This window comes from Cuculus canorus, chromosome 5, assembly GCF_017976375.1.
Source record: "Cuculus canorus isolate bCucCan1 chromosome 5, bCucCan1.pri, whole genome shotgun sequence".
Taxonomy (NCBI): Eukaryota; Metazoa; Chordata; class Aves; order Cuculiformes; family Cuculidae; genus Cuculus; species Cuculus canorus.
Window position 1 is genome coordinate 4,820,554 of NC_071405.1, and position 142,646 is coordinate 4,963,199.

At 46.4% G+C, this 142,646-nt stretch overlaps 1 protein-coding gene and 3 long non-coding RNA genes across 5 annotated transcripts; all 4 read left to right on the forward strand.

Moving 5' to 3' along the window:
* The first annotated feature begins 17,218 nt into the window (after positions 1-17,218).
* Positions 17,219-24,404, forward strand: LOC128852277 (uncharacterized). Its single transcript, XR_008450024.1, has 3 exons — positions 17,219-17,464; positions 23,742-23,889; positions 24,158-24,404. It is a non-coding gene; the product is annotated as an uncharacterized LOC128852277 (long non-coding RNA).
* Positions 24,405-30,512: 6,108 nt separating this feature from the next.
* LOC128852276 (uncharacterized) lies at positions 30,513-42,971 on the forward strand. The gene is made up of 4 exons (XR_008450023.1): positions 30,513-34,393; positions 34,747-34,880; positions 40,099-40,160; positions 40,439-42,971. It is a non-coding gene; the product is annotated as an uncharacterized LOC128852276 (long non-coding RNA).
* A 20,788-nt stretch (positions 42,972-63,759) lies between these two features.
* TMEM260 (transmembrane protein 260) lies at positions 63,760-104,010 on the forward strand. Of its 2 annotated transcripts, XM_054068475.1 has the most exons (16): positions 63,760-63,886; positions 71,878-71,909; positions 72,642-72,793; positions 87,199-87,376; positions 90,594-90,707; positions 93,388-93,567; positions 95,808-95,848; positions 96,213-96,296; positions 96,694-96,811; positions 97,233-97,405; positions 98,705-98,876; positions 100,119-100,267; positions 101,149-101,325; positions 101,870-101,923; positions 102,321-102,411; positions 103,491-104,010. In XM_054068475.1, exons 1-16 carry the CDS (start codon positions 63,793-63,795, stop codon positions 103,761-103,763), a joined length of 2,082 nt encoding a protein of 693 aa, XP_053924450.1. In that variant the 5' UTR covers positions 63,760-63,792; the 3' UTR covers positions 103,764-104,010. The 2 variants fall into 2 exon arrangements, with proteins under 2 accessions (XP_053924450.1, XP_053924451.1); XM_054068476.1 differs by lacking the exon at positions 93,388-93,567.
* A 22,502-nt stretch (positions 104,011-126,512) lies between these two features.
* LOC128852333 (uncharacterized) lies at positions 126,513-129,899 on the forward strand. Its single transcript, XR_008450103.1, has 3 exons — positions 126,513-127,001; positions 127,563-127,685; positions 129,269-129,899. It is a non-coding gene; the product is annotated as an uncharacterized LOC128852333 (long non-coding RNA).
* The last annotated feature ends 12,747 nt before the right edge of the window (positions 129,900-142,646 follow it).

The following is a 142,646-nucleotide window of genomic DNA, read 5'->3' on the forward strand; positions in this document are numbered from 1 at the left end:
CCTGGAGTCCTGCATCTGGTTATGAAATCCTCAGCGCAGGAAGGACATGGAGCTCTTAGAGCGAGTCTAGAGGAGGGCACAAAGATGATCTGAGGGCTGGAGCACCTCATGTATGAGAACAGGTTGAGAGAGTTGAGGTTGTTCAGCTTGGAGAAGAGAAGGCTCCAAGGAGACCTTAGAGCAGCTTCCAGCACTGAAAGGGGCTCCAGGAAAGATGAGGGAGGGGCTCTTGATCAGGGAGGGCAGTGATAGGATGAGGAGATGGTTTTAAGATGAAAGAGGGGAGATTGAGATTAGATTTGAGAGACAATATTTTTCCTACGAGGGTGGTGAGGCCCTGGCCCAGGTTGCCCAGAGCAGTGGTGGCTGCCCCATCCCTGGAGGGGTTCAAGGCCGGGTTGGATGGGGCTTGGAGCAACCTGATCCAGTGGGAGGTGTCCCTGCCCATGGTAAGGGGGTTGGAACCACATGATCTTGATCCCTCCCAACCCAAACCATTCTAAGTTCCTACAATTAGCCACGACTCAGTGAACGCTGCCTCTGTGTGTACCAGGGCAAAGAGCCCTGGGCTCGCCACTGCCCTGCTTAATAGTCCTGGGAAAGCTGCTTTGCTTCTTCTCTTCTGTGTACACACGCAGTGTCGTGTCCTGTTTGGAAGCATTGACCTCCATTGAAATCTTCAAGCGCACACAGAGCGGCACACGGAGTGCTGCCAACCCCCTCTGCCGCAGCCACCCGAGAGGGGCTGTTCAGCACCCAAAGCCAAAATACTGACAGAGCCCGGGGGAAGGCAGTAAATCAACAGGGAGGGCAGGTCTGGCTTCTGATCTTGCTTTGCTCTGCTCTGCCCTTCGTTTTGCACATTTTTCATTTCCCTTTTCTTATCTAAAGAATAGGAACAATCGAGCTGCCCAGCCCTGTTTGAAGGTGTTCTGGCAGATATCTGGCCTTTGACTAAAAGGTTTTATTCCCTCTCCCCTCGCTATCAAAAAATAAATGTTTCCCTTTTCTTAATGAGAATGTTCTCTGCAGAAATCAGTGTCTTCCTTTGTGTGTTTCTTTTCTTCCATCACCCTCCAAGGGTTCCCAGGAGTGCTGTACCTTCAGTAAGATTTGTTTTCTCCCTTCCCATCAGGATAAACCACCGCAGGCTGCTGGCTGGGCCCTTCATATCAAGACCCTCCTGCCTTTTCCTTGGCTGGAGAAGAGTCGTGCTGGTGGGGAGAGTTGGCCCCTCCTTGGGAGAAGAGCCAGGAGGATCACTTCAAGCCAGATCAGAAGCGGCTGGGGATTTGAGTGCATGTAATGGAACATGTCTAGACAGCCAAGAGCCTCCAGCAGAGAGAACAGTGAGTTTTACAAGCGGTCCCTGACGTACAAGGAGAAATCTTTCTTCCCTGAAACACGTGTGGGCCACATGTTCTGTCTCACCATCACTCCCGTGATCCACAGGCTCCTGAGCTGTGTGGATAGGAAGCAGCAAAGGTAGGCTCCTGTTCTCCTACCCAAGGTGAGGTTTCCCAGGCAGGGACATGAATGCGTGCAGCAAATGTAGAAAGGACTTGGGTGTTTCAGGACGTATGAGGAACATGAAAGGAATCTAAGAAGTTTCAGGTTTGGTCTGTCCATGCATGGTTCAGCTCAGCAGCAGGAGGTCTGGTGTGTCCCAGAGAGGGTGGACTTGCTGCAAGCCATCAGGCCAGAAAGTGCGTGTCAAGAAGCAGTCTGCACAGACGTCCAAATCTCTTTTGGTTACTTGGATAGAATTTGCAGGCAGAGAAAGAAGAGATTTAATAGGATCCAGGATAGGATTATGCCCCTTGTATCAACAATGGGATGGCCAGCAGGAGTAGGGAAGGGATCATCCTCCTCTCCTCAGTGCTGGTGAGGCCACACCTTGAATCCTGGGTTCGGTTTGGGGCTCCACAGTCCAAGAAGGACATTGGGAGGTTGAAGGAAATGGAACTGGGGAAGGGTCTGGAGAACAACGGTTATGAGGAGCAGCGGAGGAACCTGGGGCTGTTCAGTCTGGAGGAGAGGAGGCTGAGGGGTGACCTTATCACTCTCTACAACTACCTGAAAGGAGGTTGTGGAGAGGAGGGAGCTGGGCTCTTCTCCCAAGTGACAGGGGACAGGATGAGAGGAAATGGTCTCAAGTTGCACCAGGGGAGGTTTAGATTGGATATTAGGAAAAATGTCTTTACTGTAAGAGAGATGAAGCACTGGCGGAGGCTGTCCGGGGAAATGATGGAGTCTCCTTCCCTAGAAGTGTTCAAAAAACATGTAGACATGGCATTTTGGAATATGGTATAGTAGGCGTATATTTATATATAGCTGGGGTTGTTCAGCCTGGAGAAGAGAAGGCTCTGAGGAGACCTTATAGAGACCTTACAGTACCTGAAGGGGCTCCAGGAAAGCTGGGGAGGGGCTGTTTACAAAGGCTTGTGAGGACAGGACCAGGAGGAATGGGTATAAACCAGAGAGGGGCAGATTTAAACCAGACATTAGGAAGAATTTCTTCACCATGAGAGTGGTGAGGCCCTGGCCCAGGTTGCCCAGGGAAGGTGTGGCTGCCCCATCCCTGGAGGGGTCCAAGGCCAGGTTGGATGGAGCCTTGGCCAGCCTGATCCAGTGGGAGGTGTCCCTGCCTATGGCAGGGGGTTGGAACTGGATGATCTTTACGGTCCCTTCCAAATCAAACCATTCTATGATCCTATTCTATAGAAGCACAGCAGCCCTATCTGTGTCTCTGGATCTCCTGTGCTCTACAAGCAAAGATCAAAAGCAGCCTGGTCCTGCCCTTCTGAACTAAAGACGCTTTCACATGAATGGATTTCTATGAAAGAAACACGTAGTTTTGAAGGGAAGAATAAATTTGCAACAGGAAAGCAGAACATCTGATGGATGCTGCAGCCCAGGGTTTGCTCTGGCAGCCCTGCTCCATGCACAGGTTTCCTTTGGGACCATGACCCGAGAACATCAAGCAGCAGTAACTAATAGCTTCCAGCCCCTGGGCTTGTAAAAGCTCTTCTTTCAAGAGGGATTTGATGAAGGTTGAACTCTCGTGTCTTTACCAGCCGGTGAAGATGTACCAGGGTGTAACAGGAGCAGTTTGTGCGTCTCAGAGGTTGAGGTTTAAGTGGGATTTTTTGTTTGTTTGATGGGTTTTGGGTGGGGTTTTTATGTTATTTTTTTTACTAGAATCAGCAGGTTCTGCTGTGTTTTTATTCCTGTTGGCAGAGTATCACTGTAGGATTATGCCTTGACATCGAGTTGCCTTCTGCTTTCATTGTGAGCTGCCCTGAGCCCCTGCAGGGTAAAAACCCAAAGGACCATCACCCTCAAGAAATTGATCTCTATAGTTCTTGTTTCCCAAAAAACCAGCCTGTGGGCTGTGTAGAAGGGCTGTATGGAAAGGAGAGGATGGAAACTGTCTCAGCACTGGCAGCGGGATGCAGAAAGAAGGAATGAGGGGAGACAGACATGTGGATGGAAACCCCGGCAGAGTAAGCTATAGGCATCAGGTTTTTGCTGGGGTTTTGGTGGCTCTTGAGGCTTGTGGCGCAGAGTATGTTAGACAATGCCTTGCTGGTGTATCCAAAAGCAGATGGGAGAGGAGATGGCTGCTGAGAGCCTGTGCCACCTTTAATGATGCCCACTCCTGCTGCAGTGGTGCTGCCCTCCGTCCTCGGGGTACCACTCGAAGGGCTCCGGGCTTAGGAGCAACCTTCAATCCACAGGTCCACGACATGAATGATCAAAAACCCAGCCCAAGCTGCTGGATGCCAGCCTGGTTCAAGTCTAATGAGTGCATCTCTCCTGAGATCATGTCTCGTTTTAATTTCTGAGCCATATGGAAAAGAATATCCCTGAACTTCCCTTGGAGGCTGCTCTGCCATTACTCCCCCATCCCCATGAATGATGTGCACCTCCTTAATTTTGTCAACTCTGGCCCTGCTTTTCAACCATCCTCCTTCAAAATAGGCCACAAGCCTTTTAGTTCTCAGGTTTTTCTTCTTGTTCAAGTGTGCAGACATAGTCAAGTCACTGTCAATCTTCTTTCCCATAAGCTTAAGCAGGATGAGTTTCTTATGAGCCTTTCTACATGGTATTTCCTCTGGCTTTAAAACCAGTTTTGCACTTTTATGTGCTTTTTCAAGTTTCTCTACTAGATCTGTGCATGCACTTCCCCGCTGAGCTCCTCAGTAGGATACCGGGATGTAAGATCATATCCCATCCTTGCAACTGCCCTGTTCCTCCCTGCAAGGCTCTCAGCAGCTGGTAAGTAAGGGGAGTTACTGGTTTTGCTGAGCTGAACCAGGTGGGACTTGGGCTTCCTGGCTGCAGATCTCACCCCACAGGGCTGGCAGCCTCCTCTGCCCCAAATCCACCCCCTTGCCATCAGCTCCATTCCTGGGGAATTCCTTTTTCCTCCTGAGCAAGCCCGTTTGCTCTGGTAACTGTCCTGCCTCTCTCATTACTTGACACTCTGCCTGCACTCAGCAGAGATGCTCAGATGGATTTCCAGCTCATGAATAACAAGATCCCCAGGCAGCATCTCAGTGCTGATCCCTGCTGCGCCCCGGGGAGCTCCCTGAAGCCGGAGTAAAGTATTGACCACTCCGTAAGCAGCTTCACCTGTGTTTATTGATATTCTACAGTCCTGATTTCAAATGTCAGGGTGCTCAAAGTCAAAATCCTCCTGGAAGTCTCTCTGCATTCCCTACAGGGTGCTGAGCTGTTAATAAACCTGAGCATTAGCTCGTTAAGAATGAGGGCACGTTTGTTTGATGCTTATTTCCTACACAACCGCCCGGTGGAACCAGTTGGTTTTGCATTTCTTTATTCTTTGAGTTGAATCCTGCACAAATGCATGCAGTTTTCCACCTGGGAGAAACATTTGGTTGGGAAGCAGCCCAGGTTACTCCCCTTGCCTTATTTGATCCTGGATTCACACTAAACCAGCTTTCTATTTTCCTAGAATTTCCTTGCTATCCACGGTTAATTAGATTAAAATTAGCAGCATCGTGTCAACCTCTACTCAGCTCTGGGAGGTTTCTCTCCCCCAGTTTTTACAGGAGTGGATCTGAGATGTACGGGGCTGCCCCTCTTCACCCGGTTTGTCAATGCACGAGCACTCTGCACCCAGGAATTTGCTTTTTACTTCTCTGTTTTTCATCCCCCACTCGCTCCCCCAGCGCTAACATCAAACTATGTACTCCAGGATTTACAAGGTAAAGCTGCTCCTCGGAGAATACTACAGCAATGATCAAAGTCCCGGTAGTTTTTATTCCCCGGTGATTAGCTGGGTGCTCCCACGGGCTTCGCGTTGTGCCGAGGAACACATCGATTTTATTTAATCGGATTATGCAAAGCGTTTCCCTGTGCGCTGGCAGGATGAGGCAGACACCTGGTGTGGTGCCTGGGATTATCTCCAGCGTCGCCCAGGTTTGGGGAGCGCTGCAAAGCGCTGCTTGGGGATGGAGAAGCTGGGTAGGTGCTGCAGTGGGGCACTGGTATACACTCCCCAGGGATGCTCACCAAGTCGCTGCATGAAGTTTTCCCTTTAATTCCCTGAGCAGGAGCAGGAATTGGAACATTTTTTCCCTTCTGCCTGGGGGCAAGGTGAAGCTGTGGGAAATGGGGGTTTGCCCTGTCCCCATATCCAGCTCCTGGGAGCAGCACTGCCTTGTTCGACAGACATCACTATCACCTAAAAGTGCTTTTTCTTTTTTTCTAGGATTTTCCTTGCAGGTTTATGGCTATCCCTTGCTTTTCTAGCAAATCCAGATGCAAATCCAGCAAAGCAGCAAGGTAGATGATACACACCTCACCTCGGTCCCTGCCACCACTCTTGAGTGCAGGACAGAAACCTCCAAGACACCCCGGCTTTGGGTGCAGAGGCAGATTCCTGGAGCTTCCCGCCACCTATTGTGGCTTCATCCTGATTATTTTCCCCTAGCTGCTTTGTTTTGAGGATTAACATCTGGATCTGTGTGAATGTATCAGAATTGCAGTTATCTTTTTGTTGTTGTTGTTTTCCTTCTTTTTCTTTTTTTTAAAGCGCATACGGTTGTAGGGAGAAACAGATACCCGAAGAGAAGATACATCAAAAGAAAGCCAAATACAGAACATTAAAAAAAAAAATTAAGACAATTGTGAATAATAGCACTGTATGAGTGAGTTTTGAAAAAAATTCTGCCGACTTTGAAGCCAGTCTCATGACTTATGAATATTTAAAGCTGACAGTCCTGGATACAGGCTATTCCTTGAGCTTATTTGGAAAAGTGGAGCTAAACTGAAGTGCAAAGCTGAGAGTGTGACGAGCTCAAAGCAACCCAGCCCGGCAGGGCACGATGGAGTTATGTGAGTGTGGTTTCTTTAGTTTTGGGGGTTTACCGGGAGGATGATCATAGAATCTTAGAATGGTTTGGGTTAAAAGGGAGCTTAAATCCCATCCAGTTCCAACCCCCTGCCATGGGCAGGGACATATCCCACTGGATCAGGTTGCTCCAAGCCCCATCCAACCTGGCCTTGAACACCTCCAGGGATGGGGCAGCCACCACTGCTCTGGGCAACCTGGGCCAGGGCCTCACCACCCTCACAGGTCAAAACATTCTTCCTAATATCTCATCTAAATCTCCCTTCTTTCAGCTTAAAACCATTCCCTCTTGTCCTATCTCAGCACTCCCTAATAGAGAGACCCTCCCCATCTGATGTTGTTTCTCCAAGATGCCCTGAGGTTTTGGGAAGCAGCCCATCCTTTGAGCATTTCTGGGAGATGGTCCTGAGCTTGGAAAAGGGACATTGGGGCTGGTTTATCTTGACTACATCCTTACCTGCCCCAGATGACCCATTTGTTCTTCCTAAAATGCTGTGCAATGTCAGAAAAAAATGTACTCTTGGAGTGTATTTCCCCTTTGGAGCATGGGGGACGGATGCTGTTGCTTTTGAAGTGTTTGTTTCTTTGGAGACCCAAAACCGCAGGAAGGTCTTAATATAAAGGGAGGACTGGAGGAGATCACTGATGAACACGCTGGATCTCCCTGTTTCCTTGTGTATCTCTAGAAGGTCTGGAGAACAAGTCTTATGAGGAGTGGCTGAGGGAAGAGGAGGCTGAGGGGAGACCTCATCGCTCTCTACAACTACCTGAAAGGAGGTTATAACAAGGTGGGTGTTGGTCTCTTCTCCGAAGTAACAAGACAAGGAAATGGCCTCAAGTTGTGCCAGGGGAAGTTTAGATGGGATGTTAGGAAAAACTTCACTGAAACAGTGGTAAAGCATTGGCATAGACTGCCCACGGCAGTGATGGAGTCACCGTCCCTGGAGGTGTTCAAAAAATGCGCGGACATGGCATTTTGGGACATGGTTTTGTAGACATGGTGGTGTTGGACTGATGGTTGCACTGTGGGTGATCTCAGAGATCTTTTCCAACCTTAATGGTTCTATCATTTTGGGTCTGGCACGTGTCCTGGGCCTGCCATGAGATGCAGTTGTGGCCATCTCTCATGCATATCACGTTTGTCGTGTAGACTCCACCAGAACTAAGCTGCTGGTAAAAATACAGCTGAAGGCATTGTTGGTGAACTTCTAAAATTGTTTGTTCTTTTTAAGGCTGAACTTTTGATGTGGGTGTATGAAAATGCAGCGTGAACAGAGGGCAGACGTTGGGGCTATGGGTGGCTGTAAGGGTGCAGAAGGGCTTGTGGCTGTTTGAGTCCCTGGGGACTCACTGGCTCACAGTGATTTCTGTGCTTCTTCCCTCTCGGTACGCGGTGCTGGTTTGCAAACCTCATACTGGGGCATCTTTGAGCTTCTTGGTGAGCTATGGGGGGACACTGCATGGCTGAATCACTGTGGGCCACCAGCACTTACGTTGTGTAGTTGCTGCACTCGCTGCACAGCCTTGAGCCTGTGCTAGTGGATGCCCTCCAAGGCCACTACCAAATATTGGACCCTCCTAAAGAAAATCAAGGCTCTGAGGAAGCCCCCAACCCTGCACCGTGGCTGCAAGATCATCAGAGCATCACTCAATCGGAGCCACCGCACCAGTCATAAGCAGAACTTGGATGCATCATCCAAGCGTCTACAGCTCTGCAGGTCCCCATCAGCCCAGGCAGGAGAGATGTGCTTAGTTATTTCCATTGGAGATTTATGGTTTTCCTCCCCTTGCCAAAGCCACTTTGCTTTTACAGCGAGGGTTGCGAGGGCTTTGTCACTGCCGCACTGTAACTCACAGGAGAGCATCAGCACGATGGAGGTGGCAGCCAAAACCACTGAGCTTTCAGCAGATGTTCAGCTCCTGAAATGTATAGCACCGTGCTGCCGCAGGCGATGCTCTTGCTGTCTAGCACTGAAAAATAGACCCCCCAGAAGCATCCTGAGGGTTTTTCCCAGTGACTATGGCAGGAGGAAGAGCGGAGCTCAACAAATAATGAAATGAAGCTGCAGCTCAAGGCCTTGCTGGAGGCTGTTCTGATAAAGGTCCTGGGATGCTGCAAGAGGGGTGCGTTTGCAAGGAAATGTTTGCTGTGTAATGAATAAAGTGATTGTACATTTTTCCAGATGTATTTAGGGCTAGGAGGCTAAGAGGAAATTCCTAGCTGAATTCCTGTCTCTGGGATAACGCTGTTTCCATGGTCTCCCCTGCCAAGAATCACTTCATCATGAGTAATTAAAAAAAAAAACGTAAAACACACAACAACCCCAAAACAGGGCTTTGATTTGGCTTAAAAATGCTGAGGGCTTTGGGGACAGGAAAATGGAATAAGGGAATAAACAAAGAAATGATCTGAGTGACCTCCTGTGCGGCTGGGACTCAGCAGAGTGGGATGCTGGAAGGGAAAGGGGGTGCTGGGGAGCAAGGGGATGCTGCTTATCGGGGCAGGGATTTTGGCCACAGATGAGCAGCTTCTGATACAGCACGACCTTGCATCCAGGCTGGAGCCAGGGATGCTTTTTATTTCCTTAAATGACCGCAGCTCCTTCTCACCAGAAGAGTTGTTGCTTGTGTCATTTCCCTCCTTACTCTCCCTGGCAAAATCTCTGTCTGCCACGGGGATTTGGGGTTGCTGCAAAGGACCGGGGGCTGCTGGCTCACCGCTGCATGGAGAGATGCTGCTTTCCCAGGAAAATCTGATCTGTGTGAATGGGGGCTGGTTCTCAAGCGAGGTGAAAAACCTGATCCCTGAAGCATTTTGTGGTCAAATTTTTGTGGGATTCACTTAATTTTCCCTTCCCTCCCAGGGATTTGGGGATGGACCTTCTGAAATATGACACTCAAAGCAGCAAAGTGATACCAACATGTAACTATTCCTGAGAAATTAAAGGGTTTGCTCAACCCTCATTTTACAGAAAGAGAGTATGAGTGTGCGTGTGTGTCTGTCTGTCTGTCTCCCTGTCCAGTTTTGAGATTTCCATCCCTCGGCTGGGAGCTGCCCAGGAAAGCCCAGTTCCTTTGAAAAGTTGAGTTGAAAATGCCTTTTGCTGAGTGTTTGCCCTGGAGATGGACTGTTCCCCTGTGTCTTCTGGCCATAAACCAGTTTTGTCTTGAGAGTGCTTAAAACCACAAGCCAATCTGGGGCTGTTAAACAGGTTTTTGGGGAGGGATTCTCTCGCCCAGCAGCTCGGGGCAGCCCGATGCTGCCTGCAGGCTCTACCAGCCGCTCCCCATGTGTATTCCAAGATGCTTTAGTGAAGCATATGCTGAAGCAGCATATTTGTGTGGTCCATCCCTCTTATCCCTATTCCTGTAATTCAGAGACCCACAGTGGAATGGGACAGGGAACATTTAACCCTTCCAGGGCTGTGGTTTTTAGATCTTGGCTCCTGTTTCACTTTAGTGAGTGCCCTGAGCCTTGGATGGAGGTGGATTTGCACTCGCAGGGGACGCACACATTGCAATGAGATACACATCAACACTGTGTACATAAAAGCCCTTTGAGGCTGATGGCTTTGGAAATGCTTCTAGTTTTGTGGGAGAAGGGGAGAGAGCTGGAAGTGATGGAGAGAAAAGATGATGTTGAGGGAAACGAGTCGGGGAGGAAGGAAAAGGAGGGACAGGATGATCCTTTCACATGTGTAGGTTATGATAGTCATGAGGGCAATGAAGCATCCATGAGGTTGGGATGGAGCCTGTGTCCATAATCTTTCCCCTCTGTTTGTCCACCCATTTTGGTGTGTGGCCCAACAAATCCTGCGTGGGCAAGGGATAAGGTGGGGAGGGCTGATGATAAGTGGTCACACTCCTCCAAATTCAGTCTGGGCCACAGAAATCATAGCAATAACTTTGCTATTTTCCTTTTGGCTTTTGAGTCAAGGGCAAAAAAAAAATGTCATGAGTGCAGGTCTGGAGCAGTGAGTGGGGCTGATGTGCTGAGCAAAGGGATGTTGAGCAAAGCTACCCCTGTGCCTCCCTATCCCTGTCCTCACCTTACAAGTGAGTTCATGGGCCAGAGGCACTGAACAAAAGGTGGTGGATGTCACCCACCAGTTCCCATGGTACAGACTCATAAATGTTCATTACCAGATGGATATTTGGGTGTCTCGTACAGAGGGTAGACTATAAAATAACATTTATCAAATAAGAAGTTGCAGCTACCCTGCATTCCTTGGAGGCTGCCCAGATGCAGCCACTGGGATGGAGAGGAGCCAGCGATGGTGGGGAGCCACACAGCGAGGGCTGGCTGTTTCTCAGGAAGCAAGTTTTATAGCAAACACTGAGCTTTGCCTTATCTGTTTGTGCTAAAGCTGCGATCTTTTTCTAAAGAGACCAAACTCCAACATATCAAGGATTTTTGTGGTTAAGGCAAGCTACCTGATGTTCCCATTTAATTAAAACCTGGGTGGAGGTGGGTTTACAAGCAGCTGGGCTGGGATGTGCTGGACTTACCGCGTGGGGGTAGTTAGAATCGTAAGTCATTAAGGTTGGGAAAGACCTCTAAGCTCGTCAGGTCCAACCCTCAGCCCAATACCACCGTGCCTGCTAAACCACGTCCCCAAGTGCAACGTCTATATGCTCTTTAAAGATCTCCAGTGATGCACCCGTCTGGCAAGGGCTGGGGGAACAGAGTGCATCCCTAAGCACTCACAGAATGCATCTTTAGGAGGTGCACTGGAGGGGCTTGTGTAGGATGCCTGGATCCTGGAGATGGGGGCGACAGCCAAATGTCTCCTCTTTGCTCAAACCAGATGATGAGGCAGAGAAATTTGGGGAAAGCCAAATGTTTCCTGGCCCAATGGCAGACACTGGTTGAAGTTTGCACTCTGTTTTTGTTCAAACAGCTGTGAGCATCGTTTCGGACACTGATTCAGTCTCTGCCCATCATCTCTGTAGGACAACAGAGAATAACAGCTTATATCTTCACCTCCTGGCTGCAAAATCCTTTTAAACCTTTTGCAAAACGCCTGTAGGTGTTGACAACATATTCCTTATGAAAAAAAAGTCACAGCGACTGTCTGGAGCAACCCTGGCTGTGATCTTTAGCTGCCTGGGAGACAGCCATCGGCATGGATGCAGGCTGAATAATAAGGACTCCCGCAGCTGCAGGGGACAGGACAATATATTTTCGCAGGGCAGTAAAACCCGCTCGATGCTAGCTCTGAGCCAGGCTCTGATCCGCTCCCTCCTTGGTGCTACGTATGGCATTTCACGGTTCCAATCCCGTGCCGTGGCTCTGTACTGCACATTCCCGCTATCCCGTCCACCGCAGCAGTTTTCAAGGTGCGAGTGGTGCAGAGCAGAGGCTCAACTGGACCCCAGAGTTTTCGGGCAGCTCTTGACAGATAATCTCTTACAGAGAGCTCCGTTTGCGTTTAATCTCCCTCCCGCAATCTAAATCACAGGGGAAGGTTTTTATATATGGCTCTGACAGCGCCAAACGTCTCTAAAGGAGAGGGATGCGGAGAATTTATAGCGCGCAGGCTGCTGCCGGTTAATAAGCAGGAAGGGCTCTGGGTGGTAAAGGATTTCTGGGTTTATCGGAAAGGGAGTACAAATGTAAGGCAGGAGCCGACTGGGGATCTTCCCACCTCAAGTGGTTTAACCTGCAGACTGGAGGCTTTTAGGGCTGATGTGGGGGTACAGGGATTGCTGGGGGGGGGGTGGGGGGGCCTGGCATTCTCTCCTGGGGATGGGACAGGGCACGAGAGAAGGACACGCACAATTTTCTAATGCCAGATGGCTGCACTGAGAAGGAAGTGAGAGATGAGCTGGGGTTTGGGGGTGGGATTTGATGCCCAGCACCCCAAAAATTGCATCCCAACCTGGTTTCCAAACTCTGCCCATGAGTCCCGAGCCTTCATACCACCTTCATGTCTGCTTTCATAGAATCATATAGTGTTCTGAGTTAGAAGGGACCCACAAGGATCATCGAGTCCAGCTTCTGCCATGCATGGGACAAAGTGCTCCACCACCCTCTAGGGGAAGAATCTTTTTCTAATGTCCAACCTAACCCTCTGCTGGCACTTCTTCCTGCCATTCCCTCAGGTCCTATCATTGCTCTCCAGAGAGAAGAGCTCAGTGCCTGCTCCTCCTCCTCCTCTTGTGAGAAAACAGTAAACTATGATGAGGTCTCCCCTCAGTCTCCTCTTCTCCAGGCTGAACAAACCAAGCGACTTCAGCTGCTCCGCATACAGCTTCTCCTCTAAACCCTTCACCAGCTCTGTGGCCTCCTCTGGACACCCTCCAGTAGCTTTAGATCTTTTTTATCCAGTAGCATCCAAAACTACCCCCAGCACTCGAGGTGGGGGTGCACTAGTGTGGAGCAGAGTGGGACAATCCCCTCCCTCACTTGGCTGGTGATGCCATGCTGGATGCACCCCAGGACACAATTGGCCCTCTTGGCTGCCAGGGCACACTGCTGGCTCATGTTTTCTGTTTCAATCTCTTGTACTCTCAGTATCTTCAAGACTTCACTTGCTTTGAGGCATCCTTTTTGTTTTTTTCCCCCTCCCTCTGTTTCCCTTCACACTGCCATCAGCTTTCTGACAGGGAAGTTTTATTGGAATAAAAGTAGATTTTTATCTTCCGAGCCCGCTTATTAAACTCTCTCCCTTCTCTCACAGTAGGATCCCACCCACCCTCCTGGACGTCTGTCGATTCAAATCAGTTTTAATCAACTCACAATATTGGACACAGTAAAATTGGATTTTTGAAAGCCCAATAAAGTTGTGCCATTGCACTGTACCGTAGCTTCAGGAACTTAGATTTCATCACACCATGTCGGCAGCTGCAAAAAAACAGCCCGTAAGAAACTCATCTACTGTGCTCCAGCAAGCTGCTAAAAATGGATGATGCCTCTCCTGAAGAAATATTGACTATTAGTATTCTTATTAACATTCTGCTGTCAGAAATGACCAGCGGTAATAAATACGGTTGTATCTTTTCATCGTCCTGCCCATTCATCACTGTCTGGCTGAGCTTCCCTCAGCGCCGGGCGCTACACATGACCCCTCTACTCGCCCCATCTCCTTGCCCAAAAGGAGCTGTTTGCCCTCATGCTGTGACCTTGATTATTTTGTTATCGCTATTTTATTTCTTCCTTTTGATGGAGCAAACAGCAGCGCAAAGGAGGAGCCCCTGGGAACAGCTTTCTCCACGTCTGCCTTGGCAGAAGGTATCATAGAGGTGGGAAAGGGCAGGATGCGGTCCAGGCACCTGCGATGCTCCTGCTCATCTGTAATTAGATTTCCACAGTCATAACGAGATATATTGGTAGAGTTGGGTTATCCTCAAGCCTTATTTCTTCCCTAATCTTGGATGAGCTTTAGCGCTAGGGTAAATCAAGCCTTGTCTTGCAGTGGCTTCGAACTAAGCAGAGCTGTCCTTGTCCTGTGCTGGTGCAAACATCCCTGGGGCTGCACTGTAAACCTGATCCAGGAACTGATCAGAACTAAACCAACCCTTGACTCTTTTCTTTGCAGGCTGGTTTTTAACCCCGATGAGCTCCCTGATCTGCAGGATGGCGTCATTTGTGTATGGAAGGGAAATAAACAGTGGTGGGAGCAAAGGGAGGAGAAATGCTTTTTTGGGGTATTAAAAGGACTGGAATGCTGGTGTGAGACAGCAGGTCTGAGCCTGACTTTTTGCCCAGGAGTGTTATCTGGGTGACAGTGAATGCCGGCAAAATCCCTGTTTACAAACTCATTTCAAGGCTGGTGAGGGCTCTGCGTCTCATTTAATTCTGGCAAGGATACGACTTCCCTCGCTCGATGCAATCCAGGCGCCGAGGAAGCGTGCAATAGGTAATGATGTAATTAATGCTGAGGGGGAACCAATTAATGTATTAACAAATGCTGTTTCTCAACAGGGGGCAAAGGGAGGGTGAATCTACTGCTGCAGATCTGGCAATTTCCTTCCTCACAAATTCTTCTCTGTGTTCAGTTTTGCTGCTCCCTTTCGCAGGGATCTGGGTGTTTAACTTTGCCCAAGCAGACGGGATTGCAGGAGCCTGGACCCGTGTGAGAGAGAGAAAATCCCAAGGAATGATTTACACATTTAACACCAATTGATCACCAAGTGGTTGCTTCACCACAAAGGGATAATTCTTCTAGGTTAGCCACTCCAGGCAGGCTCTGCTTTCGATGCAATCAGTAGCGTAAGCCTTGGATGCCCTTTGGAGCAGTTGGTTTGATGGAGATGGAGGCTGCTTTGGGGGCGAGAGATGGTCCCTGGCTGTGGCACAGCTGTACCTTGTCCCATGGGACCAGTGTTCAGAAGAGGTCCCTTCTCCAAATCCTGCTATGGGGCCTCTGCTCGCTGCAGTGATGCTTCATAAACTCATTTGAGGGGAGAAATCATAGAATCACCAGGTTGGAAAAGACCTCCTGGATCATCAAGTCCAACCTTTCCTATCTGCCACTAAACCATGCCCCTGAGCACCTTGTCCACCCATCTTTTAAAGATATCCAGGGGTGGGGACTCAACCACCTCCCTGGGCAGCCTCTGCCAGTGTCCCTTTCCATGAAAAATTTTTTCCTGATGTCCAGCCTGACCCTCCCCTGGTGGAGCTTGAGGCCATTCCCTCTTGTCCTGTCCTCTGTCATTTAGGAGAAGAGCCCAGCTCCCTCCTCTCCACAACCTCCTTTCAGGTAGTTGTAGAGAGTAATAAGGTCTCCCTTCAGCCCCCTTTTCTCGAGGTTAAGCAACCCTCAGCCGCTCCTCGTCAGACTTGTTCTCCAGCCCCTCACCAGCTTCGTTGCTCTTCTCTGGACACGCTCCAGAGCCTCAACATCCTTCTTGTGGTGAGGGGCCCAGAACTGAACACAGTATTCGAGGTGCGGTCTCACCAGTGCCGAGTACAGAGGGAGAATCACCTCCCTGGACCTGCTGGTCACACCGTGTCTGATCCAAGCCAAGATGCCATTGGCCTTCTTGGCCCCCTGGGCACACTGCTGGCTCGTGTTCAGTCGGCTGTCAACCAACACCCCCAGGGCCTTCTCCTCCAGGCAAATATCCCCCTAAAAAGGGGCTCAGCCAGCAACCCCCCCTATGGTTGCTGTGGACTTCCCGCGAGGCCATGAGGAGTACAAGGAGGGTGACCATGCTCTGATGGAAATGTGAGTGAACAACTGGGAGACAACACAGCCCTTGCCGGTTGCCAAAAATTACCCTAATTTGTATTAGCATCACCTCTGCAGCCTTTCAGGTCCCCAGGGAGGGGACCTGAGGGCTTTCTGCCATATTTAGTCCCAGGGAGAGGCAGTACCCTGCAGCACTATGCCCTCCACCTTCTGCCGTGCTGGAAACAGAGGCTGCAGGGCCAAATATTCTCCTGTGGATGTAAAGACAAGAGCCTCTGTGCCCATGAAACCAAACCAGGGTGGGGCGGTTGGGCTGAGGACTCGGCACCACTTGTGCGCCCATCTGTGGGGTGATGGCATCCCTGACCCAACACAACCGCATAGCTGTGACCAACAGGACAAGCTCAGATGGGGCTTTGCTGCTCTGGAGGAATTAAATATTCACTGAGCAGCGAGTGAGCTGTCTCTGCCGCTAAAATGCTGTTTTAATGGCTGGGAAGCAATGCTTGCCAGCCAGCCTGGGGTAAAAAAATGCTGTAAAGGCAAAGTGGTTTGTTTTAGTGGCCAGCTCAAAGCCAAGCAGGGGATTTAAAGGTTTTAAAGCAGGTTTTCCCCTAAGGTATCAGTGGTCATTAATTATCCAAAGGCAAAAGCATGGGGACACGGTCAGAGTTCCAATTTCCCCCTTGTGATCTGTCTCAGTGGGGCCCATGGAGCTATTCCTGCTGGACATCTCCAGCAAAGCCCCCAGCTTCCCATCCAGGTCTGGAAATGAAATCCAAGCCGATTTCCACACGTCCTGACCCACCCGGCGCAGAAACTGGCTGCTCTGAAATAAATCAACCACGGCACGGAGGCAAAGTGATATGAGCGGGGAGATTGGATTAAGGTGGACAAGACAGATGGTGGGGTGGGAAGGGATGAAATGGGCTGGTGGAAATCGAAAGAGAAAAGATGACAAGGATGCGAGGCTCACTAAAAAAGACAAAGAGCTGGGATTTTTCCTGCAGATAGCTAGAAGGAAAACAAAACACTGAGAAATGTGTTATGTTGCCATCGACACTGGTCACTTTAGGGATGTGATGGGCTTCGCTGGGCAGAGCACTGCGGGACTTGGACTCACCATGGTCCCAGTCCAGTGCGAATAGCTTTAGTTTTTAATTAAGAAGAAGTACTATAACCCATTTATTAAATATTTAGTGAATTAAGATCAAAATACAATTTCTAAATTCTCGCACTTTGATTTAGGATGAGTTTTATTGATCTTCTGCATGATTTGTAGGAGCCCTGAATCCCGATTCTGACAGTTTTATCATACCGTAATAGACTTCCTTTTAGAAAATTACAGTTACTACATTCCATTTCAATCTCCTCTAGGACTTTTCCTTAGATAATCACACTTAGATCATATTTCTTTCTTTATTCATGCATATGCAATAAACTTTGCATAACGGCACTAATTATTTTAACTAATTAGTTTAAGGCTTACCAAAACAAGTTCAATGGTTAATTATACAAGAAAACGTTCATCTTTAACATCTTTATAAGTCGCAAACACCTACTTTAGGGAAACAAGGTGCAGAGAAGGTAAGGTTAATACATAATAAAACTTAAAATTGATAAGTTTTACATATCTCATTTCAATTTATACCTGTTCTTCATCCTAGTGCAACCCTGGCAGGTCATGGAGTGGCCCCCAAGGGCTTCCAGAGAAAGTGCTGCCACCTCCTTCACCCAGCCAAGCTCTGGGGGTGTTTGAGATCGTTAATTAGGCTTTGCCATCAGTAACAAAGAAAGATTCCGTCTCCAGAGCAAGCATGGTTTATAGCTGATGCTTCGACCACTTCTGAGGTCAGAAACATCTCTGCGTCTGCCAGACTGGAGTGATCTCTCCGTCCAGAACCTGATCATTAAAAGGAAATTAATTTCACTGGGTGCTGAAGTAAGTAAACTCTCTGATTTCTGGTCTGTTATGACTGTTAACCAGCTAGATCTCACTTTAATAGCTTATTTAAAGCACTGGGCCTCTGACAGCCTGGGTGATGGATGGAGCTGTCAGTGTCTGCTTCGTTTGGAGAGGAGAGGAACATCTCTTAAACGAGAAGCTCTATAAATCAAAAGGATGAAAATCAGCAAGTGCATTTTTCTGGACAGGGGCATCCTTCTCCCTGCAGAGCGTAACAGCCACTAAATTGAGGTTGGATTTATTTGGTCTGAAACCCCTTTCGACAGATGCTTTCACATTTGGAATGGAAGAGAGCAGGCATGGAGCAGCCAAGCCAGGTGGCAGCCAAACCAAGTGTTGTCTCCTTTGCAAACCCCAACCTTGGAGATCGTGAACACGCTCACCAGCAACCTCTCAGTGATAATTTCAGGGCAGTTGCTTGTGGTTACCGGACACTGCTGCTTTTCCCCATGGTCAATGCTCCTCAATTCCTATGTGCTTGCTGGAGAAACAGGGGTTCCTCCTCCTTGCCATGCCTGGAGGTTTGGCAGTGCCGGACATGTCACATTTGTGTTAGTGGGGAAGCAGCAGCACAAACTTTGCACAGGGAGGTGGCTCTACACCCTTCCTCACGAGGGAAAACACAAACCCCTCGTTCAGCCCATGGAGTTCAAGCAGAAAACAAACTCTTGGGTATTTTCCAGCCCCAAACCCACCATCGTGTGGTACGAGGTTGAGCCTTATATCAAATATCATCGGGGCGGCTCGTTATTGCTTCCCAGCTCTGACAGGTTTGAGACTCAGGTAACACTACAGCCTTTTATCCATGTTTTCTCAAGGCTGCCTTTCCCACAAAGCTGACAGACAGGAGCATAACAACCACACACACACACACACACTCCCCGCCCCCCTTTTCCCCCTCCCCTAGATGCGTTATTTGCAGCGCCTTTGTTTTGTTTAATATTGAAAGACTTTTAAAGCGTGGCTCTGACCTAGATTGAGAGCTCTTCGGGGGAAGGCTGTTGCCGGCACAAGCGAGTTGGGGAGCAGCCGGAGGAGGCAGGGCCCATGCCTTGCCGAGGAGCTGCTGCGATAAAATAATCATTTAGGGATGGGAATTAACCCACTTAATCAGTGGCGCTCTTGACTTGCTCCTCAGCGAGTGCTTGGAGGGGATTTAAGGTGCGCTGCTCCTGTTCAGCCCTGGTGGTCACCATGGCTGTTGTCATCTTTTCCCTGCTCCCCCAGTGACTTTTTCCTGTTCCTTTCCCTTTCCCTTTCCTTTTCCCTTTCCCTTTCCCTTTCCCTTTCCCTTTCCCTTTCCCTTTCCCTTTCCCTTTCCCTTTCCCTTTCCCCTTCTTCTATCCCTTTCCTCTTTCCTTTCCCTTTTCCTTTTCCTTTCTCTCTCTTCCCCTTTTCTTTTCTTTCTTTTTCTTTATTCTTTTTCCTTTTATCCCCTTTCCCTCTCATTTCCCCTTTCTTTTTCCTTTTCCTCTCTTCCCCTTGCTTTGTTGGACCTCCACCCCAGCAGCTCCCGGCTCCCTAAGGAAGCAGAGGGGTCTTGTGGACTTGAAGGAGGGACCTTTTTTGAAAGCACACCCAAGGTGTTCTTTTTAGGTCAAACTTTACATTTTTAAACACCTCACAACGTGAAAGCGCACCTTTTAAACATTTAGAAGTGCAGCCACATCGCCCTGGGATGGGTATTTGTGATGACCTTTAAAAAAATATGAATTTTACTTATTCTTCTCCAAAAATGTAACTGTGAGCCCAGCTGCCACAGGGCTGTTGCCTTGGGGTAAGTGGAAGCTGAATCCACTTTGATTCGTGCAGAGGACACATGGAGGATGTTTGAAGGTTCCCCCTAAGGGGAGCCAGCAATGGGGAAGGGGCACAGGGGTCACCTGGGGCTTTTGTCTCCCAAACCCCTTTGCCCGGATGTCTCGTACCAGTGTGGGGCTTCACCTTGGAGGCTTGTGATGTGCGAACCCCATTTAGCTCCGGGTGCAATCTCCTGGTCGTTCACAGTTGAGGTTTGGGTCTGAAGTACATACGCCTCGATGCTTCTGCAGCTCCTCCAGGATCGTCTTAAATCACTTCGACCTTTCCTTTTTGGAAGGAGGAGGCATTTTGTACCATTGCGATGGCAGAGTGCCTCTCTCTGTCCATCAGGTCCGGGGGTTTCGCGACAGAGCCGTTGAAAGGAAAGGGAAAACTAGTGAACCACATAATTAGTTTTTGCTTCAGTGATTAATATCACTTGCAAACAGGTAATCTCAGCCCGAGCAGGCTTCTTTGCGACACTTTTCCTAATGAATGAATGTAGCTGGCTGGTGCTTTGCCTTTTAATATGAATACAAACAGAGGCAGCTGCCTCCAGAATAAATAGAGCATCTCTCAACGATAGCAGATCTCTTCCTTCAGCACCAGAAACTCCCTGATATTCCCCAGCAACTCTTCCCTACTGCCTGATCTTAAACCACCCCCTGGCAAACCCTTTGCCTGGCATCCTCCCTTCGCCACTGCCATCCGGCAGCGGTATTGGTCCTTCCAGCCTTCCCTGCAAACCAATAATTCCAGTTTGCTTTCAACACACAGCAATCAGCCTGGAGAATCGTGTTTGTTGGTAGAACCAGGGGTTGCAATTCAGGACGTGGGAAAGGCATTTGTACTTAAGTAATTGGATAGCGCTGGCATATAAAATCATAATGGCTCTGTAATCTTGTACAATAATCCCGCATGTGGCTGCGGAGCCCGGCTCCCCCCGACCCCTGAGCTGAGCACTGCCCTCGTTTAAACGTGATTTAATGAGGCTGGAAGAACAAGCTCTGATTGCTCTGTTTTTGACAGGCAGGTGGTGCGGCTGACGCTGTGGAACAATAATTGTTTTGGGGAATGCTGCTCTGTCTCCTTGGTCCAGGGAAGAACAGAGGAACTCAGTATCAGGATGAGACCCAAGGTCAGCCCCAGTGTGTCCCCAGATGGGATGGAGGGCAATGCAGCTTGGCAATCCAAGCCATAGTCCCCATCCCAGGAGCTTAGGACTTCTCTTTTTCTCTTTTCCCTTTTAATTTTTAACAGCCTGGGTAGTTGTCCGCTCCAGTTGTCCTCAGGGACTGAAGAACTGCCTCTTCCAATCAATATTTTGGGTCCCAAATTTCCATGTGCAGGCTGTGCCTCTCTTTACACATCCTGGTGGCTGATAATAGGGTTCACAACTTAGTGAAGCCAGGGACGCGGATAACCCTATTGCTGTAATATCCAGGCACTTCTTACGCAGTTAAAAATAGAAACACCGATAATGATCCATCTCTTTGTCAAGCCCGGAGGGGTAGCAGCTTGATTAGCTTATAGATGTCCTCATTTCTGTGTGAGTGACCACAGTATCCAGGGAAGGAGACGGAGGAGGTAGTGATGTGCAGGGAGAAATTGGGGAGCTGATGAGAGGAGAGACCCCATGGCCACATCCATGGATCGTGGTGTAGGTCTCCAGGCGGTGCCAACACCTCTAGGTTTGTTTCCCCAAAATGCCCTTGGAGGCTGGTTTTTGGTGGGGTGGCTGGTACGGAGCTGATGGATGAGCCTTGGGGTGCCGTGCCAGGCTGTGTCACTGTGATTGATAGCAGGGAGACGGGGATATCTATGAACAAGGAGAAGGATGAAAAAGTCAAGGGTTTGTGAGCTGTGGCTGTTCAGCGTCAGCTTGCAATGCGCATCGGTCCACCTGCAATGCTTTCACCCTCGTGTCCCTGCACCTCAACCCAAGGGAAACCCTGCGGGTTAATGCTGGGGCTGCTCCCAGCTCTCTGCTCTTTTATGTCACAAGGCAAAAGCTGCTTAATCTCCCTTCCCAAAATCCAAGGCAGCAACACGGAGCAGATTATTTTGCAGCCTGTGGTCTCTGCCCTCTTCTTATCTAAATAAAACCCCAAATCAGTGCAAGAGGGAAAGGAAAAGGGGAAGGCACTTGGGTCCAGTCCAGACGGTGTGGAGGTCGGTGTGGAGGTCGCAGGCATTCACTGGCATGGATTTAATGTTCATGGATTAGCCGTGGCTCAGTGCATTCATCTGGTGAGAATCAACCCTACAGAAAGCAGGAGAACGGGGCAGCGCTGTTGCCCGCTGTGCCAGTCAGCAGCTACCAGGAACGTGTGGGACACAGCAAATACGTCTCCCAATAGTCGGGGAGGGACCCACTACATTTTTAAAAAGTGATTTATGCTGTAATCGGTCTTGAAGCTTCATTATTCCAAGCATTAGTGTGTCTGAGCCAGTGGCCTTATTTGTTAATGCACTGAAAGCGGCAGCAGATGTGCTATTTTTCATCTGTGACCCGATCAACTCGCTGATTCATCTACTTCCATTTTCATTTCCCTGTCATTGATTTATTAATGATGTCTTACTTATCTGGAGCTCTTTCGGAGGGCTCCTATGGCCCAGCCCCCAGAGAGATGCTGGAGAAGGCCTCTCCCCTCCCCAAATATCCTGTTTTCCAAACCATATTCCTCATTGCTCCACAGATTAGATGTTTTAATTATTTATTAACTGAAGCAACCCCCTGTGCAGTATGTGGATAATTGATCTGCTGAAAGAATGACCTCTCTCTTTGCCCCTGCAGATGGAGTACCCAACCACCAGGGATGTATTTTGGTATGGGTAAACATGGGTCTTCATCCAGGAACTCCACGGGATGCAGTGAAGGATGTCCAGGCTGAGAAAATTGATGGGTTTTCTTGCTTTTCTATCCTCTCTGGTATGGTCCAGCCTGGAAAAATTCCAGGGGCAGAATTAGTGCAAGCAGCTCAGTTTCTCCCTTATTTTGAAAAGCTGGTGAAGAGCTTGATCAAACTGTGGGAGCTTATATGGATTTTCTTGGACAAGTAAGTCCTTTCTGCACCACCCATTTGACCCAAGCTGTGCTGGAGCCACAAGAAATTATTTATTCTCTGCCTTTTCTTCTGAAAAATGTCTTTATTCCTACATCTCTCCTAACAGTCACCCTGGAACAGGTTATTGTTTTGCCTTTTGCTTTTGTAAGGGGACTTTCCTCCTGCCTCTGTCCCATTGATGAATCTCTTCTGGACAAGCCACCGAGCAGTGTGAGCTGCAGTGACCTGGAAAAAAAGCTATGGCCAGCCCTATCCTACAGTCTCCCAGGGGACGTCTGTCCATGCCCACTGCCAGGCTCTTGGCATCCAGCATCTCTCAGCCTTTTTCCTCCTGAAACCTTTTCTTCACTTGGCATCAGCCTTTGCCAAGCTGCCCAGAGTAAAACAGTGTCACAAAAGCCCTTCTTATTGAAAAGTGTCTTTTTGCTGAGCAACTCTGACCTTCAGGGCTTTTTCAGAAACCAAATTCTGCCATTGAGTACGCACATAAAACCCCTGGATTTGGGGAAGGTCGTTCCAAGATTATTCACAGATCCCCCGTGCTTTTATGCAGCCAGTCTTAAACTATCACTCCTTGCAATGGGCCCCTCACTACGAGGAAGGTATTGAGGGGCTGGAGTGTGTCCAGGGAAGGGCAACAAAACTGGGGAAGGGTCTGGAGCACAGGGGTTCTGGAAGCGGCTGAGGAACCTGGGGCTGTTTAATCTGGAGAAGGCAGTGCTGAGGGGAGACCTCATCACCTTCTGCAGCTCCCAGAAAGGAGGTTGTGGTGAGGTGGTTGCTGGTCTTTTCTCCCATATAACGAATGGTAGGATGAGAGGAAATAGCCTTGAGTTGCACCAGGAAAGGTCTAGATTGGATTTTAGGAAAAATGTCTTCACCAAAAGAGTGGCGAAGCCGTGTCAGAGGCTGCCCAGGGAAGTGGTGGAGTCTCCATCCCTGGAGGTGTTCAAAAACCACACAAATGTGGCACCTGGGGAGATGGTTTGGTGGGCATGTCGGTATTGCGTTGATCGTTGGACTGGGTGATCTTTGGGGTCTTTTCCAACCTTAACAGTTCTATGATTCTGTGCTCCTACTCATCGCTCCTTGTTCCCACCCTTCCTGATACGAATGTCTGGGAAATACTGCCTATTTCCAGCTGCTCAGCTGAATCCCTGGGGAAACAGCCTTTTGCTCTGGGGCTATTTGAGGGATTTACAGTGTTGTTCAAGTAACTGATCCCTGAGCCACAGATGTGCCAGTGCTCTCGCTGCTCCATCTGATCGCTGCTTTGGTTTCCAGCCTAGTTAACTCATTGGCTCTTTGCAGGACAGTTGGCTCGTTTTACAGGGTCTTTTACTGAAAACATGGCTTAGACTCCTTTTTTCTTTTTCTATTTTCAGGAAAAATGAAATTTCCTGTTTATTTTTCCCTTTGCATCCTTCTCACAAGATGAATTTTACATGCCGATAAGGGACTTGCAGGATGAGAGACAGGAGGTCTGTGTTATGTTATTGGCACTATGGACAAGCCCTTGATGCTCTTATAAATGTAAGTACCTTTCCAAATCAATAAATCAACATTAACATCGCTTTCAATTGGTACAACATGATGAGGGAATTTGCTGGGCAATTCTTTTTCTTCCTGATTAACTTATTTTCTCCAGGTAAAATCCAGCCACTTCCAGGGCAGATCCTCATCTTGATGTCCTGGATTTTCACCAATGCCATCTCTGAACGCTCGCTTGGATGTAGCCCAGCTTCAGCTGGACATTGCGAGAGGAAAAAAAAAGTGATCTTGTGGTTTTGTTCTCTTTCAGAGAGGAAAAATCCAATGCCACGAACAGGGATAAAAACCTTCCCCAAAGCCTCTGGGAGCAATAGCTTGGGAAGTGCTATTCTCTTTCCCTGAGCCACACATGCTTGCTTTCTAAGACTGCCCAGATCTGCATTGAAATGGGAGAAAGGAGCTCAGTGTTTGGGTCGAGGCTGGGAATAATACACGTTTTGAATCGCCTGGTGAGTGCAATACACCCCACCTGCTTCTCCCCCTCAATTAAGGCCACTGAGCTAAAGCTTCTTGCTTGGAAATGCCCCGAAGACATGTTTGCACAGTCCATTACCCTATCTCCAATGGTTTTATTGTCACTATTTATTAAAGACTCTGAAAATGTGCAAAATTACCTCTTTCTGCAAGGAAAAGGCTTTTTATGGGCTCAGGGGAGACTGAAACCCAGCCACTCGCATGAAAAATCATTGTTCCCCACTTCTAAGGGGTGAGGTAGCCGAAACCTGCTCCTGTGGGCACATCAACCTGATCCCTGGGCAGGAAACTTTCCCAGCTTCTTTTTTTCCTACATTTTGAAAACAAAGCACCCGAGCACCTCAGCCTCTGAGCTCTTGGCTCAGTTTTTGGGTCAGGGCTGGGAATAACGCAACCTTATCACGTGTTCCCTCACACGGGGTGAAATCCAGCTGTTGCACTGGATTCAGCTCATGTCCCCTCATGGTCCTTTATTACCACGTATAGATGGACCTCACGTCCTTTAAAATACTCTTGCCCACAAGCAGTTTGCAACTTTATGGCTGCAGCCTCTCCATCCCTCCGAAGCTGAGGTCTCCTTCTGGCTTCCATCTGTATTTTCTCTCCCAGTATTTTTGTGTCTGTGATTTGGGCAAGAAAAGCATCTATTTTTGTTTTTTCCTCTTTTTATTTTTTTTCCCCCTCATTTCTGCTTGCTGACAGCATCCTAATACCTCGATTTAGGGAAAGCCGGGTGGTGATGTGGTGGCTTGGGCTGCCCTCTCTTGGCATTTCTGCATGTTGCACAGAGCAATGTCCCTAACCAAAAAACCCACTGCATTTCAAGACAGCATCTTCCCTGCTCCAGCTGCCTCCCTCGTAATGCTTGATGAGAAGACCTGCCTTAAAGCTCTTCCATCCTCAGTTTTCATTACATGGTGGTCAGGTTCCTTGTTTTAAGGTCATGGACCATATTGCAGCTCCGTTATTCGGGCACATCTGTCTGCCAACATCCTTAATGAACCTTCTCAATCTCGCTTTTGGCCCTACAATAATAGCTCTGAAACAGCCCTTGGGGGAGTAATTAAAGATTTTTTTTTTCACAACATTTGTGAATGTGACCTCCTGCCTCCTCTCCCTCCCCTTTCCTGATGGTGGAAATCACTGCAGTGCCCATGTGATAAGGCACGAAATCCCCCTGAGTCATGAGGGCATGCTGCTCGATAGCGCTTGACAAGTCCTGTGACTCCTTCTTGGCAGGCAGGCTGCTGAATCTCATCAGCGAGATGGGGAAAGGTTACAGCCGAAGGTTATAGCCAATCTTTTCCTTTTTTTTTTTTTTTTTATATAAATTTGTATAGTATTGATCTGGTTAACTTGCTTATCTGCAGCTTGCTGGTTTTTCACTTTTCAAGGTGCAGCATGGCTCCAGCAAGAATATTTGGGTGGGGGCAAACCCTGACCTGGCCTGGAGAAGGGTTGTTTCTCAAGTTTAGAGACTGTGATCAGCTTGTCTGTGGTTTTCTCTGTAGTATATCCAGTCCGTTGTATTTCTTTTTGCTATGAGGGCTTTGCATTTGCAGAGAAGACATTTGAGGGGCTGCTGTTTGCGGGGGTCACTGCATGTGCTACCATGACTGAGGAGACTTCCATGAAGAGGAGAGTGCAGGGAGACTTCATCTTAATCTACAGCTTCCTCACAAGGGGAGGAGGAGAAACAGGTGCTGAGCTCTGGTCGACAGTGAGAGGATCCGAGGGAATGGCAGGAAACTGTGCCAGGGAGGGTTAGGTTGGCTATCAGGAAAAGGTTCTTCTCCCAGAGGGTGGTGGAGCACTGGAATAACTCCTCAGGGAAGCAGTCATGGCACCAAGCCTGACAATATTCCAGAAGAATTTGGCCAATTCTCTCAGACACATGGAGTGAATGTTGGGGTTGTCCCATACAGGGACAGGAGTTGGACTCGATGGTCCTTGTTGGTCCCTTCCAACTCAGGACAGTCTGTGATTCTACACCTCGCCAATATTGTGGCAGGTAGTTGGGGATCAGCATCTTTTCTTGCGCTCTGAGCAAAACCAGCTGAGGGTTCAGCCAAAACTCCCTGCCTTTTTATGCAGAAGCAAAGACTTTCTGGCGTCACTTCATAGTCAAGCACCTTCTGGTTACCAGGGCTTGAACCTGCCGCTCCCTGCAGGGTGTAAGTGTGCCGGGTGTTTGCAGAAGCCATACCGCAAAAGAAAAGCAAACCCTAAAGTTATGTCATCTTTCCGAGTTGTTTTGTAAAACAGCCCTTTGGTTTCCAGGCACCCCTGTCTCCAGGAGGCCAAAGGACACGCTGCTCTCTGTCCCCGTGTTGGTCACACAGACTTGATAAAACAGCCCTTGGTTGCTAATTTCTCTGCTGGGTTTTTATCTCGGGCTCTTATCGGGCGGGGAGATAAGACAGTATGAAGCCGAGTGAGTGGATACGCCAGATAAAACCCCAAATATTATGCCTTACAAGTCCCCTCGTGTGCCCATGAATTTGCTGCAGCAACAGCAAAGAAGTCTTTTTCCCTTCTCCAGTTTTTTTTTTTACGAAGTAATGGTCTGTTCCTGATGGGAACAACATCACAAAGCTGGGGCTGAAAACATCGTTGTTTATGAAGATACTCATTAAACGTCTGGTCTGCGAGTCCTGCTCAGCTGGGTCGGGCCCAGGGCTCGAGGCGCTCGTTGGCAGAGGGCTGCATTGCAGTCCAGAGCTGTCTCCCAGCAGCTGGGCCGCGCTCCAGTCCTTCAGACGGAGCAGAGGTTGCACATCTCTCTGTGCTGCCCCAGGCTTGCAGCCACTGCCACAGGCTCCCACGAGCGAAGGACCCGCAGCATCTCCTCCACATCATCTGCAAAAGCCACGGGGTTTTATTAACTCATGCCTGAGACTTCGTTGAGCGTCGGCCTTTGGCCGCTTCGTTTTGGGGAATCACTCATTTTGCTGCCATCGCTTCTCTGGGGGTGACGGTACCTATGATGTGCTGGTGCCGATGAGAGCCGAATGCTCTGGGATACAGACTGGTTTGCCCAAAATCATGTCTGGAGGTGGAACATTGCCTTTTCCTCCTGCAAATTTCTCCCAGAAGTCAGGCAGGGCATCCCAATGCCCTCACCTTGTGCCCCCCCCCCCCCCCCAAACTGAATGATGACCCTAATCTGTGCTATCAAAAGAAACATTTTTCCTGTGTTTTCTCCTTGCTGGGTGCAGGAAGGAGGTGACCTTGCATCTCGTTGTGGATTGATGGAGGCACAACCTGCGGGAATCATCCCCAGCTCTCTGTCCCACCACCTCTGTGCTCAGCAGCGTCACCCACCCTGGTGCTCCTGGGGTAGCCTTTTCTCTTCCACACTCAGTCTGGGAAGGGGGTACAGCTGCTTTGGGATCAATCCTAAAGATGCTCTGAAGGCCACGGTCAGCGATGTGTCTGGGAGCATTTATTTTTCTGCAAACGCTTCATATTCTCTGCCCATGTCCCATATCCACTGCTGCCCTTTGATGGGCAACACGACCAAACCCCTCTGGTCCTCAGCCATCCCCTAAACCCTGCGAGGAGGTCCCTGGCTGTCTGAGAGGAGGGGGTGGTGGGGGCTGTGCTGCCAATCCCTTCATCCCTGAGCGTTGCTGCCATCTGATGCTCAAGGCCAGGAGGCGCAGGGAGGTTCCAGCCAGACCCTGTATCCAGAGCAGGCAGCATCTCTCCAATTCTGGGTTCAGTTTGGAGCCCTTCACTGCAAGAAGGACATTGAAGTGCTGGAGCGCTTCTGGAAAAGGGACAGGAGCTGGTGAAGGGGCTGGAGAACAAGTTTTAAGAGGAGTGGCTGAGGGATCTAGATCTATTTAGCCTGGAGGAGAGGAGGCTGAGGGGAGACCTCATCACTTCTTGCAGCTCCCTGAAAGGAGGTTGTATTGAGACGGGCGCTGGTCTCTTTTCCCAACTAACAAGAGATAGGAGAAGAAGAAATGGCCTCAAGCCGTGCCAGGGGAGGTTTAGATTGGATATCAGGAAAAATGTCTTTACTGAAAGAGTGCAGAGGCATTGGAACAGGCTGCCCAGGGTAGTGGTGGACTCTCCATCCTTTAAAAAGTGTGCAAACATGACGCTTCGGGCTGTGGTTTGGTAGGAGTGGTAGTGTTGGGCTGATGGTTTGACTTGATGATCTTAGAGGTCTTTCCCCACCTTAGTAATTTTATGATTCTAGGATTCATCCCCGGGGAAAACACACATGGCACCATCTGGGTGCTAAAAGAGAAAAAGAACAACTCCTTTTTTCGAAGCGGTGCTGCTTTTGCAGGTAAATGATGCTCCTTTCCCAGGCATCAGATTTAAGAACCTTACGGAGAACTGCGAGCAGCGAGAGAATCCGAGCAGGGTTGCAGGGTGCCCTGGGATGCTTCTCAGTTACAGGTTTGTCTTTTTGGCTAAGCACATCCAAAACCTGCAGAATAAGACACCCTCCTGCTCACCACAGCCAAGACTCTGGTCCTGATAAAACTGTTCCCCCTCATCCTTTTTCTGTCACAGGGGTAAAGGAGTTATTTCTTGGGTAGACAGGATGTTGGGGAGGTGTGCAGGAGGACACGGGAGTTTCTTCAAGTCAGATTTCATGGGTTAATTATTCTCTGTAGTTTAATGGTGTTGCTGCCTGTAATGACTTTTTATTTATTTGATACTTATTAGTAAATACTGATTTAGTAGCTATTCATTTATTTTATTTATTGAGCACTCTTCAAACCCCTCCGTGGCAGGTTCCTTACTCTACATCACTTTAGCATAGTGTTATTTTTACCATGTGGCTTTTAATTCACTATCACTTGCCCCAATGAGTGAGTGCCTGTGAAATGGATTAAAAGCCAGCTCTTGTTCTGCCCAGAAAGACCCTCAAAGTGGAATCTGTGGAATCTCCTGAGGACCTTCCAAGGGATTTTGGTGGTTTCACTGGTGGTGACTTTCTGTTTCCTTCCTGATGGTTGGTATGGGATGACCTTCAGAAGGCAGGAGGTCTAAGTGGCTGAACACAAGTAAACACAGCGTTTGGAGGTCACAACTCTTGGGGTTGCCTCTGTCTTTTGGCAAGGTGCTTCTTGGCGCCGGGTAGGGCTTCTGGGGGCGAAGAGGGCAGAGATGAAAGATGCCGGTGTGTCCAAAACGGATGGGCCATGTTCTCATGGGCCCCAACCAAGGAGCTTCAAAACGACTATGCCAAAAATCACGGCTTTATTTTATTTAGTTGCCACAAAGCTTACCTCTGCGCAGGTCGTGATGCTCCCTAATGGGAGCTCCTGGGCCCCCTGTCAGCCAGCAAGACCCCAGTTTGATGGTAAAGCTCATGCAATCAGACACAGGAGCCTTGTGTGGCCTCCAGGCTTTGTCTCAGGTAGCAGAAAAGCTTTTTCCTTTAATTTTTCCTTTACAAATGGGAAGACTCCATCTGTACACGTTTGGTGGTCACAGGGCATCCAGCCATTGTCTCTGGCACTTCTTTTGTAGCAGTTACCAACTATAAGGAAACCATTTCTCACTAGTTTTCAGGCCTTTGGCTTCGCCTTTTGGATCAGCACAACGTTACGGGGTTTTCTCCAAAGTCTGAAGAGCAGATGCTTATGATTCTGGGATGAAGGTTCATTGCAAAGGCGTGGTGAGCTGGAGATCCCTGTCCTCTATAAAGGACACGGTCACGCCTTGGCCTCCAGCAAAGGGGACCTTTGAGAGGGGACAGCTGTGTTTGCAAAGAGCAGTAGGGAGCAAACTCGGAAACTTTCTGCCCTGGTGCTCAACAGGGTCTGGCGAAGGCTTGCTGGTATCCTATCCTTTCCCACCGTGCCAGCAGGCACCTGGCCAAAGCCATTGCTCTGTGCAAAGAGATTCAGGTAATACCGGCTCTGTGTTTGGGGTCTGAGTGCTTCTTTCAATTTAGCTTAACTCAGTGAGGAATTGACTTAAACTAGATTGATATAAGCCACTCTTAAAAGATTTAAGCCCCATCGTAAGAGGATGTGCTCATGGTTTTACACTGTATTAACCCAGGCATTTGAATAACAGCTTCAGGCGAGGTCTATACTTGGTTTTTATAACAAATTATTGCTGTTCAGGCCCGCCTTTTCTTTTTTTTTTTAATTAAATCAGAGAAAAACGTTAATGTGGATTCCCTTGCTCTGATGGGAAATTGTCTTGCAGTGGGTTAACTCAGGGAGTCATCTGGCTTCGCAAAAGTGGGGATGAGGAGGGTTGCATGCTGAAAGGGAAGAGGGTTTGTAACCCAGGTAGAGCTTTATGCATTTTAGTCAGTGGGGAGAAGAAAGGGACCTGAATTTCAATTTAAAACAAAAATGAAACTCCTTTACTTCTTCCTTCGGCCAGCAACCTCCAAAAAGGAGGGAGGGCAGAGATGGCCCCTTTCACGGGGCAGAGCCAGGACACTTGGCTGTGCTGGAGCAGTAAATATCAAGGTGGTGGTTCCCCTGTGATTTTCCACTCTAAACTCAGTAAATTTGGCTCACACGTTGTTTTTTGGGATATGCCCACGGCTGTGCCAGCACTTTTTGCAGCTCACAGCTCCGACTGATGGGAGATGTCGGTCCCACGTCAGTCTGGACACCCACGAAAGCTGAGCTCAGCTGCAAAACAGCAAGTTTGGGCTAATCCCTCTCCTAGCACAGTATATCCCTCTCATGTATACGCTGCTGCTCTCTAATAGTATTAATAATTCTCCCTTTATTTCTCATTCAAACACTCTTGGAAGGATCATCCAATTTAAATCACAGCTTCTCTAGTTAGAGTGTGTCACCACGAGAGGGCAATAAATCATCTAATTACAATGATGGAGCTGGTGTCTTTTCACAAAGCCACCCATGATGAACTTAAATGGATTTTAAACATTAATATAATAGGCATTTAGTAAAGAATGGGAAAGAAAAAGAACATTTTAAACAAGCCAGCAGGTTCCCCTGAATGTATTTGGGATGCGGGGCTTGGATTGGCCACCAAAACCATCCTGATGTGCAGTGAGACGCTGGAATTAAAACCCAGGAAGGGAGTCCTGCCTCTTTGAGATGCTAATTCAGGTAAAAGCTCATTTTGAGGAGAGCAGACGTACTGACCCTAATGATGCAGAGCTATTTGGAGAGCTAATGGAGGGTTACTAATTTCAAAGCATATCAGTCTCATAAAAAGTGAAAGAAGATGGTTCTTTACTCAACTGTCCTGAGGGATGTCTGGGAGTTAACTGGTCCCTTCCTGAGCCAGCTGCTGGCTCCATGGCCAAAATGTTCTGCCACTTCCACTGCTGGGGCTTGGCCCTGTGAAAGTCACTCTGTACCCCAGGGCGATGTTGTCAGGAATGGGGATGGAAAGTTTTGTGCTCTGAACCACGACCACTCTAACCCAGGGGGGTATTTTTGCTGTAAAATGGCCCCATTCTTTGCTTTTTCCCTTAGGGCGGTGTAGCATGATCTTGGTGGGTGTTTTGTGGCTCCCATTGGCACGTCCCCAAATAAGGGCACTGGTGGTGGCATGAGCAGTTTGTTCCCACCTCCTTTGGGATGGACACTTGTGGTGACCTTAACTGGTTGCTGGTCATGAGCTGCTGGAGAAGTGAGGGTGGAAGATGTCCCCGAGTCACACAACTTTAGCAAAACCTTGTCTTGGCGTTCATTAGTCTCTGATGGGTGTCCCACTTTCTCAACGTTCCCAGTCTTCCCAGCTCCTAAAAAGGGTCTGCTTAGTGACAAAGAATCTGATTACAACTCATTACTTAGCTGGGATCCCAGGAAGCAGACAAGTCTGCCTTTAATCCCCACTGATGGGGAAATCCCAGACTCTGTCTTGGCCTTGTCTCAGCCGTGTCATCAGCCTATGGGGCAGCATCATCTGCTCAAGAGGTTTGGGGGTTTTTAAGAGCAGAAATACAAGATGTCCCTGGCATATTTGGGTCATTTAGTCTCTTCTCCTGCTTGGCTGGATGAGATGCTTCGCTGTTACAGAATCACAGAATCACGAGGTTGGAAAGGACCCACTGGATCATCGAGTCCAACCATTCCTAACACTCCCTAAACCATGTCCCTCAGCACTTCATCACCCGTTCCTTAAACACCTCCAGGGAAGGCGACTCGACCACCTCCCTGGGCAGCCTCTGCCAGTGCCTCCTGTGGAGCTTGGAGAGTGGAAGAGGTCAGAGCTTTTGTACAAGAATCCAAAATGTTCCTAATGAACCAAGTTCAGGAATGAGCTGATACAAGTCCTCAAGGCTCAGCGCTTCTGGGTACAGTTAGGAGGGAAGAATTAGACACACAGGTGTAAAACGGAGAAGAGATGAAGAAGCAATGGTATTGGAGGCCAAGTTGTGAAAGCAGAGAAAATCACATTCTAAGGCAAATGTGGCACTAAAGAAAAACTTAATGTGGGGATTCATTATAAAAAGAGTCAAATGTGAACCCTGTAGGGAGTTGTCCTGCCTCACGTGCTCCTACCAGGTATGAGGGAAAGAACCATGACCAGACTGGGGCTTCAAAACATTGTAAGCAAATTGGACAGAGTCCAGAGGAGAGAAACAGAAGTGATCCTGGGCGGTGACTGGTGAGAGAAGATTGGCTACAAGCCTCCTGAAGCAGAATTTGTCCCTCCTGTTCCTTGGGAAAAGGTTCAAGCAGCACTTGAGGCAAAACTGGTTTGAGCTGGGAGAGCAACGATGTGGTGAAGGGAGCCACCATTTTGGAGCTTTCCAGAAGTGGGAGCTCCTGGGGATGGATTTGGTCGTTGACACCTTCCTCAGCATCAAATTCATGACTACCAGAAGCAAAGCAAACCTGTGATGGGAGCATTATTAACTCCATCGTGGTGGTGGAGCTGGGAAGTGCTGCTTGCCATCACCTCTGGAGGTCCCCTGTTGCTTTGTATCTCTTCAAGAACAATGCTGACGATTAGCCTTAAACCACAACAAAAAGCAAGGAAGCCGATATTATTCTGCCAACAAGACCTACAGCACAGGTGATGCTTCAATGTTATCAAGAAGAGAGAACCTGCAGGCAGGAGAAAGCTTCAGGAGAGGACACATCTGCTGTAAATAAATAATAGAGATCAAAGAAAGCCCATGCTACAAGTTATTTTGCAAAACAAGGGGCTGGTGAGAGCCGAGCTCATCACTTTTTACAGCAAGTACGTGAGAGAGTAATGAGATAAACGTCAAGGGTTCACGTACAGATCTATTCTCCATGCAGCGTTGTGCATGTCTGCGTCATCAAGGAGGGCACATGGGTCCTCCTGGAAGCATTTGTCAGTGGCTTCCACTTGCATGAGCAACGAGATGGAGGAGGACATGAGTGGTGCTGGTGCTGCACACCCTGACAACTTTTGTCCAGCAGTCCTGGACTAATATTTCCCAGGCTTTCCCCCATATCGTCGCTGTGAGGGCAAGTGAGTTCAGTCCCAAACGGAGCATGAAATGGAGGAGGAGGCCATGGAGACACAGAGCCCAGCCAAGTTCTGCGCTGATTTTCATAACTAATAAAGATCCGGTATGAATATGAGATTGAAAGACTCAAAGCTGATTAAATCTGTTTGATATTTGAGGGTTTTCTTCCCCTCCCTCCCCTTTGTTAAAGGACAGTCTCCTCCTTCAAAGTGAGTGATGGTCTAAAGTCGTAATGCCGACTATTGCTGAGATTCTCACACCAATGCGACGGGGAGAAGGGAGGGGGGGGAATAAAAATCCCTGTAGGGTAGTTTAAAGTCGGCATGAGTAGTGTGTAATCTACCCAACAGGATTGATCCAGGTCAGGCATTAAAGTCTAAAATGGATTAAACAAAAGACATTCCCCTTGTAACAAGAAGGAAAAACTTCAAAGGTGGGATTTGTTCTTGTTATGACAAAGGAAGTGGATTTACCAAGTGCCTGGGGGCACACCCCTCCGCGGCTTTCAATTTGCTCGACTTGCTATGAAGAAACAGGACAAAATGCGTGGGGGTTTTTGCCGCTCGCTTCGGCGCTGCCGGAGCCCTCCCTGGGGTAAGAACATTGGGTTAAGAGGATCGACTCGGCGCTGCTTTTTCTTGTTTTGTTTTGTTCGCTCTTTAAGGGCGGAAAAAAAAAAAAAGAATTAAAAAAGAAAGTGTGGAGGGAAAAAGCAACAAAAGGCAGGGAGAAAGGGAGGGCTGGTGGCACGTCAGAAGGAAATGTGATGGTTGAGGGTGTTAGTAAAGGGTGGGACAATGTGGGCAGAGATGAGATGGGATGCGGAATGGGTTCTTCAAGGGAAAGAAAGACCAGATTCTCCCAGCTAAGGGTGAACAGGGCCGATCTTGCCTTAAATAGCAGCTACTGTCCACATGGATATGCCTTTTTCTCCTGCTCCTCACCAGTCACACCACAGCTGAGGTTGGTGCAGATCATTCCCGGCCAGAAGAAATGCAGCTGTGAGCTGGCACGTCCCCAGTGCTGAGCCTACGGGGAGGAGAGGGGACCTTCAGGGAAACAAATCTCACCAGGTCTCCAGGTGAGCATTACAACTGCTTGCTTTTATGAGACCTGCACCCTGCCGTGGGGGGATTATTGGTTTCTTCTGGTTCTTGAACCCACTCCAGAGCAAAGCTAATTCTCCTCCCTGGCTGAGAAAAAGGCGCAGTGGCAGCAGGGCATGGTATCAACAAGTCACGGTGACAGTGAGCCCTGCTGCCTACAACTCCGCTCCCTCCATCTCCTCCAGGTCCTCCTACCACTACAAAGGACCTACTGTGACTCTGGCACCAGACAGCTGCATGACTTGACGAGGAACTCCATAACACTCCAAACTTTTCCCATCACCATGCTTTCACAAAGCTTAAAATGCTCTTTTGTGGCTGATGCATCCAGGTCTGGAGCATCACATGCTGGTCTGGACTGAGCTCCTGGGCGATCCTGCAAAGGTGCTGCTTCTTGGGAAGGTGGTGGCTCCCGTGATCTGTGATGCCTCTAGTTGCTGGGATATAAACTACAAGGCAAAGGAGGCTCTTTGGTATCAAACTTATATCTTTTTTAACTAACTCTTTAAGAGAACAAGCCCCTTGGTCTAATCTGTCTGATTACAGCTGGGTTAAGTTGTATGTCTCTGTGTGCCTGTTTGTGTACGGGTTTTCCATATTAAAGCCAGGCTAAATCTGTTAGGAAGTGAATCCTCGCTATTGTGCAGCACAGGACTACTATATCTCTAATTACCCAGGTAATGCAATTAGGCAATCGGGTCTAAGCTGACATTAAGAGGAGAGGTGCCCAGGTTTGCACAGAGACAGGGCTATGGCAATTAAATGTGACACACTCAATTATGGAAATGTGAAAGCATCTTTGGGAAGCTTCATCTCCATCCATGCATGTTCTCTATGTTAACCTACAGATCTGAGTTACAAGTCATTTATTTGTGGTCAGAGAAGAAGGACTTCTTATCTTTCAGTGCCTGGTGCCCTTAATTAGGCGCATTATTGTACAGACACCATGGAAGCACATTGCAAAAGGCTGTCTCTAAACATGAGCTGCATTCCACCAAGTGTCAAGCTGAGGAGCTGGGCCCGAGCTGACTTGTTTCTGCAGAGCCCTGTGCTTGGGCTCAGCATCCTGAAAGAAGGTCGTAGCCAGGTGGGTGTTGGTCTCTTCTCCCAAGTAACAAGTGATAGGACAAGAGGCAAGGGCTTCAAGTTGCACCAGGGGAGTTTTAGATTGGGTATCAGGAAAGATTTCTTCATAGAAAGGGTTCTCATGCCCTGGCAGAGGCTGCCCAGGGAGGTGGTGGAGTCTCCATCCCTGGAGGTGTTTGAAAGATGGGCAGATGAGGAGCTCAGAGATATGGTTCAGTAGTAGACAGGTACAGTTGGACTTGATCTCAAAGGTCTTTTCCAATCAAATGATTCTATGATTCTGTGATTCTATGATCCTCCCGATGAGACATTCCCGGGCAGAAAGCAGGAGGGAGCATCTCACCTCTAGCTGGTAAGGGCATCGGAGAACTGATTAGGACTGATAAATGGCAAATAAGAATGCTCACAGTTACCACAGAGCATCTTTCTCTTCTTTTGTAGTACCGTTATTTTCACAAAGCATGCCGAATTCCCTTTGAACACAGGTTTTAATTGTTCCTGTCGAGATCCTGTCCTAGCAAGAGCCTCATAGTAAAACTGTCTGTGGAAGAGGAGGTGGCCGAGGTCCACAGAGCCTCAAACAGTACGGATGGCAGCGAAGCATATAGTGTTTCCTTTGGTGTCTTAAAGCCAAGACTAGTAGGGTCCTCAGACAGGCTAGAGTGTAATTTCCAAGTAACCAAAGGAAGCCCTTCCTTGCAGGATACATGATGAAGCTGTGGAAGTCTTCACTGTAGGAACCCATGTATGTCCATAGGACGATTCTTGACTGGAAGCAGTTGTGTGGCAGACCAGTGAAGGGAAAGATGTGGAGGTACCACTCCAAGCTTAACTTCATCTGACCCAGGCAGCAACGACTGCCAGCTGGAGAGGGGCTGCTGGGAGAAAGGTGCTTTGGGGCAGCGTGGTGAGGCTGGACGGCTTTGGCTTATTGTGCTTGTCGTTAATAAAATGTATGCAAAGCTTTAAAATCGGTTCCATTTAATGGTAAATAATTTCTTTCTATTTGAGTGAGTTGTTGAGTGGTTCCTGCTGCAGTTTGTCCAGCTTTCATTCCTTTTCATCCCCTTCCTGAGAGCAGGTGGCAGGCTTTCCTGGAGGTGTCATCTTGGGCACCTTTCGGTATCTGGCTGGATAGAGGGACATGGAGTGTGGCTCTCTGCTGGGGCTGTGACTGCAAGATGCCCAACACAATGACCCACAGATGGGCTGTTCCAGGTTGCTCCATGACTCAGTTTCCCCTCCCCAAAGGGGGAATGCGGCCACATAGTCCTTCTCCTTGCCTTCTCCAAGCGGAGGGGCAGGGACTGACACCCTACTGTCCACTAATATTCTCCCACGCCCTCTCTTTTCAACTCTTCATATTCTAGTGTCTTTTTGGGGGTTTCCATTTTATGCTATGGAAGTGTTTTGCATCTTCTGGCACAGCAGGAGGATGTGGTCAACTACACCAGCCCCAAACATCTCCCAGGTAGTCTCTCCTCATTCCCAGCCCACTTGGTGCATCGAAAATCTCCTCCACCTAAACCACACACTGCGTAACCTCTTTCTTTGCTTTGTCTCAGCACGTGTTTACACACAGGGCCACAGCGGGTGGTCCTGAAGGCTGGCAATTCCTCCATCCTCTGTGGATGTCCAACATCCTTCTCCTTCTCAGACCTTCAAGAGAAGGCTTTTTCATAGAATCAAAGAAAGATGGAACGGTTTGGGTTGGAAAGGACCTTAAAGCCCATCCACTTCCAACCCCCTACCATGGGCAGGGACACCTCCCACTGGATCAGGTTGCTCCAAGCCCCATCCAACCTGGCCTTGAACACCTCCAGGGATGAGGCAGCCACCACTGCTCTGGGCAACCTGGGCCAGTGCCTCCCCATTCTCACAGGAAAACATTTCTTCCCAACATCTTATATCAATTTCCCCTATTTCAGCTTAAAACCATTCCCCCTCACCCTATCCCTGCCCTCCCTGATCCAGAGCTGCTCCCCATCTTTCCTGGAGCCCCTTTCAGTGCTGGAATCTGCTCTAAGTGTTTTGTTTGGGTTTTAACAAATACCCTCTCACCTTGATTTGTTTCTCTTCCACCTTCTTATTTTCTGCTCCCTTGCAGTGGGTTTATGCACCCTGTGAGCTTGGCACACTTTGAAAAAGCAAGTGCGAGTTTGCTGGCTCTGCAGGTGAGCTTTCAGCGCTGGGTTCAGCAAGGAGACCTTGCACACAGGGAAAACAGTTGCCTGATTATGCTCTACCACCGCCGAAGCTCTTGTTTGCACCAAGTTTTCAGCGCAGCCAACTTGAAAAAAGGGGCCAAGAAAAAGTAAAAATCAAGAAAAGCAGAGGAGGCACAGAGTTCATATGACATAGGGCAGTGGGGGAAGCACCGTGGTGGTGCTAAAAGAGCAGTAAGATGGAGATGCTGGATACCATGGGGCAGAAATAATTCCACACTGCAGGAATAGTGGGAGGTGTCCCTGCCATGGCAGGGGGTTGGAATTGGATGGGCTTTAAGGTCCCTTCCAACTCAAACCATTCTATGAATATGCCATCTGTAAAAACCCATCCAGGCTTCTTTTATAGGAACCGAGGTGGTATAACTGCATTCGCTAGCAAATAATTTAAATATTGCCAGTCACGTCACACTGTGGTTGTTTGGAAATAATTATATCCATATCACAGACAGTAAATAATAGATGTGCTTTCACTAACATTTTATTCATGTTCTGTTTTAATATGGCAAACTTAGAAGTAATTTAATCTCCCAGTAAATTGAACTGGTAGGGGGTTCTTCACACAGAAGATTGCAAGTTATTAATTCCAGGCAGTCTTCATCTTGTACAATTAGTCACTGTTTGCAGCTGGAAATGTTTTATTAATTTTCCATAGCAGTTGATTTTCCACAGTTTTCTCAGTTTAAATTAAGCAGTAAGAGCCGCTGTTTCTCCTTAAATAAATTTCCTTTCCACAAAAATACATGCCTCTGGCTATGTCAATTTTCCCGTTTGATTAAAGTGCCAGCAGGCAATTAATAACTTAATGCATTTTAAAGTACTTTTGGAAAAGTAATTTGAATAGCCAAACTTGTGTATTTGAATTGATTGTTGCAGAAGATTTAACACACGTTCTTAAATCACAGAACCTTGTAAAGGACAAATGAAGAGTTGTAGAAGAAGTCGGCACTGTCCAACACTGTTTCCTAAACTCAGAGGGATCCTCTAAGGCTCATCTTATCATAGCATCACAGAATAGGTTGAGTTGGAAGGGACCTTAAAGCCCATCCATGGGCAGGGACACCTTCCACTGGATCAGGTTGCTCCAAGACCCATCCAGCTTGGCCTTGAACCCCTCCAGGGATGGGGCAGCCACCACTGCTCTGGGCAACCTGGGCCAGGGCCTCACCACCTCCACAGGAAAAAATTCTTCCCAATATCTCCTCTCAATCTCTCTTCTTTCAGCTTAAAAATATTCCCCCTTCATGCTACCCCTGTGCACCCTGATAAAGAGCTTTCCTGGAGGCCCCCTCTGTAGGACACTCTTCTTCTGGGAGTATCGCCCTGGTCCAGGAGAAGGCTTCAGCCTCAGTTCATGTGGAGTCCAGGTGCAAGATTGGAAAAGGAGAAGGAACTTGCTGCATTGGCTGAACTTTCTGGAAACTAGGTCCTTGGAAAGCCCTGAGGAAGTGACTATCTCTGGTCACTTCGCCGCATGGGCTGGGACATTCCATGCATGGTTGGCTGCCACCACCACCACACACCTGCCACTAGGCAGATCCCAGAGGGCCTCTATGGTGATTCAGATGTAACTTCATCGCTCATGTCCATGCTCATTCCCATACTCACGCCTACGTCTATCCATGGTCAGTGCAGCACAGAGGCAGGCACATGACCACCTCCTGTGAATACAATCCTTCCCTTGCACAGAAACCAAAACTAAGGCTAAGAGGTACTTTAAAAAGCCTCTTTAACTATGCCTGGCCCTCAGGTGGGATCAGCGGTCTCTAAACTAGGCAGACGTTTGTCTAAATGGCTCATAAAGACCTTCATGAGACCTCACCACCTCTCCTGGCCTTTGCCATCCTTATAATTAACTTTATCCCGATGTATCTTCTTTCAGGTGTGTCTCCCTACGAAACCTGTGAGCAGCTCACGTCAGCGCAGTTGTGTCATTACATACAGGTGGGCAAGTAAGGTGTTTCACCTCTAACACCTGACAGTGTGATCCAGCAAAGCACTTAAGCACCCTCATATCCAGATAAACAACCCTTTCGAGTCAATGGAATTATTCCTCTGCTTGCCTTAAAGCATGCGCTTAAGGACTTTGTTGGATTGGATTTGAAATGCTTTAGCCCTCATCTTTATCTGCCTTAAAATCAGTCTTGGAAAAAGATTGCCTTATATTCATTCGTTATTTCTTTAAGACATCAGCAGTTCTATCGCATTTCTTCCCTTTGCAGACGTTAACAAATATCCTGGCATCACCCAGCTGGGCACCACAAAAGACAACCATGGATTTCATCCGATGCATCCACGATCTGGAAAGAGATTATTTTTCCTGATGCTGAGCTGACTTTTCTGACCATCTCAATGCAGACGTGGAGTCAAGTGTGGGGTCCCAGGAGGGAAAAGGAGGGGTGAATCACATTGTGGCTCTCAGCTCTTCACACATCTGAGAGCGTAGTGCGCCCCAGCTGAGAACTTCAATTCACTTAGTGCAAGATGAGATGGCAGCTGCTTTGGACTGATAAAACAATAATAATCGTGATGAAATAATAGGATTAATGCCAGCTATTACTGTTTAACCAAAAGGTCATTTTGACAGATGTAACTTTTATCAGGAAGCATCAAAATATCAGATACGCTTTTGATTTTTTTGAGGAGAGGGAACTAAGAAGACAAAAAGAGGACTTCGAACACGACAGGACTTTTCTGGGCTCCTGCATTTGGCTGGAAGCAGCTCCTGGTCTGCAAACAGCAGCTCTTCAGCTTCGGTGACATCGTGGCCAAAGCTCCACCGTGACCAGCACCGGGTGCTGCTGCTCCATTTCAGAAACTCACTCACAAACCATGTCCCTGTGGCTGAACTCTTAAGATGTTTATTTTTCTCTTACATCACGAAACTGTGGGCAGGTTTCTGACTTCTGCACCAGAAAACACCTACCTGCCTTGTCTTGAAAACCCAAAGCAACATTGCTTGGGTTCCCATCTGCCCTCGGTGGCCTGTTGGGTCCCCATGTGCCTCCCCAGCTCTTCAGGGACTGCACAAGTTCTGCCAACCCTGACTGCTCTGCCCTTCCTCCTGGACCGGCTTACAGCCCACTGGAAGGATGATGGAATTAAACTACATATACATGAAAACAGGTTGTATAGCTCTGCTCCTTGCTTAGGGCTGTGTCAGAAGGAGAAAAGTTGATTGAGTCTTTAATCATTGAATCATTAATGTTGGAAAAGACCTCTAAGATAAAGTCCAGATGTCAGCCCAACACCGCCATGCCTACTAAAATTTATTAATTTAATTTATTTAATTAAATTTAATCGTGTGTCTCCCTTCTGCTGGTGGTTTTGCTGGATCTCCAGTTCTGTGCTTTCTCTCTGGAGTGTGTCCACGCCCTTCACTGTAACACTGGACTTGCCCAGTGCGTCCCATATCCCTCCTGGAGGAGGGACCTTGCTTCATCCCACTGCTGGGGGACACAGTCTGGGCTCTCCATCCTTCCTCACTGCCTCATGGGCTGTGCTTTTTCCCTCCCCTGAAGGTCAGACTGGTGTCCTTGCACCTGCTGTGCATGTGTATCCTCACCACCACGGGTACCACGTCCCTGGAGCTCACTGTTGACTTCCCTACATCACGACAGCTTCCACCCAAACACGCTCTGTCAGCCTCAGGCTACACATTCCAGAAGCTTCCAGGATTCTTTGGCATTCTGGGGCCAGAGTTGGCAGTCCCTCCCTCCCGCCTGCTCACGCTGCCGCCTCCCTGCTCCTGTGGGTGGTTTCTGGCTCGCTGGGTGCGCACCTGCACGCAGAGCCCGGCTAAAACCAGTGCACCCCAGTTCAGCAGGGGGAGCAATAAAACTGCTTTATCTTTTGTTTTGCAAGGAAGAGGTGCTTTCCAGTGAAACCCAGAAGTGGGTCTTCTCTTGGCTTTGGTGGCTGAAGTGCGGGACTGTGCTATTTGCAGCCGAGAAGCTGCTCTCCCACTGCTCCTGGATCAAATGCAAACAGGAGCCGTGGGAGGCCAGCCCGGCTCTGACCGTGCGAATCCAGCTGAGGGAAAGAGACAAAATCCCCAAATCTCAAAATAAGGAAAACAAAGATATCCAAGTAATAAAATCTGCAAGAATCACAAAGACAACATAACTCAGATCTCAGCTGGCTCAAAGAAAGTGTCCATTAACAAGGGATTAGTGGGAGGGAAGTACACAACCAGTCAATAGGAAGTGAAAACACACCGCACAGTCTCCTAATATCACAGTCCAAGGCAGGGTTAGGGTGAAGGCTCTGTTGGGCGAGTTAGAATAAGGGCTACTTCAGAAATCTATCAAATGAAAAATCAAGCTCTGCAAAGCCCGACTGTGCTGTGGCGCCTGTTTTTTAAGAAACCTTGAGGACTTGTAGCTCTCAGTTCAAAGAAAAAACATCCTGTTCTTTCGCCGTGCACACCTGTGCATCCCTCGCGCGCTGCACTTCACCGTTACAACTCAGAAACAGAGACCCTTTTCTTGTCTTGAGGGCTGTGCATCTCCTTGCACAGCTGGGTCTGGTCTGGACTTGGACCTTTCAGATGTCCTCGTAACACAAATAGGAATAAAAAATGAACGAACTGTTCTCCCTACTGCTGTTTTCCAGCTAGTCCAGACGGGTCCAGACCTCTTCTTTCCCTAAACTTCATTGAAATCAGATATCCTTTGAAAGTCACTGCAGGATTGTGGAGTATTTCTTAAAAAGCGGGACAGGAGAAATGTAATTTTGTCTTCTGTGTAATTAAAAATGCAGAGAGCATAGCGTGTGTGCGTGATACATTCATTTGGAGTAATACACACACTTGCACTTCCATCGTTATTTAGAGATTAAACCGGTGCAGCTCCTGAGCGCTCACGTCTGCCTGAAGCCCTGACGGGCTGCAGCATGCGTTGGGGTCCCACCTGAAGCCATGAGGCATTAAACCTCATCCCAAAACCCACGTGAGGCACTACTCTTAAATGAGTTTTGACAAGCCAAGTCTTATTTTAGTAACACAATGTTTTAACTGGTCTGTGTTGAGTGGATGGGAGGGGAGAGGCTGGATGGTACCCAGCACCCGGCCGTGGTGATTCACAGCCCCTCGGCAGGGGGTTGGTCCGGCTGCATCAGAAACGTGGCCGGGTTCTAAATAGGGGCTTAATCTGAGTTAAAATTAAATGGGCTTAATCTGAGCTTAATCTGAAATAATACCTCCTGTGTTTTGGATGTGTAGGCACTGTCTCAAAGGGTCGACAGTAGCAGCCACTGTCCTTCACAAGCCCTGGCTCGTGCTGCTGGGCAAACCGGCGGTGCAGGCAGCATCCCACTGCCTCCTGCAAACACCTCTGCGTCACCGTGGCCACCAGCAGTAGAAGGGGATGTTGCTCTCAACTTGCCCGTGATCTGTAGGTTGGAGACCTCTGAGTGCCATATATAGAAACTCATTAATTTGAAAGTTTATTGACACCCTCCCTGCCCTGCCCGCATCTTTGTTGTTTCCTGGTGGAGTCAGACAGAGTCCTAGACCAGTGCAGACACAGTCGAAGGTAGCACACACGTGGCTGTGGACACGGTGCCTGGAGGCGTGCTGGACTCAGCACACGTTGACCGTCACGGTCCACCTCCGGTCAGTGGTCCCTGTTGCTGTCACAGGTAAATGCAGCCCTGGTACAGGGGCTGGGGTGTAGCTGCCCATCCTGCGGGACGCAGGCGAAACCCTCTGCCTGAGTCTGGAAGAAAAGAAAAATGCAGTGGGTACCAGAGGGAAAGTACAAAGAATGTGAGATGTTGATGGAACTCAGTGACGGGGTCACACGCGGACCCTGGTGATGCTCAGCCAGGCACTGGGATCACATACACGGATTTGAAATATGGGCAATAAAAGTAGCAAAAAGATCTTTCAGGAGTAGAAGAAGGGGTTTCCCATACTCAAAGTCCACAATAAGCTCTTCCCTTGACACAAAGGAATATCCCCACAAGGAGTAAACGAAGAGGGAGGAAGGGCCAGGCAGGACAACGCAGCTGGCTGTGGAGCACACTCAGTCCTCCGCGCTCCTGGGGACAGGGTGAGGCGGAGGACAAGACATGGAAAGAGAGCAGCTGGATGCAATTCCTGGTGCTAGCTCTGACCCCGAGTATAGGAGCTGAACTCTTAGATTCCCATTTGATTTGAGAAGGAGTTGTGATAAACTTATCTGATATTTCTCACCTATCACCACCCACGCCTGCCCTTAGAGTTTGCCACTAAATAATTCACCACAGGGGTGATGGCCCAAACCTGCTGAAATCAAAAGGAAGGTTTTTGGCTGACTTCAGCTGCCACTGGATGCAGCCCCTGGGAAAAAGCGATGTAAACCTCAGTCCTTATTTACCCTAAAGCCATCTCAGTGCTCATCAGTCTCTTTTGCCAGAGGCATCAGCAGGTCCTGCAGCAGGTCCTACTCCTGGAGGTGCTCAAGTCCAGGTTGGATGGGGCTTTGATCAGCCTGATCCAGTGGGAGGTGTCCCTGCCCATGGCAGAGGGGTTGGAACTGGATGATCTTTAAGGTCCCTTCCAACCCAAACCGTTCCATGATTCTATGACCTTTTTCAGCTCAAATATCCACCAATGAGGGCAGGTGCTGTACCAAATGTTGTGTACACATTGCCAGAAGATCAGGGCACCTCCAGCTCCGAGTTATGCTTTGTTTCTGCTAGCTGCGTTCGCAAATTCAAAGCAAATGTGGTTCCCTGGATATGTGCCCTAAATCCTGCTCTGGCCTGACAGATTTAGGTAAGCATTGGTCCGAGTGGCATCGTGCTTCTTTGACAACAGCTCCTGCGTTGGGAGAGAAGTTATATGGCTTTGCTTTCCTTTTTGCCTGGCGATTGGTGTGCAAACACCCCCTCCCTGGAAAATAATGTATATTGTCTCGAGGATTTACGTATCGCGGGCTGCAATTTATGAGATTCTGCAGGCTCTGCTGGTAGCTTTGTATACTGGGGGTTTCATTTTAGTGTCATCAGCCACAGATTACGACTGCAAGGGGTGCCTGTCTTTAATCTCATTTTTGAAGGAATTAATGTGATTAGTTTTGATGAATTAATGGTATTTAGGTGTGCAAGGTTAGCATGAATTAATGTCCACCTATTTCTGTTGTGTGGCTGACTATTGCAAAAGGACTCCGGTAAGAAATCTTTACACAGTCTCTGTTTCCTCCCCCTTCATTCTTTTGTAATGCTCTTTTAGGAGATTAAAAACAACATTTGGGATTTTTTTTCTTTCTTTTTAAGTAAAAACAAAGATTGAAGATTTTCCCCTGGGTAGAGTTGACATTAACTTAGCCCGTGCTGAGTCACAGAAGGCTAACAAGCATTTGGGAGCCCAACCAAAAGCCTCTGCTTTATCAGTGCTGCATATGTAGGAATAATTCGTGGCTCAGCCCAGCTTTCTGTGGAACTCTCGCATTCACAGAAGCAGAGAATGTCCTGAGTTGGAAGGGACCCACAAGGATCATCAAGTCCAACTCCTGTTCCTGCACAGGACAACCCCAACATTCACACCATGGGTCCGAGAGCATTGTCCAAATGCTTCTGGAAAGTTCTCAGGCTTGGCGCCGTGACTGCTTCACTGGAGAGCCGTTCCAGTGCTCCACCACCCTTTGTATGAAGAAACTTTTCCTTGATGTGTTCAGCCTGGCGAAGAGGGGACTGAGGGGAGACCTCATCACGGTCTACGGCTTCCTCACAAGAGGAGGAGGAGGAGCAGGTGCCGATGTCTTCTCTCTGGCAGCCAATGATAGGACTCAAGGGAATGGCAGGAGGGTGGACCAGGGGAGGGTTAGGGTGGATATTAGGAAAAGGTTCTTCCTCCAGAGGGGAGTGGAGCACTGGAACAGCTCCCCAGGGAAGTATTCATGGCCTTCAGTGTCATGGGCCTTTTTTCTAACTTACCTTCACTCGTCTCTGTTTCTGGAGTACATTTATATTAAGCTTTCAAGCTACTGTCAACGAACCCAAGGAGTAAGAAAACTGACTGTTAAAAAACTGAGACTCCTCTGCGTTCCCTTCGTCCCAGTGACCAGGGGCTTCCTCTGTCATGAGATACCAGACAGGATCTAAGAGGTTGTGGAGAGGTGGGTGTTGGTCTCTTTGCCAAAGTGATAGATGAAAGCACAAGAGGAAATGGCCTCAAGTTGCGCCAGGGGAGGTTCAGATCAGACATTAGGAAAAATTTCTTCACTGAAAGGTTTCTCAGGCCCTGGCAGAGGCTGCCCAGGGAGGTGGTGGAGTCCCCATCCCTGGAGGTAGTTAAAAGATGGGTGGATGAGGTGCTCAGGGATATGATTTAGTAGTGGACAGGGATGGTTGGGCTTGATCTCAAAGTTCTTTTCCAACCTAGTGATTCTATGATTCTATCTGGGTGGAGGGAGATTTTTTACAGAGGGTTTGGTTTCTTTCCTAAAGAGGAGTCTCGAGGAACAGGCAGGGAACATCTGTACTGCTGGAGGGATCCAGGCTTTATTGTTCATGCCTGTACAAAACGACATGGTGACAACTACAGAGTCACACCCTAAATTGGGTTTGCTACACTGTGCTGGCTGAAAAAAACCAAATAGGAAATACCCAAACCCCTTTACGAGGGAAGAACCTGTATTATATGATGGGCTTCTTTCTTCCATATAGGTACATTTAGGAATGGCTAAAAGTCTGTGTAGAACTGCCTTGAGCTGTTCTTTAAGTTAATTATCACTTCTTTTGGTACTATGAATGGCTGTTCAATGACACTGTCAGCGAGTGGAATGAACCAAATTACTTTAATTATGGAGTAATTGCACAGAGTGATGGTAATTAAATCTTGATCAGTTTAAGTGAGTGAATTAATTGCTCCAACTTGGAATGCACACCACAGCAAGAGGAGTTGTTTTGTAGTTTAATTAACATCAACCACTAAATTCTTATCATATCTAAAATGCAGACAATTAATGAGTTTGATTCTGCTCTCACCTTAATAGGAACTAGGACAGAATGCACGCTGAGAAAGGTAGCTGTGGTAGCAAAAAACTTAATATTCCTGTCAGTTGTGGAGATATATTAGTTATAGTCCCTGCTTTGCCTTCCAGTGAAATGTGCAAATAGAAATATTTCCATATAATTAGCTTCTGGCCCCATTTTGTTTCAATACCCACTGATCTGCTAAACAGGAGACTTTGCAAAATTTGTTAATGTTTTAAACTTCAGCTGCCTGTGTTTTCAGGTCATTTTTAGCCTCTTCCCCTCATATCCCTCTTGGCCATTTGCAGGGCAGTCTGTCCTGTGCCACCACCTAGGCCTCCTATAGGTCGTTCATTTATTGATCGTAGTTTCCATCAGACTACTCTGCTTAATGATTTAGCATTATACACATGATTATAGGCAGCAGCCTGGAAACCAAACTGAACCAGAGGCGAGGAAAGAAACGCTAAAAACAAGCTAAATGAGGAATTCAAGAGCAGGTCCTTGAGTAAGAGAATAATATTTCAGTGCACTTACCTACAGTGCAATGAAAACATATTTTAATCACTTCCTCTCTATGACCTGTAAATTAAAATGGTGTAGATTAAAGATCTCAAACACGGCCAAGCTGTTGTTGGTCTTCCAAGAAGAGCCAAGTGCTGAGTTTTGCTTCTGCACACCCACTCCCGTGCCATTGGCTGTCCAGGAGACAAACATAGTTTTATCCATCATTATCTAAACCCTTACTTCCCTTTCAGATGGGGAACACGCTCCCTTGGGACATCTCCCTGTCAGCCTAACCCCACTCCTCCTGACCAGGGATGGGATGCTCTATTGTGAGGATGGTGAGTCCCACCATGTCCCCTCTTCATGCCCTTGCTGTGTAGCTCTTCCTGAAATAAAAATGAGATGTAAATTGTTTTCTACCCTTATCTTGTTTTCCTAAGGGAAATCTGCACTCTATTTAGGCTGTGTGGGAATGGGGGAAATCTTGTTGAAAGAGCAAGGGCATGTGGAGATTGTGACATTGTCTTTGGTGCCCACAATCCCAAAAGAGAGGCAAGCCAAAAACGAAACGCACAGGTGCTTGCCGCACTGGTGATGCTGCTTAAGAGACATTTAAATATAAAGAAGAAAGGAGTTTCTGGCAGATGATGCAACTACAGGTTCAGAGTAGTATTTTTTAGCTTATGTCATGAAGGAGATAAAAGGAGGGGGACAAGTCCCTGGGATGAGACACTTCTCTTACAGGTACTTTAAAATATTCGTATTGAACACCTGGTTGAGCCACATTCACGCACAGAGACAGCTACAGCTTTCACTAACAGCGTGACGAGGCGCTCATTTACTCCACGGAGAAGGTGGTGGAGGTGTAACCCCGAGCTGGAGTTGTCATCTGTGTGTTCATACCCATCACCATCTTACCGGAGCACTGATGATAGTTACCAACCGGCATCTCGGAGGGCAGCGGCCACAGTGGGAACAGCATCATTTCAGTTGCTCCAAGGCTCAAGAGGGTTTCAAGCAGTTAAACGGAAAGCGAGCCCGTGAAGCCTCTGAGTTTGGCCAAACATGGTAACCTTTCAGATATAGAAAAGTACATAACGGGGTGAGTTCAAGCAGCTTTGCCTGACTGGTACCAAGCATTTGTCACTGCTGAAAGACTTGGGGTTACATCGGCAATAGCACCCAGCAGCTTCCACTTAGCTGCTCTTTTTTTCCCCTTTTCTTCGCTATCATGTTTTCTCTTATCCGCCAGCAGTATTTTGCCCAGCTGGCAATGCCAGACCAGCCACTGCACTTTCACGAGCTCCAGCTTGTGTTTTCTCTTTAATCATTGCTAAGAACCAGCACCGTCACTGACCTGCTATTGCCAAAATGTTGCTTTGCCCAAGGCAAGTTCTTGGTTAAATTTTCCACATCTTGTTCTGACCTAGGTTGTGTTTCCCTACTCCTTCCACTTCCCTGCTCAACTGTGTGTCTTGGACACAGGCACAGCTAAAAAAGCTAATTCCTGTCTGAGTGATATCTCTTCTGATTTGAATTGCCATCAGCTCGTAGCGTGACACCATCTTTTGGAAACCAAAGAAAGAATTTGCCGAATTAGAGGTATTTCTCCATCCATTTGAAAGATTTCCTGGAGTTAATTCAAATTCATGGCTCCTGTGGCTGCCATGACAAAATCATAGCCTTGTAAATGGCCAAGGAATTCCCATTTGTAGGGATTTTTGATCCCCCGAGGCATGCTCAGCTTCTGCTAAGGACACAAGCCACATGAGGGGTTTAGCAGCTTCCTCTTGCTCTGTACCACCATCACGGTCACAAACCACTTTTCATTTGTTTAAGAGTGTTGTCTTACTGTTTTACTACAATAGCACGGCCAGGTGACAGCTGGGCTCACTGTCATCCCAGCTCTCTGCTTTCCTTCTGTTTTCTTCCTTCTTTAGTGACTTTGCTCACAAACTGGTGCTTCGCAGGGTTAAGTGCTTTGAGAAACAGTCACGTCCTGAGAATATCTACAAGTAAAAGGGCTTTTCTGGAAACCGATCCCCTTAAGTGGAAGGAAGGTCCTGCTGTTTGATTTTGGTGGTACAAGACCCGTTGGCCAAAGGACTTGTAGCAGCCCAAAGTTGCAGGGGTTGAAGCAGCACCAGTAACTTATTTCTGTGTCGACAAATGTTGTCTAAACTGTATGGGAATACCAAATCACTTGTTCCCTATTCCCCTGGAACTGGACAAAGGCCAGAATTTTGACTCTTGTTCCTACCTCTCTGTCCCTTCTTCCAGTTCTCTTCTCTAGGCCCTGCAGAGTCTATTTAAGCCCTGAATGAAGCAGGCTGTGCCAGCCTGGGTGGATCTTCATCCTCTCTGCTGCAGGCACACAGCTTCTGGCCCCATCCCCATGCAGAGAGAGTTGCCTCCCTGTGCTTCTGGATGATGCTGTGTACAGATGGGACAGTGGAATCCTGGAGTAGAGAGAACCAGGGAGATCCCCAGATCACCTGAGTCTCAGCACAGTCTGCAGCCACAGGACTAAAGATTTTGCCTTTCCTCACAAACCACCACCTTCATTTTGGCAACTAAGAAGAAGCACCACACAGCCCCCATGCTGCCAGTATCCCTGCATCGTGGTCAGGGACCTGTGCCAAACACCAACTACCTTTGGGCAACTGCCTGAAAGACCGATTGCCATGTGTGCTACTGGAAAGACAGACAAGGAGGGGAATTGCTTGTTTCCATTATAGGGAAGGTCTGAAACTGCTTGGACCTGAATTTCCTTCAGGTCCCCATCCCTACTGCTTTCACAGGGGTGGCCCCAGACATGCTATGCTCTCCCTACACCTCCTGGATGGCTCTTGGGGGATGTCAGTCTTCTCCAATGCCATCAAGATAATTACTTGTAGTGATGGTGCACAGAATTGAACATCCGTGCTTGCTGGCATCCCAGCGATGCAGCCCTCCTCCAGGACACTTTCTATAAGGAACAGCACACAAATTCTGCCAACTCCATGCAGCCCTAGAACGGTTCTCGTTCATTTGATTGGATGTATGAAATCCATATGTCATCGATCTCTTTCTGGTGGCTGGAGGCTCTTTATGAAGCTTAAATCTCTGGCACGTGGCTGTGCCCAGTAGGGCCAAGCCCCAGAGCCTGCCAGGGCAAGCTTCCTCCTCCTGCTTCTCCCACTGCCCTCTGGTCTCCCTCTCTTGGCAACCAGCACTCCCTGCAGTGACTCTTAGTTCCATTTTAGGGAGCTCCAAAATCTTTCTGAATTGCCTCCCAGCCCCTCCCAACCCCCAGATAAGCCATGAGATGAGCTGCAGCAAGGTCAGCCTCCACCAACGTCGGAGAGCTGCGGCTGCTTAAAAATGATGGCTTTGTGAAATTTGTGGGTCCTGTGCAAAAAATCAGCCCTTTGTGGATATTGTCTTTGCTTTAATGTCCGGTTTGGGCTTTCCAAATTGCTTTCCAGAGGTTGAGGAAAGGAATTGGGAGAAAGGAGCTAGGTTTGGAAACAACCCAGCCCTCCGCAGTGGGAATGTGTGGCTGAGGAGGTCCTGCGGTTGGCAAGGAGGAGGCTGGCAGAGGCCGAGTGGGATGGAGAGGTGACAGACCCGGCGGTCAGGACCAGCGTGCCAGGAACGCTGCTCGGCCACTGCCAAACCATCCCCAAGGCCCAGCACTGGCCAGGCTGTGTGGAGGACACCCGAGAGGAATGGGGAACACTGCCATGGAGAGGTGCATGAGAAGTGGGAAAGGGAACGAAGCCCAGGAACGGCACGTGGTCAGGATGAGGGGAGAATCCACGCGGGGTCAGAGCCCTTCTCCCTTTATCTTTGGGAGATTTGGGTAGCTTACTTTATTTTAGTCCCTTACGACACATTTACATAAAGCTGCTTTGGGTTGAGTGCTTCTTAGTGCTGGTTTCTGTTCTATTTAAACATAAATGTTTTAAAGTGCACAGATAGGTTTTTAACAGGAAAAAAATTGCACGTGAATTACATTTAGTTCTTGTTTACCCACACAGCTCCAGCCGACACTTATCAACAGATTAACTTTCACTAAACTTTCTGTGTAATATGTTTTAAAACAACCCACTTGAAGTACAGATTCTATTAGTTCCTGACCTTATGTTTTAAGGGGAAGAAAGTGGCTTTACACTCCATGAAATGTGTTAATGCATGGATAGAAGCCCTTTTATCCTCCTTCTTACATTAGGTCCAATCAGGAGAATGGATTATGTTTTTAATAATCTGACATTAGCACTAAAAGTAACATTTAAGGCATTAGTCTCCGTCCGTAGCGCAGCGCATTCAGAGCTTTCTCTTTGTGCGTGTGCGTGCGCGGCTGCGGTAAAACGTATGTTTATGAAACAATGCATTAGCCCAAACTGCCCAAATATATGGGGATAAATTGGGGCAGCAGATTACTGCTGACATCACTTTTTCAATTAGAGGCAGAGGGAAGATTTGATGGTCATTTTAAAACTGATTATGGAGGGCAGGGATTAGAGGCTGTTAGAAACAGGATGTCTTATTCTCCTCCCAGCCTTGGCCTCCTGGAGCTCCATGGACTTCAGGAGCACGCACCGCTTTATGGGGTGGAATAAGGCCAGTGTTGCTGGTAGCCCTGGTCACATGTATGGATCACCCGTTACATTTAGGGCTGGAACACTTTCCCTGGCTTAGTCCCTCAAAAACATTGCACAGGACACAGGAAGAAATCCAGAGTCTCTATCCCTTCAGCAAATGCTTTAGTGGAAAGCCAAGTCTTCCCAACTGGTCTGAGAATTGGGGTATCCTAGTGGATAAACCCTGTTGGACAGGACCGTTTGCTGGGCTGTTTGTTATTTTCTCTGTCTCCACGCATGCTTTGAGGGACATGTAAGTCATCTCAAGCCCTAAGGCCCCCGACATTGCCTGGAAAAGACAAAAGAGAGCTGAAAAAAAAGGGAAGATCAAGAGGAGAAAGTGGTGCATGTGGGCATCACCACACAGAGAAGTGAACTAGGATCTGCCACCCAGGCAAACTTACCCAGCATTTAATTCCCTTCACTCAGAACCACTTGCCTTACTTCTAGGTGTAGTTTATCTAATTGCAGCTTTCAGCACTTCAGGCTCACTTCACCTTTGTCTGTTCAATTAATCAGCCTTCCAGCGTTAGAAATCTTCTCCTCATGGGGTACTTACAGACCACAGTCAAGTTACCACCTACCCTCCTCTCCGCTAAGCTGTAGATGGCTAAATGGAACTGGAAAGCGGTTTTTCGCATCCCGACTGGTACTTAGAGCAATTTTTAGACCTCCCCTATGTTTTAACAACTCTCCTTGGGAAGCCTAACCTGAGCCTAACACTCCAGCAGTGCTCCTGTCAGTGGTAGACACAGATGTAACTTTGCAGCTCCTACGTCCAGGGCAGATGCACTCCCTGTTTGCCAAAAGCCAAAGACAAAATGCTTCATCTTTTATTCCTCTGCTGCTGAGACAGCATCCTCCCACCTTTTCACATACACCTTTTGCTCCTGCATCTATTTGACAGCAAGACTCCTAAACTGCGGCAAGCCTTTGGCTTTTTCTCCACTGATGGCAAACAATGCTTATCTCTGCAACATATGTGCAGTAACTGTTGTTTCGTGGCAGAAGGGAAATCCACAAGCTATCCAGCCACTGCACCTGCCTGCTTGGACGGAATTCCCGTATATGTGTTTGCTCACTGGAGTTAAGCGGGTCCTGGGCTGGGAGACCAGCTGGGAAATCCAGTTATTCCAGGCACAAACAAATGAGCGAGGGGCGGAGATGGGCAGCCATTCCTATTTGACCGCAACCAAGGGAATTTGGCAGCGCATGGTCCTGACTCTTTATTTTAATTCCAGTTGGTCCATGACGAGAGAAATTCAAGTGAGCCAAAGGAGGTGGGAGACAGGACATCCCCCACCCTCCAATCTGGACTTCTGACACATCTTGTCTGGAGTGCAGCACTAACACAGTGGTACAAGGTGGCCACCCTGGACTCCACAGACTGTCCTGCCTTCTTCCTGCTCTGGTACAGCCTTTTTAACACTGACGGAATGGTGTCTCTTTGTCTCCATACCCCAGGCAGAATGGTGGTTTCTGGGAGTCTTACTGGCAGCCTCTCAGAGGTGTGATTATGTCTGGGGTGGGGGAAGGAAGCGCCAGGTGTAGGGGTGGGTTCTGAAAAGCTTATGATGTTTAGTGGAGAGCTTCCTTCCCCAGAAGTGCTGCAGAGCTGGGTACTTCTTGGAAGATGAAAGATGAGACCCCACGGATGCCTTCATTCTGAACTTGGTGTCTCCCAGAAAATAACAGGAGTGACCCCCTAAAGTCAGAATCTATCACAGAATCAAAGAATGTTTTTAGTTGGAAAAGACCTTAAAGCCCATCCTGCTCCAACTCCCTGCCATGGGCAGGGACACCTCCCACTGGATCAGGGGCTCCAAGCCCCATCCAACCTGGCCTTGAACCCCTCCAGGGATGGGGCAGCCACCACTGCTCTGGGCAACCTGGGCCAGGGCCTCCCCACCCTCACTGCAAAACATTTCTTCCTAAAATCTCATCTCAATCTCCTCTCTTTCAGCTTAAAACCATTCCCCTTGCCCTATCCCTGCACTCTCTGATCAAGAGCCCCTTCCCAGCTTTTCTGGAGCCTCTTTCAGTACTGAAAGACTGCTCTAAGGTCTCCTTGAAGCCTTCTCTTCTCCAGGCTGAACAACCGTGGGTTGTTGAACCTGATGGGTTTTATCCACATGTACAAAAAATAAATCAATTTTAAAGTTTTTTTCCTGCATTTATCACAGTGTTCCTTCCAGATGGTCGACTGCAGTGGACAAAAAAACAAGTTAGATAAGCCAATGGCCGTATTCATGAACAACCAGTGGATATTACATTCCTTTCTGCAGAAGCTTTGTTTGGGAAGGTCAAGTTGTATGGCATTATCTGACATTGATGAGTGAAAAAATCCGCAATGTTCCTAAAAATCAGAAAAAAAATGGTGTAATTATCTCATATACTGCAGAAGAATTATCTGTGCTGATTAAGCTGTCGCTCGTTAGCTCATCATGCTTATCAAGTCACCAACTGGCAGCGCCTTTGACCCCAGCAGTAATGATAGCGCAGAATATTTGGATCACCTTGGGTCATGATGCACCCATTTTGTCTTTTTTTCCTGCTAATATCATGTGCAAATATATGCACAGCTGACCCCACCAGAGAGTCCCCCGTCCCCTGCAAGCGGCTTCACTTGCTCTGTGTTTCCTTTCACAGTGTAAGTTCAGACAGATTTGTGGAAAGCAGGAGATTTTGTTTGCGCCTAAATCTTTTTGTAGGATTTTCTTTAAAGGCCTTAATGCCATCGGAAAACAGCAAGAGGCAAATTCTGCTTTCGGTTACACCGAGTGGGGAGTAAATCAGCTGAAGGCAGTGAGGGGTGTTGGATTTATCCCAACGAAGGCAGAAGCAGAGCTCAGTCCCCAGCACTTTTAGCTATTTTCTGCACCAGCAGTTCTGGGCTTTGAAAAATGAGATGCATTTTTCTCATTTTGGCTTGTGAGGAGCCTGAAAATACCGGACCACAGAAAACGGAGAAGTCTGAGTCTTGTATAATAAATCATAAGCGGTGGCAACATCAGGCACATTAACATAAAAGCAGACTTTGTAGTGACTACTAACCATGTAACACTGTAGTCACGCTTGCCTGGGCTCTTACATGCAAGAGAGAGGAGAAGGAATCTGTAGAACCTCTTCCCCTTCAGTTAATGTAACATGGAAGTTTTGAAAGTGTCAAGAACTGCCCTATGTAGATATTGTTTCTTTTGATCCACCCTTGAAATACCAGGTTTAGGAATCATTGTTATATTCTGCAAAGATTTTGGTCTCTTGCTTTATTTTAAATGTAGTTTTCATGTGAGTGTCAGCAGCTATTTGGTTTTCATAGAAGCATAGAATTGTAAAGGTTGGAAAAGACCTCTAAGATTAAGTCCAACCATCAACACAATACCAACATGTCCACTAAGCCATGTCCTGAAGCACTACATCTACACAGTCTTTGAACCCCTCCAGGGATGGAGACTCCACCACTGCCCTGGGCAGCCTCTTCCAATGCTTCACTACTCTCTCAGTAAAGAAATTTTTCCTAATATCCAATCTAAACCTCCCCTTTTAAAAAGATGCTCAAGACAAGACCACTCTGCCTCAAATCCAAGATTAGGCAATGCCAGATTAGAAGTTTGCTGTCTTAAAGGGACCAGACCAACCACCTCACTTCCCTCCCCAGAAAGCTTCATTCACGTGACAATTTACTAGGGCTCTGCCTTCAATGTCCCTTTCATTTGCAGAGTCTTCAGCCCCTCATCTCAGCCACCTTAGAGCCTCTGGCACCTTCAACAGCTCTTTTTGATTATGAAAATGGTCCCTGATTTATTTCATAACGACTGTCCATCCTAGGTATCGAATGACTTGTGAAAAAACAAAACCCAACCACAGGCACTTGGGTAATCGTTGTTATAACACTCATACACCTGAAGGCCATACTGAAGTTCTGTGCCGGTGTTTTCTAAATCTTGAAAGTCTGACATACAGAAATTGGTGTGTCCCTCTACTTTAGCCTCAACAGGAAGAGAGCTGATGTTCAGATGCAAGCTTGGAGCAAGCTTTGGGGCATACCAGGAGAGACCTGGGTTTAGGCTGTGTTTTAACATGTGCTCGGTTGTGCTCCCACTTGTGATGCAGACAGCTCGGGCAGAGTGTGCTCCCCTCATACGGTCTTTTGCTCTTGGGCCCTGTCTCCTCGTGGGGACATCCCACAGCTATGGTCCAGCAGATGAATTGAATTTGGGGTCCTTCCTATAATACAAGATCTTCCACCAAGGCAGCTATCTCGAACACGGACTGCTTGTGCAATGTTCTGGCCACATGGGCACTGAGCAACTGGCAATGTGAATGGGCAAGACAGATCTGGGTGTATGCCAGGATTTAATCTGGATTTAATGTAATCCACTTATTCTGTTTCCTAGCCTGGCCTTCTACAGGAAATGGAGATGGAGCCAAAATACCTTGAATCTGGTTTTGTGCTTCCTGACCTATAAGGAGAAGAACTGCAGGACCTGTACAGACCTTGAAACAAGTGGCCAGAGCATGCTCAGGAGCTTTGCTTGGAAAAACACGTGCAGAGGTCTATAGGAGCTGTTGGGGATACCTTTGCCACCCACAGATATGTCACTGCTGAGCTTAGACGTACCGCTGCCAGCCATCAGCATGCTGAAAGAAACATAGGTGAAGTCTGGAAAAGGCTTCTGTTTTGAAGCTACGCAGAATCTCAGTGTCCCAGCCTGAATGTCATGGGAGAATTATGCTTAAATGATTCAGCCATTACTGAGAAGGTAAGAGAAAAACTGTTGTGCTTTGCTCCTGTGCCATAAAAATACCATCTGTAGGACTGCCCCCCACTGGAGCAAGGACTAAGAGGGTTTAGCCAGGGATTCGCCCCTAGCTGGCTTGGGAAAAGCAAACCACCCCACACAGACTAACAAACTCAAAATCCTAGCCATGCACTAACTTTCGAGCCCTTTTTTCCTCCCAAATTTGGATTTATTTCATTAGAGGTCTCCAGGTAACATGAATTCTCCCCGAACTGGCGTGTTCTGCAGTCTGACGGACCTCACACGAGCAGGTCTGCTTGTGTAGGGGGACAACAGGAGTCCTTTGCAATTCCCTTCTCTTAAAGGTTTAGCAGCGTTGTCTCCTCAGAGTTCAAAGCTACAGCAGCTCTAATTCACAGTTGTAGGAGCAGGCAGAGCTCTGCGTCTCCAGAGACTGGCTATAAGCACAGTCCTAGCTCTACCTATCCATAAGTCTTCTCACCGCCTTCCTCCTAGGAAGCACATGCCTGGCAATGGGATTTGAACCTCTTCTTTGGTGATGAAAAGAAGGGAATCCTTGGCCGAAGTGTATCTTAGACCTCCTTCTCTCCTGCTGTTCTACACCACCTGCTGTTGTTCAGCATCTTCACAAGTTAACTTTGGCCATACATCAACACATCACTGTCCTGACCATCAACCTGATCTCCGCAGAATAGTTTGGAAGAGAAAAGGTTCCTACTGTAACCTTACCATAATGAGCTGTACGCAACAGCCTTATTGGAGAACACACAACTTCTGAACTGACTCTGGAGCTCCATGAGTTTTCAACTAGAACTAAAGACAACCTGTGGTAGCTTAACCACCAGTAGCAGCACTGGGGTTTTGTTCAATACAAGAACACAACAAAGACATGGGCAGGGCCAGGTAGAAAGATACCAGTAAACCCAGGTAAGGAGAGTGATTTTGGCGAATGCAGTTCTTGTCCTGCTTGAAACTCATCCTTTGTGCAAATTCCCTGAGCGAGACCCTCAGCTCACACAATCTGATCACACAGAATCACAGAATGGTGGGGGGTGGAACTGGATCTCATCCAATTCAACCCTCCTGCTAAAGCGGGTTGCACAGCAGCGTGTCCAGGTGAGTTTGGATATCACCAGAGAAGGAGACTCCACAATCTCCTTGGGTAGCCTGTTTCAGTGCTCCATCACCCTCACAGTAAAGAAGTTTTTCCTCATGTTCAGTTAGAAGTTCTTGTGCTCAAGTTTGTGCCCACTGCCCCTTGCCCTGTCGCTGGGCACCACTGAAAAGAATCTGGCCCCATCCTCTTGACACCCTTTAGATATTCATAAAAGTCAATGAGATCCCCTCTCAGTTTTCCCCAGGCTGAAGAGACCCAGGTCTTTGATCACAGCTCAATAAATGGGAATGAAACAGAGAGGACTGGATGTAACATTCAAAATTCTTCCCTACATGAGTTATCTGATGAGTTTGACTGGAACTGCAAACACAGGTGAAGAAAGGAGAGTCTGAAATGCTGGAGACCACTGAAGCACAACACGCCGTAGCAGGTCTTCGGCTACAGTCTGTGTTTGGCCATTTCTCAGGCTAGGCTGTGAGTTTGTCCACCAATGCACGAGATGGCAATCGATGTCCTACAACTGTAAATAAAAGAAGGATGAAAAGCACTTAAATGTGGTTTATGCTGGTAAAAAGTGTTCCCTTTTTGCAAACAGTGATTACAGATTAGCTCAGTGGTCCAGGGATGAAGGGAACGGGGGCCTCATTTGGTGCACCAGACGCACTTGTGAGAACATGGTCTCTATTGCATTTGTTGGGTCACTGTGCAGATCAACACTAAAGTCTGCCATTAAGGCACACAGATAAATAAATATTATTAGTTTAAGGAAATTAGGTGTGAAAACAGCTGATTGTCAGAGTTCTGGGAAAACCAGCTGAGACAAATGGGATCTTTGACTGCTAAACACATCAGAAAATCAGCGGGAAGACCACTAAGACTGGTGGAGGCAGGGACTGGAGGTCTTCTGCAAGAGAACAAAATCTATCTTACAAAGTTGCAAAATCATTGGAAACAAAATCTGCACAGGGAAATCAGTTTGTTTTTTTTACTTGGGGAAGAAAACGAAACTGATTTTTGAAATAATGACCAACCTGTCCTGCAAGTGGTGGAACTGGGTCTGACTCCCTGTGGATCTGAGCCCTCAGATTCTCCAGCTCTCCAACCATAACCACCCTGGTCCTCTTTCCCACATCAGATGACAGCCAGCCTACTGCTGTTAGCCGAGCTGTGCGGATAGCCAGGCTGGCAGCCCCGGTTACAGCCACGTTCCTCTTTCCTCCCACTGCACACGATGATTTGGACACTTCCCTTCTGCCCAGCTTTGCAAGAAACAGCCGTGACTACCGTAACATCTGGGAGACATTTATCTTTTGTGCTTTGATGGCTTCACAACGCACTGGGGAGCGTCGCAGCGGATATACAGTGCAATCGCATGAAGGTCAGTCTCCTAGATGGCCAGGGTGACTACAAGGAGCCACCTCTGCAGCACATCCAGGCACACAGGTCCCTGTGTGCTTTGGGCAACCAGCCACATCCAAACCTGTCCTAGGTGGCTTGTCCTGGGCCACGCTCACAGCCCAACCCAGTGCTCACTTCAGCAGTACCGAACACGTGCACTTGCAGGATGGGGCAGTGAGAGGCCGGAGGGACGGTCACTGGAGCAAGTGTGATCTTACTCATAGAATCATGGAATCATAGAATCATTTAGGTTGGAAAGGACCTTCAAGATCATTAAATCCAACCAAAGCTGGTGAAGGGGCTGGAGAACAAGTTTTACGAGGAGCGGCTGAGAGAGCTGGGGTTGTTTAGCCTGGAGAAGAGGAGGCTGAGGGGAGACCTTATCACTCTCTACAACTACCTGAAAGGAGGTTGTGGAGAGGAGGGAGCTGGGCTCTTCTCCCAAGTGACAGGTGATAGGACAAGGAGGAATGGCCTCAAGCTCCGCCAGGGGAGGTTCAGATTGGACATTAGGAAAAAATTTTTCACAGAAAGGGCCATCGGGCACTGGCAGAGGCTGCCCAGGGAGGGGCTGGAGTCTCCATCCCTGGAGGTATTCAAAAGACAGGTGGACAAGGTACTCAAGGACATGGTTTAGTGGCAGATAGGGATGGTTGGACTCGATGATCTAAGAGGTCTTTTCCAACCTAGTGAGTCTATGATTAACTTAACACCTCCAAGTCCACTACTAAACCATGTTACTAAACACCACACCTACAAATCTTTTAAATGCCTCCAGGGATGGTGACTCCACCATTTCCCTGGGCAGCCTTGGAAGTTGCCTCTGTGCCACATCTAGCTCCTGTAGCTATGTTGCTGTAAACGTGGGATGCAAGCCCGGTCTTCTCCCGTGCCAAAATAATCCCAAGAACACATAAAATGAAGCTTATTCAAACCATTAAGAACAAATAAAAGTCACTGAATCTTCCCTTTCATGCTTTGCAGGCAGGCATATATCATCGGTGGAAATACCGCCAAACTTCTTGTTTAACTATAGAAGCGGTGCTTATTTGTACTGTTAATGGTCCCCATGAGGACCTACTCTCCTCAGACAGGGATGATGTTTATGATGAAGACCAAGCTGGCCACTCTGCCATTAAAATTCTGTGCCAGCACAGCGATGACAATATTGAAGCTCCGCTAAATGTGTATACACCCAAGTTCATTAAACGGATACTGGCTGTTGTTACACAAGTACAGCAGTTGAGTGCTTTCTGTATTAACCTTATCACCTGATGAGCAAAAGAAAAGGTTTAACTAAAGCTTAGGACTAATTGAACAGCATTTCAGTATTTTCTTATGTAAAACAGGTTTTTATTTATTTGCAATAACTGTGCTCATTCAAAGTCTGTAATAACACTGCCATGGGTGAACAGAATTTGCTTTAAGTATTATTCTCTCTTTTCCTATCTCCTGCCTCCTCTAAACTGTGTCTCTCAGGAGAAAATCTACAACGGAGCCTGGTGAAAAGACAACTCTCTAAGTACACAGCTATTTTGGGGAGATACGTTCCCAAGCTGCGTTTTTAAATTACTTTAGAATTTTCTGTTTATTTTTTCTGCCCGCCTTGGGTATTTCCTGTGCGGAACGGGAGGAGATAGGAGAGAATAAGCCTCCCACGAAAAGGTTGGAGGCGTCTCACCATCAAGACACTGCACAAAACCACTTTCTTTGCTCAGTTGCCACTAGAGTATGCTCTCGTGCTACAAGTTCCAGGGATTCTTTTTTTTAATAAATCAATGTGTGTAGCACAAGGCCACCTTTTAAATGCTTTCCACTTGCCCTAGTGTGGCTTTTTTTTTTTTTTCCCCCCTAAGCAATACTTTTTATCACTGTTGAGCCCAACCTGAGTGCTTTTGAGAAAGCCCCGGAGGGTCGCTGTGTGTTGCTTTATGGTGAGGTGAATCTAACTCGGGTCTGGACAATTCTGAACTTTCAGAGAATGAATGAAAACAATCAAAAAATATATGCCTGGCTCTGACAAACCCAAAAAAAACCAGAGGGTCCACCTCTCCCTCTTGTCTTGCTCGGCTTCCTGGGTTATGCCTGGTGAGGAAGGGGGAGTCAAATCTCCTGAATTAATAGATTTCTGCTTACTGAAGAAAAATGTAAATGCACTCTTCAAAGCGTTTGTGCCAACATAAAGTGTGTCTGTAATCCCAGCCTTTCAAACGGTGGTAGTTATTCAGTAAGATAAAGGCTGTTGTGAGCCTGCTCTACCATATTACAGCACAGTACTTTGGCACCGGCACCCTAAAAGTTCCAGTTTCTGCATGACAAAGATAGAAAACAACTTGCAGAACAATTAAAGAATAGTTTGTCCTTACCATATTATTACCAGCCATTCTTCCACATTTCAATATTCGCCTTTAAATTGCTACCTCCCCCATCAATATAATTAACATACATTAATGGTTAACATTTGTCTTTGGATGCGTTTTCCAAGTTAAATACAAAGAAAGAAAAATAAGGCAAAGAAAAAAAGCCATGCTTCGGATAAAGAGCCTCACCACCAGCCTGCTTTCACACACAGACTGCGCACTTTGCTGCTAAAATTACATTTTAGCAGCCCCAACGGGTGCGGGAACAATGACCCCTCTCATTACCATAGTGACAATGGCTGGCGGAGGATTGCAACATATCTTTTTCTTCTCCCCGATGAACCTCAGCCAATAACAGCAGAAACCTGCCAACAAGTTGAGTGTATTGAAGCTCACTTGGTCACCACAGAGCCAAGCGCTTGCCTCCTGGATGGAAGGCAGCCACGTGGGCCCAGCCGTTATTCAGCTGGCGCTCATAAACCTCAAACACCAGTTCCTTCAAGCAACCCAATTAACTTCTGAGCGGGTTGCAACTTCAGCTTCTTTAGCTGTCTCCATACATACCAGCTAGAGTGTGTAAAAAGACCTTCCTAAATTCCCTTAATACCTCTCTCGGTTTCGGCTCATGCCATTACAGGGTTTTGTGACGGCAGTTTCAAAAGGGTCCTTTGGCACCAGCTTCTCCAGTCCCCAGAACGGGATGCGTGGTCTTTCAGTTGTGTCAACCCTTAATCCTGCTCATTTATTTTTTTTTTAATAAATGCAAGGATGCTATTTGCCTTCCTTAACTACTTCTGCAGTGGGAATCGCTGCTTTTAATAGTCTATACGCTGACACCTTCGATCCTATTCTTCCTCAGCATCTCCTGTAACCTTGTTCAGGACATAAATGTTGATGATCTTTGATCATTTTCATGTAGGTGTCTTCCAAGGCCTGGAGCCCAGCTGAGCACCAGCCTCAGCTCCTGCCCCAGCCCAAGACCCAGACCCAGAATCAGCCCCAGATATAGAACCTGACCAGCACCAGCACCTGGAACACCAACAACTCCAGCACCAGCCACGACCTCAGGAGCAGCCTCAGGCTCAGCACCTGGAGTAGGACCAGGCTCAGCCTCAGCCTCAGCACCAGGACCAGGACCAGGACCAGCCTCAGACTCAGGACCAGGAGCAGCCTCAGACTCAGCACCAGGACCAGCCTCAGACTCAGGACCAGGACCAGGACCAGGACCAGGACCAGCCTCAGCCTCAGCACCAGGACCAGGACCAGGACCAGGACCAGGACCAGCCTCAGACTCAGGACCAGGACCAGGACCAGGACCAGGACCAGGACCAGGCTCAGCCTCAGCCTCAGGACCAGGACCAGCCTCAGCCTCAGCCTCAGCCTCAGGACTAGGACCAGGCCCAGGCTCAGCCTCAGTACCAGGACCAGCCCCAGCACCCGCTCCAGCAGGAGCACCCGCGCTCCCCCTCCACCCCGCCCGCTGTGGTCCAGCCCGCGCCGCGGCGTCCCCCCCCCTGCCCCGCCCCCCGATGGTCCCGCCCCGCTCCTGCCCCACCGCGCTCCCCGAGCCACGCGCTCCCCCGCCCCGCCCCCTCCGAATGTACCAACTTCTCTCAGCAGGAGGGTTAGAAGAGGGCGGGAGGCCTCGCTGAGTCTCTTTACCTGTCCCACGGCCCTGTCTCTTCCCTGTCCGAGCGCTTTTAGTGACGGACTGTCCCGGGAGCGGCTCAAGGGGACGGGGAAGCGAGAGCGGCGGGGAATGCTCCCTCCCCGCAGGGCGGCGGAGTGGTACGTCCCTCCGGCTGCGCGCGGGCGAACCCGGAAGTGTCTGGCGCGGCGGCGCACATGGGCGCGGGGAGTGGGGCCGGGGCGTTGGGCGCTGCCGTGGCGGCTCTGTACGCGGCCACGCTGCCTCCCGCCCTGCCCGGCGGGGATGCGGGTAACGTACCCAGTCCGCCCAGGGGACGGGGGGGCTGCCCACCAGGGAGGTGACACCCCGGGAATCCCTGCCGTGGAGGGGCTGGTGCGCCGCGGTCACCCCGCGGGGGGCGGGATGAGACCTTAGGGCATCGCAGGCACCGTAAAGGGATGCTCATCCCGTACGGGCTGGCGCCTTGTTGTCACCCCGTAGGGTTGCTGTCACCCCATAAGGTTTACACACCATCCCCCCCTTACCCCCCAGGAGCTGGTGCTTTGTTGTCACCCCATAGGGCTGCTTTCACTCCACATGAACTCGCGCCTTGCTGTCACCCCATAGGGTCTGGTGCCTTACTGTCACCCCATAGGGTTGTTGTCACTCCATAGGGTTTGCAGCACACCCCCCTCCCCCCGCCATAGAATCTGATGCTTTGTTGTCACTCCGTAGTGTAGCTGTCACCCCATCGAGGCTGTTGCATTGCTGTCACCCTATAGGGTTTACACCTCCGCATAGAGGCTAGTGCCTTGCTGTCACCCGATAGGGCTGCTGCCATCCCATAGGATTGCTGTCACCTTGCTGCCACTCCACAGGACTGCTGTTACCCTATAGAAGCTGGTGCTTTGCTGTCTCCCCATAGAGTTACTGTCTGTCGGTAGGATTGTTCACTTCATAGGGTCTGTTGCATTGCTGTCACTCCCTAGGGTTGCATTCCTCATAGGGACTGATGCTTTGCTGACACCCCATAGCATTGCTGTCACCTCATAGCATTGCTAACTGTATAGAGGCTGGTGTGTTGCTGTCATCCCATAGAAATGCTTGCTCTCTAGGTGCTGGTGCGTTGCTGTTACCCCATAGGGTTGCTCACTCCATAGGGGCTGATGCTTTGCTGTCACCTCATAGAGTTGCTGTCACCCTATGGGGTTGGTTGGTTGCTTCATAGGGGCTGGTGCATTGCTGTCACCTCATAGGGCTGCAGACCCTACAGGGCCTGCGGTGTTGCAATCATCCCATAGGGTTGTTGTCGCCCCATGGGAGTTGGTGCCTTGCTGTCACTGCATAGAAGTTTGGTCCCCGTAGGGGCTGATGCCCTGTTGTCACCCTATAGGGTTGCATCCCATAAGGCTGCTGTCACTCCATGGGGGCTGGTGCCTTGCTGTCCCCTCATGAGGTTGCTGTCACCCCATGGGAGCTGGAGCCTTGCTGTCATTCCATCCACCCCATAGGCATTGATGCATTGCTGTTGCTCTATGGGGTGCTCGCCCTATAGGGGCTGGTGCATTGCAGCCTCCACACAGGGGCATGTGCCTAACGGGCTGATGCATCACAGACACCCTATGTTGAAGTGCCCATCCCCAGCACTGGGGCATTGCCATCTCCCCATAGACTGCTCACCCCACTGAGCCTGGTGTGTCGTGATCACCCCTGTGGGGGCTCATCCCCTTGGGGTGGGTGCAGCATGATCACCCCATGGTGCTGGAGCCTTCTGACCACCCCGAGCTGTGGTTTTACTGTTTTCGTCCAGTCTTGCTTAAAAACTACCTTCTCTATCATGTGTGCAGCTGGGATTTGGGGATAGGCTTGGATTTTCTAGGGGATGCTTTGATGTTTTTTTATCATGGAGTAGGTACTCAGCAAACTTTCCTTCTTTTTTATCCCAGGAGAGCATTGAGTGGGTCTGTTTAATTCTGTGTCTTGTGGCTGTCTGGTTTTGGATCCAAGCAGTGCATAAAATTCCTTATAGATAAATGGGCTTCTAATGGATGGCTGTATTTTACAGCTTCGGTATGTGTGCAGAGAGGGAGATACACATTTTAACTACAGTTCTTTAAAATTTGCTGTTAGATTTGTTGGAGTTATGTGAATGGCCGTGCTACTTGGTAAAAGCAGGATGGTTTTGTTTACCTGGGTTTACAGGAGAGTGTGTTCCGCTCAGCTCTTCATACACCAATGTAAGGTTGAGCAGTGATACACATGAGTTATTTGATGTGGATGCTGGTGGGCGCTGGCTCAATGTGAGCCAACAATGTGCACTTGCAGCCCAGAAAGCCAACCATGTCCTGGGCTGCGTCAGAAGAGTAGCCAGCAGGGTGAGGGAGGGGATTCTGTCCCTCTACTCTGCTCTGGTAAGACCCCACCTGGAGCCTTGCATTCAGTTCTGGAGCCCTCAGCAGAGGAAGGATATGGATCTGTTGAAGCGAGTCCAGAGGAGGCCATGAAGATTATCTGAGGACTGGAGCACCATCCACCTGTGGATGGGCTGAAGGAGTTGGTATTGTTCAGCCTGGAGGAGAAAAGGCTCCAGGGAGACCTTAGGGCAGCTTCCAGTCCTGAAAGGGGCTCCAGAAAAGCTGGGGAGAGGCTCTTGATCAGGGATTGCAGGGGTCAGACTAGGGGCAATGGTTTTGAGCTGAAAGAGGGGAGATTTAGATGAGCCTTGAGGAAGAAATGTTTTGTGTGAGGATGGTGAGGCACTGGCCTGGGCTTCCCAGAGAAGTGGTGGCTACCCCATCCCTGGGGACAGGTGTTTAAGACCAGGTTGGATGGGAGTTTGAGCAGCCTGATCCAGTGGAAGGGATCTCTGCCCATGGCAGAGGGTTGGAACTGTGTGATATTCGAGGTCCGTTCCAACCCAAACCACTCTGATTCTGTGATTCTATGTAAAGATACCAGGATGGAGCTGTGTTTCATTACAGTGGGCTCTCAGAGGTGCAACCCTGTGTTGTGCATTTTCCCTGTTGCCACGTTTGGATCAGAGGGACCCTGTTGTCAGAGCTGTATGAAAAGGATCTCTTTTTAAATCCCTCCTCCACAGAGCTCGCATCCTGCACTCGGATAAGGCATGCAAGTGTGCCCCAGGTAGTCTGGCCAGTGTACGCCCTTATGTCATTTGCTTCTGCTCCCAGCTTTGTGAAAGGGCTGGCTTTGCTCCTTCTGGCTGTATCAGTTAATACGTGCTGACTGATATATTTACAGTTATTGCCATTTTGTCTTTTAAAGTACTCCCTGATGGGAAATTGAGCGTCTGTGAATGCGCAGGGTGCCTGTGCTTGCAGCCATTCCTGCTGCGCAAAGCCTCAGGAACCTGGTTTTTAATTGTACTCAAGCTTGGGTTTTGCCTCTGGGGTGCAAATAACCATTAGCAACCTTTACAAAGTGGGATGTGGGCTCTGCTGATGAGGTGATAAATCAATGCTGGGATTCGTTCTTTGCTTGATGTGAATTAGCCTGGTAGCTGCAGCGAGGAGCTAAGCAGCACGTGCATGGCTTCACCCCATTTTCCCTGGGTTACCGTGATTATTATATCCTGTTGGAGGCAGGAGGGGGATTGCTCTTTTCTTGATTTCTGAAAGCATCCTGGTTCTTCCTAGCACAGCAGCTCTGTTTACAGAGACGCAGGTATATTTGGAGAAGAGGAGGCTGAGGGGATACCTCATCACTCTCCACGTCTCCCTGAAAGGAGGTTGCGGTGAGGTGTGTGCTGGTCTCTTGTCCCAACTAGCAAGTGATAGGATGAGAGGAAATGGCCTCAAGTTGCACCAGGGCAGATTCAAATTGAATAGTAGGAAAAATTTCTTTACTGAGAGAGTGGTGAAGCATTGGAGGAGGCTGCTCAGAGTGATGGAGTCACCATCCCTGGAGGTGTTTGAAAAACGTGTAGATGTGGCACTTTGGGATTTGGTTTAGTAGGCACAGTGGTGTTGTGTTGAAGGCTGGACTTGATGATCTTGGATGTCTTTTCCAACCTTAATGATTTTATGATTCTTTATATGTGCAGTGTGCGTTGCTCCTCTGCTAATAAATTCTGTTTGATGTGTGAAGGACACTGACTGTAAGTGGATGCAGCAGGGAGATGCCCAAGAATGGTCCCATCTGACGGACTGGATGCTTCAACAGGCTTCCTGCAACCTACATTAGAGGAACTTGTACTGGAGGAAATCTCTGGGCACAGTGTCTCCCAGCTAACCCATGACCATGCTCCCTGTCTCCCCTTATTTTGGGGGTCATTTGTATTTTCTTCTAAATCTACTCTCTGAGCTCCGTGTGTTTGTTGGAGCTGAACAGAGATGGGCTTGGCCCTGCTGACCTCTTGTGCCTGTCCCAGCCACAGCCACCACAGCACGTTCTGTTAATCATAGAATTCTAGAATGGTTTGGGTTGGAAGGCACCTCAAAGCCCATCCAATTCCACCCACTGCCATGGGCAGGGACACCTCCCACTGGATCAGGTTGCTCCAAGCCCCATCCAACCTGGCCTTGAACACCTCCAGGGATGGGGCAGCCACCACTGCTCTGGGCAACCTGGGCCAGGGCCTCCCCACCCTTGCAGGAAAACATTTGTTTGTAAGATCTCATCTAAACCTCCCCTATTTCAGCTTAGAACCATTCCCTTTCATCGTGTCCTTGCACTCCCTGATCGATAACCTTTCTGACTTTCCTGGAGCCCCTTTCAGTACTGGAAGCTGCTCTAAGGTCTCCTTGGAGCCTTCTCTTCTGCAGGCTGAACAACTGTCTCAGCCTGTCCTCATATGGGAGGTGCTCCAGCCTTCAGATCATCTTTGTGGCCTCCTCTGGACTCGCTTTAACAGATCTATGTCTGCCCACCTAAGATATTTTTTAGCTTATTCCCCTGGTTCCACTTGGCTGGAGCAGCCTATGGGGTACTTCAGAGCTGCTGGCTGTCCAGGGTCGCCTGGAAGGTCTCTACATGGGCCCTCTTGAGGTGATTAACTTGCCCATGCTGGAGCATATGGCTCACGCTTCTGCCATCAAAAGCGCTGAAGATACTTTTGTGAGTGAAGAGGTGCTTAAGGATTTGCTGTATCTGCTTTCAGGCAGGGAGCCTTTTATTATATTTTTTTTAAGCTATCTGTATATTTTTAATTGTTCCTGAAGTTTGCACTAATCCTAAAATGTAAAAGGCAATAGGTATTTTCATTGGCAGCTTTCTTGCGTAACTTACAATAAAGAAATGAGAGAATGAATTTTAGAGCTAATTCAGAAACATCCACTGATGTTAAAACAGCTTAAAAAGGGATAAAATAAACTCAACTTAGAAGAAAAAAAAAATGCAACCCAAACCTTCCCTCTGATGTTTCACACATCAGCTCCCAACCTTGTGGGGGATAAATCGGGTTCCAGGCAGTGTTGGAACCCTTGCCTCAATGCCTTGGCTGAGGAATCAAGCCGGACAGTCCAGAATGTATTCACACCAAGATTATACAGGAACGAACGCTTCAGTTTGAGCCGGCGTCTGAAGATGCTGCAGGTCACATTCCATTATGAGAAATAGATTGAAATCACGTTTGTGGATGCTGTAGCTTTCCTATGTGTGCTTTGCCATATAATAATAGTGCTCTGTGCTTTCATAGCCCATAGAGGCTGCCGGTGCCACCCCAGTACGTGGGTGGGAGATGGAGAATTAACCTTATCTCAAATGGTGGGTGTTACACACTCCTTTTGGTTTTGCCAGTGGAATTCAACAGGACCGCAGCCTGGGAGCTTATTTGTGCATGTTTTCTTACTTTTTTTTTCTGCTTAATCCTTACAAGACAAAGTTGTGCTGCTGGCTTTCAAAGCTTGGCAATAGCATCCACCGGTATTTTCATAGGATCATAGAATAGTTTGGGTTGGAAGGGACCTCAAAGTCGGTCCAGTTCCACCCCTCTGCCTTAGGCAGGGACACCTCCCACTGGATCAGGTTGCCCAGGGCCCCATCCAACCTGGCCTTGAACACCTCCAGGGATGGGGCAGCCACCACTTCTGTGGGCAACCTGGGCCAGGGCCTCACCACTCTCATGGTGAAGAAATTCTTCCTTATGTCTCATCTAAATCTGCCCCTCTCCAGTTTATACCCATTGCCCCTCGTCCTATCGCTACAAACCTTTGTAAACAGTCCCTCCTCAGCTTTCTTGTAGCCCTTTCAGGTACTGGAAGGTCGCTATAAGGTCTCCTTGCAGCCTTCTCTTCTCCAGGCTGAACAACCCCAACTCTCTCAGCCTGTCCTTGTATGGGAGGTGTTTCAACCCTTTTATTTATTGCAGCTCTCTGGTTGGTTTGTGTCTGTGCTGCTTTGGGGTTCTTCTTGACTGTTTTGTGAACCAATGTCATAGCAATGTTGAGGAACTTAATCTTTATCCATTTGAGATGCACACATCCCAGAAGGGCTTTAATGAAGGTGTCCCTCACTTGGGACCAACATCCCTGTGATGCGATGAGCATCCACTGCTGTACTGTGAGGCACATGCTGCCGTGCCGGGGAGCCCCTGCGGCGCTGAGTTTAGGGTTTCCTTTCTTAACATCACCTTTTGCTGCGTGCAGGGGGATTAGGTGCTTTCCATCCCTGGAAACATTGGAATTCCAGGAAATTAAAGCAGTCAGCTTGGGATGGAAAGGAATGGGGCCTACAGGAAAGCTTGGGAGGGGCTCTTTGTCAGGGAGTGCAGGGTCAGGACGAGGGGCAACGGCTTTAAGCTAAAAGAGGGGAAATTGAGATGAAATCTTAGGAAGAAATGTGGGGAGCAAATATGAGGGTGGGGAGGCCCTGGCCCAGGTTGCCCAGGGAAATCGTGGCGACCCCATCCCTGGAGGTGTTCAAGGCCAGGTTGGATGGGGCTTGGAGCAACCTGATCCAGTGGGAAGTGTCCCTGCCCATGGCAGGGAGTGGAACTGGATGGGCTTTTAAGGTCCCTTCCAACACAAACTCTTCTGCGATTCTATGACAGTTTTCTCATTGCATCTGGGTTTTTTTGGGCTGTCTTGTCCTAGGCTGAAACTTATCCTAATATAGAGTAGCAATAAAAATAGGTGGTGTTTGCTGTCATGATAAAATCCACATCTGAGGGGCTTTTGTGCAGAAAGCGGCAGGGCTGTTCTCTGGGCATCCTTCGGGGCCGTAGATGCCAACAGCAGTAGTGGGTTGACTTGCATCTCCCCTTTAAAATACATTGTTTAACATAATGTCAAGATTTAAAGGTGCCATTTGTGCAAATCTGCTTCCTTTGTCTTGGATGGTAAGGATGTAATAAGGTAAAGAAATTTAAAATATTGTTAATTTAGCGCTTAAAGCCAACAGTGACCTTCATTTTGTGTTTTTCCCATCTAACACTGGGACAAAGCTACTGCGACCTTGGCACTTGCAAAATTAGCAGGACTGCTAAGACCAGGCTCTGCAAAATTGGTTCATGAAATTTGAGGGAAAGAAGAAAAAACAGCCATAATTTTTAATTTTGTCACCCCTTGGTTGTGCCGTTCATCCCTGAATGTGTTGTTTTGCCTATGGAATATATTTAATGTACGCTATCGGGAGCATTGCAAAATGCTTCATTGTCGTGCTCTAAAAATGCCAAGTAGTGTTAACGATGATGCTAATGTGGATCTTTTTGTGGCAGTTATTTATCCTGAAATGCAAAATCTAACTGATGTTTCTAACGGGAGCGGCTGCTGGAGGCAGCATCCGCTGACAGGTAAAAGAGTCACTTGCAAAGCAGATGCTGCAAGAATCACTTTAGCATCAAGGGAGAGCAGCGTTCCTGAATACATGGATGCAGATTTGTACGATTAATGATCATACGATTAATGATTATATTTTCCCTCTTTAAAACGTTGGGGTTGTTATAATGAGAAATAACCGGGTTGTTGAAGAGACAATGCAGCTTAAGCGTTGCAAACTGTAGTGCTTGAGAGTTATTGAGTAAATTGGTTTTAAATTAAGAATACACCCGCACAAATGTCTGCTGTTGGAATATCTCGGGCCATTCTTTACTCAAGCCTACCTATATTTTCACTTATCTGTTCATAAAAGTCTCACGAAAAACATACAAAAGGTATTTTGTGCAATGACATCAGAGGGAGAAAATATTCTTAGAAAATTTCATGCTGTTAAATCTCTACAGATTTACAGTTTTATCCAGTCAAATTAATGCAAAACCCCAATGCAAGCATTTGGATTTTGAAAACTTTGGAGGAGTGTCATTTCCTAATAGTAATTATTGGTTTTACATTATTTTTTCACAGGGGAGCTGATCACAGCCGCGTATGAGCTTGGAGTAAGTATTAGTTTTATTGTTTAATCAATGCTCTCATTAACAGTTTTAGGAATTAAGGAAGTTTAATTAAGCATGGAGTAAAGTAGATTAATTTATTTTCAAACCACAGTTTTTACTAACTTATAAGTACAGCACGCGACAATTTACTTCAAGTTTTAAATCCAATTAAACTAAATTATAAAGCAAAGGCTTTACTGTATATACAGTAGCTGGCTTATTATCAACCCAAATTTTGTATAAGCTGGGGAGAATAAAATAAATCGGGTTAACAATTTTAATAAGTTTTATTATTTAATAAACTTTATTATGGTGCATGATCCCTTTAGGCAAGACCTTAGGACTGTCAGCGCGGTGGTAATCCGATAGCAGTGTGGTCTTTCAACTTGCGAACCAATAAAATAGTTGAGAAGCTGCTTTTTTTTTTAAAAAAAAAAAAAAAACAGCCTTTTGAATGACCCTAATATACTGTGAACCCAAACAAGGAGCCCTTTAAGGCACTTTAATGAAACGTGGCACCTCCTTTTCTCACCGCCTCACTATTATGGGCGAGGCGTGGAGCCAAATCCACTAAGGAAAAATGTTTGCGGAGTTAAAGTTGGTAACGAAAGGCTGGGATGGGATGATGCACCGCTCGGAGATCCGTTCCCCCCAGCTCCTGCCGCTGGATGCCGGGTGTGCTGCTCTCCTTGTGATTTCAAAGAATTTCACCCTTTTTCAATCCCTTTTCTGTAGGTCGCCCACCCTCCCGGCTACCCCCTGTTCACGCTGCTGGCCAAACTGGCCACGGGGCTGCTGCCCATCGGCTCCCCTGCCTACCGAGTCCATCTCCTCTGCAGCTTGTTGGGAGCAGCTGCCGCCTCTTTGCTTTTTTACACGGTTTTCAGGTAAAGTCATTGAAGGGGTTTTCTCGGTCGCGGGATGCTGGCAGGGCGCTTCCTTGTCAGCTCGGGACATTTCCGAAGGCTCCCTCCCTTCACCTCTGGCCTTCGGACTAGGGTTTTCCCCCTCCCTTTCCAGCTGTAATTAGTTCCTCTGATTAACCCAACAGTGGTTTAATCTGAATTTGACCTTCTTTCCCGCACAAAAGGTCCCTCTCTCTCTTTTTTTTTTTTCCTCTCTCTCTTTCTGTTAAATAATAATAACAGTAATAAGAAAAACTGTGCCCTTGCCCTCACAGAGACGTGACAGGTTGTTCAGGCTCATTATCACAAATCACCGCTCGGTTTAACTAACCAGAACTAATGAAGTTTGTCGTTCTCGAAAGATGCAGATGGTCTGTTTAAATTAACAGGATGAGCTTCACCTATCGGGGAAACCGTGAACTTGGTTTAATTGCAGCTCCTGGCGGAGGCGGATGGGCAGTTGCCTGCCGGCGGTACCCAAGGACCAGGGCAAACATCGGTGTCGGTTGCCTTTCTGTGGTGTAGGTGCTGTTGTTAGTGGGGAGGGGACCGTCCGGAGTCCGTCAGTTCTCCCCGGACCTCTAACCTTGGGAGAAAGGGGAACAATTGGGATGTGCACATGGTTGGGGGTTTTGTTCACCCTCCTTGTCTTTGATGTGCAAGTTCTGGCTGCTCTTAACCTCTGCCTGACCCATATTTGAGAGGATTATTGCAACCCATACAAACAATTTCTGATGTTCTTTTGCAGGGAAAATAGGGCATGTTTGTGGGCTGCAAACATGGAAATCTGAAATGATATTGGGGCGCTTCAGGATGAGACGGGGCGAGATTATTTTGACAAAAGCGTTTCGCTCCCACCCATTTCCAGAGCTGCATCGCTCCTCGGGGAAACCTTCCCGGAAAGCGAGTGCAACCTAGAAATAAAAGCAGGAATAAATGCGGGGAGGGGGAGGGAAGGGATGGGACGGACACGACAGATCCTGCACAACCCAAGAGCCCTGAGCTGACTTAATCTTTGGTCCATAGGGTCCGTTTGCTTGGGTGCATCTTCCTCTGCTGGAGAGGGGTTTCTTTTCGCACATCCCCTTTCACATAGCAATGCGTCAGCTCCAAATTGTGCTCACTGGAATTGCTTAAATAATTCCTAAATATTTCTACAGGCATTTAAAGTGGTTTCTTTACTATTGGGTAATGCATGTAATTAAGTCAGCGTTATTTAGTTTAATATTCTGTATTTTGCAGCGTATTTGGGAAGCTGGAAGTGGCGCTGCCCTCGCGTGCACACTGCCAGGCGCAGCGTCAGGGCACAACTAGCTTTGATTTATTAAAAACTCCTGCAGGGAGTTGCTAAAGATTTGGAATATTCGGTTCTGATTATTTTTCAATGATGATCGTCCCTGTTATTATGGTCTCTATGAAGATCTGCCCCGCTTTTTAGTTTTAACACCAACATGACAGTTCCTTATGTGCCCGTTTTGTGCATGTGAAATGATGCGATTGTCGCTTTAGAGAAATAAAAATACAGGAGAGGAGCAACGGGCTAAATTTATTAATTATTTTTACACTTCGAGAGGTTTAATATTTTCTGTTGTTTTTGTTTAATCGGATTTGGAAGACATCACTTCTGACAAATTTAAAACTTGCATGAAAGAATGGAAAACCTGGAACTGAGAGATGGTAGGAAGTATTAGGATTTGTAGAAAATTATTTCATAGATAGAAGGCTCTGACAGAATCAATTATTCAACTGAGGAGCGATTGATTTTTTTTTGGAAATGAATTGTAAGGTATTGTGGGTCAGTTTTATTTCCAAATTACAATGTTATGGTTTTTCCTTTTAAGGACCTTAAAATTGATTTATTTTTTAAGACATTTATTTAGCAAAAAAAAGTTTTTTCTTTCTCTTGCCATCTACTTTAAAAAGAATTAGATCTTTTGGAAAGCATTTACTGGGTGAAAGCCGTAACTATCTGAAGGCAGCGTGTTTTGGGTTTAACCGGGCTTGTCCGTAATCACAAAGGATCGAAACCCGTCTCTCCAATTCCCCTACATTTTTATGTTTTAATTAAAATTTCACTGATGAGGAGTGACCTCCGTGAGGTGCCAGCGGAGAAGTAGCTGCCTGCTCCTCTCGCCGCCTGAAACGTGGATGTTAATATGAAAATATGTAGATGTTAGGAACACAAATAATTGATGAAGTACACATCCTTCGGGAGCAACACGGTTCAAGTGGCAAATCTCTGCTCAAACAATGGGTACCCTTCAGCGGGGAGGAAACCATCTCTATGGTAATGGGGCTGACGCTGCCCTATTGATCGAGGGGAAGAAGACATTATACAATGTCAGTTGGGTTGTTACAATTTCATTTGTTGTCTGACCTGAACTTAACCTCTAAAACCTTTCTTTTCTCCCCATCAACCGGGCAGGGTTGCTGTTTACCCTCGCGGGGTTTTTCTGTGCCTCCCAGCATCCCAGTACAGTAAATTTTTTATTTATTTTCTTTTTTTTTGTTTAAGAAGCATTTCTCAAATGGATCGGGACGATTTCTTTTACTGCTTAATAAAAAGTTGCGGTTCTCTCTGCGGCTGGGTGGTGTTGGCAATGTTACGGGGGTTGTGGGATTAGGATCGAATTCATGCCTTAAACAGATTTCTCCTCTGCCAGGTGATGGCTGGCAGGATGCTCTGAGCAGGCACTGCTGGGGTCTGTAGGCAACATCCCTGGCATCTCGTTCATTTATTATTATATTACATTAATCATATTATATTAAATCATTAATTTTATTATATTATTTTTTTGAGCACGGATCGTGCTTCTTAAAAACAAAGTTATGTCAAACCATGTCGATGCAAAAAGCCCTTTTGTCAGTAATCCAGACTATCACTGAACCAGTGGCTTACGCCTATGCATTAGTTCTCAAATATGATTTTTTCCCCCCTCTGCACAGCTTTAATAAATTCCTTGTAATTGTAGTAAAATGGCATTTATAAAGAGTTTTTTCGGACTGCTTGTAACTGAGGCAAATAATTCATTTTCGCTTTGAAAGAGGGGGGAGCTGTTTTATGTTTTTAGGACGCAGCAAGTGCGGCTGTAGGATTGTTTCTTTAAACAACTATTTATTTGTTTTACTGTGGGAGGCAAAGCATAGCAAGTTTACAAAGTAAACCAATTATCTTCTTATGATATGATTGCCAAAGTGTCATTTTCTGCACAGATGATGCATTTGCATTCTCTGTTGCGAAGAGAAATAGGATGCTTTCTCCTGCTTTAAGTGCAGGTTTTTTCAGTGTATACCTTTCATAGCTTGGCTGTTTTACTGTATCTGAATATACAGAGCTAATTTATTGCAGGGGCAGTAGCAGAGTAGAGGGTGTCATTGTCCAAAAACTTATGGTAAGTTTTTTCTGGCTTTATTCTGGCTGCATTGCACACGGTTGTTCGAAGAGGGGGAAAAATGTTGCATTAAATTAAGTAGTTCACGTCTCTTCCATTTGTTCTGGGTATCGTGTTAAGTTTTGGACTAATATATAATATTATATATTATATATATTTATGTTCCTTGCCCCTCAAACCTTCCAAGCAGCACACTGTGGTTGTACATGAAAACTGGAGCCAATTCTGCTCCCACTATCCAACAGAAAGAAGCAGTAGGCAAGTTGCATAATGAAATCATCAAAATGACTTGATCATTTTGAAATCATCAAGGTGTTTTGGGAATGGCACTTGACCATCCTGATGGCCCTGAGGTTTCTTGCTCCATTGCCTTGCGTCCTGGACCTCTCATGGGAAGGTCCCTGCATGTTGGAGTACCAGGAGAATGGGTCACCTTTGTGGTCCTCCCCAAGGGACCTCGTGGCTGGTGCTCTCCTAAAACTAACTGCTGTTGGGAGAAGTTGTCTGCTGCCTACAAGTGGGGAAATATCCCATGTCTGTCGGGTGCCTGGCTTTACTGGAGTGGGATTTGTCCTCAAACAGTTTGACTCCTTTCGGGATGCACAGCTTGGGGAAGATGGAGTGATGAGAGAGGAGAGCCTGCTGTGCCGATGCCCCCTCAACTGTCACGAGAAATTACAGTATTGGGCTTTGGGGAAGGAAGAATCTCCTTTGGATTTTTCCAGATTACAATTACTATAGATTAGTGCCATTGTAGCACCACGCAAAGTTAAAAAGAAGTTGTGCTCAGTAACAGGTAGCTCCAAAGTTTTAGGAGGGAGTGAAGAAAGGAAAGTACTCAAGTATTAGTTTACTTTTAGAATATCTACTGTGACCTCTGGCTAAATATATATATTTTTTTTCATAGAATCAAATAATGGTTTAGTCTAGAAGGGACCTTAAAGCCCATTCAGTTCCAACCCCCTGCCATGGGTAGGGACACCTCCCACTGGATCAGGTTGCTCCAAGCCCCATCCAACCTGGCCTTGAACACCTCCAGGGATGGGGCAGCCACCACTTCTTTGGACAACCTGGGCCAGGGCCTCCCCACCCTCACAGGACAACATTTCTTCCTAAGATCTAATTGCTTAATTTTTTCCCTGTTGTCCCCGTAGTAAACTGGCAGTGAGTTCACTCTGTTTGAAGACATTACCAAGTCTATTCATTTGCATTTTGCTCTAAAGTAGCGCATATTAGGCTGCAATAACTCTGCTTCATTTTGAAGGGAGGGGGGGAGAAGCAGGGCAAAAAACTCTCTCTCTCTTTTTTTTAAAGACTGGAGAGTCTTTTCTGACAGCTAGTCAGAGTTAGAATTAGTTCAAGGAAATGTTAATAATGCACTGCCTGGCTTAATCCCTTTGATATCACCAGGTATCCTCCTGTTCATGGGTTAATTGCTTTAAAAGCGGAGGCAATATTCTGAGCGGTGGGCCGCTTCACCTTTTCACAGCTGTTACCATTGAGTGACAACTAAATCCCATGTGTAAGATGAGGAAGAGCTCAATCTCCAATTGGGAGAAAATTTATGTAAACCGCAATCCCTTCAGAATGTGCGGAAGTCACAGACTTTCTTGATTTACTCTGCTTTTCCCAGAAAGCTCCATTGTTCCCTTCCCTAAGTCCCATCAACCCTTTGTAGCAGAATATCACAGCGGCGGCAGATAGCTTGAAATATATAAATGCTATCATAGCTCTGATTAATAGCGGCGCTTATGAGTCAAGTCTGATAACGGAGCAGCTCTCCACTCAATTTCAGATACCGCTAATGGAATCTGTCTCCTGCAATTGTAATGTGAGAAGGGCTAATTTGCCATGGAGCTTGGAGCTGTCACCAGCCGGGGATTGGGGGGTCAGATGGGAGCTGCCAGGTTTTTGCCCTGCAGCTTGTATCTCTCGCTTTGAATAGCGCAGCCCCCTGCCTGCCAGGGAGCTGATAGGCCGCCGGGGGGTTTATGCCACTCTGTACAATAGCGAAGGGCTGCATGGGCTGACTTGGTAATTGTGAAGCCAGCTCATTTTTATTTTATTTTATATTTTATTCTATTTTTTTTCCCTCTTTTTTTCTTTTTTTTTTTTTTTTCTGCAGCTGCATAATTTCTAATAAGGGGTTTTAACAAATGTCAGATTAGGAAAAGTTTCTGCAATTACAAAAAAAAAAAAAAAAAACTTATAAAACATTTAAATAGCTCAAGTCGCTTCCTACCGAGTGTTGGGGGGTTTTTTGGCTGCTGGAAGTAGGCACTAGTTATTACAGGCGCCTGGGATAAAGGCATACCTATTTTCTAAGGATTGTGAATCAAATAATGGGTCCAACTAATCTAACTAATGTACCCTTTCTGCTTGCAAAGACACCGGGAGAGAAGTTCTCGTTTTTAGTGGCTGGAAGCACAATTTTTACAACTCATTATTAGAGATGTGCGAGTACGGGGCGGTATGCATTACAGCAGCACAGCTGTATATGTATTTTATCAGTCTGTTAGGAGTTGTGCTACTCGTTAGAATCGTAGAATGCTTTGGGTTGGAAGGGACCTTTACAGATCATCTAGTTCAGCCCCACCTATAGGAGCAGGGACATCTTTAATTTGATCGGGTTGCTCAGAGCTCCGTCCAACCTGACCTCGTATGTTTCCAGGGATGGGGCATCCACTACCTCCCTGGGAGACCTGTGCCAGTGCCTCACCACACTTACAGTAAAAAATTTCTTCCTTATGTCCAGTGTTAATCTACCCTCCTGTAGTTTAAAATGATTACCCCTCACCTTATCCCTGCACTCCCTCATGAAGAGCCCCTCCCCAGCTTTCCTGGAGCCCCTTTCAGTACTGGGAGGCTACTCTAAAGTCTTCCTGCAGCCTTCTCTTCTCCAGGCTGAACAACCCCAACTCTCTTGGCCAGTTCAACTGCTCTGGGATAGCTTGGCATGGAGGCATTGAATTTCATAATCAGATTTTCTTTGGAAGGGCTCCACTCTGGTGTGGTGCGGGATGTCTCGGGGCATGTGAAGTTTGAGGACAAGAAGTCCCATTCCCCAGTCCCTTCTGAGTCCTTGCAAAGATTCTTCCCATCCCTGGCGTCCAGACCCACTGAGGTCTCTGCTGCCATCCTAGAGCACTTTGCCACAGGGCAGCTTGACCTTTCCAGCAAGAGGAACCGAGGTGGCTTGGCCCCAGGACACACCAGGTGGCATGGAAGATCCCTCTTGCACATGTTGGTGATGTTCACAGGCTCATATTTACCAAAGGGACAGGCAGAGACTCAGTATTATCCTACAGAGGTGCTGTCCTTACTGGACGCATACACTCCAGGAGAACCTATGCAAGAGAGTGGAAAGACCAGCTCCCATTAACCAAAATCCTCGCTAGCTCAATACTCCTTATCCAGGCTGGAGCATCCCCTCTTCAACTTGCAGTATTTCAATAGAAGAATTTCTAAAATGGGTAAGTAGGTGGTGGCAGTCCCTACCTGGATGTGAGAGTTACGGAGCAGAAGTAGCACTGAATGGATGTGGTAGGTGGTGAGGATGCTGCCTGCTTGCCCCCACCCTGAAGCATTGTGAATCTGCTGGAAGGCTGAAGCTGCATGATGCTAAAGTCCCATTTGACGCGAAGGACAGTAGTCGGTTATAACCAAAGTGCTCACTTTAGGTCTGTTTTGTTTGGGTTTTTTTTATGATGCTCCTGTCCATTTGCATCATTTCTGTTCTCGTCTTGTGGCCACAAAGACTCAGCCAGGATTGGCAAGTCAAGCTGTGCTCTCCTGTCCCTGCTTCAGTGCCAGGAGCAGAGGCTCAAAGCAAAGCTTCGGTGGCTATTCAGCTCCAGGTCCTTGAGGAAGAATAAGATCTGGTTTGCTGTTCCCTGTGGTACCTGCGCTGGCTCTTCGGCAGGAGAAACCGCCTTTTGTCCATTGAGTGTTTGTGACTAAGAGGCAGGCAAACCCAGAGGGACTGGGTTTGGGGGGGATAATTATTATTACTGAAGTCCTAAAACTCATGTTGGGATTTGTATTTGTGTTTTCTGTTTAAATATCTCAGCACCAGTGCATCTATTATTACTGAAGTCCTAAAACTCATGTTGGGATTTGTATTTGTGTTTTCTGTTTAAATATCTCAGCACCAGTGCGTCTGCGCACTTAAAATGTATCTGTGGAAAGCTTGGTTGTTCAGTCTTCTCAGTCCCATCCTTTTTCAGCCTATCTTTCCAAGGAGACCTAATGGCAGCCTTTCAGTATTGAAAGGGGCTCCAGAAAAGCTGGGAATGGGCTCTTGATCAGGGAGTGCAGGGATAGGACAAGGAGGAAAGGTTTTAAGCTTAAAGGGGGGTGATTGAGAGGAGCTTTTAGGAAGGAATGTTTTCCTGTGAGGATGGGAAGGGGATCTGGGCCCAGGTTGCCCAGAGCAGTGGTGGCTGCCCCATCCCTGGAGGTGTTCAAGGCTGAACTCGATGGGCTTTATGGTCCTTTCCAACTAAAACCATTCTACAAATATAAAAAAAAAAGTTTGGGTTTTTTTTTTATAAATCAAACAAGCAAAACCTCTTATGTTAATTTTGAGATGTTAAATCTTTAATGCACTGATTGGTTATACCATGAAGTAAAAACAGATTGGAGGGACACATCTTTGCTGCTGGAAAGCAAAGTCACAGCAGCACAGAGGCTGAAGTTGCTTGTGAGCTACCTGGAGCCCATGCTGTCTGCAGGGAACTGCTGACATCAGGGTCATCATCTGCAGGTGCAGAAAGAGACTGAAATTAAAAACAAAAGTCCGTTAATTAGTTTATTAGTGGAGATTTTAAAAAGCGAGAGAGCTTTTTCTTATTCCGCCGCCTAAAGCGGGGCTGAGATCTGCTACCTGTGAACTTTTGGAGGGAACAGAAGGCAGAAATGATCAGCTTATTTCACTGGATACCAATAGGTGTTTCCAGTGTTTAATATATTAGCTTCAAATACAAAACATTCCGATTATCTTATCTTTCTTCCTTATGAATTCAGTGCACTGAAGACTGCTTTTAATGAAGACTTTTTAATTAAATTCTAGTTCCTGTGTATAGCTTTATACCAATAGTTTAATAAGTTTTTGCAAATTATTAAATATAATTGTTATATTTATATTAAGTTGTTGTCATTATTGTCTAAATAAAAACAAAAATGCCAATTGAATTCTTTGTTATATGCATAAAGGTGTGGCCTGTGCTCTTAGGTAGCAAAAAGTATTGCCAAACTTAGAAGGAAGGCTTAATATTAAATTACAAGCTATATTTCAGTCTTTACCATCGAAAGAGAAGGTAAAAACTCTAATTGCAAAGACAGATTAAAATACCTCATTTCAGTTTTCCTGCAAACTCATAATAAAAACTGCATTTAAAATATTCCTGATGAAAGCAAGTTTTCTCCTGCCCATGTCCTTGGAGTGGAGGCCCAGCCATACATTCTTTCGCTTGGGTGGCTGAAAAGGAAAACAAATTATTTATTTATTTATTTATTTATTTTAGTCATTTATGCCTAGGGATGCCGTGGGAAAATATTTCGTACGAAGGACTGCGTAATCTCACCTTTGCTGACTCTCCCTGTCCCTTCTGAGTGCCTTTCCAGATGATGGGAGTGATCAGAAGGTTGTAGTTACTGGAGCGATAAGAAGGGACCTTCTTCCCCCTTGCTTGATTTTGAAAAAGTGCTCCATGTGCTTGAGCGGGTCTTTCCCTAAACTCGTTATTTTGCAAAATCAGAAGTACAAGTTGTTCCCTTGGGTTTTCCTCCGTGTGAGATAAACAAGCCTAGAAGGCAGCTTTTATTCAAGCTCGGTGCTTCAATCCTTCTTGAAGTTCGCCTGGCATGGCAGCTGTAATCCCCCTGGGAGAAGTTATGAAGACTTTCCCCCTGTTGCGTTGGCTGCAAATCTTTTCTTCTTCCATGAGGCGATATCTGTATGCTGATGCTATTTGAACGTCAGAGTATTGCTACTCTGGATGCTTTCTTTTAGCTGACCCAGCCTGCTTCTCCAAGAGGTAGTTCCTAGCCCAAGCCCAGGATTCCTCCTCCAGCAGACAGAACCTTATAGCAGAGTTTTGCCCACCTTTTACTCTTTGTAAAGCCTCTCTTCTTGAGAGAGTTGCTGCAAGTTAGTTTTGTGCCTACTTTGTCTTGATGGATGAACACCGGATGGTTACTAGCATTGCCATGGCTTCTTTGTTGGCAACCCCTTGATCCTCTTATTCCAGTCATCTGTTCTTATACCGGTTCCAAAGACTGGGGGATACATGTTGGCCAATGTAGATGGAAGAGTGTGGGTCTCCAGGCTGGTTGGCAGAGACCGGAGGCTGTGTGCTTGCTGCTTGTCCATTCACTGCAGGACTCATTTGCAAGGAGTGTCTGCGTCAGACCTGGTGTTTGATTTTGGTGGGGCGTGTGTCTACATACCATGAGAAAACGCCTTCTTATGTTCCACACGACAAATGGCTTCTTGGCCTTGCTCCCTCCCTGTCTTAGCGTTGGCAATTGGGTTGCTGAGCTTTTGCTGCATTTAATGGGAAGTCTCCTTTACCTCTTATATGTTGAACTTCTTCCACAATGTACCCTATCTTAAATGAAAATGCTGTCTGTGCCTGTAAGTAAAGGAGCTGTTATCTTCTGGCTTCCTGATTTCCTGCTTCCTCATGGGACATGTCACCAACAGCATCTTCCATTGACGATTGCGCTGTCCTCCTTTGCAAGTTTTTTCATCCTCTTTCTTGGCTTCAAGCTTCTTGATCTCAGGTTCGGAGCTCTATGCCATACCTTTGCTCTTTCAGTTCTTCCTGTCTCTGTTTTGCTCTCATCTTTGTGTCTTTTCTGTGTTTTCATCTCTTTCTGCCTTACCTGTCTAAATGCCCACCAGTGTCGCTCCCACCTTGAAACTGTTCTTTGGTGGTGTAGATGTTTGACCTGTGTTATCCATGCCTGCGTTGCTTTGTCGCCTCCTTGGATAGTGTGTGGATTTGGGGGCTGTCTAAGGCAGGAGAAGTGCAGCACTGTGTCACTCCATGCAAGAGAAGCCCAAGAGGCTGCGAGATGGCAGAGTGCAGTGGCACATGGAGGCCCTCATGTTGATCAAAATGAGCACTATGACCATGTTAACCCAGCTGCAAGGCAGGGCTGGTTTAATTTGGGCCCAGCATTGTGTCAACACAGTTGCATGGCAATCATTTCTACTTGTCCTGCTGGTAGAGCCATAGAAGTCATAGAAATCGTAGAATCTTTAAGGTTGGAAAAGACCTCTAATATCATAAGCCCAACAATACTGTGCCTAGTAAACTGTGTCCCAAAGTGCCACATCTACAAGCTTTTTTAACATCTCCAGGGATGGAGAATCCAACACTTCTATGGGCAGCCTGTTCCAGTGCTTCCCCACTCTTTAAGTGGTGAAGAAATTTTTCCTAATATCCAATCTAAACATCCCCGGCACAACTTGAGGCTGTTTCCTCTCAATCTATCACTTGTTACTTGGTAGAAGAGACCAACACCCACCTCACTACAGTCTCCTTTCAGGTAGTTGTAGAGAGTGATAAAATCTTCCCTCGGCTTCCTCTTCTCTGGTGCTACTTTGCACGACAAACTATTGCATTGGGTAGACCTGCTGGGTGTGTTGACTTTTTTTTCTTTCACGTGGTCTTCATCCTTGTCTGGGGATATCTGCTCTGAGCACTTCCACTTCCATGAGTTTTTTCATGTAAATCTGCAAACTTGTAAATCCATCATTTCCATTGCTTATCTCTGAAAAGAAACCTCTTAGTCTCCAGCTTCCATTTCCTGAAGCTGCTGTCTTGGTGTTCTTCAAGAGCAGAACACTTTTCCATTTGTTTTTTTTAGCATCTAATATCCTTCCTAGGATCATAGAATCATAGAATGGTTTGGGTTGGAAGGGACCTTAAAGATTATTCAGTTCCATACCCCCTGCCATGGGCAGGGACACCTCCCACTGGATCAGGTTGCTCCAAGCCCCATCCATCCTGGCCTTGAACACCTCCAGGGATGGGGCAGCCACTGCTTCTAGGAGCTTAGCACTCCATGCATGCAATGTGCATTCACAAGGTAAGCTTAGCATCCCGGTTTTCCACAAGTTTCACAGGAAACTAAAGGCAGTGCTGGCATCTGTGCACTCTGCTTAGTGCTCGATCCTGACCCTGCACTGCTCGGTGAGCAGAGGTGTCCTCTGTTCCACATCGCTGGGATAAGTCTTTAAGCTTTAGTTGAGTAGCTTTTGCTTAAGCCGTATTTCATAAAAAGTGAATTGCAGGTTTGAGACTTTTTATCAAGAGGATGGGGTTTCTTTCATCTCATTTGAACCCTAATGATACGCTCAAGTCTTTTCTGGGAAAGACAAGGAGAATTGGTAGATGATTATGACATTTGTCTAAAAAGGTTTTGCGGGAGGGTTTTTTTTTACCTTCTATTACTTTACTTCTCTGTAAGAATTTGAAAGGGATTTATGAAGTTGTTTCTTTATAAGGTTTGTGCTGCTTAAAGGGTTTAGTGAAAACTTAGGGATGTTGTGTAGCAGGGTTTGTGTATCAGGGGATCTCTTGGTTTTTAAATACACATGGTCCTGCTACTCTTTCCTGGTAGTTTTCTTTAGGAGCAGAAACCACTCCTGACTTGATTCCTGAGCTTTCCAATTTATCTTTCCTTTTTCTTGATGGTGTCACATCTTTCTAGTAACAGGAAGGAGGAGAGCACAACCAGACCTCTAGAGGCCAAGAACCTTGCCAGACGGGTCTTGTGTCTCACCTCTCCCTTGGAGGGGATGGACTTGGGGCTGCTAGGCTGGCTTAGTAGCGAAACAAATGGAGCAGCATTCATGCCTGTGAATGCCTTTTCTGTATGGAATTGTGTGATTTTGGAATATTATATTAATGCAGTGAGTGACAGAATTCCATGTCAAATACCCAGACCTGTCTTGAACCCCAGTGAAGTTCTGACTTGAGATGAATCCACAGTGGTGGGATGCATTAGTGAGCACAACACTAGACAGTAGTAGTTTGCCTGATTTCCTGCCAAAGGGATCCTACAACACCTTACTTCCAAAGCTTATGGGATACTTTGCAGACAGACTTGGTCTGAAACTGTCCTGCGTGCTGTCAGTTGAGCATTTTTTTTACTTTTTTCCTCCCTTCCATTGATTTTTCAAGACTCCCTTCTGCAATCTTGACGCTGAAACTCTGTGTCGCCCCAAGCTTGTCTTTCTCTGGCCTCAGCCATCTGGGAGTTGTGTTGTTTTTCTCCTTGTTGTAACTGAAATACCTTACTACTCACCCTCCAGCTACATCCTGCAGCTACAGGTCTCAAAATGCTTTACAAAGGAGATAAAAATCCTTAGTTCTGTTTTGCAGATACCTGGGGCAACAGCAGCAGAGTGGCTTGTCCCAGAACACCCATGATGTCTGATGTCAGAGGCAGGGGGAGGAATAGAGACCTGGTCTTCCTGAGCCCCCATCCCAGTCCTCTCACTGCCATGAGCCCAAATTCCCATTTTTAATGGATTAAAAATTCCCATTCTTATTGCACAAGTCCTTCTTTGACATCTACAGAAATAGGTTGGCTGTACCGGGGTCATTTGGGGAAGATGAAAAGAAAGCATAACCAAGGAGAGGAACCTTTGCTAGAGAGTGCTTTGTCAGCACCTCCCTCATCTCTGTTCATAGGGTCTGTAGGTTTTGTTTCCTTAGTCTCCATTTATCTCAGAGTTACGTGAGTAACCCCATAAGCAAGTATTATGTGGACATCCACTCTCCAATCACTGATGGGCAGAACAATCCACCTGGGGACTTTGGCTGTGCTAGTAGATATCGCCAGCATTTAGGAGCAAATTACACATGTAGCTTGATGAAGAGGTTGAATAGCTTATCATAATTTTGCTTTAAACCTGCTGGAAACGTTCGGACTTAATGAAAGTGCATGTCTCTGGAGTGGGACTAGAAAAACACCTAATGTTTGGTAGGGCCTGGCTTCATCTCGCAGTGGGATGGTGAATTTCTGGAGAAGAGCTTTGAATGTAGCCACAGCGATTTCTGTATTTGGATAAGGAGTAATTGAGCTGGTTGTGGTGCCCTACATGGCATCTTTTCAGGGTGACTTCCTGAATAACAGACCTTCCAAACAGGCAGAGCTGAAGCTGCTGCTGACACAACCCAGTGTGAAGAGCCACTATTGGTGAACCGGCATCATAGGTTTCCTGGGCTAAATCCCACCTCGTGGGCTTCCCATGCTGGCTGCAATATCCAGCTGAGTTGGGCAGGCAGCTCTGTGGGGAATGTGTGCCATAATCCCATCTGGGAGTCACAGAGGTGCCCACAGCCATCCCAACAGCCAGTGCTTCACCCGCATCCTCTACTCCCTCCCGCTTGCTGGAGCTGACATCCATCTTCTCCGCTCCTGACCACAGCGGTCGCCTCTCTGCCAGGACCATGGACACAACAGTCCTTACCCATCCCTGAGACACTAAACACCCCCCCCAGGAAAGCTCTGCTAATGCTGTCCATCATCAATAGCTCTAATCCGCTCTTTATTCAGCGCCTTGATGAATTTAAGACTGCACCCTTGCTGGCATCTCCTCCAGCGGAGAGGATCCCATTAAAGGCGTGACTCCCTGGCTTGGCGTACCACAACCTGCTGGGCCATCGCTCATTGGGGTTTCTGAATAAAATTCAATCTTGGAAGTTTTCATGGCACTTGAGAGAAGAAGCCGACTCGTTGGTGTTGGGTCCCTGGCAAATAGGCTGGCTAATGCCTGTTCTTCCTAATTGCAATTCAGTGCCAAGAAATTATTAGGAAGATATTAACCATATAATGTTTTGGCAGGGTGCTGAGTGGCAGTCATCGTTTCTGCTGCTACAGTATGTTTGGAAAAAAAAAAAATTAAAAAAAGAAGGACAATAAAGTAGGCTTTTTTTGTTGGAAAAGAAGATTTCATGTTATCTGTGTTTGCAGGCTTTCTGGCTCATATGCTGGAGGAATCCTTGCTGCGGGGGTGTTTTCATTTTCTCGTCTAACATGGCAGTGGTCCATCACGGCGGAGGTTTTTAGCTTAAACAATTTGTTTGTGGGGCTGCTGATGGCTCTTACCGCACATTTTGAGGAGGCATCCACTGCAAAAGAGAGATCAAAGGTAAAACATGTCAAACAAAGTGAATAGTTCTTTTTTTTTTTTTTCAATTAGTTATCAGGTCTGTTTAATTTCCTATTCATTTAGTGCTGATTTAGTTTCGTTTAAATAAAGAAGGCCAAATTTGGGGACTGGGTTAAGCACCAGTGCTGGGTGGTGTCCATCCCTGCCCTACTCAAGGTGCTCAAAAGTGAGTTATAGAATCATGGAATCAAAGAACGGTTTCGGTTGGGAGGGACCTTAGAGCCCATCCAGTTCCACCTCCCACTGGATCAGGCTGCTCCAAGCCCCATCCAACCTGGCCTTGAACACCTCCAGGGATGGGGCAGCCACCACTGCTCTGGGCAACCTGGGCCAGGGCCTCCCATCCTCACAGGAAAAAACTTCTTCCTAATATCTCATCTAAATCTCCCCTCTTTCAGATTAGAACTGTTCCCCCTCGTCCTATCCTCATACTCACTGATCAAGAGCCCCTCCCCAGCATTCCTGGAGGCCCTTTCAGTACTAGAAGACCACTATAAAGTCTCCTTGGAGCCTTCTCTTCTCCAGGCTGAACAACCCCAAGTTTCTCAGCCTGTCATAACCCTGTATGCTTTGCTTAAGGGTTGTGTTGGGACCTGTTGGATGGGTTTGAGTTTGGTTTTTTTGAAACATATAGGGTGGAAACAGGAGAAGCAAAATAATTTTTGTCTAAATTTTTTTAGAGCAAAATTTGGTTTCCTTTATCAAAGACTCAAATTGGGCTGTGGGTGTTCATGGTTTTGTTTCCAGAAGTGCTATTTTTCCTTGAGGTAAATAGATATACTCTACAGGAAACTTCATCTAATCAGAAACCCACGTTTCTACTGAAAAACTGAAACAACCAAATTTTCAGTCAGTCCTTGTTTTGAAATTAAATGTGCCCCTGAAATAATGGCATTGTTAAATACAGAGACTTAAAATTTCATGCTGTATTTTTTACTTCATAAACAGCCTAGGCAGCCATATGATATTTTTATTCAGCAGCCTTGTTCTTTCTGCTTCTATTTGCCCGAACATCTGATTTCTTCTCCTCTCACAGACGTGTCTGCTGTGACTCCCGTAAATTGTGTGAATAAAAGGATTTTTGTTGGGCTAGGCTAGAATTTCAGGAGGCTGCACTGGTAGTTCACTCAGCTTCACAAGTTCTCAAATAATATGGTTTATCAGTGGTTATAGAGACTTTGTTTCACCATTGGATTTTATTTTTTTTTTTTGAATACTGTCGCAAGATCCCTGCAATCTCAACTCCACGAAGATGGAGTTGGACATTTTCCAACCACTTACACATTTCACGTGCCCACTTTCCGATGGGATTTTCAGATGTAATTTTCAGAAGCAGTTAAGGAGCTTGTTTCAATGGGTTTTGGGTGTCCTATCCCGTGACTTGAAGAAGCCAGGCTGCCAACAGCAAGCTCACACCACTTTCATAACTCTTGCAAACATGACCCAACTTCAGGGCTGTGTTCATCAGTATACTTGAAAGATTACTGAGGTTGTCCTGAGTCCTGCAGGGCAGCTCTGAAGGCCACATATGTTTTTCTGAGATTATAGCAGGGTTTCCCATGTCAAGGGAGTGTTCAAAGTTCAGTGCTGGACAGTCAATTAAAAATGATCAGGTGATCAGGAAAGCCAACTGCATCCTCGGCGGAATCCAATTAAATGTTACAAGCAAGTCAAGGGAGGTGATTCTCCCCCTCTGATGACTCTGGTGAGACCTCACCTGGAGTCCTGCGTCCAGTTCTGGAGTCCTGAGCACAGGGAGGACCTGGATATGTTAGAGCAAGTCCAGAGGAGGCCACAAAGATGATCCGAGGGCTGGAGCACCTCCCATATGAGGACAGACTGAGAGGGTAGGGGTTGTTCAGCCTGGAGATGAAAAGGCTATGGGGAGACACTATAGCAGACTTAGAGAACTTAATAGGGGCCTACAGAAAAGCTGGAGAGGGGCTCTTTATCAGGGAGTGCAGGGATATGATGAGGGACAGGACAAAGGACAACAGTTTTAAGCTGAAACAAGGGAGATTTAGATGAGATCTTAGAAAGAAATGTTTTCCTGTGATGGTAGTTAGACCCTGGCCCAGGTTTCCCAGAGCAGTGGTGGCTGCCCCATCCCTGGAGGTGTTGGAGGCCAAGTTGGATGGGGCTTTGAGCAACCTGATCCAGTGGGAGGTGTCCCTGCCCATGGCAAGGGGGATTGGAACTGAATAATCTTTAAGATCCCTTCCAAACCAAATCATACTGTGATCTCATACACCATCCTTACCAGAGACTGAAGCAGGGGCAGTGTTCTGATGATAGATGGAAATGTCATACTCCTGAGGAGAGGCTGACATTTCGACCACCAAGGAGCTGCCATGAGGCGTGGCTTCAGGTTGTAACATGGATCAAGTGGCCAGTGGTGTACATGGCACTGACCCAAGGTTTCTATATGGAGTTGCTCTTGTAGCCTTATCCTACCCGACTGAAAAAAAGGCCTTGGCACTGCTCTGATGGTGTTGGGACAGAGCAGAACATAGCGCAGAAAGAGACTTTCCTTAGCATCAGTGAGGGATGGCCGCAGCACCAGTAATGAACCTGTGAATAATCCTCACTGAGTACCAGAAATACCCTGCATCATGCTGCGTAGTCTGGGTCCATTACCTGTTTGATCAGAAAACTCTTTCCAAGATGCTTAAAAATGAGCTTTTAGACTAATGAGGGACATCGCATTTAAATCCCTTTGCTTAGGAATCCCTTTGCATAGCCCTGATTTTAGCTCTCTGTGCCTGAAGAAGAGGAACACATCATTCTTGTCATATAAAACGAGGTCTTTGGCATAATGGCATTATTTTAGGGGATGGCTTCTGAAAACTTTGCATCGTTTGGAGTTGTCTGCTGGGCAGTCTCCCTTGTGCAGCAGAGGTTCAGGACTTGGACCTCATTGCATCATTATGACATTGTGGTGCTACAGATGATCTCTGTGTACATAACAACATAGCTGTTCAGATGGACACTTCTTTAAGCCTGTTTTCTGTTGAAGAAATGAAATCTCCCTGTAAATAATCCAAACCAGCCTGTGTTACAATTGACTGGTGCTCACCAATGTATTTACCTTATAAATAAATAAATATGCTGTGGGCTGTGCTAAAGCTGTTTTGCTCTCTGGATGTTTTTGCAAACTGCAATTCTGAATGTGTTTTTTTTATTTTTCCTCTTTCAGATCTCTAAATTAGGTGCCTTTTGCTGTGGGCTCAGTTTGTGCAATCAGCACACGATAGTGCTTTATATCGCTTGTATCGTGCCTTGGGTTCTCGCCCGGCTTTTCAGAAAGGCGGTACGTATTTCGCTGACCTGTACCTCCGGTTTTGTAAGGTGGTGAGTAATTCTTCTTTCCAAGCTCTTGTGCCACTTCTGTGTTGATATACAAGGAGGAATAGTCCGTGTTCTCCCTAAACTATTCAGTGATAACCCACTGAAGTTGCAGTCCAACAGGCTTGACACTAGAGTCAGCAGCACACTTCAGGGGCTTTGCTCACACCAGCGATCAGCGACCCGCTTGTGTCTCCTGGCACAGGAGTGCTCTGCCCAAACTACTTGTGAGCGACTACAGGACCAATATTTGGAGCTAAAAACTGCTCAGCGTAGGAAGTAAGAACGTGTTCCATGACCTACCAAGCAGGAAAGTGGATAAATATCTATTGTATGAAGTCACAGGCATGTACAGTCAGTGTGCGCTGCTTCTCCTGGCTGATAGCGCTGGCTTTCTCATGCCATCAGCTTATCAGGAGATGAGTTCCTGTTGATTCCCTGATGGTAAAACAAAAGCCGTGTCCACTGGTTGCAGAGCATCTTGTGGCTGCTGTTGAGAGTCAGAGGCAGATGGAATAAGCAGCATGGCAGGAAGGGTGCAGAGGCTCATCTCTAGAGGGAAGTCCTCTTCAGCATCTCCTTGGGTTGTGCCAGGCTCGGTGACCTCTAGCTCTGATGCAGCCAAGACTTGAGAGTCCTCTAAGAGATCAGCTCTCAGGTGAAGAGCATCTGGCACATGCCAACTGGAAAAAAACGAAAGGAAGGCTAACTTTTGGTGAAACAGCAAGTCCCTGATCCAGCCAAATGTGTCCCTTTCATCTCTTACCAGAGATCTCGTTCTCAAGATGTCTCTCCTACACCTCTTGAACTTGCTTGTTGTGTAAGAACACCTTTTTGCCTGCCTGGCTTATGAAGGTGGTATGCATCTGTGTGGATGAGGCTCCCGGATGACATTTGGGGGCCCTGCAATGCTCTTATCTTCTGGAGGTGGTCTGTGAGTGAGTGCATAAGGCTGGAGGCAGACATGTTGTAGAAAGTCTACTTTGCCCTGAGAACGGCCGTACATCTCAATGACCCAGCTGCTCCGATCGTTTTGCAAGTGGCCCTAAGAAACCTCCATCTCATCTCCCTCTCTCTTTTGCCCCTCAAAGGTGGCAGTTGGGTAGGTTTCTGCTGGGCCAGTCCTGCCTGTATTTTCCCACCCTCGACCTGATAAATCAGGTGTGATTCTGGGTGATGGCACAGGGAGTAACTAAGCTCAGAGTGAAGACATAATCTGCAAGAGGTAGGACACAACTCAGACAAGCTTGATCCAAAATTGTAGTATCATAGAATGGTTTAGGTTGGAAGGAACTTTAAAGCCCATCCAGTTCCAACCCCTCTGCCATGGGCAGGGACACCTCCCACTGGATCAGGTTGCTCAGAGCCCCATCCAACCTGGCCCTGAACACCTCCAGGGATGGGGCCTAACTACCGTCACAGGAAAACATTTCTTTCTAAGATCTCATCTAAATCTCCCTTGTTTCAGCTTAAAACTGTTGTCCTTTGTCCTGTCCCTGCACTCCCTGACAAGGAGTCCCTCCCCAGCTTTCCTCCAGGAACCCTTAAGTTCTGGAAGGCTGCTATAGGATCTCCCCATAGCCTTCTCTTTTTCTAGGCTGAACAAAAATCTCTTCAGCATCTCCAGCAAACCCCTTTCTGACTGTGCATTTCCTTTAAAACAATGAACTTCTGCAATGTATTTGTGTTCTTCAGATAGAGCTTTTTTCTTTCTTTTTTTTTAGCTGCAGAGAGACCTTTGTGATTTCCAGCAATGACAATCCTGTGACAATATAATATTCCTGGGAAATACTTCAGTCAGCCCAGTAGTGTCTGTTGCAGAAAACCACCTATTAAGAAGGATATTTGATGGAAAACAGTACATTTTTAAGTAAAAAAAGAGCCGTCTTTCTTCTGAAGGAACTGTGGCCACCATCGTTATCAAACCACTTTTTCCGCTCCGTAGATCATTGCTCTGAATGGTGCCTCTTGCCCATAACCCCAACCGCTGGAGAAGCGCTTTGATTGACAGGGCAATGGCTAACGATAAAGCAAGCATGCAATATTCTAGGGTGGGATTTTCCAAAGCACTTAAAGGAGTTAGGCACAGAAGTCCCTTTGAAAGTCTTGTCTTCCTGACCCCTTAGGCAGTCTTGAAAATCCCACCCCAAAAGTTGGCCTATCCAATTTAGCCAGCGTAATCGCGATAAAGTAAATGGCAAAACTGACTCCTGATGATGGTGATGATGTGTGTAGTTGTACTAGAGCAGCATATTTTTTTTTTTCTTGCCAGATGGAATACCAGCCAACTCTTAATCGCTGCAAAGTGGGTTATCTCAGCCTTGCAGTGCTTCAGCCATCTATGCATGTCATGCCATGATTTAAATGTGAAAGATGCAATGAGTATGATACTCATGAGTCCTAGCTAATATTATTTGCTTCACTTAAATTTCACCCTGCCATGCAAAGGAGATCAGTTTGATGCAGTTTCCTAGTAATCCACAAAATCGTAAGGTTTAACATAGCATTTTATAGGGACTTACTATAAATTGAGAGATCAGCTCTGTGTAAATATATTTGATGTTTTTTCTTTATCTATTCTTGAAGTTCCAGCATGATTAAACTAAAATAAACATTGTTATGCAATATAACATATTTTGGTGCAGGAATTGTCCCTAGGCCATTTGCTGAAGTTGGGTTTATGCTTCTTGGCTGGTTTGCTGCCTTATCTCTATCTGCCGGCTTCATCCTACCTCAATCGAGCCCGTTGGACATGGGGAGACCAGACAACTTTTCAAGGATTTTTGACCCACTTTCTCAGGGAAGAATATGGGACATTCAATCTGGTAAATAAGGGTCATTTTCTAAATGACTTTCTTTTAAGTTATGCAGCAGCAGAACCTTTCTGTTTGCGACAGTGAGTGGCTTGCGGGGGAAGAAATTGAAAATGTTTTCTTTCTGGTTTTGACCTTCTGATCCGTCAGTTTTACTGGGAATGGATCACATGGCTGGGAAAGCAAAGAAATAGGTCTTTTTGACTTTATGAGACGAGCTGTATTTACTGGGAGCTGTACAGGTGTCTCGCGTTTGTAAGAGCCCGAAGAGCAAACTGTGCTAGAAGGAGATCGTGGAATCAGAGAATGATTTGTGTTGGAAGGGACCTTAAAGCCCATCCAGTTCCACCCCCTGCCATGGGCAGGGACACCTCCCACTGGATCAGGTTGCTCAAAGGCTCATCCAACCTGGTCTTGAACACCTCCAGGGATTGGGCTTCAATTTTGTGGTTTTTCTTGTTTACTTATTCTGTGTTTTCGTTTTTATTTTAAGCTCAGCTATTTAAAGAGATCACAAACAGTTTTTTATTGCTTTAGGTTTAAAAGAGATTCTTCCAACTTACTCATGCTCAGTTGAAATGAGTGGTAGGTTTGGGGGCTCTCAGAAACCTCTGATTTGAGTTATTGACCGGTCTGTGCCCTTGCCAAGAGAGGGAGGTGCAGCGTAGGGTTTGCATCTGCCTCCTCCCACCCTAACTTAGATGGTGGTCTCTGGTCACCCAAGGCAAGCAAGCGCCCAGCACCCCTTCTGCCCTTCCTGCTTCAGGGATTTCCCTGCAAAGAGATGGGAAATCTCACTGCTTGGGGAAAAAAAAAAAAGAGAAGAAAGTATGGTTTACATATTGTGTCACTCTTGGGGTCCCAAAGCCCCACGTTCTCAGGTATTAAGCCCCATGCATACAGCAGCAGCATCCAGCTGGTGTGACACAGCGAGCATCATCGTTGCGTTTCAGCCTTCTTGTAGGATATGAAGCAAAAGACTTGAGAATTCCTGTTGCTGCCATTTAATCTTTCTAAAACTCCTACAGAGATAAGATCCACCCTCTGAAGGGCTTCTAAGATTTCCCCTGTTGTCCTGTTCCCAGCCATCTCCTGAGAATGAGACTCCGTTGGGCAGAGCAATACTAAGGCATGCAAATCCCTTAACTCCTTTCTCCATCAAATGTGATGAATTCAAGTTGATGTTCAGGAGGCTTAGGGATGGACTGCGTGTAATCCTGCACCACAAATCACATTTACAATGAACTTGTCTGAAGCAGGAGCAGTAAATGCAGCAAAATCCAAGTGTTTGGTCCTGACGCCATCTGGTCTTCTGTCAGAGCCCTGCCTGGATGAACAGACAGCTCTTGTGTCCCAGGCTTATGGGCAGGCAGAGTCAAAAAACCCCAGAAACAACACCTGGGAGAAGGTTCCAGCTGTAACCTAACAATGAGAAACGTCATCTCCCGCAAAGGAGCCAGAAGCCATCAGCTTCCAGCAAGGTGTGACTTCGCAAGAAACAAAGAGGCAGCAGTGATGCTTCAGGAGCTGTGGACTGGCTGTCCATCCTGTAACACTTTTATTTTTTAATTAAATCTTGAGTGCAATTAACTATTCTATTTTTATTAAGATTAATTGATCCTTCTAGACCTCCTCAATATGTTTACTTTATCTTTTATCTGTTAGCCACCACTTTCGCAACAAGCACCGATGAAGGTAATTCCCCAACTCCACCAAGCATATTCTATTTCCCAGACTTGTGCCACGAATAGCAAGTCTCTGAAATAAAAAATACCATTTATCCATGCAGTTCAGCCTCCTTTAAGGCAGAGGGGACAGGAGCAAGTCTGGTAAGCAAGCAGGAACTGAGGCCCAGGTGCTTGTCTCAGACTGTGGGGAGATGTCCCAGAAAATAATTGCACCGTCAGAGACCGTGGAGATCATAGTTAAACCATATGATATGCCAGAGTCAGGGGTAATGGGCTGATAGCACCTTGAAAAATGTTTATCCAGGTGGTAAATGCTGCTCAGTTGCATGGTGTAAAAGAAGAATGTGAAAGTAAATCTTGCAGTGAAGGTCTGAGTAGAGTTTGCTGTCTTGTTTAAGCAATTCCTGTTCCCTCTTGACCACTTTGGGGCACTGCCTGAAGGAGTTTTGAGAAGTTTTTGTGCTCAGGGCTCTGCAAACAGAAAATGAAAAGACTTTCCCTTGCCTCAGGGATATGGCAGTCAGCATGTGGGTTTCTCATGGATTTTCTTTCTTTTCAATCTAGGCCAAGTCCGAGACAGGATCCAGTATGAGAGAGATGTTGGCGTGAGTAAAATCTTGACTGTGGCTTTTAGTGGAGAGAAACCTGTTGGTGCTGCTGTCGTTTTGGACGAGGTGACTCCTGTCCTGCCTTTCCTCAGCTCGGTCTGGAGGTGGGGCCATGTGTGTCCAGCACAGGGACAGCATGCCTGTCTTCTATCCTTCCCATGGAAGGAAGTATGCCGAGTCCCTCTCCCCAGTGATTTTTCATTCAGAAGTCCTGACATATAAACCGAGCTCGTTTCCATTTCTGGTAGACTTAATCATAGCACAATAGGAATATGTTACGTTGTGCTTATTCTCTGCTTCTCTGGATACTTTCATTGAGTACAGGCAGCGATTTGGGGATGACCCATTGATTTCTCCACAGTTTTCAGCTGTCGCAGATGAAGTCAGAGCTCACCCTTCCCATCCTCGCCCTGGCACTCATCGCCTGTGTGACCACAGCACTGCCGTAAGTTGGAGGAGAATATTTGCTCCAGTGTGAATTCCCTTACTGGCTGCATGAGCAGCTTTCTTTGCCGTGTGCCACAAGGAGCTATTCTGCTTCCCGGTGCAAAAATGTCAGTAATTAGCTGTGGTCCTGTATTAATTAAGAGCAAATTATCCCTGCTCTTGTTAACCTGTGACTTTTTAGACAGCGGATTTAAAAATCTTGAAATCCTGATGCATTTATGCTTTGAAAACATAAGTTTTATAAATTGCAAAGGATAAGAAATGATCATCAGCTCCTTTTGTTGGTCTTCAGCTCCTTGTATTAAATGTGTTTATGTGGAGAGGTGTTTTCACACACACGTAACTTTTGTCTCTCTTTTCATTATGCTGCTAGAGTGCTATTTTATTTTTTATAGGACAAAGCAACAGAAATCATCCGTGATCTGTCTCTTTGCTGTAATGCTCTGTGTTTATTCCACCTTCTTTGCTTGGAGAGCAAATTTGGATATTACAAAACCTCTCTTTCTGGGTGTGGTAAGTCACAATCCAAAAATTTCTGTGGTTTGTTAATTTTTCCCTTCACCAAGGGAGATTTAGATTGGATACTAGGAAAAAATTCTTTTGTAAAAGAGTGATGAAGCACTGGCAGAGGCTGCCAAGGGAAGTGGTGAAGTCTCCACTGCTGGAGATGTTAAAAAACCACATAGATGTGGCACTTTAGGACATGGTTTAGTAGTCATGGTGGTGATCGTCTGATAGTTGGACTTAATAATCTTCAAGATCTTTTCCAGCCTTAACAGTTCTATGATTCTATAATTCTGTGATTTTTGGAAGAAGACTTAAGACCATTTACTCAGTAGTAGGTGATTGTCTTGAAGCTGCGTTAGCTGCAAAAATGCAGCTGTTTATTTTGTTTCCTTATGGCTGGAAAAACAGCTGGGATTTTGTTCCGTAGGTGGAGCGATTCTGGTTGCAGAGCAATGCCGTGGTGGCTGTGCTGGCTGGGCTGGGGCTGGCCATGCTCACCTCAGTCGGAAGCACTATGCTGGAGGGCAGTCGGGTGCTGCCATGGCTGGAGTGGCTTTCTGCTCTTGCTCTTGTCGCTTCTCAAGTTTGGGCGAATTACAGGTAAGAAATCCCCCGAGTACGTGTATTGGTGCAGCCTCGCTGGGGTCTGCAAGGTGCCATGCGTTGGAGTGCTGCTGTAAACCTCCTGCCTCTGTTCCTGGGGTTTCTGCCTTTGTCTTGAAGCGGGAGAGGCAGTTTTCATGTCCCACCTAAGCTTACAGGGTCACAGCTTGCAGGACCTTGTTTGATTTCCCTGAGGATCGCCAAGCATCAACTCCAGGCTGTAAATCGGGGTGTTGTGTAGTTGAAGGAAGAAAACTCTGTAGATACATAAATTTCTAAGAAAGAAACTTAAGAGGGTTTGCAGGATTCATTTGACCTGAACAGTCACCTCCTTCCTTTGCTTTACTTCAGGTAACTTTGTGCTCTAGGGTTTCTCTTAATTCTTTTTTCCTTCTTGAAGAGTTAGCATAGGCTTTCCTTATCCCATAACCACACCAAAGATTCTTCAGTGACTTGGGTTGTCAAACTTTGGAACAGGCTGCCCAGGGAAGTGGTGGAGTCACCATCCTTGGAGGTATTTAAAGGGTGTGTGGATGTGGCACTTAGGATATGGTTACGGGGTGAACTTGGCAGTGGTAGGTTTATAGTTGGACTTGATGATCTTCAAGGTCTTTTCCAACCTGAACAGTCTATGATTCTGTGATTCTGGGTAGGAATCAATGCAGTAGTAGGGGTGCTTAGAAAGAGGCTGTACCAGCTGGTGAAGTGTAGAGCATGCAGAACTTCATACACAGGAATCTTTCCTCTGCCCACATCTTTTCCCAAAGGCTGGATCATAGGTGAGACAGTCATAGCCCATGTCTTGAACCATGTCATAGAGTGTCCTCTTGAGTCCATACCTGGAGTGTGTGTGCACACGTTTGTTTAACAAAAGGGATCTAATCTCAGATAATGTCGATCTACTTCTTCGTGATGCTACAAAAACTTGGTGTTTTAATGCTTAATAAAAAGCATTGCTTAAAAGGACAAGAAGGATTTCAAACACTATATAGAACCATCATTTTACTGGCGCTTCCAGCTCCAACTAGTAAGTCTTTAGGTATAGCCCAAGAAAAAATGAGAATTAAGGTGAAGTTGTGTATTTTGGCAAAACTGCAGTGGCTCGTGTCTCTGGCACTGTTTTCTGGGGGACTGTAGACTAAACGCTCCATTTCTTTATCTCTGTTTCTCTGTAAATGGAGATAATGCAAATTCTGACCAAGGTGGACTTCACCTGTAGATGCCTGTTGTTGTTCTGGTGAGAGCTCAAGCCACACAAGTATCTGTTTTTAATCTGTTTTCGTCTGTTCTCTTAAGCACTTGCGATCAGAGCAACAACTATGTCGTTGATAAGTTTGCAAGGAATCTGCTGTCCTCTATACCGATGGGTGCAGTGATCTTGCTAAGAGGAGACTTGCCTGGGAATGCTCTTCGTTACCTCCATTATTGCGAAGGGATGAGACCAGATGTCACCTTAGTGGACCAAGAGGTGGGTTGAGAAGGTAATATTAAAAGAGGCAACAGCCTGATTTAAAAATAGGAAGCACAAGTTCAGTTGTTCCTTATTGTCTTCAAGGGAGTCTCTGTCTTCAATAAAATTCAGGATGCCGTAGTGGAATTGATTTTTTTTTGAAGGGTTGTGGGTGGCTCTGGGATGGAGCATGGCATGCAAACCCCATTCGAGCCCAAAACGCCAAAAGGGAGGCAACGGTAGGTAGAGAGAAGGGGAAGAGCAAGTCCTTCATCACAGCAGAGAGCCAAATGTGGCGCAGGGGTGATGTTTGCTTTGCTGAGGAAGCTTTGTCCCTGCTGTTTTCTGTGCTTGCACTAAAATACGTATGCTGGGGCAGCAGAAGGCTTCTGGGAACTGCTTTGAGGGCAGCAGGTCAGCAGTTGCCCTGTAGGCAATGCATCTTTGGGGTTTCTCCCAAGCTCTGTACCATGCTGAGTCTCATTCATCATTATGCCTCATTCCAGATTTAGTTTAGATATCGGGAACAAATTTGTTGCTGTGAGGGTGGTGAGGCACCGGCCCAGGTTGCCCAGGGAAGTTGTGGCTGCCCCATCCCTGGAGATGTTCAAGGCCAGGTTGGATGGGGCTTTGAGCAACCTGATTCAGTGGGAGGTGTCCGTGCCCACAGCAGGGGAGTTGGAACTGAATGGGCTTTAAGGTCCCTTTGAAACCAAACTTATTCCATGATTCGATGATTCCCTACATCCCCTGTGTTACCCCCAAAGGTGGTTTTGCAGATTCCTGCCTCTGTTTTTTTACGCTAAAATAGAGGTGCTGTGTGTCCCTAGGTCGTGTTTGCGCTCTTTCCTGTTTTCCTTAGAAACAGGAGAAGTCCTCCTTGCCAAAGGGGACACTGACAGTTCCACTGCCACATCAGTCCTCGCACCTGGCTTTGCAGCAAGGGTTTGTGACTTGTTGAGAAACCCAAACCCCAGCACCTCATATTTAACCAAACCAAAGCCTCGTGTGTCTCTCACCAGCAGCAGTTATTTCGGGTTTCCTTTGCCCCCTCAACAGAGAGCACCGCGTGCCTCTGATCAGAAACCATTGGTGACCTGTCTGATGGTGTGGTCCCAGGTGACTGTTGCAGCGGGAGGTGACCTTACTGAGCAAATAAAGCCATTCTTCCTACAGAAACCGTCTTCTGCAGCTCCTGAATGTAAAAAGGTTGAAAACCTTGTTTCTTGTTTTAATTTTGCTTATGTTTTTTGGTGATAGATGATGACTTATGAATGGTATTTACCCAAGCTGGCGAAGCATTTACCTGGTGTTTATTTTCCTGGGAACCGATGGAATCCTGTGGAAGGAGTATTACCCGATGGGACACTTGCTTTTAATCTCCATCGTTTCCTCAAAGTAAATAAACAGTAAGCGTTTCTTTCATATGTAACAGCTTTCCTAAAATCTTCAACCTTTTTTTTCTTGAAATTGTTTATGGAACAGCTTGGTACTGCATCCAAAAGACCAATTTTCTCCACTGACTTCCTCCCTGGTGGTGAGATTATTTTTGCAATTAAAGCAAATATCTATGCAGATGTAACTCCATCCAGTTATAATATTGCTTGTTACTTTGAGGTTGGTTTGCTTTTTATGAAGGAAAAACAAGAAGGTGATCAGCAGAGAGTATCTACTGCTTATTTTTTTTGTTGTTGTTGGAACAATTCATTAGAAAAAAAAGGAACATTCCCGTGTACTCAAAACGATGATGGTTGGAGAGCAAATTGCTGCTGATGCTGCTTCGTGAACATCGTGGCCAACTGATTAGCATAGAATGAATGTATTGCAGGAATAATCATCATATAAAAATAGCTTAGGAAGAGTGGAGAAAGGATTAGATACTCACATGAATAAGAATAGCATCTGCATTTAGGCTAGCCAGGGTGAGCCCTGCAAGTGTGGGGAGGCAGAAGAGCATTGCCAGGTGCCGTCGAGAAGAAACCGGCTTCTCCTACAGCTTCTGGCACGTTTGGGAAGCCTAACATAGGGGAGATGATGTGTCTCCTGTGCTGACTGCACACGATGTGCAATGCCAGATGGGGTATTGGCTTGCAGGGGTAGAGCTGTTCTGCAGGCTGACCTGGAGATGTGCTCTTTCTGACGTGAAACGGTCTGGACAGGTACCTCTACTGCAGAAAATATTGTGCTGCTTAAGACCTGTCCCCTGGACTGGGATGTGTGGTTTGCATGCGAGACAGCCCATAGTCTCTGGCATGGCTTCATGATTGCTCTCTCTCTTTTTATTTGGCAGCAAGGAGGTGTTTGTCTGCATAGGTCTTCATGAAGGGGACTCAACCTGGAGAAGGAGCTATTCGCTCTGGCCGTGGGGTATATGTGAGAAGCTGGTTCCCTCGAATGTTGTCTTTGATCCAGGAGAGTGGGTTCGTCTTACAAGAAATCTCTATAACTGGACTGAAGACTATGGCAGGTACGCAACAGAGGCACGACTGCTTCTTCCTGCTCGTCATTCTTCTGCCAGCAGCATAACCACATCCATTGCAGTGTTTGAGGAATTAAACATGAGCCACAATCATAATGTTTTGTGTTCTGGAACATATTATAGATCTACAAAGGGTATTTTTATCAGTGTTAAAAATAGAGAGTAAGTTTCTAGACAAATATCGGGTCCAATTCTGATCTTAAAACTTGATCAGTTGCAAAGAAACATTGGGACATCCGAAGCTTTAAATGGCATAGACTAAACCGTGATGGATGGTAAAAAGCATCTCTCAGTTTGAGGGTAGCTAGGATGCTGTGAAACACCTGATGTACCAGAAGCTCCTTCTATGGAGAGAGAGGAATAAAGTTTTATGAATGGCTGAGGACCAACTGAATTCCCTGCAGGCAGCGTTGATGGGTTTTCTTCTGCCTGGGAGGTCTGTAGCTGTTTGGCTTAGAAGGGTTGACTGTCTAGTGAGTGAAACACAGTGACATGGACCTGATGGCTGAATTTTATTCTCATTCTTGTTTAGTTTCAAGCCCTCTTCCTGGGAAGCTGTCGCCAATGAGGAGATGTGGCAAGCCAGGTGATGCTCCTTTGCTCCCTTCCAACAGCCAGTGGGCAATGCCAACTCACTGGTGTGGAAATACACGCCAAAATGGGCAGCTTGATGGTGCATGGCCTTATCGGATCTATATGTGCCAAGCTTTAGAAGGGAAAAGCTGGCAAAATGAAATGAAGGGTGCGTGGCCTCCAGCAAAGCCTTCAGGAGAGTGGTTGTTTTGTTTACCAAAAGGTTTTGCTCAAAGTATCTCAATACTTCACGGAGAGAAATCTCTGTCACTGATGACTTAAATGGAGAAGCTGTATGTTCCCCTGCAATTGCAGAGCTGCATGGACGTGTTGAAGATGTATATAACCATGTGATGTGAGCAGGTTACGTGAAGCTATTATTATATTGAAGTTTTTTCCTATTTTTCCAGGATGAAAACAGCTTTCTTTATATTTGACCTTGCAGAAACTGCCAGTGTGAGTGCGGAAATGAAATTACAACTTTACACCTTTGCATACACCGTAAGTCATATGTTTGGGTTGTGAATTATCCCTGCAGTCTCCATCCTTTTTTTTCTTTTTTTTAAGTGTCTGTATTCCATAGAAACACGCCAATCCCATATAAGTTAGCAGTCCTATAATCTGCATTCTCCTTCGTTCATCCAAACCAGGAGCATAGCAGATTCGAAGAGATTTGTTCAAGGATTTTATTCATTCCTTCTTGCCCCCTCAGTCACAGAGGGTGCCAAAAGTGAACCCATTTACACCCTGATTTTGCTATTATTATGTTGTCTGTTCTGGGCTCCAAACCCTTGCCAAGAGATTGCTTGTCCTGAAGTCCCCTCTATGCTCTTGTCCCCTCTGTCATTACACAGCCGTGCATCTGAGCCAGCCAGTGTAAAATCCGACAGTCTTCTCAGTGCAAATTAATTCTGCTGCATTTCACACTGAAGAATAACACCCATAAGCTGTTGTAGGTATCTCTGGAAATACTCGACTGTCTGAGATGCCAACAGATGCACAAAACGATCAGCGTGTGTCAGCAGAGAGGAGGAATGTTTCATACCCCAGTGAAGAGTCAGTAAATAGTTTCCTTTCAACTCTTGCCCATTTTGCTGTGAATTTTTGCTGTTCTGCAAAGTTCTCAGGTGTGTGCCTGCTGGTGAGCTTATGAATATTCTCACTCAAGTCAACAGACTGCTTCAAGTCTTGTGGAAGGCGTCCTGATCTCCTGAAATATTGCGTAAAAGTCTTGCCAGGCACGGCAGTTAAATCTCTTTTTCTCCCCAGCCTGGTGTAACACCTCTCTTGGGGAAGCGCATAATGCGCGGTGAGGTTGTCGTGATCATCTGTAACGTTTCTAAACAGCTGCTGTAGGAAGGGAAACGTTTCAGGCCCCCCCTTGGATTTCTGTTTCACGCTATTACGCATCGCATGGCAAACACGGAATGTGTTACAGAAGTGCTCCGACTCTGGACTTGGACATCTAAATAGCATCTGTTCCTTTACGGACAGTTTTGAAGCACTGTTAAGAGCTGTTGGTCCCTTTTGCTCAATTAAATTGTCCCTCTTCTTTTTTTTTTCTCCTCTCCCTTCAACAGTCATACAAAGAAATTGTCAACTCACATCCAAATCACCCGGTGAACTGGCACAAAAACTATGCCATCGCCTGTGAGAGGATGTTGCGCCTCCATCGGGTGGATATGGATCCCGAAGTGTTGCTCTCTGAAACTGTGAAACATTTCCTTCTGTATGCCGACAAAGCAGAGGATGATCCCCAGCGGGAGGATATTCTGCAGGCTGTGAAGCACCTGAAGAAAGACCTGCAGGGCCTGAGGAAAATGAAAGAGGATCGGAGGCTGGGAGCTGGGTAGTGCCTGGACCTCCACCCGCCTGCTGAAGTGCTGAAATATTGACTTAAAAACTGAATTAGTCCTTGAAAACGCGAGAATAGCTTTAAAAGGTGACAGAAATGGCAGCAGAGAGGAAATCAAGTGTGATTGTCCCCACAGGAACGTACTGTTGTTTGGTCTTTGATGGCTGTTGCCAAATGAACTGTTTGTATTGTTGTTTTGTATAGGGAAAAAAAAGCTCATCACTAAATAAAACACTGCGTTTCAAAAAGGAGAGTTTTCTCTTAAAAGAAACCTGTGAATCTGTTGTACTGTGACGATCTTTTTTTATGAATGCAGCATCTTTTGTGGATGCAAAAAAAAATGTATTTAGCCTTTAAATGTTTCTTCTGTTACTGAGCCAAGAGGTTTCCCACAGCCATTTTTCTTTAGCTGTGCTGAGTCTGTGTTATTATGGTCACAGGGCAGTGTGTTTGGGTTTATTTCCATCAGGACAAGCACATGGGATGGTGTCCTTTGAAGGGAGCGTGGTTGTTCACTGTTCCTTGGCTGTGCCCGTGCCCCAGAGTGCTGTAGATATGATGTTCTGCTGTGAGATGGTGGGTAGAGACCAACCCAACTCTTTCTGCCTCCTTGGGTTTTTGGGTTATTTTTCATTAGATTTATTTTATTCTGGGATAGACTTAATTGCACTGGTTCTCCAAGAGTGAGCAAGCAACTTGTGGGGTTTCCCTTGTGGAGTGCTGTGACTGCAGGCAGAGATGTGGCATCTCCTGGTCTGCCTGCCCCTGGGGCAGAGGAACCATGGTGCTGGGAGCCTGCCTGGGGACACAGGAGCAGCTCCTCTGGGACACTCCCCGGGGCTCTGACATCTGTGTTGTGGTCTCTACGTGCGAGTCCATACGGCTCTTCTACTCTGTCACATCACCCTAGGTACTGGAGATGCCAGAACTACAATTGTAGGGATGTTGAGGGCTTTAACCAAGAGAATAGGATGTGAATCCATCCAGCTTTTCAACTTACCCCAAAAGCCAAGCAATTTGGTTAACAAGAGCTCAATTAATTGTTTTTAAAAAAAAAACAAAACAAAACATAGAATAACATTTCTTCAAAATGTTGTCAATTAACACGTCCTTCAAATACTTAAAACAGACCCAAAACTCTGGGGTTGCCACTGGAAAGTTGTGTTCATCGTGATTTTCATACTTTGTTCTGCAGTTCTGTGAGGTCTCAGCCCAGTTGTTTCATAGGAGACAAATTGCTGCCGGGCCAAGACTTCATTTGGACTAGTAAAATTTTCAGAGAAGAAAGAAGTACTTCTGTAAAGTTCATGTTATCGAGCGGCACCTCTGGCAGCTTCCTTAGAGGCTTGGAGGAGCAGATCAGGATGTGTGCAGGATCAAGGGGCGCTGGATGTGGATGCTCTGCTCATCTGTAGTTTGAGGTGTGTTTAGGTCCACATTTAGGCTCGCCGGGCTACTAATCCAAATACATCCTTGTAAAAGTAGACTACTTCTGTTGTTCTCCCCAAGCGCTGATTTTCCTAGATTGACCTTCAATTCAATGCTGCTGGTATAAAAATCAAGCTGCCGTTTAGGAATCTATAACTCCGGTTGCATCCCTTATTTTTCTCCTGATTTATTTTCATAGTCTGATTTCCACAGGGATTCCTCCTGTTACTTCTATAAATGATTCCTGTACAAACAGCAGATGAGAAAAGAGCAATAAAAAGAAGGAAAACTACGGCTTCTGGGTTGCAAAGCCACAAAGCGGAGGGGGAGAGAAGGAAGAGGAGCGGTTCAGGGGTGTCATTTTAACTCTTTGTGTTGTAATTGACTACATTTCAGGTCGACCGTGCCTCACTTAAATTTCTTCGTTTCTCTCAGTCCCCGTAGAAGTGTTTGTACAGAGCGGGAGAATATCATACATTCCTCCGTGCAGCTTTCTCAGGGCTGGCTTTCTTCTCCCTTCTCAAAATCAGTCCTTCAGCCTAGCTAGAAAAGCATTAGGAATCCAGTTTTTGAATGCTTTTGTTACCTGCATTATTGCAAATCCATTCAAGCAAATATACTGAGGCAAGGGTTTCCTTTATCTTGATTAGATGCCCCTCCTTAGCTGCATAGTCTTGAAATAATTGGAAGCTTTTGTGGATTCCCCTATCTACTCGGGAGAAAAGAGGGGCTGGACAAAGGTATCCCAGCCTGCAGCCCGCGTCGAGTAACATATCATCATATATTGTAATAAACAGCCATGCAAACTACAAGGAGAACTTTCCCACCGGCAAAAGCTTTCCCAGGTGTGAAGAGCAGCAGAAACGTGATGCTTTTTTTAGGGACCAAAGCAGAACCGGTTGCAACTGTGCCGATAACGCCGTGTCCATAGGAATCGCGTACACGCGTGATATGTGATGTCTGTGCTGGGCGTTCAGCTTGGAGATATCCCTGATGGCCGATGGTGAAGGGGAAAATATTTAACAGCGATGGAAGTGACAAAATTCCTCCCCCTGGATGCGTTCGAATGAGATTTGCTGGTGCTTGTAGACGAAGCGGTTGCGTGGATGTTTCTGAGCCCGTTCGCTCAAAGGCGGTGCTGAGGGATGCTGGCAGAAGTTTAATTTTTATCAGCTCCTCTTAGGTGGCACCCTTAAGTTTATCAAACAAGCAAAGCTGATTTGCTCTTCGTTAGTCTCAGTTGCACGAATCTGTTGCCAAGTAAACAGGATTTTGCATTTTCCTAATTACTTTCATATTTGTGTTTTACCTCTATTTGTTCTCTTGCAAAACTGCTCCTAATAATTAGTCAGGCTCCTGCTGCCTAGACCTTAAAAAAAAAAAAGGGGGGGGAGGGAGGGACTGAAAAAAGACTTCTGAGGGTTTTTTCTCCCTTATAAATTCATTTTTGTTACAAGCATCTTTTATACATATTACTAAAGGGAGTGCACTAAGAAATGCAAATAATAGTTCTTTATTTTATTATGACAGTTAATTAATAGCAACCTGTTTTAATGAATAAAGTCACTCAGAGTCCTTCAGCACTTCCTAAGTAGAGGCCAGAATCTGTAGGGATTCTTTTTTCCCCCCCATTGTATAGCTCCGAGACTGCGCGCACTATATAGGGCCTGTATAGAAATGCTCACTAATGAAGAGGGAGGGCGAGGAACTTGTCTGCATTCAAAGATCACTGGTGAGTCATTCAGCGAGAAAAGGCCCCTTGCTAGGAATAGTCACAGTTCCGCGGCATTGTGCTAGCAAAAGGGTTTGATCAAAGGTCTCCTGCCGAGCTTGCATGGTTTCCTTTCATACGACGACCATAATTAAAACCACTAATTCTCTTTTAAAATGCTGCAGGATGCCATGTAGGCATCTGTCTGGAGTGTCCTTTGTGCTGTCGGGAGCTGTTAAGGACCAGCGCGGAGGGCTTTTCAGCGACATGCCAGTCAGGAAGGTGATTCGACATAAGGGTGCCTCTGAAGGCTTGACAGGACCTTGACTACACAATTCCAGCCGAATTTGCCCCTTGTCAGCTGCCAGTAAATAAATCTCAAAGAAGGGGATGGGGGGAAGAAAAGCTGAAGTTTCATTACCTGATCCCCGGGGCTTTGTTGGTTTTGGCATCGCCCAGGGGGAAGCCCTCGCCTCTCGGCGTTGGAGAGTTGGTGATGGCCATTGGAGACCCCTGTGGCGATGGCCATTGGAGACCCCTGCGCCCGGGCCGTTTGAAGACCGTCAATACTTGTAACAGTTCAGCTGTTAGGAAGACAAATAAATGGAAGAGCCCATTAATCCCCTTTGGGTACTCGGTGCCTTTTGCCCTTTTATCGCAGCCTTATTAGGCTCCTACTCATCTTGAACCAGGAGGGATGAATTGAAGTTGTTGAGCGCTAATTGGCAAAGACTTTTCATCGCGGGCCAAGAACTTTCACTGACTTGAAAGTAACTTCACCACGGGGAGGATCAGCAAATTCTTGCCTCGCCATTAAAACAAAACCCCAAAATCCCGTTGGGATTCAATGCGGTGTTTAAAAAAATTAGTAAAAAAAAAAAAGAAAAAGAGGCAACTGCTAAATTGCTGGGCTTGTCCTTCATGAGGCTCTTGGCAACTCGTATTTGCTCTTTAAAAGAGTCACGGAGCCAGATGTGGCACAGGGTGATCCATCCTGAGATGCAGTTGAAATCCACTTTTTGTGTGTATACGCATGTGTTACCAAAACCTGCTCATGGGCCAAGCTTCCCAAAAGCAGCCTAGGAGATGTTCTGTAAGGTGAGACCATTGTTCTTGACACTTTGCAACCACTCAAGGGTCAAACAGGGCGGTGATGAGGTTTTCATACGCCTAGGGACAATCCTGGCTGCCCTCGAGTCATCCATGGATTTGGTGATGGAATTTAGAGATGGGAAATGTTTTGGTGTGGAGGCACTTGGATGTTCTGGGGTGGTTTGTTTTTTAATGTTGACTCTGGCAAATGCTGCATGAATTTGAATGTACTTATTGCCCTCTCTCCCCATGCTCCCCATTGCATGTTTTAAGTTCAGGTTAGAACTTTTGCCAAGTTATAAAAAAAAGTCTTATGCATGATAAGCGACGTCATTATGGACCACCTCAGTCTGGAAGTCATCAAGCTGGAGATTTTAGAGCACAAAATCCCGTTGATGTGTTCCCCAGCCTCTGCGTTTGGCAGACTCATGAAACAAGGTGCCCACATCAAGGATGGCATCTCCCACTGAGATGCCAATGCGTGTACTCCAGTGAAGTCCATCCATGCTGGAGCCCTCACCATCGCTCACCATCTTTCCAGGGACTTCCAGGACAAGGAGCTTGGCGTGGTGCTCAAGGAGCTAACAGGCAGATAAGGCTCCTTCACTGCCCGCAGTAGGGAATGAAGATATCATTGCCAGTACCCTCCAAAAGGCTCTTTGGTTTGGATCTGCCCGATGAAACCAGAGAGAGCGTTTGCAGCGTTTCCCCTGCCAGGTGGCTGCGAGATGCTGCCTGGCTCCGTGGCCACAAAGGACCGTGGGGCAAGGATGGAGGAAGCTAAGGGCACCACACCCTCCACGTCTTGTTCTTTCTATGGAAGTGTTTGAGTGCTCCTGGGTACCGGTATAGAGTTGTTACACATTGCTGCTGGTCAGATACAGCAGCAGCTTGCTGAACTTTGGTGAAAAAACATTAAGAAGAACACATGGGTTTGGATGGGCTTTGGGGCATTTTCATCACGTCCTTTGATTTAGCAGTGAAGCCACTTTAAAAAATGGCATCTGAAAACCTCTGCTGCTCATAAAGCTTCCCCAGGGAGGATCTGCCGCCTATTTCAGGCCTGAAGGAGGACTTCCATGCCCAAATTGATGCCATTTTTTTCCTAAAATTTATTATTTCTCCCTTGCTGCCTCTTGACACTCCTGTTATATTCGAATTTGACATTTCAATAAAGGCATTTTTTTGAAACAGAGTGAAAACAAGGAATGAGTATGAATTGGAATAACTTTATTCAGATGAGTGGAGCTGGGGAATTTGTGCCGGCAGAGGGCTTGTTGGAGATGGTGCGCTGTGATTGACAGACTCCATCCATCCAGCGGTCCTTCCCAGCCTGCTTCTAACAGCGCTGAGCTCTCGCCTTTCGTGGGGTTGAGCAAACCCAGTGCAAACATACTGGTTATCAGTGAATTTTATCAGTATATCCATGTTGATCAAACTACAGCAAAAGTGGGCTTTGCTGGTGAGTGAGGAAGAGACATAATGGCCTCAAAGAAGATGAAAGTCAGCCTAGAAACTTGGTGTACATGAGCGTTGTCATTGCCGGTTAAAAACATGAGGAAGATAAGGTAATTCTCAAGAGAAGTTCTCTGTAAGTGATTATTTCCTCCCAACATTTAGGAAGGAAAAAGTAAGAATTTGCTGCTTGGTTCCAAGCTGTGGTTTGGCATTGAGAAAACTGGATTTGTTTTAAAATCCACAATCATAATTTAGATCCTTAAACTTAATTTAGCTACTTCAGCTGGACCTCGCCGGTCTTGCATTGGATTGGAGACTGCAGTTTGTTTTTCCTCGGAGGTAAGAGTGAACCATGAATAAATCTGAGTAGATGTGAAAGAGGATTTTTCTCTCTCGTGGGGTCCAGGTAGGAGGTCGGAGCCTCCTTTGGCACCGCGTATCATGCTGCCCCGAAGTGCTACAGTATATTTTGCGCACCGTATGCTGATAACTGTTCTCTATGCGCTGCTCATCCATCACAACGACTCTTCTCCAGACCTATTAAGTCCTATTATCCATCACTTAAAAATTAGAGTCAGTGACACGTTATGAGGAAGATTCAGGTATTTCAGCTGCTGCTTTATTGAGAATCAGTTGGGTAATGGTCACCATCAAATAAATTTGATTACGAAAAACATGAGAAGTGTGGGGAGTATGGGCTTTTTGTCCTGTGTTTCTGAAGGCAGTGTCCAACTGAGGTGCCCCAGCACAAGTGACCCTGAATATCACCGAAATATTGGGTTTTATTGTTGTTTTAAATACGGTGACATCATTTATAACATTTTAATTCTTCTTGTTGTCCCTGGTGTTAAAAGTGACTAGTTTTAAGAAACCCCAGTGACCCCTAAATACCCCCTTTTTTTTTTTCTCCCAACTGGAATCTAGCTTTTCACCATTTCCTTAATGTTTGCAGCTAGAAATACAGCTTAAGTGGCATTATGCTAAGTAATTATTCTTACAGGATGTGAAATGAAACAAATTTTGCACAGCATGAAATTATTCCTGCCACGTATGGCGTTCGGTGGCAGATTTTTTTTCATTTGGACAGTAAACAAGGCTCAGTGGCAACGAAAAAACACGGAACGGAGGAAGGGGGGGTTGGTAGCGGGGAGGAAAACACTACCAAAGGTAAGTCCTTGTAGCAAAAATATTTTTGGCTGGATCAAATATTAAACCTGCTACTACAAATTTCACGCTTTGCATTCCTAAAGCAGATGCCAAGGGATGATGCCAAAAATTAATTGGAAATAATGTTGCTTGCCTTGTGTGCTCTATCCAGCAGAGGGCACAACAGATAAGTGATGTGCGCTTTGCCACTTCGCTGATAAGGCTGTTAGTAATTATTTCTGTAAAAATATGTAGCAACATGCTTGTGTGCTTATTTACATGTGGGGATGTGGTCTGGAATGGAGGGTTTAGGTTTATAACTATTTCCCCCTCAATACATAGGAGACTTTTATGCTTTGCGCGCTTTATGTTTTCTTAAAGGACTGGGTTTGCTCCTTAAAGTACGGTGAAGTGGTTCAGTGTTTGGGTGATATCTTGAATTAAAAATTCAAACCTTGCCTGCTAATAGGGAGGTGATGCATCGTGTGATATTGAGGTCTTCCAGCAGTATTTTTACATGGTTTTCTGTGGGTAACTAAAAATGTCATTACCAAGTGAAAGACAAAGAAAAGATTGAGGATAATGCTACAAAGAGGGATACTGTCCCTGTTTATGGAAAAAAAATGTGAGTTATATATTTATATATAACAAAATAGTAATCTGGAAGAGAAAGTTTCCTGTTAGTTTCACGTACGGCAGCGTAAAGTGTCTATGATTGCATTAGGCAGGAGAGAGACGGGGGAAGGATGTAAGAGGAGTCTAAGATGCAAAAATGCTGAAAACTCGCTATTATTTGCATTCAATGAACGATGCAATTAGCGAAATAGGATGTTGGTGCACAGCGTTGCTTTCGCTAGTGCAAAACGGAGAGGTGTTTTTCTTAAGTACGGTCCTTTGTAGTCAGCAAACACATAAACCAGCAATAAGCATAACCCTAAAATCACCTCTCTGATTAAGGAAGAATGTTTTTCATGAATGATACGGAACAGAAAACATGTTAAGATATGCTTTCCACCCAAACCTCATTCAGAAAGCCCGATGCTCTGAATTATTCCCGCTGCTTCGAGCCCCCTTTGCACAAGTGCGGATGTGGAAGAGGGCAGGAGGGGAAGGAGAAAGAAACGTGCGTTAGAACAAACGCAACAGTGCAGTCCTTCTCAAATGACTGAAAAAACATATTTCACACTGCTTCCTTCCAATTTCACAACATATAAATACACGCTGCCTCGCAACGACTCAACATTTGGTGCGACGAATCTCAGAGCTCAATATATGCAAGGGGGGAAAAAAAGTCTGTTTCCATGTTCTAGTCTCTACCTATCTTGTTTCAGGGTTATTGTTTAAATCAACACTTTCCAACTGTGTAGATTTTAGCTGGAGGGGTTTTTTTTTGCTTGCTTGTTTGTTTTGGAGGGGAGGGGGGTTGTAATTTCCCAACGTATGGAAGATAAATGAGATGTTTAAAGCGCCTCAGTGGAGTGGCATAAAAGCTGGGAAATCGGAGAGACCGTAAATCTGTGTTTGTTTTAGAAATAAAATAAAATAAATCAAGCAAGAGCAGGTTAGAGCTGCTAATACTGAGCTGATTAAGAGCAGCAGTTACATAAAAAGCAGCTAGAGTCCATATTGTAAGTATTACTGCTGCCATGAGAAATGCAGCTCCAAAGCTTTTAAGGGCTTTTTTAAGGTGCTTTTTTTTTTTTTTTTTCTTCTGAATTAAGGGCTGATGAAAGGTGTGGGATTGACAGGTTTGCAAACTCAGTGCTGCTGTTTAATCACATCACCTGTGGCAGTGCCTACAAGACCTACAGGAGCAAGTTGTCCTGGACCTCTATTGACTCTGTTTTTAGGGAAAGAGATCGCTGAGTTCCCCAGTCCAGGCTGGAGTCCGAGATATTGGAGATCTCCACAAGGAGAAAACCACCAAGAACTCTTGCAATCCCAAGCCATTGTGTAATCGATGTTGGGTTGACAAGGTTGTCTGTCAGACCCCAAATGCCTCCCAGAACAAACCTGAGACTGCTGAGAAGTGGAAACCTGCAGCTCCAATGAGGCAGGAAAGCAATGGGTGCTGTGACTCTGTTGTGACGAGCCCAAGAAGCCCAAAACTGGAGGTGCAGGGTCTAAGAAGGAGAGAAGGCTGCTCTTGCCTTTGGTGGATGTTCATCCAATATGTTGGGAATTTAAAGCAGCATCTTCCCTGTAAGCCCCCGGCAGGTAATTTCCCCTTAGGAGTGAAAGCCATAGAGACTCAACCCACTGCAAGGAGATTTTGTGGCCTCTTCCCTTGATACGAAGAGGTTTTTCCCCCACAAAAGCTCATTGTACAATGGTCCTTGCTCTGGCGCAGCACTCTCCGCATTCTTCATCAGAGACCTTCCCTCTACAGCTCTTCCTGCAGCATTAACCTGCTTGAATGTTCTGGTGTCCGGGGCCCATTCATCTCCCACCGCAGTATCCATGGTGGATATTCATGGTATTTCTACCATTTACATGGCAATGACAAGCAGGAATTGCCACTAGGAATTATGGAAATGATTGCTTTTGGAAGGCGGTCAGTTTAGACTGGACTAGGTCATTTTTTCCGTTGTTGAAATGTTTCCTGGTGATGCTCCATTCACCGAGCGGTGAAATGGTTTGCCTTATTTGCTTGAGCCTTGTGGATTCTCAGCCTTCTGATAGATCCATTTTTAAATGAAAACTGCGTTCAAAATGAGAAGCCATATATTTTGTTAAAAAAGAAAACGAAATTTTCAGAACTAATTTCTGAAAATATAAAATCATAATAACCACGTGCTGGCTTGCTTTTGCTTTTGTACACTTGTAATGCTAACACGGCTTTTCCCAAGCTGTCATGCTGGCCCACAACCCCACTGCTGTCTGCTGGGAACCCACCAGGTAGATGCTTTTCTACTCCTCCCCTGACCCTGAGGTTCGGGATGGAAACCCTTCCATGGTTTCCAGTCATGTCCAGGTCAAGTGGAAGGTGGTTCTGGAAGGTCAGAGCATCCTTGCAATAATAACTGCACATGTCTACAGGTTTCCATTAAATTTCCTATGGTTGCCTCCATTTCCTCAGCTTTACTGATATCTCATGGGACATATCCTGAGCTGCCTCCTGACTGGGTCTCCAGAGTGGGGCGTAAAGGCACCTCTCCAAATCCCCCCTTGCAGGATTCCTTTTGCAACTCAGCCTTCTCTTTTCCCAGCAGCCCTTCCCTGGAAAAGGACCAGGCTGCATTCCAGCTGGCACAGCACGGGGTCATTCATCCCACCCCAAGGCAGAGATCTCAAGGAGATTGGGGAGGTTGCAAGTTCAGGGGTCTCCATCTCTTGATCAGTGCTGGAGGGAGCTCAGGCTGCCAACTCAGACACGAGCATCTGCAGTGTAGGAAATCCCACACAAGGTGGCAAACCCTTCTGCAGCTGCAATTTGCATTTTCTGACCACAAGCGGACAACACCGTTTAGCTCTTTTGGTGTACAAGGCTGTGAAAAAAAAGGCTTTACACAGACACGTGCATAAGCTAAATATTGAAATATGACTGAAACAACATTTTATTGCTCAGGCTTGCCAGCATAGTCCACTGGAAGCAAACATGCTGCATCAATTGGCAGCTGCCTCGAAGAAAACATATGAATAGAGACAGCAGGAATAAGTTGCAATGGACCAATTGAGATCTTTTTAAGCGGAGAAAATAAGGGCAATTGCTGATTCCTTTGGCCTTATTCTTAACTGTTCTGCTCCACAGCAAAGCCTTGTGCTAACTTTGCATGGGCTGAGCTGCTACGCAAGGCAAAAAGAAAACCAAGAGACTTCTCCTCTGTTATTTTGTTTTGGTGGCAACAAGAAACAACCTTCTCCTGTGCAAGATGTTGCCTAAATGCAGATGAAAGAGGAGGGTTCCTGTCCTGAGCATGGCAAGCAGTAGCCAGAGCAGAGATCAGGCAGGAGGCAGCGATGCACAGAGTCCAGGGAAGGAACATCTTAGCTAATGCCTAAGAAAGGTAAGTGATCTGTGGTTAGGGATGAAGCAAAGGCAATTTTTGTGAGTCCCTCCTGCCCCACACGACCACCTCCCAGTTCGTCTGAGGAAGGCTTGGTGTGCTGAGAGCTGCCCTGGGTTATGGTGAAGGTTGGTGTGGAGCAGACAGCCACACAACCCAGCTCTCAATACCTGGGAGAAGCGAGGTCCTGGTTCACCCTGGTGGCTGACAAACAGAAGAGAAACTCAGGAGTGGGTGCATAAAGGCTCCTCTGGAGCTCAGATCTCACCATCAGGAAACCTTTTCCAAAATCACATTTCTTTCCATTGAAGCGTGTTGCCATAGCATTAGCCTGGAGGAAATTCATCTGCTATCTCTGCAGATGCGAAGCGATGTCCAAGGATGCAGGGGTGGAGCAGAGCTTTGTGGTACCCATGCAGAGGGTGACACCCATGGGGGACGAAAGCTGTGCACCAAGAGCCACACTGGGAGGTCTGGTCTTGCCTTTGTGCGGGTGGGCATCCTTACCTGCCCGCGCATTGGTCATGCAACAGCCCATGCAGCACGTTCCTGTGGTTGCATGAACTTGCTGCAGGCCTCTGTGGTGTTTATGTGTCTCAGAATCGACATCGCCGCAGATATCATGGGGCCAAAACATAGAGGGAATGGCTTTAAATGCAAAAGCCCGGCTCGAGTCATCTCTAAAGCAATACCTGCTGGAAGCTGAGGGATGTGGATGGGAAGATTGCTCTGTGCTTCTTCCTTCACCTCATTTCTGAAGTGTGATTGGTGTTGGAGGTGAGACAAGATGCTAGCAGGACCCAAGACCTGACCCAGTACGGACCTGACCCTCTTCTTACAGCCAGCATTACCTTTTTTTGGTCTAGGCTTCAGTGCCAGCAATTCCTTGTGAGCCCACCCGTCTTTCATTGTTTGACCTGTGGCAGTGGAAAAATCCCTCCCTTTCCCTTAAGCAGACAAGGAAGACACTCAGGTTGCGTCTTCCATGAGGGCCAACCACCACATCCCTTTTCCCTTCGATTTCAAATGGGTCTGGAGCAGACTGGAAGAACCATAAGCACACCCGTGTCTCCCAGACCTTTTTGGCCAAGTCTGAGCCAACTTAGCCACATACACTGGAAACCCCGGAGCAAGGGGATGCCCGTCATCCCTGCTATGACGTGACCAGTGCTCTGTGGGATGAGAAGAAGAGCTGGAAATGGGCAGAAAGCACGCACCCACACTGTACGCTGTTCTTCCGCTCCTGCCTTTAAGTCTCTGACACATAATCTTGGTCCTGATTTGGTCTCCACCTCATCTGGCTTGTGTAAGCTGCTTCCCGTGACCTTTCCTCAGCAAAGGGAAGAAGGGGGAGGGATGGGGGGCATTTTAATAGAGCCAGACCCTCCTGCCAGCGGGCAGAGGGTGCTCTTGCCTAGCATATTCCGCTCCCTCAGGATAGTTGAGGCTGTTCCCCTATAAACCAGCCCTTGCCACATGCTTGGATCCAGGGATGCCCAAGCATCCCTGCTGGCCCAACACAGCGGAGACGGATCTGCTTCATTAATATTCCTGCTCTGGTGGGCGGGCGGAGGGAGCGCTGCATCTAACCTACTTTATTAAAATAGAAAATGTGTGTGGTGGAGTGAGAGGGAGATACAGGCTCTGCCATAATTCCAGATTTAATTGGAAATTTAGTAAATCTGCTAAAATATTTAGTGGTTTCAATTTTTTCCCCTCTTCTGTAAGAAACAAAGGATCCTGGTTTATCATGTGTCTTTCAACAACTTTAATTTCATTTGTAGATTAAGGATGGAAGTAGCATTTCCACTCGATTGCATACTGGGCATTAAGAAGACAAAAACGTTCATTGTTTGCCCGAAATCGAGGGGGTTTTTGCAGACATTAAGCTGTAGGTGGCATTCTTTATACCTGACATCAGGTGGCTTTTGTCAGACCTTCGGTTGACAGGATTTTCTGCTGACCAGTTGGAGGTGTGTGAAGCAGTGAAAACAACCAAACCATCTCTGCCAGGTGATGGGGACCCAGGCAGGAGTGGGACAATCTCCTCTCAAGCCACCAGGCAGTGGATGCTTGAAGAAGCAGTAAGTCACAGGTTTTGTTTGAGAGGGCATCTGAGGGAATTAACGAGCAAAAATTTGGTGGCTTTTCCCACAACGCAGTAAAAAAACAATCCTTGCCCAAAAAGTGGTTGATGGGACAGACTTTTTCCCAAACCCATGAATATCTCATGAGTTTTTAAATGCCAAAGAGTTTTGTGCTTGTTTCTACCTCCTTTGTTGATGGCGCTGGGGCCAGAGGAGGTGAGGTTGGAAGGTGAGATCCTGGGCTCAGACCTTTGACGGGGCAACCATCAGGTTATGGTTAAAACCAGCATCAGGCGCACATCAGGGTGATGTTTTGCACCCATGTGATGGGGCAGGTGATGGTGATGCAGATAATAGAAGTTGCACTTCCATGGATAATTATACAAATAAGCTCCTGGCTTGGTCTCAGATGTCCATCTTGACTTTAAAGGTCCACCAGGCACGGAAGCAATCTCCCGCTTGACAGCTCAGAGGAGTTTTTTGGGCTCTCTTGCAAGTTTTGCTGTTTCTTTTTCCCAACAGTAGCCAAATCACTCCTGTAAAAGTTAGTGAGAGTTTGGACCTTGGCTCAGATCAGCGCAGGGCTGGACAAGGTGCTTGTGCGAATTCCAGATCCTTGGATATATTATTATTTTTTAAAATAATCTTTTGTTTATATTTTCTCTTGATAACCCAACCCAGCCTCTACTGAAGCCATCTTTCTCCAGTTCTCTTCACCGCTGTAACGCAAACTCACCACAACAACTCCTCCAGAAATCAAAGCTTTTCTGAACAGTTTGGCGGAAGGAAATTGTCGCTTAACCTTTCAGCCATGCTCATTTTCAGGGGAGAAAAGGACAATCTCTGGAGATAGATGGGTTTTTTTTATCTGTAGCAGTTAAATCAGATTTATTAACATGCCGTGTTATGAAGGTGGGAAGTAACATTTGTTTTCCTGGGTCTTTAGGGAATTTATCCTGCCATCATTAAACTGGATTTTAAACCACCATTTAATGTTTTGTTATTTTTCTAGGGTGTTTTTTTTTTTCCAGCATCCAGTGTTAATCCTGCAATTGGAAACCGGAGTGGATAAAAGTACTGTGTAACTTGCTTCCAGAACAAATAAGGTACAGCAGCTAATTTTAGTTTTAGGTTTCAAGGAGGGGGAGAGCGAGGGGTAAGGCAGCACCTTCCCTTTATGCTGTGAGACAGCTTTCAAGGGTGAAAGCAAAAATTCCCAAGCTGAGATCTAGTGAATGTAGAAAAGGTTCATTTTCAAAATTGCAACAGCCTGTACTTAGGTGATATTAGAAGACACCATGACAGTAAAGTAGTTTTATGCATAGCGGCTTAGCTAACATTTTGAGAACTAGTTTAGTGAAGCTATCAGGTTTAAAAATACCGAGTCACAAAGTTTTAATGAAACTATGCTTGGATCAAAGTACCATAAAGAGCATCCAAGAACTGCTTAAAAGATCCTTGAGTGGAAATTAGAATGGATCTTCAGGATTTATTCTGTAAAGCCTGTCTATTTTGACCTTTTTTCAGTCTCATATTAAGGCTGCTGAAAGTGTGTTTTGTTTGGCTAATGCTTGGGACTTGCTCTAGCTATTAGGTCTGTTAAACTGAGGCTGCCACTAAAGTTTTAGTATGCATTAATTGACTGATAAGGACTTGGGAATCAAATGGCTGAAGGAAAGGGCTATCACAGACTTTTTTTTCCCCTTTGCTTTATTTCTCTTTGTACTTCATTTACATCCCGAGCCCTATTGGCGATCCAGATTTGAATAAAGCCACAGCTTAAGCAGCGATTAGATCTCAATAGCTTGGATTTTCAATGAAATTGTGGCATCGGGGGTTTTTTTTTGCTGTGCATATTTAGTAAGAGGTGTGAAAATTGACACCTGGCGCAACATTATCTTTTAAAACACTGCTTCATTTTATGCATATACGTAGACACGTGTACAAAACATTTGCCGACGCATAGATATATGTATATATGAAATCCTCCTGAAATTAAGGTATTAGTTGATAGGCCTTTGACTCTGTCAGTGTCAGGGGTTAGCTGGAAACAAAGACGAGGCTAAACGAAGCTTTGCAAGAATGGAAAGAGATAAAAAAGCCTCCCCCTTCTTCAGGTTAATTTTTTAAGCATGTCATCCGAACGTTCAAAACAGTGATCCTGTAAACGCTGTTAGAAGAAGAAAGCCATCAAGAATATATAATGCAGCGTGAGTTTTTTTCATCCTGATGTTATTATCATTACTGTTATTATTATTATTTGGAAGCAATATGTTTAAAGTTCACCTGCTAATCCTTAAGCTGTTGATATGACAATGTCAAAAATGATGGGATTTGGTGATTCTCATTATTGTTATGCATTGTTCTTCACTAGCGTTCCATATTAATATTTATAAATGCCAGGAAAAGTAGTCTTTTTATAGACACAAGAGCTCCCAAACTCCATTTTTGTTTTCTTTTTAAAAAAATAAACTTCATATCCAATATAGATGATTACATTTTGGAACGAAAAATATTTCCCAAGCAATCCACTTGATGCTGATTGTAGATTTTTTAAACTTGTTTTAATGTGAGCGAGATGACAATCTGTAGACATCATCTTTCCTTGCCATCATTCATAAAAACCTTTGTTCAAATACAAATAAATACTGATCATAATGAATGTGATCAAACCAACATAAATGCAGAGATGGGTTTGAAACTCCACCGAAAGGTTCTTCAAGCAGCAGTGAAATTAAGCCAATGGCTAGGAAAGAATTCGGTGATAGCTGTTCACCTTCTTAATTCAAAGACTTGCATTTTAAGGGTCCTGTTTTTCTCCTGTGTGAATTGTCCCAAAGGTGAAGCCCTGAGGTCCACCTCCCTTCTACTGGGTAGCTTGGCTCATTGACCATTGGCACATCAGTCATAAGGGAGGAAAATACTTACAATGGCCATCTAGGTCTTGGAAAACCCACCTTGTTTTCTATACTCTATCCCAAATTCTTCTCCAACCTTGGGAACTCATCTGGGGAACTCAAGTTGTTCACCAGTGTTAGCATTCACCTAAAGAGACTAATTATCCTATGACTGCTCTTAGTCAAAGAATGAGATAGTCTGGTAGGAGAGACATGAGTCCTGATGGCAGGTTCTCACCTTGAGTCCCCAACTCCCAGGGCTGTCTTGCTCCTAAGCCACTGAGGGGTGGACAGCGCTGCTCTGCCTGCCCGTGTATTGCCCTCACTCCTTCCAGTGCTGAACGATGCCATGGAGGGCCCAGACCAGCAGGCTGACCCCAAAGCACATACAGCCTCGGTCAACACTTTTGGATATAGCATGCTACAGGCTCTCCTGGAAGTGCTGAGTGACGGACATTCACTTCCCGCAGTGGGTTTATATAGTTATTTTTAACCAGTGCTTCCAACACGACAACAAAAGAGGAGGAGAGAAAAAAAGCAAGAAACACGAATTCCTGCTGACCTGCACAGCTGGCTTATCTAGGGCTTTGTACCAAGAGGGAAAAAAAATCTGTGCCCCAATTACCAGGCGAGCAACCTAGATCCAGGCTGCTTGTGAAACTCATTTCCAAAACATTTTTAATGAGAGCAGCAACCACCTGTCCCAGCTTAGGAGACTTGCCCAATATTACCTACACTGTGTGCAGCAGAAATGTGCAGCAAAGGATGAACATCTTCATGACTGTATTTGGCTGGTGTAATGTTTGAAGGCTTCATGGACATCTGTCCACCCCGACTTCATCTCTGCTGTGAAAGATACAATCTCCTTTTTGCACGCTCTCTGCTTTTTGTGATAGACCTTAGCGTGAACACCATTGGTGCACTGTCTGGGTTTGAGACTGTGACATTGGATGGGAACAGAGAGAGAAGACTGTTTTGAACTTAGGGCAGGAACGAAGAGAGGAGATGGGCATTGAAGGGCGTGCAGCTGCTGATTGTGCGTAGACTGACTGTGAGAGGGGTGAAGCTGCTTAGCTTTAATGGACCGTACTGCTGCAAATAGAGAGAGGCATGAACTGATGACAAATATATTCAGGCTGGATATCAGAAGAGAGTTTGAGACTCTCAGACAACAGAGATTTGGGAATGGCCTCGGGGCAAACGCTCCAGCTCATTTGAAGCTGATGCTTGTTCAGCCTGTGAAATGGGATTGTATGACTTGGTTGCCGGGGAATGTGACGGGAAGGACTTGGTGATTAAAGAAGACCCTTCTTGTCCTCAAATGGGTTTTAGGATGTTTTAGTTTCCTTTTTGGTGCTGGAGGTCCTTCTCAAGAAGTCCTGGAGCTGCTGTCATGTTTTGATGGCCATGACAATTTACACTGCTTTTCAGGCTTTTGGCATGTTCTGGCAAACACAAATGAAGTGTCTGTGTCCTGGTTGAAGTGCTTGTCCTGAAAGTGTTGTCATACTCTGCTTCTGAGATGAAAGGCTGTGGCTTCGGTATAATCAAATGTTCTGTCTTGACCTCTTTGTGGTCTGCACTGCTGTCCTGTCCTCGGCAGACACAAAACTGGGACCATCCATTCGAGCCCCTTCCTTGAACTGTGGTCTCTAATGTAACAGCGCATACATTGCATAAAACCTTTTTTAGCACTTTCAGCATTTCAAATCTTGTATTTGAGGTGACCAGTCCAGTGTCTGCCTGTGCTACTTTCTGTAGTACAAACTGGCATCTTGGCGCTTGGTTTGAGTAAGAGACCGTGTGACATGATTGCAAACAGGAGTTTGGACTTGGTAGCTCCTACGATCCCCCCCTGCCTGATGCTCATTTTCTGCCGCAGGCTTGTGGGAAGATATTTGTTCCTTTTCCCCACGCCTCTCAGTTCTCAGCTCCTCCTAAGGCACTCGCTGAAAGATTTTCGTTCTAAAGAGCTTTCCCTGTTCTTTCGTTATCTGTAAAATCAGTGTGATGTGCACACAGCCATCAGTAGGAGAAATGATGCATCAGTCAGTGCTGGGCACTTAAATCAAACGCTATACTACTACCTGAGCAGATATTCTGGACCAGTCAGCATGGTGTAAGCATTCGGTTTCCAGATGCTGCTTGGTTTTTATCACAGAATCATAGAATCATTGAGGTTGGCGAAGACCTCTATGATCATCAAGCCCAAATGTCAGACCAACACCATCATGCCTGCTAAACCATGTCCCAAAGTGTCACATCTACATGTTTTCTGAAGACCTCCAGGGATGGTGAATCCACCTCTTCCTTGGGCAGCCTCTGCCAGTGCTCCACTATTCTTTCAGTAAAGAATTTTTTCCTAATATCCAATCTAACCTCCTCTGGAGCAACTTGAGGCCATTTTCTCTCGCTCCGTCACTTGTTTCTTGGAAGGATTCTGAGTAGGTTTGTCAAAGAGGAGGATCTATGGGTCTGGTTTGAGCATTTCTCAGCAGACCTGAAAAAACAGCGGATGCCCAATTAGATGTAGTTGCAGTGCACAGAAGACTTGAAGAAAGTGGAAGTGGCCTTTGAAATGGTACTGCTGTCTGTGTGCAACAGAAACTTGGGGCTGAATGCATCTCTGAAACGGTGAAAGCCTTTACAATAACCTCTACAAAGGTATTTTTCCCTTCATGTTAACAAGTAAGTACGCTCTTGGGAACAAAAAGGATGCTTCACACCCCAAGCACACGGTTCAAGGGACGCATTGTTGGCAGTCGCTGCAGGACCAGACAGCCTCTGCCCCTGACATCAGTTCCACTCTGTGCCAGAGACGTCTTTGCACCTCAGAGCTTTGACTATCCTTAGGATCAATCTTTTGTGTGACTCATGGCAAATGCAGCCAACAGCCCCTGAAAACCAGCAGCAGCAGGTGATTCACTTCCCTAAGCGAGAACAGCAAAGTCATTTCATTGCAGGACATCCATTTTTGCCCCCGTGTTTCCAGCAAAGGAAGTTTTTATGCCCTCCAGCCTGCAACTGCAACTTGTTCTCCAGCACAGCCAGCAGCTTTGTGGTAGATACCACCCAAACCCTCCTTTTCTTCCCTGCTCTGCTGTTTGGAAAGGGTGCCTTGCAGCACAGAAAAGACAACACAACACACACACATGTCTCAGAAAAGAACCTGAGGGTCTCCTGCCAATGTTTTTCTTCTGCTGTCACTGCTCCGCTCACAGAGGAGTTTTGGAAACCAGCTCAACCGCCTTGTCATTGCTCGTGGCCTGACACAGCCTGTGTGTGTTGCAAGGTTGCGAAGGAGGACACGTGTAACGGAAGAGGGAAAAAAGTTGATGTGAGTGGAGTGATGGAAGGAGTTGATGCCCAGGTTGCCCAGCAGCAGTCTCACTCCCATCCTAGCAGGGCAGAGGGGAAGAGGAGGGCTTGGAAAGCCTTTCCCTGAGGGAAACTATTGCCCCGTTTGGACAACTTTTCTTCTTGCTTTCTGTGCTTATCATTTGTTCCGCCTATTCACAGCAGAGGCTCAACCAAAACAGAGGGCTTTGTGTTCCTCCCGGTCTGCCTTAATGAGGGGGGAGTTTCGGGGCTGGCAATGGAGAGTGTGTGTTCACACACCATGGAGAGGAGATGTGTACAACCAGGTTGCATCATCAGGACTCAGTTACTCACCGGGATGGGGACAGCTGGGAGACTGAGGGCAAAGAGAAACAGGGAATCTTGTAGTCAGTCTGCATCCTCTAAAATGGGAGTTTCCTAAACATGATATTAGGAAATATTTTCTGCTGTGAAGGTGTTGAAACCCTGAGCCGGTTCCAAAGGCTCATGGATTCCCCTTTCATGAGACGTTCTGCTCAGAATCTCCTAGGGAAGGTCTAGACACACTTATGCCTCGCAGGGAGCTGGTCCTCTTCAATCCTACTCATTTACGGCCAGTATGCCCATAAATCCCAAAGGCAGAGATAGCTGGAGGGTGGACGCTTATTCTTAGGAAATACAATTATATGTTTATTCTCTTCTGGTTCTAAATAGTGGCCAAGGCCATTGATCAGTTGCCTAACCCAGAATGGTTGCTGTTAAAGAGTCCAACCCATCAACTCTAGCAAATAAAAATACACTCGAAATCAGAATCACTCTGAGCGTGTGTAGACCTGACAGCTCAGTCTATAGCACAGCATCTTTAATGTGTCCTACTAGAAGAGCGATGGGTTTTTTTCTGCCAGCATTTCAAACTTGTGTGGGTTGGATGGTTGCCTCACACTCATTTTGCTCCTGCTGCTGACAATGGACATTTCAAAGAAAACAATGACGATTTCTTGGAATAAAATTTGCTTGTAAAAAAGAAAAAAAAATCTCAGAGCCATTTGCTGGGCTTTTATCATCACACTTGGGAGCAGAAAGAAAATTGGCCGTATGCTGCCTGTGAACTAAATGCTTTTCACAGCCTTCTTGAAATCCACCCATGTTTGGCTGAGTTATCAGTAGTGTGCATGTTCTTTAGAGGTTTGCTGAAATTTGGCTGCTTCATTTCTCTGAAGGGAAGATCTGCACAGCACCTGCTCTGACCTACAGCTGTTCAATGGGAGAGGGACTTTTTTTTCCCAAACCCAGAATACTCCTTACTTAACTCCCTCGCATCGTTTGAGCACATCGAAGCTGAGCCACTGAGTGAACCACCAAAGGGCCAAATCTCTTTGTCCCATGTGATCCAACTGCTCTTCATTTTTCCCTCCCAAGTTTCTCCTTTTGGTAATACACAGAAAAACAGTATCTTGGATAAAATCTGGCTGATTGCAAATCTTGGTTATGAACAAATTTAAAATGAATATTGAAGTTACAATAATCAGCACTCAGTAGCTGAGGGGCTCTCAGAATACCTGCTGCCTTTGCAGGCTTAATTTGCCTTCCTCCTGCCTATGGCTTACAATAATTTTTAATTACCCAATCACACAATATTTTCTCCCAGGGAATCCTTACTCCTTTGCCATACAGGATGGACAAAGAACTTGTAACAGGTAGCCTGCTAGTTTTCCGTTTCATTCTTATTCACCACACTATCCCAAGCCAGAAACAAACACAGAACTGCTAAGTAAAATGTAGATTTTAAGTGGTGAAAGAATTTAAATTCTGATTTATATCATATTTTAAGGAGGGCCCACCATGAGTGCACAGAAGAGAGAAGGCAGCTGTGAAGTCTGACTTTGACCACAGACTTAGCAACCAAAGTTTTGGGCCCCTCAGTACATGAAGGACTTATTGCTCTCTGCAACTATGTGAAAGGAGGTTGTAACAAGATGGTGTTGGTCTCTTCTCCCAAGTAACAAGCAATGGAACAAGAGGAAATGGCCTCAACATGCTCCAGGGGAAGTTTAGGTTGGATAGCAGGAAAAATTGGATGATAGGAAGCTTAGGATTGGATAATAGTAAAAAAATTTTTTGCTTGATGATCTTACAGGTCTTTTCCAACCTTAATAATTCTATTGTATTCTATTTTAACCAGTTGTGCTGTAGATGGCCTCAGCACTGTTTGCCTTTAATAATTTAATTTTTTATAAAACTGGAGTGACAATATACCACCATCCATGCAGAAAAAGTCAACCTTTTTATTGCTTGAGAAGTGTTGCAATACAACAGTGATGGTGTCCTGTGTAAACTCAGATAGGCAGCAAACCCCTGTATTTAATACATGCCCGGCACACAAATAAAATGTGAAAAATGCTCCATTTTGGTCTTTAAATAACACATGGAGTCAAGGAGGAGGTAGCAGGAAGCTTAGAATTGGAAAACGATAGCTCCGGCAATGCAGCGCGATGATTGAAAATGACATCTTCCACACACCCAATTAAAATTCATACCTTTTAACCTTTGCAGCCATCTGAGATCTGTATCATTAAGACTGATTCAACAAGATGCCTTGATATTCTAAATTATTTGTACGCCTGGTATTCCAAATAAACATTTGTGAAATTCATTTCAAAAGATGTTAACACTCGTGAAACCCATGTGCCCCAGAGGGATTATATAAATTTCCATGTCAAATATTTGAAGCAAAGCACTTGTACAGAAACAGTGTTTTTTGTGTTTTGATGCCTTTCATTTCCATAAACTAGATTACTTTCTGAAATTACTTTCACACAGAGAACAGTTTCTATTGAATTCCAGTCAGTGAGCTCCTTGGAGTGTGATGTGAATAAAATATTACTGGGTTATGTAGCTTCCAGGATGCATATGCATCCGTGCTGTATAAGCAGGGCAAACCAAGTCTGGATTTTATCTTGAAGTGGGTTCACACACAGAGATTTACTGTCTTAGAGTAATTGCTAAACAACCATTTCATTTATAGTCTAACAAGGAAGCTCTCTAGATTCCTGTCTCCAGCCCCTCTACCTGGCTAACAACGACATGATCTCCCTCGGTAAGTAGAGATTTGCTGGCAGGCAGCAATTCCTGGCTGTCAGTGGTTCTTGAACAGAAAAGTTTTATCTGCTTCTTGCAAACACTGATTCTGCCAAAAAATCACACGCACACATAAACACAAAAATAGATCTGAGCAAACATTGCTTCCATTGTGCTTGTTTTGCCAACCCTGTGAAATGATCAAATACCAGGCATTTAAACGGGAAGGAAAATTTTGCTGAGGGTGGAGGGGAGGGAAGCAGCTGTGAGATTAAGTGTTTTTACATAAACTACACACACACAATCTCCATTGTTACATAATGTCCCCCATGCGGGTGTCTTAGGTCAACTGCTGGATGTTCTTCCAGAAAAAAGAAGCCTACAGAAAAGCTGGGGAGGGGCTCTTTATCAGGGAGTGCAGTGATAGGGGGAGGAGGAACGGTTTTAGGGTGAAAAGGGGGAGATTTAGATCAGATATAAGGAAGAAATGCATTCCTGTGAGGGTGGTGAGGCACAGGCATAGGTTGCCCAGAGGAGGCGGAGATGTCCCATCCCTGGAGGTGTTCAAGGCCAGGTTGGATGGGGCTTTGAGCAACCTGATCCAGTAGGAGGGGTCCCTGCCGGTGGTAAAGGAGGTTGGAACTGGGTAGGCTTTCAAGTCCCTCCAATCCAAACCATTCCATGACTCTAAAAGAGGGTGAAATGCTAACTTTGGTGAAAAATTTGGGCTTCAGCCCTGGATCCTGTAGCAAGTCCTCTGAGTACTTCTTGGTAAGAGCATAGCTAAAGCTGGGTAGACTCTTGGCACCCAGGGGAAACACTTTCCTGCTTGGATTTGTGCTGCGTTTTGCAGTGGATCAGTACATGAAGCTCTCTCCTTTACATCAGCAGAAATTTCACGTGTGGAAATTCAAGAGCCGGGTTGTTGCAGCCAAGACTGAACGCTGGGTCTGAGCCCTCCTGCTGTGGCAGCTGTCCCTCTGCCCACAAAGCAGATGCACACCCTGGTTTGGGGTATGTAAAGATTCGCGTGCGGGCCAGTTAGCATTTGGTTTCCTTGCCTCATGGTAGTCCTGGGGTCATATCCTCTAACCAGCAGCAAGCAACAGATTCCCTTACTTTAGCTTGGAAGCGCCGAATTGTTGCAGTTGGCTATTTTGGTTGCAGGAGAGGAGTCATCTTGTGCACACGGGGCTGGGTTTGCAAATGCCTCCGGCTTTGAGCTCAGATGGATGTGCACTTGTGAGAAAGAAAATTACTTTCAGATGGTGAGAGAGGGGTTTCATGGTGGAGCTCAAACCAGTACAGCCCAGAGCGGTGAGTGAAGGAGGAGTGAGTTACAGGACAGGCAGAGACGTGATGATAGGAGCCACAGATTGCGCCACCCACAGCTCTGACAAAGCTGTCGTTCTCTTGCATGAAAAGATTGACTGTTGAGGTTTTTTTCCTCTTCTCAGTTCATGACCAAACAGAAACCTCCTGGCATCCTTGACAAAGTCAAAACTTGGGGGAGAAGGTCTTTTTCTGTCATTTAATGAGTTATCCTTTTTTTTTTTCTACTGCCTCAATTTTTAGGCGCATGGACTCCAGACCAGCACTGGCTCAGGAGATCAACATCTTATTTCCCTGCTTGTCATTTGCTGTTTTCTGTTCTCCTGCGGGCTGCATGCAGACAGATCCTTGATAAAGAGAATGGAGGTAAGTGGGTGTTCCCACATCTCATGGCTGAGGTCAGCGGAATACAACGTTGCTGCTTTTAGGCTATTTTACAGATTTTGTTAAATATGCCTTCTGTGTAGTGAAAAAAAAGAAAGAACACAGAAAGGTTGAAACCAGTGGTGCTGAAAAGCAGAGTCTCATAGAAATGTCCCAAAGGCTGGATGTAAGTTTAAAGCAGTGCTGGGAATGGCCAAGATCTGCTGCAGGCACAAGCCAAGCCTGTGGTTGCACCCACAGAGGGGAACAGGACACCCTTGGCTCTGCTGTCTGCTTGGCTTGGGCAGGGGCTGCTGAGGGAGAGTGAGAACAGGCAACAGGAACAGCAGATCCAGCTCTCAGGTGTCTCCTGGCTCTGCTCCTCCTCCTGCTCCTCCTCGTGGCTGCAATCTTTTGGCTCTGGTAGAAAACCTGTTTTGCCTGAGTATGATGAAACCCATATTGCTCAAAAGAAACATCTGCTAGAAAGAGCGTGGTGACTCCCATTCCCGTAACTCAGTGAGAGCAGGAGGAAGGATGCACCACTGCATCGCATTTCCCTTGAGGAGACCAGGAGAAAGGTCCTTGTTTTAAATATAGCTTCCAGGGCATTCTGCAGCCACCTGGGTTATATCCTTTTCAGGCTGCAAGACTTTCTTACCTTCTCATCCTTTCCGTGCAAGGACATCTGATTTGATCAGGGCAAGATGCAGCTCTTGCTCAGACTTCAGTCCACAAACACCCCACTAATCGTTCCTTATTACACAAGGCTTAAAAATGCGGAGACCAGAGTGTAGGAATAAGGGAAACAGAGTTTTGATGTAGGAATACATTAAATACAGCCTCCCTATTTTTTTCAGAGATCCACCAGTCCCCACTGTCACAGCTCACCTGAAGGAGCTGCAGAGAGAGGATTTTTTCCACTGGTTAGTGCAAGATAAAAAGCTGATTCCCAGCAACTGCCAAAGAACATCAGGCTAAGGACTAAATAGGGTAAAAAAGAAAAATGGGCTGCAATATATGCTCGGTTCTTTGATGCATTTCTTTAATGCCAGCCTTCAGGGGCAGACTTTGCAAAAATCCCCAATTATTTTAGCTGGTTAATCTGGTCCAAAGTAGGCTGTTGGCCAGCCTGTATGCTCTACGTATGATCTGGCTTAGCTAATCTGATAAATTCCAGTTTATTCTCTGGGTAGGTCCTGCAAATCCAGGACTATTTTAATTAGAGAAGCTGGGCAGTGACAGTTTATTGGGCAGTGGAGGTAAACTTGCAAGTCCTTGGGTCAGTGCTTGCCAGAGACGCAGGTCATTTGGGTTAACAAGTTGCCACTGCCCTAAATGATGGCTTTTCCTTCCTCTCAGTGCTGTTAGGCTGGTTTTAGCCTGTTTTTACAGACGAGCAGACCTGAGAATATTACTGACCTCGGTCTTGGTTCTAGCACAAAGCACTTTTTGCTCAGTTCTTTGTTTTCCAGCCTTGGTTATGCTGGCTTCTGCACTTCTTTGAACTTAAATACAAAATGAGCATTGATTTTTAAGACAGAGGATTTGGATCTTTAGTTTTCCTCATGTTTTTCCTTTTGCAGCGGTGCCTGCTGAGATAAAGCTTGCAGCCTGTAGGTACTGTATCCCCCTTGCAGACACGAGCTTGGGCCGTGAAGATCTGTGGGGAGGCAGGACAGGCAGAAGAAACCTATGGGCCACAGTTGCTTGAGGAGAAAGGCGGCTGCGGAGCCAACTGAGTGCCTGGCATGAGGCAGCAGAGCTGGGATGCTCTGCCTTCAGCCACCCTCTCTTCCTCGTCACAGAGCGTTCAGATTCTGTTGCACGCAAGATAGCTCTATTTTTACTGGCAAAAAGACAACCATACAAAATAAAGTCTCTTCAACTCTCTTTGTCTGTCTTCCTAATGAACTTCAAGTCATTAAGATTGAGGATGAGGTGCACACTTGCCAATTTCCAATGCAGATCATTTTTCAGAAAGCAAAAGCTTCTGTTCTTTTTCTTCAGAAGGATAAGTGAAATGTGCCTATACTGGGACAAGAGACTATAAACGAAGCTGAAATAATGAAAGATCACTCAAAAATTATCCACGCTTCAGAAATATTTCCACTTGCATTTGTAACGCTGAAGGAAGTAGAGTTTTATGTAAGAAACAGGCTGCAGAATAAGGACATCTATGTCCCAGTCCTATCTCTGACCTAAACTTCTAAATAATTTCTGGCTTTTCTCAGTTTCCTGTTCTGTGAAATTAAATTCCTTCTTCTCCTTTCCAGCGGAGCCATTTGTGAAAGGTTTTGATCTGTGTGTGCAAGGTACTGCTGCACGCGTGAAAGAGTAGGCAATTGCTGGAAGAGGCTTCCCAAATAAAGTGAACAAAAATGCATCCCAGAACTCTGGGAGTCGCGATTCCCAGGATACAGAGGCCATGCCATTGTGTGAAGGATGCAGGGGGGGCATCTCAGACCCCACTGCTGTGCTCAAAGTGGGAGCACAGAGCCCACTCTGCTCCTCTGCGAGTCTCAAACTGCATTTTAAGGACAGTTGAGGGGGGTTGTTTCTTCTCTCCTGACTTTGTCCCAGTGCTGGGGTATTTTGCTGATGTGGTGGAGGACGCTAACACCTTGATGGGCCCCATCTGTTCCAGTGAGGAGAGTACAGCTGAATGCTTCAGGGGTGCCCGGGTGCAGCTTGGGAACGCTCCTTGCTTTATCCATGGTGAAGCAGTTGGCATCAGCCTAGCTCCCTGGCACCCGGAGCGGGGGAAATCCTGAGGTAAATTCGAGTAGACATGATGTTAGAAAAGAACTAACCGTTAGGGCAAGTCGAGGTCGCCAGGTCTCCCAGCAGGGACAGGTGCCTGCCACTCTGCGCCTGGACGGCGTCCAAGAACTTAGCGGTGGGACTCATGCCAGTCACGCATGAAGAGCAGACACAAGACAGGATGCGCTGTGACTCCGCTCCACCGCAGACAATGAGTAGTTTCCTTTGCTCTCCCTTGCCTCTCCCATGCGTGTTTGTGTGCAAACGCAGGGTGGCTGGTGCCCAGGTTGCTATGTGGCATCTCCAAGGCGAGCAATGCCGGCGCTGAGGATGCCGGAAGATGCTGTGAAGTTGGCGGTGACCCTTCACCACTCTGCTGCAGCCCAGAGAATATTCTGCGCGTCCCCGTCTGGTGTAGGGGGTGGGGATGGCAGGAGGAGAGTGAAAATGGGTTTCTAAAGTCAGAATTGATTTCTGGGCTGCGTGCAGCTATCTGCACATACAAATCAGTATTTGCATATGCAAGTATCCAGCTGTGCATTCAGTCACTCGCTATGCTGAAGCAAAGGCGGGCGCATGCATGTTAAATGGATCCTGCTCACAGCTCACTCCCTGGAATCGTGGTTACTGATTCTACCTAAGTCTGAGTCCAATCATCAAGGGAAGTATCTGAACATCTAGCTGGCACATCATATAGTAACAGGAAGCTTTTCCTCTAGCCCTGTATTTTTGAGGCTCTTTGCATCCCAAGATCTTTAGAATTTACATTTTAGTACATTCTTTTTAGTAGAAAACACTGAATATTTTTTCAATATAACTCAGAGCATCATATATCATATAACGCAGAGCATCACAGAGATATATATGCTATCATATATCATATAACACAACACATCTCTCTGAGCTCTCTGCAAGTTGTGCTCTATGTATTACAGAATGGCACAAGCAAAAAAAAAGGTGAGTCTGTTCAAGTCACAAAGATAAAGATATATTTTCTTTTCCTACTGCCTCTTTTCCCCCTTTTCTGCTTTCGCTGTTCTCATCTCCTAAATGAGATGCTTCCGCAGTTTCATTCCACACAGGTCGGCAGTGGCAGAGCTTGGCAGCTACGGGAGCGAATGACTTACAACCAAAGGACGCCTTGAAAGGCAAACACGCGATTCACCGAATTCCTGGCAATCCAGAGTCTGTCAGTGGCTCTTTCCAACTTGCAGCCAAGGAGCATTGGACAGACCCTTAAATAAAACGTGCTTTGCTTTAGCGTAGCAGCTGACCATGCTGACTTCTGTCATCTCTTATATCTTCTCCTATTTTCTTCTGCGTTTTCCACGTGTGTTGTTCTGCTGATCCCAGTTCTGAGGGGATGCGCAGCAATACAGCTGCTGTGCATTTCTTTGTTATTTCCTTTCCTGCTTTGGCACCTGTAGCCACTGTAACTAAGCACTTTACAGTAATCTTAAAAGCCTTCCAAAAATACTGTGACTCATTAAAACTGACTCAATAATAAAATCGATGGCAGCCTTCTATCCCTTCTGGAAAACTCATCTGCCCTGCTGTTCCAGACAAAAATAAACTAGACAGTTTTTAGTCATTTTTTATTTCCCCAAAGCTTGACTGAAGAAACAGATAAAGAATTATGTGTTGTCAGGACCACCAGACTTTGAATTTTTAGATGTTATCCCTGTGCACTAATACACCGTTTCTGTGCTTCTTCTCTGTTGTCAGTCCTAAATCCAAGATTGTAGAGTTTGGGGAAAAGCACCGAGCCAGTGTTTTTGCAAATATTTAATAAAAGGGAGTGATAGGGAACAGCTTTGTCACAGCAGCATTTACAAGACAAAGAGCTGCAGTCTCTGCAGGTGGAATGTGCACAACCACATGTGTCATCCATAAACGTGCTTGCTCCGGGCAAAGACAGATGCCTGGAAAACATCAGGACAACCGGATGGTGCCTTTAGCTCTACTTCTACTCCTCCCTAGGACCTATGGGGTGAACATAAGCCAGTTGCTAGTAGTATGTCTCCACAGCACGGTGAGGAAGAGGAATGAGAGTAATCACTGTATTTTTTGACCCACGCTCGGCTCCTGTCCGCGTTGCCAAGCAGTCGGTGAGGCACAAAGCATCTGCAGTGTGCTAAGAAAGAGCTGGTCTTATGGTGTCTGCTGATGGACTTAGACATGGCAAGCTTAGCTCTGCTGGAGCCCAGCTGGTCTGTCCACACAGATGCGCAGGCTGGAGGTGTTGTGCTTTCCATCTGTAAGAAGGGGTGAGCACAGCCTGGAGCTGCCTCCAGGAAGAGAAAAAAAAAAAGCAGCTCCCACCTGTGCTTACCTGGTTGTGTGGCCACAACTCGGATCTGCACACCTGCATGCATCAGCAAAACAGCATCGCACCGCTGACCCCCTTAGCAAAGATCTTTGAGATCAACGGAGAAAATGTTCTGTCTAAGAGCTGGAGATTATCTGGTTTAGTGTGTCTCTTTCTGCGGTCCAGAGGGAATGGAGTTATTTTAAATCTTTTTTTTGTGCAAGGAAGAAACCAGAAGATTATTTTCTTTCTTCAATGTCCTAAAACTCCTCAGGGCTGCTTATCTCCAATTGTGCTTGTCAAATACGCCCTTCTGCTATGCACTCTTCAGGGGAACGCATTTAAGAGCTTAGAAGATCCAGCCAGGAGAGAGGACTGATGTCCGTATGACTTACTTGAGAAATGCACACACAGTGAGACAATATCTACACCAGTGGGCTGAAAAAGACCCACGCTACTCATAAAACCAAAGAATAAGGCTCAAATGTCTTTTAGGAAGCTGTTTAGTCCAATTCCCAACGAAACTGAAACCACTCCTACTAGCTATTTCCATAATCAGTTCTTTAAGATCTCCAGTTTAGAAGAAAGTGTACCACCACCAGCCTAGTTCACCGCTTCACAATTTTCACTCTGCAGAGCTTTTCCTGCCGCCTAATTCATATTTCTTTTTGCTTCTTAATCCTGTTTCTTCTTATCCAACTTGGAACCACGCAGCAGACTGGTTCCTTCTACAAAATGCCTTGCTCGGGATTGAGGTGATGTCAGTCACAGAGGTGAATTCCAAAAGGTTTGTAAATTAACACTTCGATATTGGTGTGTTTTTCTGGGGAAAAGGGGGGGAAAGAGAAAGAGCTCAATTTTTCCTTTTTAAATTTTTAACAGTTATTAAACTTCAGCTCTAACCTCCTACCCAGCTCCTAAATTACAAGCTGGTTTGCTGTGTCAGCCAGAAGGCAGATATAAGTCCTTTGCCCATTACTTGGGCACAGCTGAACTAGACAAAGTGAGACTTCTGGAGCTGCAAAATCCTCCCGAAAAGTTGAGCAGGGAGTAACAGTAAACTCAGGTGCTGTGGCTGCCAATGGTTTCTATTGCTGCTGCAGGCTGTAAGCAATTAGAGAACGCCTCCCATCAAAATGAGCATTTTTAGTAGTAAACTTTGTGACATGAAGACAAATGTGGAAATCACAAGACCTAATTACATCTAATTGCCAATCCATGGGAAACACTCCAGTGAACTGGCACACTTCAAAGGGAGGAGACAAGCAGCATTGTTTTAAAACACAAATTTACCAAACATGTAATTAGCTAAATACACACACACTCTTCTAGCCACTTGTTTTATTCTGAATCAGAGCTCCTCTGTGTGCTGAACGTGGGGAAGGCATCCTTAAACGGCAACTGCTTCTTTGTTGAAAGAAATTCACAGAATCACAGAATCACCAGGTTGGAAAGGACCCACTGGATCATTGAGTCCAACCATTCCTAACACTCCCTTAAACCATGTCCCTCAGCACTTCATCCACCCGTTCCTTAAACACCTGCAGGGAAGGTGATTCAACCCCCTCCCTGGGCAGCCTCTGCCAGTGCCCAGTGACTCTGTGAAGAATTTTTTTCTCATATCCAGCCTGAACCTCCCCTGGCGGAGCTTCAGGCCATTCCCCCTTGTCCTGTCCTCAGTCACTTGGGAGAAGAGCCCAGCTCCCTCCTCTCCACAACCTCCTTTCAGGCAGTTGTAGAGAGTAATAAGGTCTCCCCTCAGCCTCCTCTTCTCCAGGCTAAAAAACCCCAGCTCTCTCAGCCGCTTCACCAGCTTCGTTGCTCTTCTCTGGACACGCTCCAGAGCCTCAACATCCTTCTTGTGGTGAGGGGCCCAGAACTGAACACAGTACTCAAGGTGTGGTCTCACCAGCACTGAGTACAGAGGGAGAATCACCTCCCTGGACCTGCTGGTCACACCGTTTCTGATCCAAGCCAAGATGCCATTGGCCTTCTTGGCCGCCTGGGCACACTGCTGGCTCATGTTCAGTCGCTGTCAACCATTACCTCCAGGTCCTTCTCCTCCATGCAGCTCTCAAATTATAACATTTGCCACAATTTTAGAGGTTTGCTTGTGACAAATATAGCTCAAAAAGCTCCACAGTGAGCAACGTGTGGGTTGTCTCCCCACCCCTCTCCACCTTCCTGACCATCTCTCTCCACAATCATGCGCACATCTCTCCATCTCTGTGTCCACCTCTATCTTCGTTCCCACCTCTCTCTGTCTTCCTGTCAATCTCTCTCCATCTTAATGTCCCTCTGCATTCGGTTTAGCCGTGGCGAACCCATGGTGATGCTCCTTGAAATGAGCTAACACTGAATGCAGGTAAAAGGATTGAGATCAGGGTGCCCTTTTCTTTTTAAATCTTCACAGCCCCTTTCTCTGAATGGCACAGTTACATTTGGCTGGTTTTGCTCATTTTCAGTTTAATGTAAATAGCAGCTCTGGAAATAATTTGCGAAGCTTGCATATGCTAATAATTTGTAGCTGAATTATTATTATTTTTTTACATTAAACAATAATGTTGATATTTTCCAATTTTGCATGCCAAACACTGAAATTGAATTAAGTATTGTTTAAAATAACAATAATATAAATTTGTTTTAAATGAATTTAGTGTCATTTCACTGTTTGAAAAGTAATGTGGGAAAATATTACTGCTGGGGCAAGAGTAAATATCTAAGTCTATTAATTTTATTGAAGTAGTGGATAGATCCACATGAACTATTTCTGTGTGTGTTTGGTTAATATTTTATTGAAAATTGGTGTTAGCTCTAACTAATGAAAATCCAAACTCACTTCATATATGAAGGTGTAAAATGCATCCAACAACTTAATAACCCATTAACTTCAATGGAAATTTTTATGCTAAAATAAGAAAAAAAAAAAAGGTGTTTCTAAGAGATGTATAAAAAGTGGAATTCTGCCAATATAGTCAGCCCTTATTCTGAATTAACACGAGGAGGAGGATGTGCCACTGCGATCTTTCATTGTCCAGCGGCTGCCAGCACCAGTTGTTTGTAAGGAGGGTGCAAGACAGCCCCAAATATAACGATATGAATGCGTCCTTCTTCAAAATAGCGCTTTTCATTTGCATTTTGCGAAGGGCAGTGCAGTGAGCTCCCTTTTGCAGGTGATAAAAGGGAAGCAGAGTGTAGGGATGTTATTTGCCCCATCTCACCCTGTCAATGGCCAGGGGTAGAGCCAGGAACAAATCCCTGTCTCTTGACAGCTAATCCAGTGCCTAAGCCAAGATGGTCTCCTGCTTCAGGAAAATGCTTAATTGTAGGTAGCACTTGAGCACATGTTAAAGTCAAGGGGACTTAAACGTCTGCTTGAAGTTAAGCCTATACTTAACTACTTTCCAAACAGAGGGTAAACTTAAACCCATGTTAAAGCGCTTTCCTGAATCCAGGCAAAATCTGTCCAAAGCACTCGATTCTTCTAACTGCCATAATTAATGGTGTGGAGAAGTTGAATTCTGGAGATTTCTATCTCTTCCTGGCTCTTGCTTTGCCATTATTCTCCCATTTTTCTCAGAAAGAGAAGGAGGTGAAGAGGCTGGTTTAGTATTTTTAGCAGCCCTCCTAATTCTAGCTCTGCATATCCTTCTTATCTTGATGAAATGTCAGTGTTTATTATTATTGTTTTATTGTGGCTCCTGTTACGCTTGAGACTTGAATGCTTTTACGTAATTATCAACTCTCACATCTGTGTAATGTGAATAAAAGTGTTTATTAGGAGAGGAACGAACAGCCTCAACAACACAGTGAAAAATAACGGGAAGCCTAGAACAGCATCACGTTGGGTTTGTTGACTTCAGCAAAAAAACCACGTCCTCGCTGCTGTGTATTTCTGAAGTTATGAAATTGCAGTCATGGCAGATCAGAGCACGTATCTTGTTTGACAGAAGGGAGGGTGAATATCAAAGTGGTATTCTTCCTTCCAGCAAATTAAAACTGCAGGGTTTACGCAGTGCAACCATTCGAGAATCCCATCAGAAGGCAACTTATTTCTGTGTAACACCGATAAGGGTTCAGTCGTGCCGGTGCGGACTTGAGGAGAGACACGTGTAGCCTCAATCATACAGGCAGACAATTTGATCTATGGGATGATCATGGTGCAGAAGAGTTCTTACCCGTTAACCCACGTTCAAAATCTCAGCTGGTGCTTGGGGTGTTGTGTAGGCTTCAACTGGGGACTATAAAAAGCAGCAAGCTGTATATCAGAGCCCAGGCAGACAAAGCTTCACACTTTCCCTGTTGCTGCCAAGCTGTCTAGAACTGGAAAGACGGTTTGTTTGAGTTATACAACCATTCAAGATCCAGCTTGCCCTTACCGGAGTAACTACTTAGCAAATGTTAACACTGTAAATGGTTTCAGCCCTCCTGTGAGAAAGGCAAAGAGAAAGTCCCCAAACTGTACATTTTCATGGCCAGCAGTAACTTGTGCTGGTGCCTAAAGCAGGTGAAATTAGTTGGACAGGACAACTCAAGGATTTGGACATGTGGAATGCCGTGGAGTTGTTTAAAAGAAAGTATAGAAGTTATCTGGAATTTGCAGTGTTCATAAGTGAGGAAAAAAAAAATGTCAGAAAGGACTTCTGACCTGAGCAGATAAATAATAGCCTTGAAAAAAGGATATAAGTAGCAAAACGCAACATGCTAGCAGTGGCAGAAGGGGTGGATCAGGTAAAGAAGCCATGTTTTGATGGTTAGGAGATGAAGGTCTAAAGCTAGGGTACAAAACTGGGAGATCTTGTGCAGAAAGGAAAAGAAACAATAAAAGGCTCTCTAGCTATATGAAAAGAAAAAGAACGAATGGGTCTACCATGCAATAAGCGTGGTTTGGGGATTAGTTTGTGTCATCCAGACGTTGAAGAGACTCTACCTCAGCTTTCCCTAGGGATTGAAGATGGCTAATGGGAATGAATGAATAGAAGTGGAGAGGGTCATGTGCAATATGCAGACCTCCAAGCGCTTTGTGTGTTCAAGCCTGTAAGGATCAGATCAGCCCCAGGAGAGAGAAGGAACTGACACATGAAATCACCATTCCTATAGCAAAGATTCTCAATAAACTGTTCAAAGCCTGAGTGCTCTGCCCTGAGCGTTTGACTGGAAAGTAGCAAACATGGTACCTGTAATAAAGGATGGAGCAGCTGTAGAAAAGTGATTAGGGAAACTCCTGGCTGTACCTCAATACTATGCGATGCTCTAAAGCAGCTTTTTGAATAACTGAATACACGAAGGCATACGGAAAAAGGGATAAATGCAAGATGGGTTTGTGGGGGAGAGATTGTGCCAGGCTCCTCGGAGAGTTTTCACTGAGCAGAAGTCAAGAACAGCGTGGTGCCCCAGTCCAACCACGTTCCTCTGAAGGACTGAATATTTTGTGCTGTACAGGGAATTTGTGATGATGGAGAAGGTGAGGATTAAAACCAGTGTTCTGCCATGGGGAAAGAGCAGTCAAAAGCGGCAAGGGTGGAAGGAGAGTTGGAAAGAAGAAATGGGGAACTGCAAAGTGATTATGGTGTTGCTTGAGATAATGAAACACACTGTTGGTAGAAAACTCAGAAGCACTGTTGATTTGGATCAACTTACCTAATTTGAGTATTGTGAAGTACAAAGTCAATGCACACGGGGACCAATAACAGAAGTTGCTGCCTTAAACCATGGACTCCTCATCTTGAAAGACAGACGTAGCGGAAGACTATTAAATGCTTAGGGAATGAAGATGGGCCACTGTGCAACCTGGCTGTGAACAGAACAACCACAATCCTAGAATATATCCATCTTATTGCAGAACTAGAGTAGTGTTAATATTACTGTAGAAGACACGAAGGAAAACCTGAGCTTAAGATTCAGACAGGCAGGGTTACTGGAGTGACTGGGGAAATGGAGAACCTATTTCATGAAAGAAGGCGGAAAGAGCAGGGCTTGTTCAGCCTAATAACACGAAGGCTGGGAAGAGATAGGCCTGCTCTCCAGAAATGCATCAGGGGGGTAAACACTAGGGAGGGATAAGAGCTATATAAGCTGAAATGCTGGCACAAGAACAAATAGGCAGGAACTGGCTCTGAATAAATCGAGGCTGGAAGTTAGAGGGAAGCTTTTAACTGACAGAGGAAAGGGGCTCTGCAACAGACCCCACCAGTGTGACTGGGACAAAAAAAAAAAAAATCAATAGTTTTAAGATGGTGTTTGATAAACTAATGAAACCTATGCATTTTTTTTCCTTTGCTGTGTAAAGAACCAGACTCGATAACTTAGAACAGCCTTTCAAATTCTACAGTGAATTTAGCACCCTGAGATGCGTATGACAGATAATGCATTTGGAGTAATTATTTTAGGCTCTCTGCAGCCTGTGGCAAGCACTAATTACCTGGCAGTAGTGGCACAGTAGGAAGGTGGAGCAAGGCAGGAGTCAGTTCCTGTTCACTAGTTAGTCGTGAGAGCAATGGTGCGTGTGCTGTGCTGGAGCTCAATGTTTTAATGCTCATCAATAGAGGCTCCCTGCACCATCCGTGGTGCCCGTCCTCAGAGCTGGGACTCATAGGAACTGAATCCCACCAGTCAGCAAAACATCTGGAAATTGTCACCTGAAATGCTCTGTTCTGCAGCGCTTTTTTCAGCTCTGGTGAATCCGGCAGATAACTGAGGCAGGTTAGAGATAGATATTATCATTAAAGGCTGCAGTCAAAATTCAATGTGTTTAACTCCAAGTTTCCCTCTACCATATAGATGTTCCCAAGTACCCTACAGATGCTTTTTACCCCCTCAGAGAGGGTTTCTCCAGGAAAACCCTCCTGAGACAGCATGAGATCTACCATCAGCTGTATTCAAAAAAGATCAATTAAAACACTAAGTTTGCGTAAGGTAAAGATAATCTGATGCAAACCACCTGAAGGTCGCAGAGCCTGAATATAAGGTCACCAAGAGATCTCCAGGTTCATGTCATCAGCTGGGAGAATAAGGATGGATGTGTTTTGACAATGTTTATGTTTAATTTAACAATTAACACTGGCCTCACCTATTGATCTTTAAGCAAACAGTTGTTACGGTGCACAATGACATTGTAGTCAGTAGCTTCAGCTCATATTAGCGGCTGTTTCAGCTGAGTTGCATTAAGAAATGCTAATTGCGAGAGTCTTGTGGAAGGAAAACCAAAACAAAAGGATAGCTACACTCTTTGATGAATGTCCCTGCTCTGGGCAGGGATGCTATTAACAGAGGCCTTAGAGGGGAAACAGCTCTTTACTCTTTCCCACTTGGGTGATACACAGTTAAGCCTTATCTCATTGCCAGCTCTGAGTGAGATTGATCATTTTTTAATTTACCAAATGTGATTTAACCCACTTTTACGTTAATGTGAATGTTACTAATCTTCAGCTTTCATTATTCCAGCATAGAAGAGTGGAAGTTTTCCAGCAGAGAGCACCGAGGACCCAGGTAAGCCACTGAACAGAGCAGCACTGTGTATAAGGTCTTGCTCTCTTCTTGTTAGTACTATCTGTACTCCAGAAAAGCTCAGAGGTGGCGTCTGAAGCCACTTGCTGTCTCCAAATATGCACGTCCACCCCCTTGCTTGTGCCCACTCCAGAGTTCTTATAGCTCTGCAGTGAATTGTACCTCAACTCTGGAGATAATTAAAATTTGAGCATATCAACCCATGTGAAGGAAGAAGAGTTAAAAACCAGCCCTGTCCTTTATTGACTGTTGCGCTGTTGTGGATTGGCTTAAAGCAGAAACCATACCTAAGAAGTTGTGCTGTTTGTGCTCCAAACCACCAAAGCAAGAGGAGGTCCCCGGGAAAATTTGTAGTGAAGCAGTCGGAAGACTTGACAAGGGGTAGAAGGAATTAAAACTACAGAACTGAGGTGGCACACCTGCTCGCACATGAAGTCAGTGTTGCAGGCAAGAGAGACCCAGAGACCGCTATTTAGCAGTATCGGCTCAGCGACTGTCCTAAGTCTTAACCATTATATAAAGTGATGTGCGCTGGTTGTACCGGCTCCGGACCCACCATGGCAACTAACCGATAATATTGCTTAAGGAGTTACCCCTCATCAGTTGAACCATAGTGATGGTTTCAAGGAAAGAAATGGTGCATGGTATGACTGCATGGAGGGCTGGGGGTAAGGGAGTGGTTGGAAAGGAAGATGACGTGTAGAAAATCAAGGCAAGGAACTGGTATTTTGGACAGGCTGGAGGAGAAGAGGAACAAGAAAGAAAGAGGAGTCATATAGGACAGGAGAGGTGATCAGAGCAGAAATAAATATTTTAGCAAGAGAGCAAGTAAGAAAAAGGCTGACTTGAAAGCCTTCTCTGGAAGCTTCCTAATCTACTATTTCTGTAACCTTCTCCTGACCCTTTTTTTCCTTGTGTTCTCAATTATTTAGAGTAAGCGTTGTCCCTGTCTTCATTAGATCATCTATATGTGCATGCAACCTAATGACAAGGGTGAGCTACTTAATCCTAGTCTGTCAGTGTCATCCTGGATTAATTTACTCCCTGTTCAGCACTGACTGTCACTTGGATGAGTGTCTCCCGCACCTTTTCTTTCCTTCTGCTCTTTTCTTCCCCTTTGGCCATGCCTTTGGCAAAGGGCCCTGTAGCTGAAATGCCCCCTGTGACATTCCACCAGATTCCCCCGGCCATGCTAAATACCGCAGACGTGCCCGCTTTGTCTGCTACCTCCATCTTAATTCTTTATCTGCTTACACGGTTCGCGTCTCCCCCCCCCTCCCCATTACTGACCTTGTGGATTAATGTATAGTACGGGACTGTAAGCTTTCTTGAAGGCTGGGTGAATTGTGTCCTCAGCTCCCCATCTGTCGACATCGTCTCTTATTGCCTTCTGCACAGTGACACGGACACAGCTGAGACTTCATAGGAAGCAGATGAAAGAGATGGGGTTTTTTTTTTCTTCCTTTTTCTATTATAATTTTTGACAGGGAGTTTCCAGTTTGGCAACTGGTCTCTAGGAGTGTCTTGTGGGTGTCTTGTTTAATCAAGGGATTGCAAAGTCCAAATATTAATCAGCTCTATTTAAAGAAGTAGGAGACAGGAGATGTGTAATTGCTGGGATAATGTGGAAGCCTAGGTTTAGTCAAAGGTGTCTGGTTTGTGTGGCTGAAACATAAAGGCTAAACAGTTTGGCACAGAGAAGAGAACAGATGAGACTATAGGATGAACAACTGGGAAAGGACTTCATGTTCCGGCGATTTTAAGGTCTCTTGCTAACCTAGATTGGGGAAAGACTTCCCACAGGTATCCTGGGGAGGAAAGCTCTCTCCTGGCCGGATGAAGCCACTGGTAACAAAGCACAGTAAACAAGGAGCTACCAATGATACCGGGAAGCTCATCCTTTGGCAAGAAAGATGGAGCATCCCATGGAAAAACCTGCTCTTTGCCATTAACGTTGTATCCCCACACAGGCTATCTGTTTTGTGAGGCATGGTTTGTGTGATGGAAGAAAGCAGTTTGTGCCCCAACTCGTGATCAGGGTCTCAAGAGAAGGCAACCACACATAGTGGTGGATATTCACATTGGATGTGTGGGGCACTTTTTGGGTGGCTTGTGATTTGAGATTGTTTTTCCTGATGTCACAGTTTCTCCACAGAACACTGGCTGGGGGTGTGCGGAGAGCTCGCTTCCCTCTTTTGTTTCCAGCTCTTACTTTGCATTAAAAGATGATGAAAAGCTGCTGGAAAATACATTTAGCATTTTCCTTGCAGTCAGCTTTGTAGAATGACTACCGTGTGCTTTGGTGCAAAGAATTACATATTGCTCTTCTTGAATGTTTACTTTTCCATTTCTCTCTGCTCGTATTCTGGGATCTGCTGTCCCCCTCA

Excerpts from the sequence above, each read along its gene's own strand:
- TMEM260 (XM_054068475.1), top strand. The coding sequence starts at position 63,793 with ATGGGCGCGGGGAGTGGGGCCGGGGCGTTGGGCGCTGCCGTGGCGGCT. Across the intron at positions 96,297-96,693 it reads TGTGTGACCACAGCACTGCC|GACAAAGCAACAGAAATCAT; the intron begins GTAAGTTGGAGG and ends TATTTTTTATAG. Across the intron at positions 102,412-103,490 it reads TTTACACCTTTGCATACACC|TCATACAAAGAAATTGTCAA; the intron begins GTAAGTCATATG and ends TCCCTTCAACAG.